The 121,896-nt window shown below is 45.5% G+C and overlaps 3 protein-coding genes across 3 annotated transcripts; 2 read left to right on the forward strand and 1 right to left on the reverse strand.

Moving 5' to 3' along the window:
- The first annotated feature begins 39,251 nt into the window (after positions 1–39,251).
- LOC117896455 (zwei Ig domain protein zig-8) lies at positions 39,252–83,647 on the forward strand. Its single transcript, XM_034804788.1, has 6 exons — positions 39,252–39,372; positions 49,395–49,564; positions 65,458–65,668; positions 75,378–75,505; positions 76,614–76,782; positions 82,008–83,647. The coding sequence occupies exons 1-6, from the start codon at positions 39,324–39,326 to the stop codon at positions 82,247–82,249; spliced, it is 969 nt and encodes a 322-aa protein (XP_034660679.1). The 5' UTR covers positions 39,252–39,323; the 3' UTR covers positions 82,250–83,647.
- Positions 83,648–96,336: 12,689 nt separating this feature from the next.
- Positions 96,337–104,021, reverse strand: LOC117896444 (trithorax group protein osa). Its single transcript, XM_034804777.1, has 3 exons — positions 103,668–104,021; positions 98,433–99,662; positions 96,337–98,360 (listed from the first exon to the last, which is right to left on the reverse strand). Exons 1-3 carry the CDS (start codon positions 103,668–103,670, stop codon positions 96,507–96,509), a joined length of 3,087 nt encoding a protein of 1,028 aa, XP_034660668.1. The 5' UTR covers positions 103,671–104,021; the 3' UTR covers positions 96,337–96,506.
- Positions 104,022–120,821: 16,800 nt separating this feature from the next.
- LOC117897949 (POU domain, class 4, transcription factor 1) lies at positions 120,822–121,482 on the forward strand. Its single transcript, XM_034807053.1, has 3 exons — positions 120,822–120,912; positions 120,973–121,182; positions 121,360–121,482. Exons 1-3 carry the CDS (start codon positions 120,822–120,824, stop codon positions 121,476–121,478), a joined length of 420 nt encoding a protein of 139 aa, XP_034662944.1. The 3' UTR covers positions 121,479–121,482.
- The last annotated feature ends 414 nt before the right edge of the window (positions 121,483–121,896 follow it).

The following is a 121,896-nucleotide window of genomic DNA, read 5'->3' on the forward strand; positions in this document are numbered from 1 at the left end:
TGTGTGCATGTGTCTGCCCAGCCTCCGTGTATGTTTTTTGGGTGTATTTTTGGTATTTATTTTTGGTACTATTATTGCATATTTTTCGCTTCCCTTTTTTGCTCCCTTTTTTTCTCGCGCTTTACGTTAATGCGAAATTTATGCTTCATGCGCTTTTAGTTCTGCTTCTCCTTCTGCATCCTCCATGCCCCCATAGCTCCCTTGTTGGCGAAGGATTTTTGTATGCGAAAATATTTTCGTTGGCATTTTGGTTGAGGAAGAAATGGGAACACCAGCGCCAGCACCCCCCTCCCCACAGGTGTATTGGAGACTGCATGGGGCTGGGTGTTGGTGCGGCTTTCGGTGTGCCACATATTGATATTGACCGAAAAGTATCATCAGCAGCGCCCACACAGGCTCCCATCGAACCACATGGACCAACAGAAAAGAGATGAAGGAGAAGTAGGAGAAATAGATAAACAAATGCATAAATAAAAAGAGCGACGGAACGCACAGGGGACTACGCAGTGCAGGGGCAGGTGTACTTGGTAAAAGCGGGGAGCCAATATGAGGAGCATGGCCCACAGGGGTAAAGGGGAGTGCAAAGTGCAACAAGAGCTAAAGAAGGGATGAAAAGGAGGCCACAAGAATAAGAGACTGACATGTAAGTATGCGGCTATTGACGGGGCGTGTGAGCAGTTTATTTAATTGCAAGTAGCACGACCAAGAAAATTGGAGAACATTTAGTGTGCAATTCCAGAGGAAACCCAAAACCAAAGAATATACGAAATTGTCATTGCATGTCAGAGGCTCAAAATTGTTCCTAAAATTCAACGCAACGAACATTTACAATTAATCTTTTAACATGCCAGGGTATCTTTTTATTTGACTTTAAAGCACTAATAAAGCTTAGGATATTTCCGTGCTATTCCCAAAAGTTTAAACTTCATGTAAATATGTACATGTATACATGGGCATACATTTTTTGATGTTATTTTTCGATCACGCTCCTTGCCCCTCTTTGCTTCTCTTTGTGTCTCTCCACTCAGTTCATCCTTTCAATAAACGAGTATTTCTTTCGCTTTCAATTGCAACTTCAATTGCTTTTCGGTTATCATTTACCCATTTTCATATTTTTTGTTGTATTACAAGGCACAGTTTCGCTCCTTTCAAAGAAAGTAGTTTAAGCCCCCTCTTTGTAGGACCTCCCCTCCGCATTTAATGGAGCTTCCACTTGCCGTGTGTTTTATGTCGATTTCATTTTCGTTTGACTCCCTCCCATGCACCCAGGGTCAAGTGCATGCCACCTTAATGGGAAACTTTTTCAGCACCCAAGACCCAGTCACACACACAACCACACACAGGCACGATTTCCTCACAAGCTTTTCCTCGCTGGCACACTTTCAAATGGATGCAAAGTAAGCATACAAAGTGGAAAGTTTATTAAGGAACTTCGGGTACTAAAAATAGTTGCTGGAGGAACACCGTGGAGAGTGTGTCTTTCCCTCGAATAAAGGATGATAGCTGGATAATCGGAACAATGAAAAGTGCGAAAACATCTTATGAAGAGCATTAGAGACCTATTGATTATCGGAACGTTTAAAAGCTAAACTGATTTTCACCCTTTTAGCAGAGAAATTCCCGTTAAGGAAAACCATATACCACCATTATATGAGTTCATTAACCTCACTGCCTGCCTCACTTTATGGCTGTTTGTGTTTTCTCTTTTTTGCTCAGTGCATTGGGGGTCCCAGTGGCTTTCGCTTTTTCCTAGATGTGGCTTCTGGGGGGCTTCAGCGGCCTGTGAAATCCTTTTAATGGCATAAACGGGTTAAGCATTTTGGTGACGTGAATATGAACACAGCAGCAAATGTCCATCCTTCCTGCCTTCCTCTTGGGCCGGACATGTCCGGAAGGAAATTATCTGGTTTTTATCAGTTCTCCCGTAAGGCTTCACTCTGGCTTATGTTGCTGTAGCTTTAAAGCTTGAAATTTCATTTATGACTGGGACGGTCGGTCAGCACGGACAGTTGCTCCTGCTGCTGCCGCTCCTGGGATCGACTCTGCCTCTCTCTTTTTCTCTCTCTCCATACACATTGTATGCACATATGTATGTATGCGGAGTTTTTCAAAAATGGCAAACAAAAGCGCACGTGACAGGCACGAAAAAAAAAACAGTCAGCAAATCGTTCATTCCGAGCCTGGGGAAAACCCCAAAATCCCAATCCATACTGCTCCCCATCACTAAAAGAAGAGGAAAAGAGCGAGGGGGTGCGAGTGTGTGTGAGTGTGTGTGTGTGTGTGTTTGTGCAATTGTAGCAGACAGTTTTCCCGAAGCATTTGCTTAATTTAATTTTGCCTGCCTGAACGGCTGCTGCTGCTGCTGCTGTTCGTTCTCCCACTTGGATGGGTCCTACGTCCAGTTTTCCACCGACTCCGACACTGCACGAAAAAGTCTCACAGAGCTCTGCTTTCGCTTCTGTAGCAGCACAAGGGAATAGTTGATCCCCCATTATTTCTCTCAGTGCAAGCATCCATCCCCCCCGAGGACCAGTCAGTCGTACCGCCCCGAAAAAATCGAGATTCTCTCAGTGCAAGCGATGAGGCTGCTCTACCCCTGCCACCACTTCGCACTTCAGTGGATGCCAGCGCCACCGCCACCGCCTCCTCCCATGCTCCCCTTTGGCCAGCAGTTTGTGTTTTCTTAAAATTTGCAATTAATCAACTTAACGGCCACGATGGGGATCTACCCCTACATCTCTCGTCCTTCTTCTGCGCACATCTTTCGCTGTCTCTGCCTGAGCTGTCTGTAAGGAAATCATTCTCATGTGGAGACCCAGTGGTGTCCTTGCAGCACCGCCTGCTGTCCCATTCAGGCTCTCAGCAGCAACATCACATAAAGTGTGTGCGGTGAGGGAGGGGACAAGGTGACAATTGTTCATTTGTTGATGCCACTGCTGGCTTGCCACGCAGATGGCCCCTACAAAAGGGGGGGAAAACTGAGGCACAAGACACCGAAAGATCGAAGAGAGCCAGGGTATTTTGGGTATGTATTACTCCATTCTATCTATTTCTATTTTGCTGCCATATCTAATGAACAACCTTTAATATTTAAATAAGTCCAAAAATGGTCAACGTTGTCTCAACGATATTGGATAATTTTTCAGCACGTACTCGTATTCGTATCCTTTTGTGAAAATATGGTCCGAAATGAAGGATTTTTTGTTGTTGAGCTTTTCTTTGGCAATTTCTCTTGTGGGGCTTTTCAATTTCTGGTCGAAAAGCTATACGATGATAACCAATGATGGACTATTAGTGAGGGACAATGATGGAAAGAACTTCACTTCGAGTAGATTAAAGAAAGACACTGATGGAAACAGAACAAAGAGGAACAGAACGAAACACGAGTGAGAAACGAGTTAAGAAAGATGGGTGGAAACCAGAGTAACGAATGGATGAAGCACATAGCAATAAATGGAAAGAGACTACAGGAGAAGAGCTCTCTAGATTTCTAGTTGCCAATAGAAAAGTGAAACAACTTTCTGTGCCAGACATCAAAACACTTGCAACCATTCCGATTTTTGGCAACCGACTAACCTACACTCACCCCAAAAAATACTGCTATTACACAAGCATACATACATATGTATGTACATGTGTATATATGTATGTATGTGCCTACATATTTTCGTAAAATGTTCGAAGACCGAACCCTTCCATTTGTTCCACGTTCTTGTCGGCTCCCTGTCCGTTTTTTGGGGGCCTCTGGTGGCCACTCTGGTGGTCAACACAATCAGGACGCAGTCATCGCTTGTTGGCACTCCATTCCTCACATTTTCAACGCTAGATCCCTCTTCCTTTCTCTCAATCTCTCTCTCTCTCTCTCTCTCTTACCGCTCTGACATAACTCCAAATGCACTTGCTGACAGGCATTGAGAACACACCACAAACTGTAGATTATGCTACTGCCACTGCCACTGCTGGTGCCACAGTTAGTGCCACAGCCCCTGGGGCGCTTTCTCCGCCCACTGTTCGGGGCTTGTTATAAATCACAAAATAGGTAAAAAAAAAAGTATACTAGAAGTAAGAAGAAGAGGCGCATCAGCCGCAAAGGTAAAGGTAAAATTATCTAACAAAATGCTGTCCGAACATCGAGGCAAAGCGGCAGGGCACAAGGAGAACTGCAAATAGTTGCCTCGTAAAATAGGATCGCCCACTGCCACACCCACCTCACCCATACCCATTTTTTGAGTGTTTTTAGTTAATTTTCTTGTAGAACCCTGCAGAAATTATAAGAATTTTATCAGCATTTGAGAGCTTGGATAAGAATGGGAATACTCCACTCTGTTTTCCCATAAGACTGTTATTAAGTATGTTATTGAGACGAGCATCTTTATTGCACCAAGTGTCACAAAGGGTACTGTGTATTCGTGCATACTCGCCACCAAGCAGAGACAAGTTTTCTGCAGCTGCGCTGTGCCGAAACGTACTGAAGAAAGCAACAGAAGAAACTAACGAATAGAAGAGAGAAGGAGAGCGAAACGCGACGCTCCTCAGTTTCAGCATCCCATCAACCTCTCTCACCCCCCTCTAGCCACACGAACAAGACGCAACCAACCAGATATGTGTGTGTATGTGTGTACGTATTTATTAGACGAAATCAGCCGCATGTAGGAACCCATGCAAATCGCAACAACAATATTTTGCAATGCTCTTTGCTCGTTCCTTCGCCTTGAAAGAAAAGCAACAACACAGTCGCGACATACGGAACGGTAGTTTTTTTTTGTAATGAGGGATAATCCGAACTCAATAATACTCTCGAATAATGCTGGGATCTACATTTTTGTTACTTTAATCAGTCTCTATGCGTCCTCTCTCTTCCTCGCCCTGGACCAGCCTGTGTATCAATAGTTCGATGCGAGCCTTTATTTTGACGATTTGCTGATCCAAGTGTCGCGAGTTGCTGCGCAGCTTTTTTAATAATTATGGTGACCTTTTCCTACTGATCTTTGTCCCACCCGTCATCACCACTGTCGCGTCAGCCACAGCTTTCCTTCTGGGAAAATAAATCTGGACTTATTACGTCTCAGGTATACTTTTCACCATTTAACATTGATATTTAGGCCTACATTTCGTGCAGTGTCCACCATCTACATACATATGTACGCCTGTATGTACATATGTATGTATGTACATATGTATGTATCTGATGTCTCTCTTTGTAAAAGTAACAATGACCGAATTCTTGTGCTGCTGCTGCCCCCCGGGCGCACTGCTTACGCCACAAAAAAATGCAGCAGTAAAAAAGTTAAGAGTTCCGTTCCCCTCTTACTAACACTCTCATTTGATTCTCTGTTTCTTCCTATTGACAATTGAGTTGCTTTTGTGCCAAAGGGTGGGTGGAGTGAGAGGAGAAGTGGGCATGCCACACCCACACACACACAGCCAAATGAGAAGCATCCAAGCCAAAATGCCGCAAGCTTTATACGCGGTCGCCACTGCTGCAGTCTCGGAAAACGGTAAAAACGCCAGCGGAATGCAAGTCTTAATCCGGCCGAGTGGAAGCCTTAGATACCCTCTCTGGCAACATAGAATACCGAAAGAGCAGCACTAAGATTCATCCAATCTTGAAAGGGTATCAAAAGAGTGGTAGAGTCGACGTCAGGTTGAACCACGCAGAGGTAGAGGCAGAGACAAAGGCGTAGGCCATTCCGTAAGGCCTGGCATGGCTCTCATGGGATCCGTAGCAGGAGCAGGAGCGGGATCCCCTGTAGGGCGAATGCCGCATTAAAACAAATAAAATCAAACGGCCTTATTGCCCACTGAACATTTTTTAGGGGCGGGCCATTCAGCTCTGTTTTCGCTCTTTAAATACAACAACAAACTTTGCTGTTATTACATTTGTGTGAGTAATAAGAAAGAGAGGGATTGCGCCACCTTGTCTAAATGCAGGCTCCGCTGCCAGGGTTGGATGAAAAGCCCTAGCAGCCCTGCCACACGACTATCGAATGGACTAATTACACACCAAAAATAAAGTTAAAAAGCGATCGTCTGGTATTCGAAAATTATTTAATAAATAGCAGCATCCCTTTCCAAATGATTTATCAATAAAAAGAAACAATTAACAAATAAAGTGACTCCAAAGCCCATGCGACTATATCGATATCAAGATATCGAATAGATATCGCTGTCAAGACCTTGCTGCCAGGGTAAATGCAACTCTATGACAGCTCTCTCATTCTTTTCTTTCTGTGACTTGGTGAGCATAATTTTGTAGCTGCAAAAAAAATCTACGGGAATCTTTTGCAAAATTAACAGATTTTCGTAAACAAAAAGTGGGAAATAAAAGTAAATTTGTGTTTCGATCCTTTGATAAAAGTATTTTTAAATTTTCGCCAGTAGATTGTCATATTTTGAGGCCATGGATCAGAATTCGATGACGAAATTAGACAAGTTCAATTACATCGAAGAGCTTGACGATGATGGGTATGGTATCAGCTTCTTCTGTGATTCTGTGAGGAACTGCTTGAGGAACCTTTTTTTGACAGTTTCCAGCCTGAAAATAATGCAGCTGCCTTGATGGGCACTGGCGCAGAGGTAGCGGCACCGATAAAATTCCACGGTGAGCAACCAATGAGTCATGGGCCTGCCACCTCGCAGGCGCAGCTGGCTGAAGCAGGACGCTCAACTCCTCAGCAGAATTGTGATACTGAAGTCGAATCGCCTATCCCCTTACGACTGGGTGAGCCGTCGCAATATACCTGCACTTTAAGCAGTGACGAGGATGAGGAATACATTCCTGCGGATGACTATCCGGTTCCGGATGCTGCAGCCACAACCACCTCGTCCAAAAAGAACACAAAAGAGACAAACTAGATGGCATTCCTGTTACCGCCGACATGTGCTTTCCCGCATGCGTAGCTTCTGCCATTGCACTTGACGTCAATAAGTTTTTCGATGCCGCTATTGGGAACAACACACAGTCCCAAGGTGAATTGGGATCAATACTAACTAGCGTCAATACTAACGCCAACAATCCGACAGATAACACATCGGTAATCCAACCTTTTCATTTACGAGTTTCTGACCAACTCGATGCCAACCAGAAAGCTTTACATGGCCTTCAAACTTGAAACATCGCTGACGGAATGGGCGGCAGACGAAGCACGGAAGGGGTCGCAAAATAAAGACATGTACGCGCTTTTGAGAGTGTGCACAGATCGCATGACGGCAGAAGTAGATGCCACAGCCGGAGGTGTCGGTGAGGATACTTATCTGAATCGTTGTCACCAAAAGAGGGACCCGAACCTGGGAGCCTGCTGAAAATGCAACTGAAGGAATGGGTTGGGTATAGGGTAACTGGTAAATACTGGCCAATGGTATCGGGAAAGGGAAGGGAATGAAAAAGAGGACGAGGGTAACAGAAGAATGCAAAATTGAGCGTAAAACGAGCCGAGAATCCAAACTACATTTATATTTAACTAACACTGAGCACAAAAACAATAATCGTTAATTTTAATAAACACAACATAATATAAAAATAGGACATAAATAAATAAATATAAATTTCAATGTGCATATTCTGATCTCATTGGTTTAACCTTAGTTTAACCTTTCATTTTATCTGCAAACTGTCGTCGGTTGTTATCTAGCTCTAAACTTATTTATGGTGCACTTGCTGCCACTCGATTCAAATATTCAAAAGTTTGTTGTTTTTCGATATCCTTCTGGAAACATTTCCTCTTTTCGTTGCTCAGAGATGGTTCGCGGAAACACTTTGAACGCATGAAAAGTCATGAAAAATTAATTAAACCAGCATTTAAGGGAAACATGGTCTTGCCCCCAGGACCCCTCTCGCTTTGGGTGGGTGGGGGTTTGAGGCACGAAACTAATCTGAGCCTCGAAAAATGTACGAAAATTAATCTGCACATAAATTAAGCATTAAAATTTAATATATTTGTTTATGGGGTTGCTTCCTCGAGGCAGGCAGGCAAGAGGCAGGCAGTGGCATGCCGGATGTGGCGTGTAGAACGCTCCGTGTGTGTGTGTGTGTGTGTGTGGCTCTTTCTCTTAGTGGTAATAAATAAATAGCAAAAAGGTAATAAAACAGACAAGAGGGGAAAGGGGAAAATTATATGGAGCGAGAGAGAGAGAGAGGTGGCGGGAGTTGCTGCTGTGTGTGTGGGGCAGGAATCTGGCTGTGCCTGCAATATGGAGAAGCAGTAGCAGCAGCAGCACGAAAGGAGTCTGCCACGCGTGTGGCAGTAGCAATGCGCGAATCCATGCCCGCAGAAGATTGTCCGTCGGTATACCAGGAGAGTAGAGTGCCATGGTGCGGCACGCAGGAGCGAGGCAGGGACCATGAAGCGGCACGCTGGAGAGCGGGAAATAGAACCGAGTCGACCAGAGCCTGTGGCTGCCGCTTGGCGCTTGAAGGAATCTGCACAACTGTTCGCCCATTATCGTATTAGCACATGCCACCAGTGATTATTATGAGGTGGGACACCTCCTGCTCCTCCCGCTGCTGCTCCTTCTTTTGTCCATGGATGCGTATAATTAATTTTGGACACACACATCCACATCCCCTACCACCATTTCTGCCAAAGAATCATTTATGTTGGGGAGACAATAGAGATACGTTGGCCTTGGTGTCTGCTCGTCATAACCCCAGCCCAGAGGTTCCAAAGGAGCAGAGAATTTGTAGAGGGAATGAGAAATTCGCTGGCATGGCGCTGTGCTGGCAGCGGTCTAAGTCGCATATCCGCTTATGAATTGTAAACATAAATTTAGAGAGAAGCATTTTGCTCTGTGCCCAGTATGACCAGAGTAGGAAAAGTGCACGCTCTCTGGGCACACTGTTTTGTGTTTGTTTACAAATTGAAAGCCGTTAAAAATTGAAATTATGTGTGAAAGCAGGGGTATAAAAGTGGATATGGAGCTTGGAGGACAACAATGCATGGGAAAGGACCGCATTGTTGGACAAGTCCGTGCCGGCGTGACAGAAATACAATAAACATGTGTGTTTGTCTCTTTATAAACTGATCAAATGAGTACCGAGCATAAGATTAATAAATGATAATATCCATATAATCGCTTTGCTTAGCGATGCAGGTTAAGTTTTCTGCTATATTTTTGGCAGCTGCAAAATTCTTGCGACAACAGCGAGCAATTTCTGTCCCAAAAATATTTTGCGCGTTTGGGTACTGATCTTTGCAATTGCATCAAAGCTCCCAATAATACAGCTTGAGCATTTGCGGCACAAAGAAATAGTTTATAATAAAATATGCATTTAAATAAATCAATTTTCAATTTTGCAAGGTGATTTCGAGCACTTTTTGGCGGTTCGAAGTAAATGCAGAGCGATACTCACGCTAAGAGTGTCCGCTTAAACAGAGAAAATGTAAAAAAAAACGAATACGTTTCGCATAAGCAAAGCTAATGTTAATTGTTAAATAAAGTATATTTGTTTTTGAATAAATATATACGTAAACAGTAGAGCGATCTAAAGATAAACGATTCTGCAGCGATAACTAACAAAATTCCAAGCGATTCTAAATATATTCCCCATGGCTGTCGCCCTACAACTCATAAATTCAATGCAGATTTCATTCCTTTGTATTTCTTGCTCTATATTCTCCTCGATTTCCCCAATGTAACTGCTGTTGTTTTGATGAACTCTTGATGCAAAAAAAACAACTGAAGGCTGTGTGGCATTTGATAGTATTTTGTGTGCCAATGTTTGATGATTGTATTGTCATTGATATTTATCTGCAATAATTCATGAAAATATGAAACTCCATTTAGCTTTTTTGTTGGCTACTTGGAATGGAACGGAAGATGGATGAAGATGAATGAAAGGCCCCTAAGAACAGGGGCGGCCTCATTAGGCTGAGTGAAAAATAGTCCTGCCCGCCAGGAGGACTGGACCCACACCTTCGAACAGAGAGAGAGAGGCGACACAACACATTCATTCGCTTTTGTGTCGCTGTTTGTCCTTTCTAATGAAATACGCATTATTTTTTGGGGGACAGATGGAGAATTTAATATCTGGCTACAAGGATTTGCCCCATGCCCCATGCTGGCCCCTTCCTCATGTGTCGCTATGTGTTTCGTGTGGTCGTCGCCTGTCATCCGCAAACGATGTCATTCATTTTCAGTGCCTCACATGTTTCAGTGCTCCCCCCGCCTGTCAACCCACCGCACAATGATCCACTTGGCAGTGGAGTCCTTGTGCATGTGGAGGGGGGAATGGGAATGTGTTGCGAACATGATTCAAAGGACATTGGGTCTTGGTGTGGTTTGGCCTGCTCTGCTCGGGTCTCGCAGCCGCTTCCAGGAGGAGGCTTAAGTGTTTATTAATATCGACTCGTGTGAACGGGGACATGTGTTGTCCCTAAATTGACTTTGCCCCCGGTAACTGATAAGGTCCGCCTCCCCACCCCCGATTCCATGGGAAGGAAGGACCTCAATGACACACCGTGTTGTAGTTATTGTAACAAGACATTTGTGATTGGTATCGAAATGGCCAACATAACAGCACAGAACAGGCAACAGCTGGTCACACTGCCCACGCACAGGCACCGCCTCATCCTCGCAGACATCTCCTTTCTCCGCTGCAAGGGCAATTATAAACTTCCTTATTAAGCCCTCACCACCCTCCCACCCTCTCTATGCGCTTCTCTGCGCTTCTCTGCGCTGAGTAAAGCAGGTCACGGGGTCATGCGAAAAACTTATTTTTCTTGCAGCTCTTTTGAGTGCTCTTTCAATTATTGTAATCTCATTTTTAATGGCAACTCTTATATCAATATTTCTTAAAGCAGTTACTCTCCTGCTTTCCATCTTCACCTCGCTCCCTCTCTCCCTCTCTCCCTTTTCTCCTACTTTTCTGGCTCTTTCTGGTCTCCTTCCTTCTCTGCCAAAACAAATTCTTTTTGAGAAACTTTCTTACTTTTTCTTTTTTCAACTGTCTGCAACCTGGAAATACTACTGCAGCATTCCTTTGCTCCTTGGCAACACTGCCAGGCACGCAAAGACACAAGCACACACACACACACACACACACACACACACACGCAAATGTAGGGGCGGGGGCTCGTACCAAAAATATTCCAGATATATGTGTGTAGTTAGTCCCTGACTAGACATTGCGACATTTAAATCAAAATACTTGGTACCAAAAAATAGAAGACCAACTGCAGAGGAATTAAGATCTATTCGAACTCCAATTGCAGTGACACAAGTGTGAAAAGGACCCGAAGGATCCAAAACGCTAGTCAGACACGAGCACACGTCGGATGGGATCAAACCATAGCCCATAGAGGACGAAACGGACTCGAGAATTATCGACATATCTGCACTTGTATGTCGAATTCAAGTACACGTTTAAAACTGTTGGTTGAACGTAGATTATAATCAAGAAAATTATCAACAGCTCCACACATAACTTCTTATGGAAAGGATTATAAATTGCAGCATACCTCCGCCTGATAAGCAAGGGTATCGAGGGTAAAGAGAAACGATTCGAAAACAAAAGATCCAGACAGAAAACCCTGCGCCCCCTCGAAACAGGGGGTTGGTTTTCTGCAATAAATTCAACTTTTCCGGGGCATGCCACAAACACACACTCGCACACATGTCCATAAATAGCGATTCAAGAAAAAACTTTGCGCACCCTTCTAGAAGATTTCTGTTGCCGTTTTTTGCCCCGTTCAGCGGTTGCGACTTTTAATTTTATTGCCAAGGTCCGAAAGGAGTTTTGGGGGTTCGCTCATATCCCACTATGGTTATGGGGTAGCCAATTGGTCTGTCTGTGTGCTGGGGGTTGGGGGTTGGGGTTCCCCAGCCAATAATTGGTTGGGGGTAGGGGTAGCCTTCACTCCTTCATATATCACCAGAGTCCGACCAGAGTCCACAATTGTGTGTGGTATGCCTCTGATTGCTTCATAAATAATTGCAGCCTGACTTTTGGTGGGGTTGTGCGGTGATCTATTGGAATGTGGCATGCATCACCGAACAGCCAAATACGAATATTCTCTTTAACCAGCAAGAGGCACCTACTTTTGTAATACAAGAAAATACACAGGAAAAAATGATTACATCGTTTTTTGGGTGGGTGGGAAACTGTCCAAGAAGTAATAGAGAAAACGCATAATTTGTATTTCTTTATTTCGTGCTCGGGAAGGGACTCCGCGTTTGTGTGAATGAGTCTTCTCGTTTGCTGGCAACTGTTTGTTGGGAAGTGTTTCAGTTTTGTGTATTTTCTGGAATGGGAAAATGCCTCATAAGCGAGTCTGTTAGCCAGCTTAGACAATAATTGGTACCTGCTGAGATAGATGCTAGATCCTAGAATAAATCAGGATGCAGATTTTGCATAACAATCGCAAAGATCATTATGAGAACAGGGCGGACATGACCAACATTGTTCACAGGCGGCTGCTCAGGGTTGGCCTCAGGCTGCTGAAGTCTTGCGATTGGAACAGCCATGATAAGTGCGAGTGTCTTTGGAAATATTTCTGAATAATTTACAGCTCTGACTGTGTTCCCTCTTCCCTGTATATTGTATATTTAAGGGATTTCTATTTGTAGATCTACAAATTATTCTGGGGAACAGTTTTTATGCATCTCGAATGCTCTGAAAGATTCCCTTCAACAGAACTCCTTCCACTCGATTTAGTTTGAGTGGAAACCAAACGAGTGCATGATGGATTTCCGCATTCACCCCACTCACTGCTGAGGCTTTTAATTTCGACTGTGCGAGAGATCTGCAAAAGTACAAAGAGCATGGCGGGGCAGGTATTACGTGTCTATATGTTCTTCACAAGTGGTGGGGCTTCTTCTTTTCTTTTTGGAAATTAATTTGCAGTGTCTTAATGAAAATATGTCAATCCAGTGAGGCATCGTGTAGCCACTCCACTCCACTCCGTTCCTCCTTCCTTTTGGCGCATTTTTCATTTTAATTTCCACATTAATTTTCAATTCAATTTCGCCTTCGCATTGTCGCATCAATTGGAGGCAGCAAGCTGCTGCCGTTGCCGTTGCCGCTGGCGCTGCTGCCTCCATTTTGCTCTGTGTCATTGATGAATGCCTTGGCTAAAGTTTTCCATTTTCCCTCAATTTACCGATGGTTTTCTTATTTAGTTGCTGTTTTCGCTGTTGCCGTTTCCCATTCTCATTTTATTTTCCTCATGAAACGCAGGAACTTGATTTTTATTTATTATGCGTGTGTTTTTCTAAGGATTTCTCTCAGCTTTTCTCGTGACTTCTAAGGCCTCTGCAGGTTTTTTTTTTAATAACTGAAAACTCATATAATTTACCCCTGCCCCCGCTCTGCCACGGCGGAGAAAGTTTTCCCAAGCTGATTAGCCATGGCCAAGAGGTGGAGGTGGCCGCCCCTTTGTGGTTAAGAGGGGGCTCCAGGCTCCTGGCTCTTTGTTTGGCTTTTGATTTGTGTGCGTGTGTGTGTGTGTGTGTGTGTGTGTGTGTGTGCGTTATGTAAATTCATTAAGCTGCCTAAGCCGCCTAAGCTGCGACTTAGTTGCCTTACCTGCCACCCCCACGTAGCCCTTACCATGGGCAACCCACCATCTCCCACCACACACACATAAACACACACACACGCACACGCACACACACAGAGCTCAAAGAAACAAATTGATAGCCAGAGACTTTTCCTGGCCCACAAACTTTTCATTATGCATGTGCGCCACACAGAACTTTTTGGCGAAAACAAAGAGAGAGAGAGAGAGAGAGGGAGCAAGAGAGGGTGACGTGTGTGTGGGGGGTAGGGGTTTGCTGAAGTGGCACAAACTTTGTGGCATAATTAAAATGTTTATGCGTTTAATTGCAAATGAATTCGAGGCCAAAAGTTGCCGAATGCACGAATGCGCGCTGCTCTGACGACGACGCCGACGACGACTCCTGCTGTTGCTGCAACAATTGACAATGCAACACACTCACACCCACACATACGCGTAGTGTGTGGCATGCCAATCCACTCCACTCCACTCCGCTCCGCTCCCCCCATCCAATGTCCCATGACAATTGTTTGTATCTCTGAAGATTGTTCCCTTCTATTGGGATAATTGCTTTTCTCTCCGCTCAAGTGGAAAATTGTGTTTAAAATTTAATCAAGAATGGAGGAGCTTTCCCTTCTCATATGATACGTGATTTGAAACCCCAAAAGCCTTGATGCCCAGTCCCCCACAAAGTTATGTCCTGCCATACTTTTGACACTGCCAAAGACCTGCCAAAGATCAGCCTCGACAACTCCTTGCCTCCGTCCTGCGGGCGGTGGGGGGCCTGACCACAAGACACCAGTGGCAGTGGCTCGGGTAGAAACACATTAAACAGCTTCATTACCTGCAAATTTCCAAATCAAATACAAGGGAAAAACCGCAAGCTTAGCTTACCAAAAATTGGTCAGAACTATGCCTTGGCCAAAACGAGAGCGAGGACAAAAATAGCAGCCAAAGGCAGGAGCAGCAGCCTCCCCTTCTCTCACTCCTCTTCTTTCCGACAATTGATTAGCCAGCAAAAGGCCGTCCCGTCCGTTCGTTTCTCTGACAATTTGTGGGCGGCCTGGGCGGCACACTCTTCCCGGGGAGAATGACAATCAGACGACACCGTGACCGAATATGTACGATGTTTGTCCCCACTGCCAGATTTTGCTGACAAGACGAAAATGTTGCGGTTAATGCCTTGCGGAAAGCCTTAGCCTGACAGCTTCCATGTGGCAGTCGGCAGTCGGCAGTCGGCATGGTTTGGCTGGTCTGCCACAAAAGGGAGTTGCGAGTTGCATGAGGGCAAAAGCAGGTTGATAATATTTTGGGGCCTGAGAGACATTGTGGCTTATCAAGAGAGCGAGAGAGAGAACCTCATTAGAGAGCCCTGCAGGTGCTATGAGAATCAAAGAAATTACAATATGGCAACATCTATTAGATGACAGAAACACCTTGCAATCGGTTAACTATTATCCTTCGAATGTAGACAACACATGGCAGCAAAATCCTTTTTTGATTTTAAGCTTTTGGGATAACTTTTAGCAGCTACAAAAATATGAAAAATTGGTTTGGTTTCTTGTATCTTTCAGTTTCGGTTTTCTATGCGGCTTGGGCCAATCCTGTGTGGTGGACCCCTAAAGAAGATATCAGAAACCCAGACTATTTACATCGAATATACTCCAATGGGTTTCACTGCATTTCAGAGAGTCTACAGGTTTGAATCTCAACTAGTTTCAGTTAGCTGAGGTAGCCCTAGAATCCATAGATTAAACACACAAATAAGTATATTTTTTAATAAATTAAATACATACGAACATGAATCTGAAGCCGCTGGGGAATTCTCAAGCAACTTTTGGGGAAAGTAAGACATTTTTGTAGGTTCATTTATTAAACAGGAACGTTGTCTGTGAGGTTTACTTCTTGTGGTTCAGAGCATGGTGTAAAAGTAGTGTTTTCCCTACTAAAAATCTTCCATTCTTGTGATTTAACAGGCATTTTAGGGCATTTATAAGACATTCCAATGGAAATAGGTACAGCCTATCATATCAACCGATTGATGGTCGTTTTATATTTAAATACGAATAGCTCTCTTCTCTCTCTGCTTTCTCCTTCTCTCTGGAGCTATCCGTGCGCCAATCAGTGTCGCCTGGAGGCCGTCCCCAAAGTTCTTCTAGTTCATTTAATGCAATTTACTGTCATCGTCACCAAATGAACCGCCTTTTCACCTAACCGCCAACTACATCTTCATCTCCTCTTTATTTTTATTTATTTTCTTAGCTTTCTACATCAACATTTCCAGTGCTTCTTTCGCCGCCTGCCCTCTTTCCCTTGCGATAGGATCTGCTGTATTGTTGTCCTGTGTGCGTCCCCCAGGTGTCTGTCTAACCAGAGAACGAACCATCTCGTGCCCCTCCTGCCTGCCACTTGGGGCAGTGTCTGTGTTATCTTTCAGCTGCAACAAAAGCCACCAGAAACAAGCAGCACAACAAAAAAACACCTGCCAGGATAAAGCAAAACGTCTTGGAAATGAATTCATCCCTGGGGACATTTCGACAGCGCCAAAAAATTTGTTTACGGGCTTTCCTTTTTCCTTTATTTTATTTTTATTTTTTGGGTCAAAAGTTAATGAAATGAGTCTGAGAAGCATATCCTGTCTGCAGGAGGGAGATCCACTCCTAGCAATCTAGGAAAATATCGTTTGAAATGCGTTTTATGTGCAGAAGAAAAGTTCCTGCATCCTTCGCTTGTTTAAGTATTGGAAAATTGTTTGATTTGTGTTTTCCTTCTGCTTATTTGCAGGTGAAGACTTCGACAGCAAGGGAAGATTCCGAGTATCCCATAAATCGAAGGTAAGTGCAACCGAAAATTAACGCAAAACTGGAATTTACCTGCACAAAATCCGCCGTCAAGTGGGAAGAGGAGGAAGCACGTGGCAGCAAGTTGATGGTGCAACCTCAGGTGGAATGTATTCAAGGCCTTCGTTGCCACGAAACTGTCATCCACTTGAGGCCGATGCTTCACTTAAGCCACTTAGTTTCCACAGCTGCAAGGCAAAGCCAGGGGAAACTGGGCAATGTCAATCGAATGTGGCAATACTCCGCAATAAAATGCAAAAGTAACTTAAAGCGGAATTTGTTTAGGGTTTTACCTCTATCCTGGAGCCTTTACATTAATTTTTTTTCAATTTTATTCGACTTTTTATGCACTTCTCATAGGGAAAAGTCTTGAAAGCCGGCATTTGGTATGGAAAAACGTATCTTTGGAGAGGCTTTAAACCATTTTGAATGCCAAAGAATATCATCTAAATCATTGGATATTTCCTTGCGCACTCCTGCCTCCTGCGACTCATACTTCAAACCATCTCCCACTCTCTCTGCCGCAGATTTGTGGCTGGTGCTTTACTTACTACTACGCCTGCTACTCATTCTTGTGGTTTTCCCATCGTACGAAGCGAATACCTATCCCTCCATTCAGTCACTCAAAAGCAAGTCAAGATTTAGACGCTTAACGAGCTGCACTTCGCGCTGCTGCCGCTCCTGCCGCTCCTGCTGCTGCTTTTCCACTTTTCCACTCATTTTCCACTTCTTTGGCATACCATTTCTCTGCATTTCTGCAAATTCTGTGGCATGCCACTCCACCACTCCCCCACTCCCCCACTCGTGTCTATCTATCGCTCCTTCTTATTTTTTTCCGGTGTGTATGCTAAGTGAAATTTAATGCTCTGGAAAATTGTAAGATTTCTGTACTAATATTTATTTTGGTATGGAATAAATGGGGAAACCCCTTTTCCATCTTTTCCATTTGCTTTTCTATTTTCTATTTTTTTTTTTTTTCTGCTTGGGCAATAATTTAATTTTCAATTTGTGTGTGTGTCTGTGCGCCTTTATGTGGCACACAGCCACAGATACAACCCTGCCCCCGCGCCACATGAAATGAGTTTTTCCAAAAGTGGAGCCGCCTTCGTGTGCAATTTCAAAATGATATTACCACAATATTATTACTAGTTTTTCCCCATTGTTGCACATACACAGGCACATACACAGACACACACTAATGCAGACTCACAGAGAAGTTGCTGCCACAAAATAAAATGGTGGAATAGGACGGTACACGTGTAAAAGGCATAAAGTACACATAACCCGAAAAATGGTCAAATGATCATTGCAATACTCCTCCTACTCCTCCTACTCCTCCTTCTTCGGCACCTTCTCTTCCGCCGTGCAATTCTTACTTTAAACAAACAGACGGACAGACAGACGTGGTTTGAAAATTGGCCACGTATCTGCGAGGGCTGGCGTGGGGTAGCTGCAGAATGGGTGCCTCTGCCTCTGCCTGTGCCTCTGCCTGCCTTCTGGCTAATGGCCCATGGAAACGTGCCTCAGTGCGCGCTGATTTGATGGGATTTCCTAGGCATTTCCTAACAAATGAAATGAGCAAACATTTTTATGAACTTCAGTTCGCAGCAACAACCAAAAGTAAGTGTAAAAGAATGTTAGCAGTCAGGTACTTACTTTGCCTCTAAATGGGCTAGAACTTTGTTATGCTCTTAAAGAAGCCTACAAAAAAGGCAATCTAATTGTAGAATTTTCTTGACAAACCAATGGATGTGTTCCTAATAGTTATGCACCTTTAAACAAGCAATTCGAAACAAAAAGAGTTGAAGAAACGTGTTGCGATATGGAGTTTTTTTTTTGTGCAAATACTTGAATCTATTGCCAAATGGTAGCCCAAGATGACTTCTACAACGCAAGAGTAGAAATATGTGGCTTAATGTCGTAATCCCAAAGAGTAAAATATGGCGATTTCAAGCTATTTAATGCATAAACTAGTTGAAAAATGTAAGGCCAATATTTATATTTATTTTAAATATTATTATTCAAGGTGGGAATTACATAAGAATTCTTTAGGAACAAGCAGAAAGGAAAGGAAATTCTATTTAATGCCAACCCTTCGTTAATACTTGATATTCAAATAAATTAATTGAGAGCAACACGAGCAGACTTTAATCACATCTGAAATTATATGCCATGAGCAAAAGAGAGAAATGAAAATTTGGATAAATTGATATAATATCCGCACTTTAAGTTTCCCATGGGAAACTTTCTACCCAGTGTTACACTTTCACATGTACATAGTTTGAAATTAGTCAAGTTACTTGGGGAAGAGAGGTGGAGTGAGCCTGCTACTTGCTATTATGCTAAGCCTTTCGTTTTACATTTGAAGCACTCATAAATCAGGCTTAAGGATCCTGACTTCCCTCACTCGACAGTGCACTTGCAACAGCAGTAGTAGGAAAAGGAGAAGAAGGACGAGAATGTGGCTTCAACAAGTCCTTGCAACCTGCCACCCAAAAACCAATTTGGCTACCAAGAAATTTCCATTAAGAAGCGAATTGTTGGGATGTCGAATGGAGTGGAGTGGCCACCGTGCGAGACCTATCCCCTGGGGTTCATTAAGGTTGAAGCCCCGCGAGGTATTTCCATCCGCAACGCCTCCACCTGCCACCTGCTCTGCCACGTACTTCCATTTTCTTCCATTTGTTGCAAATTGCAAGGTGCATGATGCATTTTACAAATGCATTACGTATACGCGCGCGTACTCGTATTCGCGATGCAATCACGCCGAAAATTCGTTTCCATATATTACACACACACACACACGCACACACACAAATGCAGGCGACAGGCAGTCAGGCAGCAACATGCAACCAGAGTGCTGTTGCAAGCAGCAGTGGGCGTGGGTGTGGCTGTGGGTGTGGCTGTGTCAGGGAGAGAGTAAAATGCTTTTGATTGTTTGCCCCCTCCCGGCAGTTATTTATATTTGTATTGACTGCATTTTTGGTTTATGTTGCAGGAACCTCAATGTTGCAGGCCCTGTGCAAAGAGGTGTGCTGTGCCAAGGGGGTGGGTCGGCAGGGAAGGGGCAGCGATGGTGGCATAGCCCAAAAACTGTGGGTTTCTGTGGCCATTGTGGCAGCTCAATTTTGTTAGCCGTGTGGGTTTCGCTATCGGAAATTGTTGGCCCACCAAACCAACTCCCTGCTACTTCTACTCCACCACTGCCAGGCTCTTTCCCCTCTTCTTGGCCAATGTTCAGCCACCCTCTATCACCCTTTCGAGTCCTTCCATTTCATAATTTCTGGCCCCTTTTTCACACTCTCTCTCCTCGACGACTCGACTGGGTTTTGCTCTTCCTAGAGGGTACCAAGACTTCGATGCGGGCGTGCTAAATATGCCGAAAGGCTCGGCAGAGTTGAAATATCTTTTGTCGAGGCAATCTGCATGTTGATTCTCTACCCCAAAATATACCCTTTCTTTTTGGGCACTTTTTTTGAGCTGCAAAATATTTCAAATGCCAATTTTTGTTGTTGAGTTTTGAGTATTCATGTGTGTGTGTGTGTGTGTGTGTGCGAGTATTTGTGAATGCATTTCGTATGGTTTTTAGGGCTCGTTTTTTTGGGCAGAAAGTTTATAACGCTTTTGTATTGTGTTTTGTAGATGGGAGTTGTTGTTTTTGTTTCTGCCAAATTGGTTTACAGAGAGCGCGGTCCTCTCCTCCCTTACTCTTGGTGCTACAACTAGTGTCCTCGCGACTAGAAAACTGGTGCATCCACGGCATCCCCTTCAGATGCCCCTAACCAACACGAGTTTGGCGTTTGTTTTCGCTGCTGTGATTCCTGGCATAATATTTATTCTCCCCCGTTACCCGTCCACTTCCATGTTTTTTAGCACATTGTGATTCACTCCACTCTCGCCACACTTCTGGCCGCACCCCTCTCCGCCTCACTTGCTTCTGTCTATGCACCCTACCTCTCTTGAGGCATGCTGCGCCACTCGTTCAGTTTGTGGAATCATTTGTTAACCCGACGATTTTCACACTTCCATTTTCCCAGAACTGATTAACTGTGCAAAGATTAAGCAGAACATTTGATTCCTTTCATCTATGCATAGCGCATCGTACAGCAGCGCCCCTCGGTCAGCGCAGCATCGCTGTTCCAGTTGAAGGATGCACGAAAAATAGGCCAAACACTTTTCAGTTGAAAAATGCGTTAAATTTGAGAATTACTTCGATATGCGAGTGAGAGAGCATTGGTTGTTGGAAAAGTAAGCCACAAAATAAATAAACACAAACAGAGATGGAGGGAGGGAGGGAGAGTGAAAGCAGAACAATGGCAAAAGCTGTGTGGATGGAAGGGGGAACCGCAGCGAATTGGAAAAAGTCAAGTGTATGTGTGTGTGTGTGTGTGTGTGTGTGTGTGTGTGTGTGTGTGTGGGAAAGCTTCCAAATGACAAACATTTCAATTAAATTCCAATTTGAATAAATTCCTAGCAACCAAAAACAAACTTCATCTTCTTCAATGCCGCTCCAGCCCCCCCACCGCGCTTTGCCCAGTGAAAAGTCCCAAATAAAATAAAATCAAATAGAAAATAGAAAGGGGGGGGTAGAGAAAGAGCAAACGGAATGTAACAAGCAGAAAATTACATCAGCGACTGTCCGAAAAAGTCGCAGGAGCAGAAAGGCCAAAAACAGACCGAGAAAAGAGAGAGAGAGAGAGACTAGGAATGGTGGAGAGAAAGAAAACGCACGAGGAGAGCATCCGAAACTAATTAAGAGAATTGCAATTGACAATGGACCAGGGAGCGTGGAACGATGAACAAGACACTGGAGACTGGAGACAAGAGAGAGTGAGAGAAAGCGAGATAGATGGTAAAATGAGACGGGAACGAGGGAAATGAAACGTGCAAAAGGGAACGAAGCGACGATAAAAGAGACACGAGACTGTGCTCCCCCGTAAGGAGGTTGGAGTACAGCCAGACAGACGTCGCGACGATTTCTAGTCCACAAATGAGCTTCGGATTCGAACTTTGTACCCATCCCATCCACCATTCCCTTTTCAGTCACATTTTCAAAGCCCCTCAGCAAAGTCCCTCAGCATTCGCATCTTTAATCGCAGTCGGTGGGTAGTTCCAAGCTGCAACTGTGGCTGCAAAAAGAAATCCCGCGAATGCAAACGAAAAGACGGTTGGACACGACGGCAAGATGCTCATTGGGTTGCTCGAAAGATTCTCAGGGAATAAAGAAGAAGGAATTATGAAGAATTCCAGGTAGAACCGACCGAGATGTGCTGCTGCATGTCCTGCTATTTATTTATTGATCTAAATATGTTTTCTTTATATTTTTGTATTATTAATATACCTAACAATCCCTCTAAGAAACGTTACCCTCGGAAAACTATAAGCCCAAAAGCCAGTGGGCTGAAATAGTAGGAAAGATACTCGAGGGTACATAGAGTTCGTTCTCCATGGCGGGAGTGCGAGAGTAAACGGAGAAGTCATAGAGATCGGGGGAGAAGGATTAGGGCAGCATCGCGTTCCTTCTATCGACCTGAATTCTGGGCCGACTGCTCTGGAGCTCCAAATGGAATTGTAATTTTATACAAATCGCAGTCGCAATCGCCGCAAGAAAGTCGAGCCGATGGTTGGGCAGATGTGGGTGGTGAGTGGGTGAATGCTGGTGTGTAAAAAGAGCGGGAGTGAGATTGGGGCATACGTGCCGCTGGCCTTCATCGAGTACTCTGCTCCGTACCCCGTGCCCGTGCCCGTGCCTCGTTCTACGGCTCCTCTCTCATGTACGTGACAAACGAAAATCTACTATTTCCTATTCCCACCTTTAGTTCTCTTTGCTCTCGTCTGTGTCTCTGCCTATGCCTCTGCTCTGATGACCACAATTTGTAGTCATTGAGTGTGCCGCCTTCGCCAAGGAAACAGATTTCTCCGCACACAAGCAGGAGAAGCGGAGCAGAGAGAATTGCAGATACCAGGAGTAGAATGAGAGAGAACGAGCCACTTGTGTTGTTCACTTAAATAGTTGCAAGTTAATTAAGTTAAAATATAGCTGCCAGGACTAACAGAAGAGCGGAGCTAACAGCAGAGGCTATTGAAAGCAACGGGAAAGTGGCCAGAGTATGGCCATGGAGTGTGTCGCCTATTAAATGAAAGTGCACGAAACTCCAAAGACAAACTCATCTTCTGATGACTTTCTTTCCTGCCATGTGAATGTCCTGTCCAGTGGCATGTTCTTGCGACGTGTCCTTGCCCCTTGATGACTAATAGCCAAAGATGTATTTAAGCAGCCAAACAGACAGCGGGATAGTGGGAAAGGGGGAGAGGGGGAAAGGGAGGGAGATGAATTTGATTGCCAGACCGGGAGACAAATCAAAGGGCGGTAACTAAAGAGATGATTGAGATACACACGTCCAGAAGGACGGCAAAAGCACGAGTACTGGCAAGAAATGAGTGGAAGCCCAGATACGAAATGGGGGAAATATGTTAGCCACAACAACAACAACAACAACAGCAAAAGTTGTCTCTTATAAGCAATCAAATGCTGGCAGGATCTTCCACACTTATTCTAGGATTCATCGTCGACAGATGCTTTCTGGTTGATGGATTAACTCTTCCTGTCAAATGTAAACGACACATGGCCCTGACATCCGATGGATGGCCACATAATCGGTTTATCAATGCATCAAAACAGACCACCACAAGCATTATCTGAAGCAGAAGTCGCAAAATCCTATGCTTAATCATTGCAGGACTCCAAACGCGGAGTCCCTTCCTGAGCATGAAATAAAGAAATACAAATATTAAAATATTACAAATTTAGGTGCCTCGTGCTGGTTGAAGAGAATATTCGTATTTGGCTGTTCGGTGATGCATGCCACATTCCAATAGATCACCCCACAACCCACCAAAAGTCAGGCTGCAATTATTTATGAAGCAATCAGAGGCATACCACACACAATTGTGGACTCTGGCTGGACTCTGGTGATATATGTATGAAGGAGTGAAGGCTACCCTACCCCCAACCAATTATTGGCTGGGGAACCCCAACCCCCAACCCCCAACACACAGACAGACCAATTGGCTACCCCATAACCATAGTGGGATATGAGCGAACCCCCAAAACTCCTTTCGGACCTTGGCAATAAAATTAAAAGTCGCAACCGCTGAACGGGGCAAAAAAACGGCAACAGAAATCTTCTAGAAGGGTGCGCAAAGTTTTTTCTTGCATTGCTATTTATGGACATGTGTGCGAGTGTGTGTTTGTGGCATGCCCCGGAAAAGTTGAATTTATTGCTGTGAACCCCCTGTTTCGAGGGGGCGCAGGGTTTTCTGTCTGGATCTTTTGGTTTCGAATCGTTTCTCTTTACCCTCGATACCCTTGCTTATCAGGCGGAGGTATGCTGCAATTTATAATCCTTTCCATAAGAAGTTATGTGTGGATCAGTTGAGAATTTTCTTTTTTATATCTATGTACATTTAACCAACAATATTAACTGTCTCTTTGAGTTCAACATGTCTATATATTTAGATATTGATGCTTTAGATCCTTTTCACTCTTTGGAAGTGCAATTGAAGCTCTTAGAGTCAATTATTTTAATTAATTTCAGCAATTTCGCGAACAAATGTCAGTCTCGTGTTTAATAAGAGAGGCCTATTGCCCTCTTGCTGTGCAGGGTAGAGCTTTAGCGTACTCCTTTCCAGCTTTGCTATTCGCTTTCGAATTTTTCTTTTTGTCCACACATCTAGCACTGCATTTATTCTACTTGATTTTCGAAACAAAATTTATAAGTTGCGCGTAGCGTCGTTTATTTTGTTTTAATAGCAGAGCAATTTCCAAAAAACTATAAAGACATTACAGTTCCCAAAACTGGAACGTGAGTCCACGCTCCATCTCGCTGCATGTGCTTCCGTGTGCCTGGCAGTGTTGCCCAGGACCAAAGGAATGCTGCAGTGGGAGGTCCAGTTTTCAGACAGACAGAGAAAGCGGAAGAAAACGTAAGAAAGTTTTTAAGAAATTTTAAAAAATTTGTCTTTGCCTATAAATGGTAGGACAAAGAGTTACCCAAAGAAGGGCAGAAGAAGAAAAGTAAGAGGGAGGGGAGGAATGCAGACGAGGTGCCAGCCTCTGCCGTCATTTGCTGTACTTTGAGCGCCCCCGCAATGGTTCCCTCTCTCCACCACAACGTAACACGAATGTGCAAGCAAAGATTCTGTTGTTGTTGTTGTTGTTCCGCTCGAAGCCAAAAAGACGAACGGATGGAAAGACAGAGAGCGAGAGAGGGCAAACGCAATGCACATGTTGTTTTTGTTCTGCCTGCGTCCGCTGATCTTTCGGCTGATAAATATCTCTTTTTCGATCTGTTGTGCAGTTCGATGTGTGCGGTGAGTGATCGATGAAACGGAGTACCGGAGCGGGTGGGCAGCATATGTACATATGTATGTATGTATGTATGTACCACTGCCCATTTCTGCTTTTGTTTGTGTTACGGCTCTGTCTCTCTCTCTCTCTCCGTCGCCCTCGACACACCCTCTTTACATTGATTACAAATCAATGAACAAAAGAGGAGAAAGAAATATATATGCAAGGGTATAAAACTTTAAAAAACTTGCAACAGAACTTCCGCTGCTGCTGCTGCTGCTGCTGCCTTCCATTCCCGTAATTATTGAACTGCAACTTTCATCTGCCTTACACCTGATTGCTGTAATGAGACACCAACTACCGCACCCTCCCTTCCCCTTCCCCTTCCATCCCATCACTCTCTCTCTCTCTTGTGGGTTTCAGGCTGTTCTTTTTCCAGACTCTTTCAACGCGCTTCCATAGCTCGCTTTTTTTTAATTTTTATCCTCCTCCACTGGGCTCTTTTTCTCAGTCTTTTTGCAACTTTTTCCCACTTGTTTTCTAATTAGTTTTTAATACATTTTCCCAACACACACATACACACACACACACATGAGAGAGATAGAGAGAGGGATCAAAGCCACTCAATGACTAATTAGCATACGGCATTACCTCCTTGTAAGCGATAGGATAGGAACCATTAGATGTGGTTCCGGCGAGTGGCTGAGGGAAGTGCGGGAGAGTGTGGTGCGGTGCAGATGATTTAGAGATTTCTCTCAAGAAAGTCGCAGCCCACAGCCCACACATTATTTCTCATTAGAAATGTAATATATTATAGGCAGACCTTTTCCGAAATTAACACTAATTGCCATGAATGGCCGGACCCTCTGGATGACTCCACGCACACGCGCTGTCTGTACTGCTCCCTGTAATGTTCCGCCTGCCCATGCCAGTGCCACTTCTACTCCGGGAAAACTTTTGCCGCTTTTGTTTTTGAGGCATAAAAACGACAAGCAAATGCGTCTATTTTTATTTTGTGTCTCTGCTCGGCTTTTGCGAACAAACTGATAAAAACAATGCTTGCCATTTCGACAGCCGTTTGATGGTTTGATGCTGCTGCTGTTTTCTGCTATTTTTCTGCTGTGGTTAGCAGTTTTTCCAGCCAGCAGCAAAAGCAGCATCCTCCCGGGGGGCGGGGGATGGCAGTTTTCCCCCCTCTCCGTTCAGTTGTTGTTCTTGTTTTTGAGCCGCCGCCATTGCGTGACAGCCATTTGTCTCACTCCCAAAACGAAACATCCTCCTGCTCCTGCCACCCTACTCCTCCTTCCGCTTTGTGTTCTGTGCAAGAGAGAGAGAGAGAGAGAGAGAGTGACTGACAGACTGCCTGACTGACACACTGACTGACTGACTGACAGCGAAATCATTGAAATGTCACTTGTGCTGTCACTTTTGCCCGGGCTTTTCCTTCGTCTCCGCCTCTGCATTGGCGTCTCCTCCGCCGTCTCTGTGTCTTGTGCCACGTATTCAATTTCCCATTGCAAAAAGAGAGAGAGTGAGGGGGAAATTTCCCCGGGCAAGTCACTTAATGTCAGTTAATTGAGCTTCCCTTTCTCCTGTGGTTTTGCATATAATTAAGGAGGGAGTTGTCCCATCACATTGCGAGGTGTCTCCTGTCTCCCAAAAAGAAAAAACGACGCACAGAAAACCCTGCAAATTATAATCGAATTTCCGGACAATGAAAAAATAGCCATAGAAAGAAATGACACATTTTTTCCTCCGTCAGAGCTGGCGATGCAGTTTTTTAATTGAAAATTGCATTCGACATGCGGCAGAAATCATCGTATCATCGCATCATATCATATGTAGAGAGACACACATGTACAATATCGTGTGCCACAAACATTTTTCCATCAGTTTTTTAGGTTGCTTAATTAAATTGTTAGCCACCAAAGATCCCAGGATCCCCTGGAATTTCCGCAGAGAGAGAGAGAGTTATGTATGCTTGTCATGCACATAAAACGAGCAGCACCCAAAGCGCTTTAAATCACGAGTCAATTTGAACTCCACTCAATTTCGTGTGAGACCAATAAACAGCTAGAAAGAGCGATACATAGCAGAGAAACCAAACAACAGATAGAGAGAGAGGGAGCCAAGAACGCAATGAGGGAGATCCTCGGTTCACTCAAAATAGTTGCAGCAAATAAAACTATCACAAATCGTACCTGGAGACCATACACAATTATTACCAAGTGCCAACAAGCAAATAAAAACAAAACAAAAGGAAACACTCAACTTCATTGAAGTCACTTTCGCTCTCTCTCGCGTGTTTGCAGTCCAAGTATGCAGTGAATCTGTGATTGCTGCTGTTGCTCCCTCGCAGATTTGTTTTTGATTGAATCCCGGAGATCTCATGCCGTTGCATGCCTCATGCCTCATTCTTTCATTGCTGCTCGTTGCCTTCTTCGATGCTGTTTTCTTTTCTTTTCTTTTCCCTTTCCTTTTCTCTTTCCCCTTTCTGCTGGCACTAAAAGCATTCCCGTTTTCCTGTTTGCTATTTGCTGTTTCATGGCCCACCCATAAAAGCATGATGCATAATTCTGGATACCCTGTGATTGCATGTTGAGTAGGGTAGCATGTTCTGATGAAAGTCTTCTGTGTTTTTGTCTCTATCCCAAGGTCTGTGCTCTTTGTTGCCATCAGGAATATTTGAAGCCGATTGGCTCTCAATAATTATTTACCCTGGTACCAACTCTCCCAAGGGTATCTCTGAGTCGCATTATCCATCAAAAATCGTTCATATTCGTTACATTTGCTCCGTCCCACTGCGTCCTTCTGTGTGCAGGACCCCATGCAAATGCATTACGTGCCGTAGGTAAATGTGTATGGGTTGTCCCTCTCTCGCTTTTCCTCTCTCCTCCTGTGTGTTTGTGTGTGTGTTGCGAGAAATATTGCCTGTCAAACATATCTTTGGCTTAATTCATGCGTGGCATCACCCGACACTCCGCCACCACCCGTCCCTCCGCAGCCACCTCCTCCCTCTGCTGCTGTCGGGTATCCAAAATCCAGAGCTCAATCTCGCGAGCAGCAGGCGTGCGTGCCGTAGCGTTTGGTAAACCAAAAATCGACACAAACCACTTGCTCCTTGCCCCTTGCCCCTTGGCACATGGCACATGCCACCCACCATAAGCCATTTGATGCAGGCACGTGAGTCAGCTTATGAAAATCAAATTTCTAAACAAAAAAGCAAACAGTGTGGCAGGGTCTAAAGGGCTGCTCGACTTTTTGATGCCCTTAAACTGGATGGGATGCATGCAGCACTTCTGACTCTCTCCCTCTCTCTCTGTTCCTTCTCTTTGTGACATTCCAAAGGATATTCGCAACAGCAGCCGCAGCAGCAATTCTTCGAGAATTGTATTTATTATTCCACTTTTGTGCGGGGTTTAAATCAAATTTGCATATAAGACATCGCCTTTCTCGCCTCCTGCCTCCTTCTCTCGCATGCCACGAACTCTTCTCTGATGAAAGGGCGGCAGTCGTATTATAATCAATAGCGGTGTAAGTATGTGTGGCCTGTGGGGTATGAGGGTGCTCTTTCTGTTTGCCAGAGGCCTGAAGCCTGGCTGCGGGCGCTCTTTCTCTTCTCGCTTCTCTCTTCTCACTTCTCACTTCTCTCTTCTCTCTTCTCTCTCGTGTGTGTGTTTTCTGAATTGAGGTTTTCACTTCAAATTGGTTTTGGTTTTAGTTTGCTGAATGGATTTCGGTTAGCGCGCCAAGTGCTGCTGTGGCAGCAACGGCACCAGCAGCATCAAGCAGCAACAACGTTTGAAGCGGAAGAAGATGCTTTATGGCCTGCTCGTTTAGGCTCCCCCCTTCCCCCTTCCCCCTTCCCCATTCCCCATTCCGCAGCAGCCTGTGTGCAGGCGTCGTGGTCGTGTGCGTCGTGTGTGTTTTAATCAAAGACTCAAGGACACGAAAATGTTGTCTAAACCATAGACCGGTGGGATAACAGGCAACAGTTTGCCATGCAGCATCGCATGCGGGATGGAGTCCCGCCTCAAAAATTAGGCAACACTTTGCAGCGGTTTTTCTTTGTGTGTGTCTCTCCCCCTCGCTCATCTAGTGCGGATTTTCTGGGAATGAGCTGAGCAATGCACTTACCTCTGGGTTTTGAATCATCTTCTGATGTCGTCAGACAAATAAAGATCTTAGATTTGAGTAAGAGAATCATTTATGAACGTCTTATTCTTATTTCGGAGAAAATGTGAAATAATCTATGTACATACATGATATCGATAAAGGGCTTATGTTCCATGGTGGACTTACTTTTCCTCCTTCGCTGAGTCTTCTCTGTGAGTGTTCTCTATGGCAGTACTTTCTCCTTTATGTCTTCAGCTCACTTTCTGCTTATTAGTGGTTCTAACTCTCTATCTCTCTCTGCCCATGATTGTTCCTCCCCCCTTTGCTCGCCCCTCTGCGCTCATATGCCAGTGTCGAAGTCTTCTCTGTACGTTTTCGTAAGTTTATGTGCTTTTGTGGCCTCCCTCCGTAACTAATATTAACATGCCAGCAGGCCACTACGCCTCACCCTCTCTGTCCGCCAGCTGTGGCCCCAAGTGTTTGTTAGTATTCTCTTGTGTCTGTGTGTGTGTGTGTGTGCGTGTGTGTGTGCGTGTGTGTACCTAAGTTATTGAAGTTGATTGTGTGGTTGCTGCTGCTGTTGCTGTTGTCCCTTGTTTGGATGCCTGCAGCGTTTAGAGTCGCCAGAGGAGGCCACAAAATGCGTGTTTGCTGATTGAAGTTCAAGCATATTTGGGCACAAAATTAAATACAGAGAGACGACGGCAAAAAGAGGAGGGAAAGGAGTGCTGGGACAAGGAGAAGGAGTGATGGCAGACGGAGGAGAATTATTGTTAGGAGTGGGAGTAGCAATATATTGCAGAAACATTTTCCAGATCAAACCTCTCCATCTATCTGTGCCGAGAAATCTTTGAAAACAGATTCTGCGACTCGAGACACTTTTTTCACTTCATAAAAATATTTACTGAATGCATAATTGGACTTTGTGTGGGGGCAGAGTGTATCTGTATCTATGGATGTGACTGTGTATTTGCATCTTTGTTTCTGCTGCGTAAGTCACGTATTTCCATTGAAGCTTCTCCAAACTGTTCCAGCCAAAAAGAAGCCTCAGCCCCGCTTTATTTTCCTTTTTTAAACACTTTTTTCGCTTGCTCTCTCTCTCTCTCCCGCGCATAATCTTTCGCTCTAGCTTTATCTATTTTTAGCTCTCTCTCTCTCTCTCACTCTCTCACTCTAATGCCCCTTAGCTGCTCCCACTTGATGCATATTAAAACCCAAGTTGCACATATTTTTTTTGTGGCTCGCATTTCTTCGGATTATTTTTGCTTCATCTTTTTTTTGCTCTTCTCTTCTTTTTTATTTTGCTGCGACACATTTCAATACAAAACCGCTGCGCATATGAGAGCGAGAGAGTCGCCCACGAGCAGGGAAACAGGAGGTGTGTGAGGCAGAGAAACAAGTAACGAAAGTGGCATACCCTGGGGACACACATGAATGAGGCACAAGCCGAATATTCTCCCCAATTATCGGCTCTCATGCTAAATATTAATATCATTATTATTGTTTTTTGTTGGCGTTTTAAATCGATATTTACAATAGTTTTTACATAAAAATAAGTTGACAAATTCGTACTTATCGAGAAATTTGAATCAATTATTGCAGGGAGTCCCCTGATGGGTCTCTTTCCTTTCAAAAGTCTCATTTTGGGGGTTCAGGATGGTGTGGGGCATGGGATGGATTAAGGATGGCCGAGGGTGCAGTGGCAATGGGGGAGATCCCGTGCACGGACGTACGTATGGTACGTGCGTTCCACTTACGCAGCGTCGCAGGGTAACGGTAACGCGGAGGAACAGCAGCAGCAGCAGCAGCAGCAGCAGCAGCAGCAGCAGCAGCAGCAGCAGCAGCAGCAGCAGCAGCAGCAGCAGCAGGAGCTGTTGGTGAGGTGCGGGGCAGAGCAGGCGGCAACCGGTAACGACGATGCTGGGGCAACGCTTTTAACATTCGCATTATGCATGCGGCAATGCCGCGTATGTACATATGTCTCCCCCTGCCTGCCCACTCCCCGCTCAGTAGGGATATATGTAAGTGGTGTGCAGGGGGAATGTATAGGGGTGAATGGGGGTTTGGCTTCAGCAAAAAGTCCAAAGTAGGGCATGGCACTTAATTGAAAAACTTTTATGCGGTCGACAACGCAGCAAAAGAGCGACTCAGAGACTGGGAGTGAAAGTGAGAGAAGGAGTGCAAAGGCACAGCACAGGGAAGGGGCACCAAGAGTTTCAGCAAAAAAAAAAGAAAACAGAACTGAACAGAACAGAACAGAACAGAAAATAAGGACAAGCGGACAGTGGAGAACAGGACACAAGAGGACAGCACCTTTTCCCCCCGTCCCACTGTTTCTATCTCTCTCCCTTGGGGGCCACCGGCAATAAAAGATAGTTTATTGTGGCCCACAAAAAGGCTTTGTCCTTGTCTCTGATACGAGAGTCCTCGTACGAGTCGTCCGCATTGCCATTTCCCTTGATTTTGTTCGTTCTTTATTTTTTTTACCCCACATTAAGTCCTGGGTTTCATCATTTGCAAAAATGCCACTTTATATGCCACAGATATATGCCACATATATCCATGTGTATGTGTATGTGTATGTGTGCATATGCAAATTACTCCTTAGAAACAAGGACCCTCAAATAGAGAAAGAAAGATAGAGAGAGAGAGAGAGAGAGATGCAGAGAGGTGGTGTGGAATGGCGTGGGGTGTGTGAGAGCTAAGACAATACTTTGGGGCTGTGTTTCTTTCGTTGAAAGTCAAATCGATTCAAATTAATTCTTCAAAATTTATTCAATCAACGCTGGAAAAATATCAAAATCAAACGAGAGAAGAGAGCAGAGCCGAGCATAGTGGGAGATGAGTGGGAGAGGATGTCACGTGTGTTAGAAAACCCCGTCACCATTGGAAAATTAATCAAATTATCGATATACGATGCGTTTAAGCAGATTGAAAATAATCGAAGCATGGCAATGTAGCCGTAGTTCAAGGGATCGCTTAGGCCATCAATTTCCATGCGATGAGAAACCAGAAAAGTAATCGATTTTTGGAATGATAATTGATTAAAATATCGATTCCAACTCATATGAGTGATGCTTGTGCCATCAGTTGGTAACTCCTTTTGGAAGATTCCTTTTCGAGTCCCCGGACTAGCCGTAAAGAAGCGTAAAACATGCCAACGGCTGCCAAGACTCCACACGGCAGTGCAGCCAGTTTGCCCCCCAAAAATTCTGTAAAATATTTCGCTGACATCCGCTCAGCTCAGCCTGTGCGGGGGATGAGCGGAGAGATATGAAGGGGCAAATATTTGATACTCCACAGACGACAGCGCGCTGGTACGAGCAGCAGCAGCAGCTGACGGTAATGGAGACCTTATTCCCAGCAATTTGCCCGAGTAATTGGCGCAAAGAAGTGCTTGAGATTTCTCTTTTTTTTTTGGGTAGAATCAAATCAAATAATCCCAGGGGGTACTGGCACTATGGTGGAGGCACCATGGAGCATGCATTCGAGTTCGTATTTCGATTTGCATCTCTCTTTCTGCAATCTGGCTGTCAAGTGGTGCACCACTCTCTCGTTCTCTCTCTCTCTCTCTCTCTCTCTCTCTCTCTCTCGCTGCTTCTCCTTCCCTATGCTGGCTGTCAAGTGGTGCGTACACGTAATAATTGAACAATATATATTGCACATACACATGTACGCCACGCACGACACTTTTATTGCATTCTTTTGCTTTGTCTGATATTTGTTTGATCATTTGCATATTTCGGGCCAACAGCTGTCGCATATTTGGGGGCAAAAAATGGTTTTTAATTGCATTTCTGGCTTTTTCGTTTTCTTTGTTTGTTTTTTCAAGTTGAATTTATGAGCTGTCGAGTGAGGTGACAATTTGAACGGAAATAATCATCAGGGAAATCACCATCCAAATTGGAGGCATCTTTCGGTACATTTTCAGCCATCAATCACTTCATAATTTGTTCTTATTTTTCGTGTTTTTGGGCTGCGGCATCCTTTGTGTGTTTTAGCCTTTTATTTTCGTCTCCGGCCGACAGACAGACCGAGGACTCTGCTTAGCACTAATTTCCCTTTAGCTTATTCTCGCTATTTGTGCTCATCTTTCCATCGCTCTTCTTCCTGTTTATCAGCTTGTGGCATGTTCTCTCCCTGTCCGAATGGAGGCAGCCTAACGCCAATTGTCGGTTGAGATTTTCCACCAGCTCGCGCTCTAAATGAAAATCCAATGACATGCACACACACACACACCCACACACACACACATGAATCGAGTGCAATTTTCCGCCTGCATGTGGTGGAAAATTGTTAGGAGGGCTGTGGAGGGAGGGGAAACGAAGAAAATGAGAAAAGCGCAAAATCATTACGATTTGAATGCCATAAAATGCGTTTTCCTCGTTTCGTTTCGCAATTGTGGAACACTGCAGTTGGTTGAAGTGGTTCACAGGGGTGGGAGGTGGTGCGGGGTGGTGGTAAAAATAAATTCCAGGGTATTCTCTGCTCCACCGCTCGGTCGCCGGTGAGTTGGGAGGGAGGGGAACGGAGAACGGAGAGCGGGGTTAGAAAATGTCTTTTTTAGTCGACAGCTAAACACTTTTCACATGCTCTCTCGCGCCCTCCCCTTCCTCAGTGACATAATAAACCGAAACTGTCAGTGGCATGCCCCATGCTGCAACCATATCCTGCCATCCCTTGCAGCACAGTGAGAGAGGGGCAACGGAGGGGCCAACTCCAACACACAAAAGGCGTCGCTGTGTATTTTTTTCCCATTTTCTCTTTCCTGGCCGGGCCTGGTCAGTGCAAAAGCAACAAAAGAAACAACCCGAATGAAGGGTGCATGAGCATGTTGAAACATGCAACAACCCAGCCCCACACAGCCCTCCCAACCCTCCCAGCCGACGCGTCGGCTTGGCAAGCTCCGACACCTTTTTTGGGGAGCTCAAAAGTTGATTTCGCTTTCGCCTGAAGCCACAGAGAAACAGAACAGAAACAATCAAATTCAGCTTAACGACGAAGCACTTGACTTACATACGACAGCAGCAGCATCAGAAGAGCAGCAGCAGCACACACACACACTCACACACACACACACACACACAAGGATGGAACACTGCAACACACAGACACAGTTACAGTTCTTGAAAGGAAGACCTCCTTTGAGCAAGAGAAATCGAAGCAAGGACTCCCTCCGCATGCTGTCCAATAAAATGTTTTGTGTCTACACCCTGGGAAATGTCTCTCACTGCCACTGGGAGTGTCCACCAATTTACCGGCCAAATGTCTCTTTGCAAATCTAAATCAGAATCGATCCAGCGATCACAGAAATAGCAAGTGAGAAACAATGCTAGGGCTCCCATCCAATGAAAGATTTTTGATTGTTCTAACTAGCCATACAACAAAACATATTCCCATTCCCGGAATATATCTGCAGAGCTTTTCGAAGTGTGTGTTTTTTGTGTCTAATTTGTTGTTAAATATTTGCCCTGACTCAAAGACTTGCCACTGACTTTGTCTCTGACAGAAAGGGCATCCAAATGTGCCTCATACTTAAGGGAATCGCTGTGGGAGCTGTGCCCCTGCTGCCACTGCATTACATAGTTGGCTGTGTGTAGGTTTTCCCTCACAGTTTTCTTTTTCTTTTTCTTTTGTTTTTCTTTTTTTCTCCTGTGGCTGTAACCCACTTTACAACTTCCTCAAGTGCTGCCTGCCGCTGGTGCTGCCGCTTCCTACTGCCGATGGCGGTCTAATCATAAACTGCTGGCGCCTCGAGTGTATGTATGCCAATGCATGTGCAACATGCCACCGCCTGTGTGGCTTGGGCTTGGGCATGGCATGGGAGAGGTGGATGGAGAGAGCGAGTTAAATTGCATTTGGTATTGATTTCAATTAAGTTTCTGCAAACGTCGAAAAGGCTACCATTTTCCTCCTGCGCTCCTTTGTGCTGCATGTGGCAAGTGCATCATCAGGTGAATGATTGTCTAATTGCCAGATGCACATCTGGGAAATCTATGCAACTCAAAATCTGATTTGTGACTGCCACGTGCCGCGAGCCACGCGCCAGGAGCCAGGAGCAGAATCTCCTCCTTTCGTAATCTATTAAAAATGTGATTTTAATGTTTTCTTAATATCCCTTTCGGAAGCCGCATGCCACACTCACACACACGCCACACATTTGCCCCACATACCTTTTCCCGAACTTTTTTCCAACTTTTTGCCGATATGAAAACTCACTTTTGAGTATCTAACTTGATATTTATGCGGTCTCCGCCCAAAATATCTTCCAGTCGCGTGTGAGAATACTCCCCGTACCTCTCTCTGCTGCTGTTGTTGCTGTTGCGGCATGCAACATTCCCAAAAATGTCAAATTATCTCGTAAATATTGTGGCATTTGAATTTTATTTGCCCATGGAATGGAATTTAATTACTGAATGGATCACCCTGCGGCTCCCCTTCCCCGTCTAACGGCGAATAATGCTGCTTACCCCCGCCAAGGAATTAAAAGCCAATTAAGCGCCAGGACTTCTGCTCATAATTCACATGAAAGTCACAGGGCAAAAAATGCAGGCGCGCGCGCTCCTGGCCAATGGCCATAAATGCCAATCATTGCAGGAGTCAGGAGCACAGGACCACAGGGAAAGGAGAGTACGGGAGAGGTAGTGGAAGTACAGAGAAAGAGAGGAGACAGCGAGACGTGGAAAGAGCAACCAATTGAGACTTGCAAAGCGAAAATAACAAAGGGAAGGGGAAGGGGAAGGGGAAGGAGATGGAATAAAAAAGGGCAACGAAATAACAATTCAAGCTTTTAATTTCATTGCTTTCGAGCACTCCCCTGGGAGTCGCATGATAAATGAAGGCCCAGACGACCCAGAGGCAAGCCTTCGGGAGAGCAGGCAAGGAACCTCCCAGACAGGCAGGCGTAAAAGTGGGGCACCCAGCGCCACCGGGGGCGGGATGCAGAGCAGTTCATTCACACGTTCGTTTGTGTAAAATCGATGGGCGGATAGGGAGCTGGAGAGTGGATTCCTCTAATGGGAGCGGTCTGTGTCCGTGTCTGTGTCTGGGAGCAAGAACCAGCAGCAGGAACGATCTTCTGGGGCCTAATTGCGGGCGGATCCATTCTTCTAAAGCAGAAACTGAAACCAAAATCGATTCTGCAGCTGCTCCTGCTTCTGGAGCGTGAACTAGAGCCAGTCCGCCCCTCCACAAATGCGATTGTGTCTTGCCGGAAGGGGTTTTGCCTGCTTCATTCACAATAACTTCTTCGAAAGTCAAAAAGCAGTCGTCAAAAATAAACGAAACCAAAAGAACGGCCGTAGATTATTCATTCGACTGTCAAAACAAAAATCGTGCAGATAGTTGCCGCCCCGCCGCCCTTCCCGCGATCATCCACTAACGAAAAGGACCTTCCAAAGTTTTAGCCGCAAAAGCAAAGGCAGAAGAAAAAGTAGATGTGGCTGAAACACTTACAAGAAATGCCCTTTCGTTATTGTGTTATGGAAAATACAATTTGTCTATGAATTGTGGACATCCCCACGCTTCTTTATTATCCGTCAGTCAGCCTCGAAGTATCTTTTGGTTGCCAAGAAACGCTTCTTTCCTGTTTGGCCAGTCGTCGTAGGAAATAACTCGGTTAGCCCCTCGATTTTGGGCAGGGTATTCCTTCGAGGTGGCGAGGCGCTTGATATTGTTTTAATGAAATTCGAATTGATTCCACAAACATCAGCACACCCCCGCCAGCACCGCCCTGGTGGCCGCCATTTTGTATTTGCCTCAGCATTTTAATCTAATTTCAATGTTCTCTCCCACGGAAAGAGAAACAAAAAAAAGGAAAGGAAAGGAAAAGCGAAAGTGAAAGTGAAAGGCAACGAAGCGTAAACGTTGAAAAGTTTCCCATGCTGCGGGAAACACAAGGGGGCAAGTGGGCCAAAAACACACACAGAAATGTTTTAGGTAGATTCGCGTGCAGCATTTTGTGGTCAGTCGCTGTGCCCCACCCCACCACACCCCACCTCACCCCATCTGTGCGGCAACTCATCCGGCTGTCAAAGCGGTAAAGTTAACGCCAATTGCCAACGAAAAAAACAAATAAAAACAAACCAAAAACAAAACAGAAACGCACTCAATTAGCTTTGATTAAATGGAAGCAACGTGGGGGGCAGGCAGCCAGCCTCGGGGCCATTCGAAAAAAGGTCTTAACATGCCGCTGACAGGCGGTCCACTTCGATTGGCCATAAATAAGGCTTAAAGTTGATTGAATTATGGAATCAGCCATTGGAGTAGAGTGGCACCAAGAGAAAGAGTGCAAAAGTGTCTCTAGCTTTAAACTGTGTCCTCAAAAGTGTCCTCCAGGTGGCATTCTCTGGCTGCCAATGTGTGGCATTGAGGGCTTAAGGGTAATTGTGGAGCTGCTGCTGCTGCTGCTGCTGCATTTGCACTTGTCTTTTTATTAAGATTTGATTTGACCCCAAAAATGTTTGCCTTTGACAGCTGCTGCTGCTGCTGCTGCTGCTCCTGCTGCTGGCTCCTGCAGTGCTTAACTATCCTGCCACTGGCTGCTGCAAGGGATGTGGCAAGGGTCTGCTGCTGTTGCTGCCTTTTCATTTGCATTTTGCAGCTTGCTTTTTTGCGCCTAATTAAGAAGGCCAAACGATGCAGGCAGCAGACGGACACAGGGACACAGCGTCACAGAGCCATGGACAACGGACAGGATCTGCTGCTGCTGCTGCTGCTGCTGTATATCCTTTGAGGCTGCCACTGGCTGCACAGCGGCTTCCCATGGCTTATTATCTCATCTAATTTACGGGCTTTCCTTCTTTCCTTGCTGCCCCTGCCCCTGCCCCTGCCCCTACCCCTGTCCCAGTGCTTTTCTGCCACTCGTTTTTCCACTCGCCGATTCAAACTAAATGAAATCAAGCCGTGTAATGAGCAAAAAACTTGTGCAAAAATGTTGCCTGCCAATGCTCCAGCCCCTTCCTCACTCCGGAGTTCATATTTTTCTATTAACCCCATCACCCCACCTCAGCACATCCCCCTGCCCCTTCGTCCACCGACACTGCAGTCGGTGCCACATTTTCACGAAAACAATTTCGCGCATTGCGCTCGCTGTAATTTTTCAGTTTTCTGCTTTACTGTTTATTTTTTTGGTGTTTGGCTGGCGACCGAATGGCACGGGAACTTTAATTGTTGCATACCCCCCGTCGCCACATCCCACAATGCCTGCAGGCCACTCCCACAGGGAGGACATCTGTGTGTGTGTGTTTGCTGTTTGGCTCCTGTGGTCCTGTTAATGTGTCCATTGTTCTGGTTAACAAAACCAATTTGCCTTAGTGGATTTTTATGTTGCAACTCCAGGTCTCCAGTCCGGCCCCTCCCCCTACCCCGCGCTCGTACTGCTGCTCTTCTGTTTGTCCATTTCTCGGCTGTGTTTGTCGACAATTTGCTTCTTTTTCGGTATTTGTGCAACTTCTTGGCTATTTTTATACCCGGTACTCGAAGAGTAAATAGGGTATATTGTATTTGTGCACAAAGTGAATGTATGTACGCACAGAAGGAAACGTTTCCGACCCCATAAAGTATATATATTGTTGATCAGCATCAATAGCCGAGTCTATGTCTGTCTGTCCGTCTGTCCGTCTGGTCGTCCGTCTTGTTGAGCGCCTGGATCTCAGAGACCATAAAAGCTAGAGCCACCAAATTTTGCATACAGACTTCTGTATGCTCACACTGTTACAAGTGTATTTCAAAAAAGAGCCACGCCCCCTTCCGCCTCCGCAAAAGGGCGAAAACCTCCCAAATCTACAATTTTGCAGTTAGCAGAAAACTAAAAACGCCATTCCGTAGGGAATGACCATATCTATCAGATCACCAAATTGGGATCCGATTGGATCATTATTATAGCCACAATGAAGAAATTTTCAGTGGCCAAACCCACCCCGTCCCTCAGCATTCACACTCTGCTTCGCGCTGTTTATGGCCTCTGTCCCTGACACAGCTCTGCCTCTGCCTCTGCCGCGACTCTGCAGTGTGTGAATATATGGGAGGGTGGCGAGCTAAAGGAGCGTGTTGGCGTGAGTAGTGTTGTTGATGAAGATGACAGATGAAGAAAAAATGTAAAATTTGACAAATAACCGCTACAGTGCAGATGTAGTACTGAGTGCCGGGTATAAAAGTTGTGACGCGTAAGAAGCGTCTCACACGTCCCTTCTCGTTGTAGGCCGGGACGTGCCTTTAATTGCATTTGTTGTTGCACTTTTCGTTGGGGTGGGAGAATGGCTCAGAAATGGCTCTGGACATTTCAGAAAGGGTGTGCTGGAAGGAGCCTAGCCATTTATTTACATTCCAAATATAATTCCAGTATTTCAATGAAAACTTCCATGGCTTATATCGCACTCTCATTTGCATTCTTCTTTCTTCTCTTTTTCCAGGCATAAACTAAACAAAAAACGAAGTTCCTGAAACGCCAGCAGAAGAAGAGTCCACAATAGAAACACCCAAATACCGATAGATACATATAACATAGCGATAAAGAGATCGAAGATGTCGATGAATTGGGCCCTGTACTGGGGCATAATGTGGGTGCTGTCAGGTAAGTTCCCTCAGCTCCAAAGACAGCTGTTCGGCGGCCCTTTGCTGGGGATTTCACATACTTTTTGTTCATTCGCGTCACGTAAAAACAATTTCATTGGCTGGGGCTGGGGCTGCTGCCGCTGCTGCTGCTTTCGCGACCCACAGTCTGTGCAGAAATTGTTTTATATAATCTACTGCTGCACATCACATCTCCCCGTTCCATCTCCGTTTTGTATAAGCTGAAATTTAAAATAACAAGCCGTAAGCGTGCTCTGATTATTGCTGGAACATTTCAGCGCATTGCAAATTGCAAATTGAGCAGAAAAAAGGCAAAGCCCCCGCCCTGTCGCCCATTCATGCCGCAGTTGACAAGGTTGACAAGGGGCGGCGTGGGGTGGGTGGGGTGTGGCATAGGTGGGTTCTACAACACAATGTTCGTTAAAATATGAGCACTGCGAATGCAATGGCAATGGGAAAACATGTGCACTGGGTGGTGGCATGGGGTAGGAGATGTTCTGGTTGATACTTCGATGAAGAGATGTCCTGGAAGATGTCTTTTCAGGAGTACACTATCCTGTGTGTGTGTGCGTTTAAGCGTTTGTGCATTCAATGTGAAATGCGAAATTCATGCAGCAATTGAAATGCATAAAGCATCGCAGCATCCCAGCATCCCAGCATTCGAGTTAGCATCTCCAATAGCTCTCCTCTTTGACAGAAGGTAAATACCATTTAAGTGACTTTTTCATGCAGCAAAAAGAAAGCCAGCAAACAAGAGAACAAGAGAAAACCGTAGAGGCTGGAGGGTGGAGTGGGTAGAGAGAATCAGAGAAAAAGTCGGTGTTTTTCCTCCTCCCCATACCACTGACAGAACCCGAATCCATTTGATTGCTTAATAAATTTATTTCATTTTTGTTCCCATTTCCATTTCCTGTTTTCGCCGGGAAAAAACATACCCCACACCCCCATAGAGGTCACACCCAACTCAGAGGTCACCACCTCCTCCACCATTCAGCATCCCCTTTGGGGAGAGCTCCTTCGGATGAAATTAATGGCAATGGCAATCAATAAAATGTCAAAGCCCTGGCCAAATATTTCGTCTGATTAAAGTCTAAAGCTTAGCCACTGTCACTGCGTTGCGTGTTTTGTGGAGGCGCCTCCACCAGAGAGAGAGAGAGAGCGAGATCAAAGGGCAGAGCTGATTGTAAAGCAAGCGCCAAAATGGGGCAAGAAAGCAATAAAAAAAGGGCAAGGGCAAGGACATTTGTTGTGTGAAATTATCAAAAAAGCAAAAACCCAATTTTTGTGCCCGATAAACATTACCTGTGGCCGAGGTTCCTTTCCACTTGAATGTTCATTGTTCAATTTATGGCATAATTGCCAGCATAATTCTCGAATGTCAAAGACATTGTCGCTCCCACGGAGATCCTCTGCACGGCTCTCGAAAGCCTTGTCATGCCAAGAGAACAGGGGAGGACATAAATCAGAATGATTCCACCTCTGCCACCACAACGCAACGCAACCCGCCCCACTCCCCCCTCAAGCTGTTGTCCAGTCCAGGCACAACGAGTTAAATAGTTCCATAATGCGTGGCAGGGAGAGGGAGAGCGAGAAATATGAGAGATGGCACAAGAAATGCCATCAAACGAAGTCCCTCGCTGAGCAGAAGATGAGGGAGGGAAGGAGAGCTTCTTAGTTGAGTAGATGACTGACTGACTGACCTACAGAATGATGGAGTGAATGACTTATGGAATGACTCACAGACTGATGGAATGAATGACTTACTGACTCGCGCAATGAGTGACTTAGTGGAACCCTGGAAAAGACGCTGATGCCATTTATAACCCAGAATGGGGTTGGCTTTCATTTCATTTCGTTTCGTTTCGTCTCGTCTCGCTGCGAGTGGTATGATGAGGCATGGTGGGCCACTGGGTTGGGTGGGTGGGCCATGGCTGTGCCTCCTTGATGCGATAAGAATAATTGGAATGTCAGTTTAGATACGCGCACGTAAAATGCGAACGCAAAGCGACATCCACATAGCCACAGAATCGCAGAGAGAACCCGCGAATGGGATGTGTCTGATGCCCCTGCTGCTGCTGCTGCTGCTGCTGCTACTGTTGCACATGTTGCAAGGCGAGCAGTAAATATGGTACAATAGCATCCTAGTTCTCTCGTCATCGCTGGCGCACTTGGCTGAACAATGACATAAGTCTAATGACAAGCAGAACGACGACTACAACGAGGGCGAGGGCGAGGGCGAGGACGAGGACGAGGACGACCGCAAAGCCACCGCCAGGAACAGCAGCAGCAGCAGCAGCAGCAGCAATAGGGATCTATGTATCAGTAGAGCACCCATCAAGCAGAGTTTCCAGATGCTGCTGCTGCTGTGATGACACTGACAACAATGACAACGCTGACATGACATGCAACGGAGCGGAGCAGTGCGGTGCAGAACGCGACCCAAAAAAAAACACAAAATGTGAAAGAATTTCCAAAAATGGACACAACGGAGTCTCATTTCGAGTTTGCAGTAGCCATAGGGAAGCGTTAGATACTCTAAAATAACTTTTTTTAAACTATTTCATTGGGAGAACTAACAGAAAAGTGTTGATTTCAATTGGCACTAATTTCAGTTGTTATTTAATTGAATTTGAGACTTAATGATGAAGAATTTGCATAATTTCCACTGGCTTGGGGGCCAGGGAGCGTGGGGTATGTGCAGCAGGGTAGGTGGGGGGGTACGTGAACAGTGGGGGAGGGCGTAGCTCTGTCTGAGCATAAATTTCGCTGGATGCTGCGGTCAGCAATATGCGTCCATGATAAACGAGCTGGGGATGGGGCTGAGGGTTTTTGCATGCAGCCATGGAGCAGCTCCATCATTGCGTGGGCGGAGGAGAGGCGGAGAGAGCAACAGAGATAGATGCACCACTGAGCCACTGAGCCACTGAGGCGGCAGTGAGGCACTGAGGCATTCAGCCAGCGAGCCATGCCATGCCCATTTATCGTCTAAATTGAAATTGAAAATCATGCAGGCGCAACGTAGAGGGCATCCCAGAGGCAGGGGAAGGAGATTCTACAGATTGCTGCCACTCCTGCTGCCCCTGCTGCTGCATTTGATGGCCACTCCACCCAGGACTCTGGAGCTACTTGATTAGCTTGTTGCGCATGCGTTATGGGCGTGCTCAGAGCCACAACAACGGGAAAATGCATCCGGCACTGGGGCCAGACACGCCCTCAAACACGCCCTCCCCCTCCAGTGGACAGCGGTTCTGTCAACAACAGAAGCCATGCTGCAAAGGAGGTCTTTATGGGGACTGCCACTCCTCGAGTCCAGCCTTGCGGCTGCTGCCCATTCCTGTGGCTGCTGTCGGTCCTCATCATTCGGTGGCAAACTCCTGTTCCTGAATCTGTAACTGCTGTTTCTTGGCGATCCTCGCTTGCAGCAGTCCCAGCCAAGAGTGTCTCTTTCGTTGACACTTGCTCCGTCCAGAAGAAAATTCGATCCCCCACAAAATATGCCTTCAGATTGTGCTGTTGCTGCACTTTGCGACTCCCTCCAGCTCTCAAAGAAAAGTGACACGGAAATTATGAAAAGAAGCCAATTGAAAATGCAAAAATTGCTGAACTTGGCACAAAACTCATTTGACATTCAAATGGCAGCGCAGCTGCCCTCTCCCTGTGGCATGCCACGCCATCTCGACTGCCTCCACTGCCACTCCACCCTTTGGTTTAGTTTTACTCCACAGACTTCCACTTTTTCCACTCATTTTTCTTGCTTTTTTTTGGCTCTTTTTGATAAATGTCATGGCTTGATTGGCTGCCAGAACGACCATTAGGCGGCAGGCCCAAGCCACTCGTCCAGTGTGGTGGGAGAAGGAAGGGGCATGGGACAGGGGACAATATATTACACGCTTATATGCAAATGAGTTCAATTTCTGACCAACCGAAAAGGCATTATGTCCAGGGATGAATTCGGGGGCGAAGAAAATTGCCAACTTAGTGAATTATAAAACGGTCGCGAGGGGTGGAGCAGGGGTGGTGTGGCGGAGGGAAAGCTGCAGAAGCGGAAATGTGCAGAGGCTCAAATTGAAAATCTATGCAAAAGGAGGCATGAGAGAGCGGCATGTGCCATGAGGCATGTGAGCCAGAAACAAATTGCTGGCCAGCATTATGGATTGTGTGTGTGTGTGTGTGTGTGTGTGTGTGTGTGTGTGTGTGGTGTGGCGACTGCCTCGCCTTCAATTTGCATAAGAAGTCGCTTGAAATTAGCCGACTGAGGTTATACGCTGGACCGAAGTGCGAGCGATAGCCGAATGCTTGGCTTTGGGTTTTTATTTCCCTGAAAATATATTATGGAGATCTCATTTCCTGTGAGTTTTGTATGAATGATTCGCCAAAGAATTCATTGTTGGTTCATTTATTGGCTTACGATTTCCTTAATGACTGTCCAGGGAACTCTTCCAGTTTTTGATTCCTTAATCACTTTACTTTCTCGGTGGAGGATTGGGCTAGACCCTTTTCAGGCTCCTCTCTCTCTCTCTACTTCGAGGCACCTTTTGGATGTGCTGTTCGGATGTTTGCCAAACTAAGTATAATTCCATTCCGGAACTAGCATTTCAATCAAAGACAAACTTTCAATTGGCAGTTTGCTCTCCCAAAACAGCCACTTAAATGCTAATCTTGGAGGGCAGCCCCAGCCCCAGCCCCAGACTCCGCCCCAGACTCCGCCCCAGATCCTCCCTGTGTTGCTCCAGCCCAAAAGGGCAAAGGCCAAAGCTAAGCATTAAAAAGTTTTTCCTCTCCAAACATAAAGATTGGCAAGTTCTTCAGCTTTTTTTTCAGTCATAGATGCTGCCCTCCCTCTCCCTCCTTCTCTGTGCTCCTTCTACTTGTCGGCATTTTTGTGCAGGATATCAGGATATCATGCGATTAACTTTTACATAAATGCCTATCAGTCGCATGCCCCATGCTCTACCGGAAAGTTTTGGCATCTTGTGTGCACACACACGCACACCCACACACGCACACACACGCACATCACAGGCATATCAATGTCAAGTGAGAGCGGGAGTCCTTCTGGCCCCCGATAAGGGGAGAGAGAGAGATACTCTTGGCGAGAGGGAAACCCATCGAAGACTGCTCCATGCTTCAGGCTCTGTTCCATCTGGTGCCTTCCATCTTTCTCCTCTTTCTTTGGTCCCCCAATACTCATTCAGTATCGGTCCCCTACTCCCACTCGTTGACAATTTTATTTGCATGAGCAGGACTTATGACGCATGACGGAATGGTTTTCATCCTTCCACCTTACCCACCTCTCCTCTCCGCTCCGCTCTTCTCTTTATCTTCTCCTCTTGCTGGTTGCTTTGGAATTTTCGTGGGGAAATCCATCTCCCGGCTTGGCGCTTGCCAACTCAATTAAAGTGTCCTCACCCTACCCCATTCCCGGTGGCAAACATGATACACGGGCTGCGCATTGAATGTGCGGATATTCTCGGGACAAATGCCCACCAGGTTTGCCACAGGCACGTAGGCGTGCAACACGGATGCAGCCGCCGCAGAAGCATGCAGCACCACCGCGGGGCATGACGTTCCTTGCCATTGCTACGATTCATCGATTTGATTGTGCCATAGACTAATGCCGCAGCTAATGAATGATGAGCAAATGGAGCGAAAACTTGCACTTGAAAACATGCAAAATGTGCCCAGAGAGAGAGAGAGAGAGAGAGAGGCTGTGGGTTGCCGCCTCTCTTATTGGTAATCCCGTTGACCCATTCAGCCTCACGTTTCCTTTTGTTTTATACTGCTTTTTGTGTGTGCTTGTAGCACTCCCCGTATGCTAATAAATTATTGGTATTTGCTTTAAAAAACCATAAAATTGGCATGCCACATGGAGGTACATGTACACTCCGTGCCATGCCGTGCCATGCCCCTCGTGCCACCATTGAGGAGCCGCTTAAGTGCACTGCTAAGTGTGCACAGCCCACACGACGTGTAGCCGTGGCTATTCCACATAGCAGCTAGTATGATAAATGTTAAAAGCAATGGCCACAACCGAGATCCAGTTCCAGTTCCAGTTCCAGTTGCAGCGATTCACATTTCGGCACTTTCTGCCGATGAAAATACCCTGTAGTTAATGGAGGGAAAGTATGGTGGCACTGTCTGTATGGAACTGTCTGTAAACAGCGATGAAACTCTCCAAAAATCTGCAAGCAAAACTCCTTCGAAGTCATTCTGGGTGCTCCTGTGGGTTCTTTCTTAATAAGCAAGAGGTGACCTCTTGTCCGATAACCCAATCGCGGCATTCGCCAAAGGATTGTGCTCAGGACCTCAGCAACAGGTCAGGGGGGGCAGGGAGCTCAAACTGCGTGGCGGTAACATAAAAGTGCCCATTAAATTGAGACACAAATAAAAAATACAAATGCTGCGGGGTGCCAGGGATTGGGTTTCGATGGCAGTTGCAGCATTGAGGGCACACCCACTACTTCACGGAATATTTTCACTGGATTTTCGAATATGCACACATGCACACATGCAAAGTGTGGTTGTATTTGTGCATATTCGTATCCCATGTGCTGTGTTTTTTGTCCCTGCATCGCGGAGCGGAAAGCGCTCGCACCATTCGAGTTTTCTTTTGGGGACATAAAGCAATCGTATTTTATTAATTTCACATATAGACATAAATCTGATAAAATGTAATTGCTGCGTGTTCCGTTTTTGCATGCGCGAACAGGGAATTACCGCGTGGTGGCAGTCATTTATTTTCGCCAAAATGTGATCAGTTTTTGTCGCGGGTGTTTCGGTGTTTCGGTGTTTCGGTTTTTGATATCGTTTTGGGCAACTAAAAGTCATTTTTGAATATACTTTAATAAAACATGGGCAACAGCAACCTATTTACGGTAACAAATGGAAAATAGCATTTATGAAACTCTTATATTTATTTTTATTAAATGAAAATCAAACATTTTGGATCCACTGCAGTGGAAAAACAGAAAAAAGCTCCAGACTTTTTTGCAAGGAATCGTTTTCCTTGTGGAGTTGAGTGCTTTTTGGTATTATTACTCCACGTTGTGCATAAATCAAACATACATCCAAGCTGAGTGAAATGCAAAGTTCCCAGGGATCGATCCCCTTTCAATATTTAGATCCTGCAGCAATGTCTTTCCTCGCCATATTACGATGTATCCTGTGTTGCTGTATGCGTTTTTGGTTGATTGCTCATTTCCCTGCAATCTCAAAGTTTTGTTGTCATTCATATTTATTCGCGTGCCAAGTTTTAAGGACTTGAAGGCCTCATTCTTGGCACAAAAAGAGGCTCGCAAATCAAGTTCTTCTCCGTCATACGGGACTTGGGCGTCTCCGTCTCCTCCTCAATGCTGCCTGTTATCCTGGCAATTGACAACTTAACGATGGCTCTGCTCTGCTCTGTTCTGTCTGCCACCCGGAATGTGTGGCATGCTCCGCAAAACATTATCACGCGCGCAGCGGCTGAGCACGGGTCTGAGTGGGGTGGAGAGGGAAGGGCGGTCTCCTGATGACATAAAAAAACAGCATAAAAATGCACACAAGACAAAGGACATGTCGGGGACTCTGCGATATGTGTGTTTAATAAAAAAATTATGAACTTCAATTACGATGGAGCAGAGGAGGCCCCCGTCCCCCAGTCCGCCAGCCTTCGAAGTGGAAGGCGCAGCAGGCGATAGGCGGAGAGGAGAGAGGAGGCAGCCGGATATTGAGATGGAGATTGAGGCGACGACAGAGGACAGGAGACAGGAGCCGGGAGGCGCCGCATCGAGTGCATAAAATGCTGAGCAAATAGCAGCGAAGCCGGCGGATAAGCGGCACGAGCCACAGCCACATGTGTCTGTGTGTGTGTGTGTGTGTGTGTCGCTCATAACTGTATCCGTGTCTCTGGCTTTTGCGTGTGTGTGTGTGTGTGTGTGTGTGTGTATCCTGGGTGTTTGCATTACATAATTCGTTCCTGGCCAAAGTTGTAAACCCAAAAGCGAGGACATGCCAGAGTAAGGGTCCTAAAAGAAGGGGCCTGCCATGCGAGAGGGGCACCTCAGCAGACGCAGCTTCAGGGTGGGGCTAGGTGGCACAAGGGTGGCGGGGTGGCGGGGTGGTGCGGCTGCTGTGAATGGCGGCCATAAATCAAACGACGACAAGCAGTCGAAGGGCAGCGACCACGGATCAGCGGGGCGGGCGTGTTATCAGCCCGCCGAAAGGACTGCCTTTAATTGGCTTTCCCCTTGCCATCCGCACTCCGCCTCGCACCCGGAATCCCCCACCTTCTCATCAGCATAATCGTCATTGTAATCGTGGAAACGAGGCGCACACAAAAGTGAAAAAACACAGCAGCAAAGTGTCCTCTGGGTGGGGGTTACAGCTGCATGCCCCCACACACCATACGCCGCATACAGATGGGCGGCAGGGAGCCAAGCAACATATGCAACGGCAGGTGTCACCAACGGAAGGGGCAGACATCAAATGGCGGCACTTAACACTCTTACAAAATGTCGTTCGCCATTTTCGGCGCGGCCATTTTCATTTCTTTTGGCCTTCTGCTTGCTCACTTTACACTTTTTGTTTGCTTTTCATTCTCCCGCTCTCTCTCTCTCTGGGACATGCAGCTGCGAGTGTGACAGCTGCGAGCCTGGAACTAATCTCGTGTGCCCCTTCGTGACACTCTTTCCTTGTTGGTCACCAAAACCGTTTAAGTTTTCCCTATTTTCACGTTTTCATTGCGCTTTGCCTTCAAGGAGAAGTGGCAGACTCTTTCAAGTGGGCAAACTATAGACAGCATTTCTGTGGATTAGGGAGAACAACACAGTTTAGGGGTAACTTGAACTTACTCGAGCAGTATTCACAATTGGCTTTCTACTGTGCTGTGCACATTGCATCTTCGACATGTGTGAGTGGTCCGAAGTTGTGAGCACACGGAAATTGTTTGTTCACATTTTTCTGGTTCGGTCCAGGCAGCATTTTATCGGGCAGCCACAGGCAGGCAGTCGTCGTCGTTGTCGTTGTCGTCATCGTCTTCGAATCTTCCAGCACACACCCCCCACCACCCAACCATCACGCCTGCCACGGAATATGGCATAAACAGCTTACAGAAAAACAAGCAGAAATCTGGGGCATATAATTTGGGGCGTTTATCATTTAATTAATTGCCTTTCGGGCAATTTTCATTAAGTAATTTTCGCCTCTTTCGCTCTTGTTTGCTCTTCTGCTACCCACCGTGCTTTTTCCTTCTCCTTCGCTGCATGCCGGACACACACAAATACGGCCAACTGCAGTGGTTGTGTGGGTGTGGGCGCAACAGCTGTGCCACATATTTATTGAGGGAGGACAGAGACTCCTTTCATGTGGCGGGGCCCGATCGGTTCCAAATTGCCACTCGTTGTAAAGTGGCAATTAACGCCACATGACGATGTCAACAAATGGCCGTGCCCCACACCACGCCAGTCCCCATTCTATTGTAAATTCGAAGCCCACTCGCCGGGCACTTGTTAAGTGCATTTTTCAAAAGGGGCCCCCCTTCGGCCTGTGCTCATTTCTAAATTATTACTTGAGACACAAGACAGCAGCAGCAGAAGCAGCAACAGAAATGGACATGCCTCCACGAGCCACACACAAAAATGAGGTGCAAATAATGGGAGCAACAGAACAATTTTCAACTCATTTTGCTGCCACACACTCACACGCTGCCTGCCATCCATTGGGAGGCGCAGCAAGTGGGGCAGCAATTTTCCCATCAAAAATGTCAGTGGAGCGTCATTACGCATCGATCCGATCCGGTCCGATCCGGATGGTACCCCTTGATAGTTCGACAGAAGAACAAGTAGGTCGTGGCACTTTCTTATGAATTTATAATCCGCGCGAATTGAAGTAGAGCCCGAGTAGGAGAGATTGTTCCATTTGGTCTGTGCGTCAAGCATGAGCTTTGAAGAAAGGGGAAACCATCGGAAATAGTTCTTTAAACCTTGTCAAAGATCCACTTTGCCATATTAACTAAAACCTGCAACCGCTTCTTTCCATTTGCAGGCTCCACAGACAGCGCTTCGAAGCGTTTCTTCACAGACTTCTTGCAGGATTTGCCCACACCGGGAACCGGCGGACCCACCTTCGACCCCAGTGCGATCAGCAATATTACAGGACTCGTTGGCAAGACCGTTAAGATGACCTGCCGTGTCAAGAATCTGGGCAATCGAACGGTAAGTAAGGGAGACAAATGCAGGCGTACATCTATAGAGAGAGTCCTGGGTGTGGGTGTGGGTGTGGGTGTGTGTGTGTGTGTGTGTGTGTGTGTGTGTGTGGGAGTGGTGGAATGCTGTCAAGTTTTGTGTATAATAATTTTTAAGTACTTGGCCGAAAATAAAAGTAAAAGTGAAAGTTTCTGCAGTGCAGGGGAAACTTGTCAAAAGGCGTTACGCTTGACAGAGCGGTGAGTGGGCTCCCTCCGCGCAGTGGCAGCTGCAACATGCGGCATGCAACAGCAGCAGCAGCCGCTCCCGCTGCCGCTCCTCTCGTGCCGACGGCAGCTGTCGCTCTGTCGTTTTTGGTTTGGATTTTAGCTTTGCCCTCCGGGAGTTCGAGTGAAAAGTTGCAAACTCCTCCTGCCGCGCGACTACGCTGCCCCTCCCCCTGTCGCTTTTGCCACTGCCACTGCCACTGCCCGCTTTTCATTATGAAAATGCAGCTGGAGATGCAGTTGCTGTTGCAGTTGCTTCTGCTTCTGCTGTTGCTGTTGCAGTTGTTGTTGCAGCTGTTAAACAATTAGCAAATTAAACTCTGAACTTTCAACTCGCCCCCGCACTGGGCGGGGAGAAAACACAAAGACGGAGAACATTTCCTCCACCATCCCTTCCCCCTCCATCCATCTGCGTATGAGTGACGTCCGATGGAGTCCAATCCCCGGCATTCCCCGCGTCCCTCCTCTTTTTTTAGACCAAGTTTTTCTCAAGTGTCGCGCGCGCGGCCATAAAACTTTCAAAATTTTTACGCTTTGCTGGCTTATTAGGTGAGTGCCGTCCTGCCGTCGTCCTGTTGTCGTTCTGTTGTCGTCCTTTTGGGCCAACTCCTAGTCTGAGCCTCAGCCAACATGCCCCCATGCCCCATGCCCCATGCCCCATTCCTCTACTACCGAATTCCAAAAAAGTTTCGGCCTCTCGCTTCCCGTTTTAATTTCAGTTTGACAAAGTGAATGAATGAATGAATGAATGAATGAGTCGAAGCTCGAGTTTCGGTCCCCTTCCCCTTCCCACCCCATCACCACCGTCTCTGGCTACTGGTAGAGGATTCGGGGAAGGGGAGGGCCCTGGGTCTGCTCTCTGTCAAGCGCAAGTTATGGACGCGCGTCCGTCTAATTACCGAGTCTCACGCCAACAAACGCCAATTAAATACGCGACGGAGACCCCGGATCGCCAGACCCACAATTATCCCCATGACCCCACCACCCCCCAAAACTTTGCTGCCTGACCGAAAACTATGCCCCACCCCAAAGCGGGGGTCATCCATGGGGCACATCGGGGCTTTCGTACAGCTCGCAAGGCTGAATTCGTTTTAGCATTCGCTCGGACTCAAGGAATCTCCTTTGGCAGTACAAAACGAAATCTTGAGATCGATTGGAGCTCTGAAATGTTAGCTCTTCCGCATAAGAATCAAACGAATTGAATAGTTTCCCATTCATTTTTCACAGCCTTCGATTGATAAATCTAAAATTCTGGACAAATGTCTAAAAATGAATTTTTATTTTGCTTTTTTGGTGATAATTTTGCAGATATTTTGGTTTTATTTTGATCAATAAATGGATAAATATCCTCAATGGCAGGCTCATTCATGAACGTGCCACTGGAACTTTTGGTGCCACTTTGCCCCTTCCAAAGAAGAATCAAATCAAAGCGAGTATCAAACATCACGTCGTTGGGGGGCATCATGTCCTCGAGGGCCAAGTCTTCGGTGGCTATGTTTTTGGGCCATATATTACCTGAGTCAGTGGGCAGGAGGCGTTTTGGCAACGTGATAAGTAGGATGTGGTGTCCTGCTTTATGGTCTCCTCGGCGTCCCTTAGCCGGTCATCGATGCTGCCTGCCTGCCTGATGAGCTGCTGCTAAAAGTTCGGATAATTAATCACGGTCCCAAGAGCCTTGGAGTTTGCCATTTATTACGCGCCTGCCTGCCCTGCCTGCCCTGCCAGCCCCTCTTGGCGCCTCTTGTAGATGTCTAATTACTCGGAGATGTTGCAAGTTGTTCCATGAATTACGGCGGCAGTACATGGGTGGGTACATGAGTTCCCTCGAGTGGATTTTCGGGGCTGCCTGCAGCAAGTCATTTTCCATGCAATTTGCGATGTTTAATCAAATAAAAGCTGAGAGTCATATCGTCATATCGACACATGAAATTCTTTCAAAGATAGGAGGGGAGCCTCACTCATCATGGATAATGAAATGGAGATTGTGCTGCAGTCTGCGAGGATAGAGGAGGGGCATTGTCATCGATTACGTTCGGTACAAAACGGGACATTTCGTTGCTGGTGTTCTCGGAGGGCGACAATGACCGCAAGTCCAGGGCTTCTCCTTTGCCGCAGAATGCGAATGATGCAAGATGAATGGATGAATGAGTGAATGGATGGTTGGCCAGATGGAATGCAAGGCAGTTCATTAGTGTGTAATTGCGAGGGGAGGGGAGGGGCGAAGAGAAAGTGCGCATCGATTTGCATTTACGAATTGAATTCTCGAGTGTCCAGAGCGCAGTGGCAATGACCGCAGAGCCATAGAGAATGGACGACAGTCGACAGTCGACATCGACCGTGCGATGGGCCGGGCCTTGGTTCTTTGTGCTCGAGGGGTTAGAGGTCACCTCCTCACCTCTTCGCAGTCCTCCTACGGCTGCTGCCTTTTTGGGGGCAGGCTGCAATTGAAATTGTTGCGGTTGGCTTTACAAGTAAATTGTCAGAGAGCCAGAAGGCTCTCTGTGGTGGTAAATCCCCACACACCTCCGTGCACCTGCAATCCCCTGCAGCCTATGACCCCATCCGCTTATGTCAGAGCTCCACCTTCCACCTCCCATCTCCCACTCCCACTCCCACCCTCAGCAATTGAAAATGCAATTTAGCGTGTGAGGGCAGTCTTTTCCATGCAATACCCTGGACTTGAAACAGTGGAAAAGGTTTTATGGCAGCCTCGATTCATCCTCTCCCTAGGGACAATCAATCACTCATTAATATCAATCATCGTTCCTCATTTTCAAAGCTGTAAACGTTGATCTTTAGTTAGTTATCAATAATGAAATTATCCATCCAAATATGATCCAAAAATCATTGGAATCGGCTGAATATCACAGACACAAATCACTAAAGAGCATTAATGATAATGCAAGTTATCCGGTGCTCCTGTGATAGGGTATCCCGTTTGTCTGTAGCATATTCTTTCGTGTTTTCGGCCTTTCTTCTCCTTTTTTTTGTCCGTTCCGCCTGCACTCGCTTCTGTTATATGGCGCATCTCGTCCACTTCATTCCCTTTTTTTAAGCGCGCTGTCTGCTGTTCAATCTTTTGGCCTTTTGTTTTGTCAATGGAAAAACCACAGCGCCACCACCCACCACCCACCACCCACCAATCAGCAGTGTATGTAACAGCGATTTCGATGAATTTGGTTGCGCTTTACCCGGTTTTCCCGTTACCCACAGTGTTTCGTTCTCTCTCTGCCTTTCTCTCTCTTTTTTGTTGCGCTTTTCACTTTGTCGCCTTTTGTGTGCGTGCCTGCGGGAGCGCGGAGAGTGTTGCCCATATCCCAGCTATTTTTTTCTCTGTTCTACGAGGCTCTCGTACATTTTCGCATCTTCCTGTACCTGTACCGCATATAAAACGATTTGGTGAAGCCGTTTCCCAGCTGTAATGTATGTCTCGAAATCCCAGATGTTTGATGGAATTAATTAGATTAGTTTTCACATTCAGCCACGCATCGCGCCAGTTTTCCTGCCAACAAGAGTTTGGTCTGCCGCTCATTAAAGCGTCGCTCTCTCTGCATGGGAACTGGGTATGGATAGGAGCGGAGGAGGAGAAGGAGCACTGCCTGGGAGAGCACTGCCTGGGAGAGCACTGCCTGGGAGAGCAGCGGGGTGGCGAGTGGCACCACTTTATATTGTACAAACCAATTGCCACGCCCCGCATGTGGCAAGCGCCACGCCCCTGCCATTTCCGATCTCTACCCCACCCCGGCATATCTGCTTGGCAATCAGAAATACAAAAATAAACATTAGAAAGGAACAAAAATATGGAAAATGAAAAAGAGTCTGCAGGGCGCGTGTGTGTATGTGTGTGCATGTGTGTGGGGGCGTTGGGGCATGGCCCTCCTGCTGTCTGCAAAAAGCAAATCAATCAAAGAAAATGTTTAATATTTTTCGCTGTGCGCTTCACAGGACGCGGCGTCGTTGACACAAAACGAGAATGAAACTGAAGCTGAAGGACCACCAAAGAAAGCTGCCAGAATGTCGAAGGCCAGGGACAGGGACAGGGGCATGGACAGGGGCAGGGGCAGGGGCTGAGGAGTGGCAGGACGAACTTCACAATTGTCTGCCTTTGTGGCAGCTGTCAATTTTTTTGTTGTGTGTCGAACGATGACTTAGCTGGCAAGGCAACACATCCCTCAGATGCAGACGTGTAGCTCAGAGGGAATTTTGAAGCGAAAAGCGTAAACATTTTCCCCAGTCTCTCCCTTCGTCCGACTGTCTGCTGCCTCTTCGAGTACAGTCCTCGACAAAAAGAAAAGCAAAAACGCGGGCTAATGATCTCAAATGTGCTTACCCCTTAGCCCTCTCCCTCTCACGCCACCCACTCGTATCCTTGTCGAAGTCCTGCAACAGGAACAACAAATAATAATAAGAATGATAATAATAATATTGGAAAATAAATTGCTCTCACTCTCACTCTCTCTCCATCGCTTTCTCTGTGGCAATTAGAGAAGAGAGCGGGTCGGGGGGCACACGTGTGGCAGTGTTGCCAGGTGACATATGCAGCAGAGTTGCCATCCGCACACACACACACACACACACGCTCGCGTTCTCTCTGTTCTGCTTCATCGTTTATCTTCGTCAATGCTTTTTGATTTACGTGCTCTCGGTGATTGCCTTTGCCTCCTCCCAGCCCCAACCCCAACTCCCGTGCACGCCTGGCAATCCCACCTTGCGCTGAGACAACCCTGCCCTGCCCTGCCCGGCCCTGCTCTGCGCCGCTAATGTGCCGGGTCAAAGGGCGCGAGGGACCAACGAGGCATTTAAACACAATTTCCTTAAACAACAACAACAGAATATTAAAAAACGTGAAACAGGAAAAGGCTGTGAAAAATATATGGGAAACACCATGGGATACCCTGTACTTAGTGGAGTTTTGAAACCCCTTTGCTTGGTGGAAGAAAAAGGGAGAGCAACTATCTGTCTATGCATATTTGATGGGTGTACATTCACATTTAAGTAAGTGGGTTATGGATGGCTTCTCCTCCTTCGCACTTCCTCGATTGAGAACAAAAATCATGCAAACAGTCTTTAAGCGGGCCTCAAGCTCTCGTTTAATAACGAAGGAAAGACTCTTTAATGCCAAAGTGCCAGCTAAGAAACAACATGCCCCATGCCTCAGCGAAGAAGTGGGTGTCCGCCCAAAAGAAAATACAACGAAATTGCGTTACGTGCTCTGCGCCCAGAGAGACATGGACGTGGATGTGCGCGGGGGAGGAGGCCCAAAAGGATGCCCTGCTTATTATTATTTCATTTTTGCTACCTTTTGTCCCTCCCCCCCGCCAAATTTCAAATTTCATGTTGTTTTGGGGGCGGCAATTTCATTCAATTTCGTTTACAAATTTTCTGTGCCGACGGCAATTGAAGAAGGAGGCGAAGACCGATAAGAACCACCTGCAGGACTTCATATTGCCCACCTCCAGCCGCATTATTCCATTCCCATTCCGCACCGCAGAGCACCGCTCGTTAGGATCTTGGACTTTTGCGGCTTATGAAAATCTGTTGCGGCGGCCATGGAACGTGTCGCGGCTTGTCCTGCGAGTGTCATTAGCGTTCAGGGGCGTTGCTTGCCAAATCAAACAGTTTCGCCTCCTTGGCCCATAAATTACAGCAGAAGAACAGAGCGAGGGGCCGCCATGTGATGGCCTTCCTATGCTAATTCCTGTGGCAAATTCCACATTTGTTTTCAAGCGGGTTCGGGAGAACTCTTTTCTTTTATGAAAAATTCATGCGACTTGCCATCGCTCCCGCCACAGACGTTATCCATCTGCCATAATAAATTATTCAAAATGCAAAACGCTTGCCGCGTATGAGTGATTTAAAGCAAATACAAAATACAAATAAATGTCGATATGCATGGTACCTATCGAAACACATTCGCATGGGCCATATGGCATGTCTCTTTGGCTCTCCTTGGGTGGAGGAAGCAGCATCCTGGTTGCTGCCTGCTGGTCCTGCTGGTGCTGCTGCCGCTGGCTCTTTGCATATTTATTGGACATTTGCCCCAAAGCAGAGTCTGCCCGAGAGAGTATTTTTGTTTCGTCTTTTGATTAGCATACTCGCTGGCAAGACCAAAAGCGAATTGGACAGGAACAAGAAGGGTTCTAAGCCAAGCTGACAGATGAATAGTGCTGCATGACGCGTGCAACGGAAGAATGTGGAGTGTGTGTGTGTGCAGCTCTGCCGCTTCCGATGCCACAGAATTAGCTGCTATCGAATGAGTTTTTGCTTGTAACATTCCTCTCCTCAACTCCTCATCGCGAAGCTTATTTATTGCTTCATTAAAGCGGAGAACAGGGACTCTCGCTCCCTGTCTCTCCCACCACAGCCCGAACAAACAATGGAGATTCTTTCGCAAGACTTTAGCGCCTTCAATCAATGGCTCCTGCCCCTCCCCCTCCCCACAGTGCTCCCTCATGTGACTAGTTTTTGTGGCTTAGTAGCTCTGAGTATTGGGGGGTGGGGGTGGGGTGCAAACCCTTTTCTAATTTACTTACACTTGAGGAGTTTTCCGAAACGTGAACCCAAAAACCGAAACTTCTGCTTCATTAGTGACATCGTCCGAGCGGCCAGAGGGGCATCCTCCGGCAGGAAGTGAAAAGACAGACACACGGGCAGGCAAAGAGGCAGAGAAGGAGAGCGAGACAATGGGAGAGTGAAACGAGCCGAAAGGCAAACAAAAACTAAAGCAAATTGCCAGGCACCGTAGGCAGTAATCAACCTGAGCACAGTGAACACTCGCCATGGCAGAACTCGAACTCTACAGGCCACAAGAAGATTTTCGATGAGGTTGTGGGCCACCTTTTCTTGTGTATTTATTTGCTCTCCCTTTGGGGGTTGCTCTTTTAAATGTTGCATGTAGAGTTCTTGGAATACTGAAGAAAATTCATATGGTTTGCAAATGCACAAAGAGAGAGCCAAAAGGAGAGTGAAAGGCGAGTGAAATGTCAAAGGTCGGCAAGACTTGGTGTGGAGGGGGGAAAGGTCGTGCCGCAATTATGTTGCCCCGACCCGAGCCGACCAGTGCTGCTGCCACCAGCAACAACTGTCAAGCCAAATGGCATAAATCATAAATTACACGACAATTCTGTCAGCGACAGTTGTACATCACAGTCAGACAGGGAGAGAGAGCGAGAGAGAGAGAGAGAGTGAGAGAGGGACGGCTCTGGGAGCTGCTCCAAGTCCTAAATGGATCCAACTTACAGCTCCATCCGAAAGTCCTCCTGTAGCTGCTGTACGGCAGGTCGCAGGACGCCTCGGCGTCAAAGGCAATGTTGTCATAAAGCATTTACACAACGAACAAAAATTGTATAAACATAAATTGCTGCCTGCCGTTGGAAACTAAAAACCGCCCAAAAACAAACCACAAGAATACCCAAACGAAAAACGAGAAACCGAGAAACGAGAAAGAAAAACCCCAAGAACAACAATGAGAGAAGTAGGAGCAGGCGGGGAGTTGGAGGGGTAGCAGCAGCAGCAGCAGCAGCAGGAGGAGCAAATGAAAACTGTCATAAAAGTTGAGCAGAGCGTTGGGGGCATTTGTTGCATTTGCCGCCCACCAAATGGTGAAGAGAAAAGGCAGAGGGAGAGACTTTCTCCCACAAAGAGTGGGAGAAATTTGAGAGAAAGAGGAGGTGGGGTGGAGGCAGAGGCGGAGGCGGAGGCAGAGGCGGCATAGTGCTGCGGATCAGGTGGCAACTGGAGGCGAAACCGGCGACTGGCGACTCCTTGCAGGTGATTTCCGCTTGTCGCCCAAAGACATTTACTTTCTTTCTCTCTTTCTTTATTTTCCTCCCTCGCTTCTTTATTCTTTTGTCTTTTGTTGTTGTTTGTGTAAACTTTTGTCAGTCCACTGCCCCCTGCCCACTCCCCTCTGAGATCTTGGCTAATCTAAGCAGGCGAAAGACTTTGACTTAAGCGAAACACGTACGGCCCCCAAGCCCCAATACCAGAATCACCCACACGCCCACACGGCCACACGCCCAACCCCAAATCCGAAGCATCAGCCACGCCATGTGGCAAGGTCGCAGAGTGGTCTCCTCGGCTCGTTGTCATTCCGATAGAGTGCCAGGACCCCACCCTGTGGGTCCTGTGCGTCCTGTGCTTACACTTGATAGGCTTCACGTGGAACGTGTCCGTGTCTGTGTCCTTGTCGACGACAACCGACAACCGACAACGACAATTGCCAGGGCACAAGTTTTCAAGAACAACATACCAGAAGACAGGACATAGACAGGAGTCGGCCCCCACAGGAGGCGGAGGCGGAGCAGGAGCCGAAGCAGGAGCAGGAGCAGAAGCAGGTGGCAGCATGTTAAGCAGTGCAGTGTATACCTCCCCTGGCACAGCCTGAGACGGGTCGCTCTGGAGAGTTGCTGCAAAAACATTAGAGGCGAAAGTTTGCTCTTAACGAAGCGTTCAAGTGGAATAAGTGGAACAAATGCCAAAGTAAGAGAGCCCAGCCCGCCCGCAGCCCAAAAGAAGAGGCAGGAGACCCGCCGATACACCCACCTGGAGACAATGCCCCCCACTGTCCTCTCACCTGGACCTCCTCTCGCTGTAATCAGCATCGTTGTGCAGGCACACGAGAATCACGAGAAGCTCCCCTGCAAAAAGTGCCTCCCTAGATTGCAGCAGCAGCGGAGGCGGAGGCGGAAGCGGAGGTGCGGGGCAACAATGAGATTCTCAAAAGTCCCAATGGGAAGGAGGAAAAACGGGGCACCAGGACGATACCTATTGATGTGTTTTTTTGTTATTTTGCTGCTTTCTTTAGCCCCAACGTTGATTGTAAAATAATTGAACAACAGGCTGGAGAAAATGACTGCGAGCCAGGGGATGTGTAGTGGAAGGAGCGGCCCACCACCCACCACCCACATCCCAGGTATTTGAGAATATATTTCCGATAGCGGCCGCAAAGCGAGAGAGAGTGAGAGGCAAAACTCCTTTTGTCGCGCTTTTTAAATGCCTCTTGAACGTTTTGTAGTCATTTTAAACGGCTACGAAACTTTTCCAAATGACTATTGGGAACGGACAATTACGACACTGTTGAGTTTTGTGTGTTTAAACGGCTAAATGGAAGATTTTCGAAAGTCTCTGTGGATTTGTTTCGGATATTGCTTGCGTGAAACGGTTTCAAAATGGCTAAAATGGTATTAAGTATTATTACTTATCAATTAACAGCATGAATGATAGCAAATATACTCAAAATAAACAATAAAGAACACATATTTAGGCAGCCAAGAGTCGATCGCTGAAAAATATCCACACAAAAAAGGGGCTCGTCACCTCGTTGATTAAGTTTGATTAGCGTGACTCCGTTCCAGGGATAATCCCCAGTCGCAGGAATCCATTTTCAATTCACAGAACTCATTACCAGTGCCAGCAGCAGCTCATGCCCAGTAGCAGAGGCTCTGTCCCCGTCGCAGGGACTACGCGAGGAGCCCCGCCCAACAATGTTGTAATGTCCCCCAAGGCCATTGTTTGACAAGGCCAATCTTTCAGGCCGCCAATGCTAATGCTGATGCCACGACTTTAAGGCGGCAGAAAGCGGGCTGAATGGGATGTAAACTAATGAGTGAACGTGTTCTAGCAAATTGGCCCTGGCGGCCATGTGCCCGGGCCGGGCGCTGTGCCACATCCTTTCGGGGTAATCAAAGTCAAAGTTTTTGTCCCTCTCCTCTCCTCTCCCCTCAAACTCAAGCTGGCTCTCCTCTTCCAGAGGGAGTACGGACATTTATTGACCAAATTAAAAGATGCATAACAAAAGCTTTGTCATGCTGATGTCGGATGATATTCTCTCTTTGGGAACTTAGTGGTGCATAAATCATAAAAACCAGTAGATTTCCCATAAAATATATACACACACACACACACAGACTATATAGTGGAAAATAATGCAGGAGTCGTGGGTTGGGGTAACAGCAATGAAAACTTTGCCAAGGCAAAAAAAAAGATGGAAAGATAAACGCAGAAAATGCAAAATAAATTAAAAGCAAAGCCAAATGGTGTGTCATAGGAGGGAGAGAGGGGCAGAGTGGGGTTCCATAGGGGATGCGATGGGATGGACGGCAAAAGTTTTAATCTTAAATCAACCAAACGGACGACAACACGACAAATGTTCGACAGGGCACAAGGCAGAAGGCATTTCCCTTGTGCTCTTGTCAAATATTTACCCAATAAATTCCCATTAAAACTAACAATTGGTTTACTTTTTAGCTTAAATGACAGCCCTGCTGCTTCCGCTTGTTCTTTGCTGTGCGGTGCGGTGCGGGGCTGTGCGGGGCTGTGCGGTGGCAGACTTACAACTTACTTCTTTTTGCTCCTTTCAACTTTACATCGTTGTAATTCTTGCGGCTGTGCACTTGTCACCGCGTAGCAATGGAGTCGAGCAAAATCAAGCATTGAATGGTATGGTACGCCGATGCCAGTGTGGCTGCCACCAGTCGGGGCATGCGTAAGTGTCGCTGCAAGTGCCGGATGTGACTTTGTTCTGAAGTTTTCTTCAGCTTCAGCTTCTCTTCTGGCTTTTGTCTTTGTTTTGTTTTGTTTTGTTTTGAAAAGCGATGCGTGACGACATGCATAAAACAAAGCAATACGAGAAACTCAAGTGAAACCAAAACAAACAGTCGAAAGGGAAGGGAGTGGCAGACAGCCCACAGAACAGACCATGAGAGAGAGACAGAGAGAACATCCCACAGAGATGTGGCACCGAAGTGCGGGGGCCTTAATGGAGACTTAAGGCAGGGCAGGGTATTAAAAAAGACTTAAATATTGAATGTTCTTCATTGATATATTCGTGTGCTCCTGCGAATCCCAAGGCTGTTTTTAGTGTCAATTCTGTGGCGTTTCCTATTTCTATTTGTGGCTTATGTGGCGTATGGAACACGAGACAATTGATCAGCGTCCTCCTCCTCTTCTGTCTCCTCCTCCTCTTCCAGCACTTCCATCTCCACCTCCTGCTCCTCCTCAGCCTCCTCCTCCCACTGATCGACGTCCACTATGTCCATTTCATAATCAGGTATGGGACAGTAATCGTCCCATGGGGTTGGCAGCGTCCCGATCATCTTAAAAAATGAACAAGGAACTTTAACTAATAAACCAAATAAATGCACAGACCTGCGGTTCTGCTTTACCTTTTCAAAATACATATAGGAATGTGCGATAATAATAATTGTATTCTGTTGATGTACGTTGTAATGAGATGAAATATCGAACAAAGGCATTCGCCCCGAGTGCTTAGTCCTTGAATTGTCTGTTGTCTGCTGTCTGATAGGAAAACTCTACTGATAGGAAAATCATCGAATGGGGGGCTCAACTCCGTTTTCAAATCGAAGCACAAACCTCTTTAATGTCGATGATGAATTTCTTTTAAAGGGGTTTCCCTTGATTTGCGCTACAGTGGAAAATGCAAAGAAAAACTTCTCTTTATTGCAGTTTTGTGGAAAATTACAAAACGCATTGCCATGCTCTGATGGACGAAAAGATGGGCAGGGGAGGGCGGCGGCAGTGGGTGGCAGGTTCCCAAAATATTTTTGTGCATAAATTTGATGGCATTTTGATTTCATTTGGAATTTCTTGTTTGCGAAATTTCCAAATGCAATTTACGATGCTCCAAAAGATGATTTCCGTCCGCACACACACAGCCACACACACACACACACACACACACACACACACACACACACATACAAACTGGAGAGCCAAGTTTCCGTCTCTCTCTCTCTCTCTCTCTCATTATTTGTTCTTGCTCTTCTGTTTCTCTCTGCAATTATATTTCGATATTTCGATGGCCCCAATCCTTTGCAATTCCCCCGCTCCATGCCGTCGGATTCGCTGAAATAAAGCTCGAAAATCCCAAACATCCTATGGCCGTTGGCTTTTTTGGCATCCACTCTCTGCTCCCACTGCTCCCCTCTGCCTCCCCATCTATCTCTCTCCATGCCAAATGCGGCGCTGCAGGAAGTGGGCGGCGAGAGTAGGAGGCAGAAATGAGCAAAAATTATGAGTGCAGCATTTTCTAATTTAATGTGATTATTATTATATGCATCTGTCCCAGTAGGCGGTGGGTGGGGCGCTCCGCTTATTTCGAGAATTTCTTGGCGATAATACAGAAAATGTCATTAGTGGTAGCCGAACGAGGGGAGGGGATGCAGAGGGGATGTGGCTGGAAAGATGGGTTCAGCGGTTGGAATAAACCGCATATGTTGCTGATAGAAATTAAAGCGATTATTTCCTGAAAGCGATGATGAAAGTTTGTATTTTCTGCGTCTCCCCAGAACCTGTATCGATTGTTGCTGCACAGCTTGTTGTTGCCTCATGCCACACCTTGGAAATTGTCTGGTCCTTGGGCCAAGTGATCGAGAGCGAAGTCTCTCCAAGACGATCCTTCATGCCGCTCTCCCTCGCACTATACAGTTCTTCCCTCTCAGTGCTCCCTTATCGCAGCTCCTCTTATCTGCTGCTTGGAGGAAAGTCTTTACCTTTACCTGATTGCTGCCATGACTTGGGACCTATACAAGTTTTTCTCTCTCTCTCCATGTGTGTGTGCGTGTGTGTGTTCTTGTGGAGCAGCAAAAGGAAATTCCGCTTGTCAGCCATAAAGGTGTTTGTTCCAGCAAATCCTCAATGGGGACTCACCTGCGTGGACGGTGGGGGTGGGAAGTGGGGCACAGGACACTGATTGGCACTTCATTCCGGCTGCAGCCGATTCGACGCGATGCAATTCACAGCGTGGGGCATCGATGCCGGCAAGACCGACCATTCGGAAGGCAGTTCCCCAATCAGCAAGCCCTCACGTGCAGCAGCAGTGGCAGTGGCAGTGGCAGTTTCAGTGGGGTGTGGCGCTGGCATGTGGCATGTGGCATGGTAACAATGGCAACAATAAACTGAGCAAACAACTTCTTGGGGGGTTGCACAAACGTCTCAGTTCTCGGCTAAAGACTCGAAAGAAAAGTAAAAGGAAAATTACAAAGGCTGAGACAGAGAGGGCGCGGGAGTGGGAGGGAGAGGAAGTCCCGTGCATATTCAAAAGCAAGGGCATCTCATAATTTCCCGCCCCCTCCCCACCCTGCCACACGAGTATCGTGCCACCCCGTGGAATATAAACCAAGTGAAAAGTTTCACGCAGCGCAAACTTTAAGCTGCAGGAGCCACACGCCCCTCTCCACAACATACGGCATGCCCCATGCTCCGTGCCGCACACTAAAAAAAACTCGAAAAAACCAAACTGTGCAACAGAGGAAACAAAGTGTCGCCAGAGCAAAGAAAACCAGAGACAGAGACAGAGACAGTCGATGGTTCACGAACAAAAACAGGACCTACAAATTCGTAAAGCGAAGCGTCTGATGCCCTGGAAAACAACCGAAAGTATGGGCGGGGATGCATGCATGTAGTTGGATTCGATTTGGAAAATATGTACAAGTTGGCATAGTTTTTCCCATTCAATAATGAGTTTTCCCGATATTTTTCATGCCCATCAGAGCTATGAAAAGTATCGCTTGACTTGAGCATCGCAGATACCTCGCAATACCCTCAGCAAATGGAGAAAGAAAGGAAGAACAACAACAAAAATACACTTGTCACCGCGACTTTGGGGACACATGAAGCAGATGCCTTGCCGCGCTTCCCCGAACACCCTCGCTCTCCTTATCCAGCCAATCACCGGCAGGCGAAGAAAGAGAGGAGAAGGCCGTGTCCCTGTCCCTGTCCCTGTCCCTGCTGTCCTGCTCCTGTGGTCCCTGTGTTATGTGTGTGTGCAGAGAACAAAATTGAGAACGAACACCCGAAATCCCTTTGCCGCAACAGAGCCAAGCGGCGACTTTATCGGCCGTGCCCCCTTCCCAGTGTTTGCTACTCTCCCGCTTTACGATTTGTTGCCCCTGAAATGCGATTTTCATTTCTTCATTTCGCTGGAACTAGAAGCAAAGCACGAGAAAGGGTTCCGCGCTACCGTTCGACTGGCATCTTGCCATTCAGCCAGCGGCACTAGCAGCACTCTGGGCGAATGACTTCGTTCCAAAGGGGCACAAAATATATTTTAATTCAAATTCAAAACTCCAACCTACCACACACAATATTCTGTCACTGCCAAAACCTAACTCAGGCGTTGCACAATTAACCCATTGAATAAATCATCTGACGATGATGCTTTCTGCTTTCGATTTTGAATTCTTTCACTCATTTGTGGGGCTGCTCTGGATGTAGGTTATTTCGAGTACTGTGTTCCTCCCAGCTGCCATACAATGTTCATTAGCTCTTCTTCTCGAAATACGAGTATATTTTGTCTTCCTACCAATGAGGAGAGTGGGCACACACACACACACTCGCACTCACACTCGCAGACATTTCCTTTGCCAAATGCTTTGGCTGAATGCCAGGGACAACAGCAGCAGGAAGGACTGCAAAAATGCGCCATTTGCAATTGGAATATCTGCCATATACAAACACACAAATAATTATATGCATATACATACATATGTACATAGACGCACTCTCTCTTTTTCCCTGTCATTCTCATTTGGCACTCGGCCGCATAAAATCAAAATTAATTTGCTAATAATGTTGTCGTAATTATCTAATTGCCACCCAACAAAAAGCGCGTAGAATATAAAGTTTCCGCTGTGTGATAATTACAGGACCGCCATCCTCCGGGCGACACACGTACGGAATTACACAACAAATACTAAACGAACACAAAGAGCGAAAACCGCATTTAAAATAATTACAGAACACTGCCAGCCCCTGCCCACAAAGTGCTGAAAAATTCAAATCACAATTGATCGCTGACAACCGATTGATGATGGCACATAAAGGATATTCAAGCGATGCATTTGGCAGCTTTGGGCCTGTCGTTTATAAATACTCGAATTGAATTTGGGAAAGTTATGCCAGGAGCATTCACAAGTGAGTGCACAAGTCGAAAATCCTCTTGCAATGCGTGTGGTGGTGGCACTTTCGATAACCAAAGGGCGACGATGTCGAGTGCTCTAACCTGAAAAGCGCCCGAAAATCCACAGCTTTTATCCTCGTTGTTGGCACTCCCTTTTGGCATGCCTTTCGGAATCATTTTTGGGCCTTCTAAGCGTACACCTCTGGGTACTGCCCTGCGCTCCTCTTAGCCGCCCAATGGCACTCCTCTTGCTGCCCCTCTGTGCCGCTCTTTCTGACTGGTCTCCTCGTTTAAGCGTCGCGTAATTATGGCCACCATTTAAGAGCCTCTCGGACTCCTCGGACCATGGGGACCACAGGCCATAAAACTCAAAGAGCATAACAAAAGCGAGGGGGATGTGTATGGGGTTCAGTTCATGTTGGGTCTTTGCACGTCCTCAATGTTCGGTGACAAAACGCTCGGAAACGGGGGGATGGGGAGTGGAGAGGGGGAGTGGGAGTGGAGAGCCTTAGAGCCCACATTCGATTTCAATTTGGCATTTAAATTGTTTGTCCTGTGTGTCCTGTCCTGCAATTAAGGGACGGACAGAAGCAAAGCGCGCAATTAAAAGACGACCCATGCAAAAGTCAGCACCGGCAGGACATCATCCCAGTCGTTGTCCAGCACAGTCAGAGTCACAGTCACTAAGTGCGCGTTTTCCCTCTCTCTTCTTGCAGGTCTCATGGGTGCGACATCGTGACATCCATCTGCTGACTGTCGGCCGCTATACGTACACATCAGATCAGCGTTTCGAGGCCCAGCACTCGCCACACGCCGAGGATTGGTCCCTCCGCATTCGGTATGCCCAGCGCAAGGACTCGGGCATCTACGAGTGCCAGATCTCCACCACACCACCCATCGGCCATGCTGTCTATCTGAATATTGTCGGTGAGTAACCAAAGCGCCAATAAACTATCCAAAACCTTTTAGCACTTTTAGTTGTACCAACAAACAGTAAACAATATAAATTAAAAAGGTTTCTCCGGTTCTGCCAACCAATTGTGGGATTCCATCTGTGATGCTTACGGCATCATGATCCAACCTTATCCCAAATTCACTCAATCATTCATCAATAGAGTACAGCAGGAAGCATTTCCGTTCCTACATCCTAATGGAGTTACACGGACTCGAGTATCCCGCAATTATTGAATTACGGGCAGCCACAACTGGCTTAGAAGGCGCCCATGATTTCGCGCAGTGTGATCTCAAGAGTGCCGCCAATTTGTATGCGTGGCCATAGAAGCATCGAAGTCCTCTTTGGAGTACTCTCGAAATGAGAGTGCGAGGGTTTCCGTCCATTCCGCTGCCGTCCGTTTGGCTCATTCTGCCCCTCGTTGGACTCTTTGGGTCGCCTCCTTTGCTAAGTTCCCCTCCTGGGCTCATTCCCCGGCACCAATAGTCTGCTTTTGGTTCAGGGGGCCAACGCTACGTGTGAGTGATTTGCCAACTACTTTGATGTTTACACTGATATCCAATCTGGCGGCAAACAGAGGGAAGCCACCAGCCAGCAGGCAGCAGCAGCGTTGGTGTCCATTCGAAGCGTTGGCCACACCACAATGTTGACCACTTGATGGGGTATCTATTTCCGGGGCTCCTTCTCTTTTTTGCCCTATGTGTGCCTTTAGTTTTGGCGGCTGCTGCGACTGCTGCTGCTGCTGCTGCTGCTGTCGCACATGTTTCGTGCTGTCGTTTTATGGCAGCTTTTTGCTGCTTTTGATGATTCCCTTGGGCACCATTTGCACTTTATGGCCGACTCCTTGGATCCACTTCTTCTTTTGGGAGGCGAGACACCCGACACACGACACCCCGATGCGCATCGGAGACGCGTTTCAGCCGGAGGTAACGCTGCTGCCGCTGCCGCTGCCACGGCTCATAAATCACAACTTATGCAGGAGGCGGCGCGACTCCAGGATACACAAGGATACAAAAAAGCAAAGCCACAAAGCTAATGACACAAACACAGAGAGCATCAGCTGTCGGCTGCTCTGTGCATTTTTATGCGCGGAGTATCTTATGGATAGTTATGTGTACAAAGAGGGAGAGAGAGCGGGAATCGCTGAAGTTTTGATGAAACTTTGGTGGGAAATGGGGGTGGGGCCAAGACTGTTTTAGGGGAACAGATGATGAGAGCTTTGCGGCAGGGGCTGGTATAATCTGAAGCTTAAGAATGGGAAAAACATGTATGGATAATTTTAGAAATGAATAAAACTGCAGGCAAGTATCTGCAGAATTTCCATTCATTTCCATTCATGGGGGATAATCTACTGAAAAATATTGCTCTAATTTGTATCTTTTATCCTTGTCTGCTTCACTGTCTCCCCCCTCATCTCTGTCGCCTCGTTGTCCCAGTTCTTCTCATTTTGTAATCTCTTTCATGGCATATCCAGCATAATTTCTTAAAATTTAAAAGCGTCCCCCAATGTCCGCTTTTCAAAGCATATTAATTTGTTTTATTAATTGTTGTTTTTTTTTTTTTTTTTTTTTTTGGGCATATCCACAGCGAAAACTTTTGGCATTTCCTTGGGAAAACAACGCCCACTTTACCCCTGACTATCAGAACAGGCCCAACGGCAAAACACAAACAAACGCGAGAGAATAAATAATGCAAATTTGTTTATTTTTCACACTGTCACAATATTTGAATAGTAATCAAAGCAGAGAGGAGGCGGGACACGCCCGAAAGAGAGCCCTAGGACTCAGCGTTGCAGGGCAGAGAGAGGGAGACCCCACAGCCCATCCTCAGAAGCTCAGAAAGAGAGCCCCCCAGACAGACATGTTATATATGGGAGTGCGACTAGGACTAGGAATAGGGATTGTAGGTATCAGGACATGCAGGGAGGAGTCGCAATAACGCAAAATACGAGCATTAGAAGGGAATAAAGGGGAAAGGAGCACATGTACGACGAATGTGTGTGTGTGTGTGTTTGTGTGTGGATTCGGCAGACTATAAACATAAACCAAAACCATTATTATAATGTCAACACAAACACACACATAATTCCACTTTCAACACTTTTGCCTTGCGCCGGGAAAGAGAATAAGGATGTGGCACACGGAATGAGGAGGATATAGAAAGAGGGGATGGGAATACGGATATGGATCGGGGCGCAAGGATATATGGATAGGAGCGAGAGGGTGGGGCGATAGGGTAGGGCGTGGCTGTGGGCATGGAAATCACGCACAACACACATTTGCGGTTGCGGAGAGGAACTACGGGAACTACGGGAACTACTTCTCCCCTCGATTCTGCCCTCCACTCCAACACTGCCACTGGCACTCCCACTGCTAAAGCATGTCCTTGTTATATGTATGCCAAATGCCAGCAAATAAAGTGTGTGGCATTCGTGACGAAAGTAAGGCCAAGGATGCGTCAGTTTTTAGCATTTGTCAAATGGGGACGAAATGGCGGTATTTGCTGTTGGAGCGATGGAACGAGTTGTTTTGTGTGGAAGGATATCGATGAAGCGATGACAGAAGAGCTCCTTTTGAGGTGGTGGGGGAGCGAAAACAAACGAGAGGTGGCAGCTGTTTGTTTCTTGTGGGTTGGCCGAAGGTGTTACCCTGTTGAGAAATCGCTTGGTTATTGGTTTTTTTTTTTTTTTGGTAAGGGACATGCGATATGCTGGAAGTCAAGTAATTCATGTCGATTTCCTGGACACACGGTGGGGACGACACGCTGCAAAACAGGCTGACACGATATCTAATGAATATGCAGACATGGAAATGGATGGAAATGTGTACGCAGTGCGTGAAGCGATGGAAGTGTATGGAGAGAGGTCAAGGCAACCACTCCTTAAAGCCACACCCCCCAAACTTTAAGGTTTTCTTTCATTTTGGTCTGTATTAATATGCACTTTTTTTTTGCACACAAAAAGAGTTTCAAATTGTGATGGAGAGAGATCTGCTTTGAGAATGATTATTATAATATTTCTATGGCACACACAGAAACGAAATAAATCTACTGAAACGAGCTGCTTGCTGGCTCTTTTAGTTTCCTATGAATGTTTGAATTGTTTTCCCACTTTCCATTTGAAGTTACCATGGACTTGGCCTGACTTACAGCCTTTCTTTTTGGCTAAAAATGTAAACAGATTTCCTTTGTTACAGATTTAATTTATTGATCCACAGATTCAGAGCTACCGCTCCCCTTGCCAGGGTCTTTGCCAGTGCTCTTCTGGCGCCGCGTTTATCCCCTGATTTCGGGGACCGAAAGCGGCTTTAAAAACAAAGCCAAAAACCTCCGACCCCGAAAGCGGGTCCCATGGGAAAATTGCGGGTCATTCAAAGGGGAGGCTCCCACTCGTGTGCGTGTGCGTGTGGGCGTGGCAGTGGCAATGGCAGTGGTGGTGTGTGTGTGTGTGGGGCACCACAGGGCGTAGCCGTGGCACCCGTGTATGTATGATGATGATGCGTTTGGGTTAATATTAAACAAATACTACGCATACGACACTAGGGACCGTCCACCAGATGGAAAATCATCAAAAGCGTTCTCATTGTGGATGTACATATGTACATATATCTGTATAGGCGTATGTGCATGAGTGTGTGGGCTTATCTGTGTATCTTTCGGATGCGTGTGGCGCCTGGAAGTACATACATACATATGTACATATGTATGCAGTAGGTTTATTATTTATGCCATTCATGCGGTGATTCGGTCTGCCATTCACATAATAGGAGAAGAAGCTGCCGCCCTGTATCCCCATGACCCACTCTCTATGGCACATTCCCACGAGGAATTTATGACCTTTTTACTTTTAATTTGGCCAAATAAGAGGTGGAGATGGAGAGATGTGCGATTCATAGACAAAAGTTCGTTCATGTGTGTCCTCCTTGGAGGACATTTGGAATTTGGATTATCTTTTGGTGATTTTTAGTTTTTCCTTTCTCGCCGCCCACCGCCCTGCACACTGCCCTCGCCACGAGGCACTCCTTTTACCACTTGCAAACTCAATTACTGAACGAATCGTAGGAGGAATCTCCTACGTATCTCCTGGCCAAAAGGACATGCCTCGCTCTGCGGTCTGCGTGACCAAAATGCAAAAGGACACGAGCCATGGGGAATTGAGTAGGAATGAGAGAGAGGACAGAGAGACAGAGCCAAATGGAGAGAGGGAGAGGGAGAGGCAGAGAGTGTGAGATACTCATTAATCAACGTAATTTCTGGAGGAGAGACTCCTACCTCTGGGTGGAGTATAAGCGGTGCTTATGAATGATTCATGACTCCTTTCGGCCAGTGCCATCCCCACCTCTCTCACCCTCTCAACCTCCCACTCGCTCCCTCTCGCAGTCGAATTAGTTTTGCTGCATTTGCGAGGCTGCCTTGCACTTTGATTAATCGCCTTGTCAACATTTGTAGCCTAATTTGCAACTTTTATGCCGGGGCTTTCGAATGTGATTTATGGCCCCCAAAATATTGTCCTCACCTCCCCGCCCGCGCGTACAAATATCGTGTGTGTTGGCTGTCACTTAAACTCGTGTAAATCAAACAATAAATTTCAATAAAAACACAAATAAAACCTATCAAATGTCCATGTTTTTTCGGCCCCCCCACCCCATGAAGTAAAGATTCTCGAAAGGTTGCCCTTTGGTGGCAGAAGGACCCTTACATCGACACACACACTCACTCAACCCCTCGCTCATTCTCTCAACCAATGTTTTTACTGTTTTTTTTTTTGTTTGGGACCGAATTTGAATGCTGTAGCCTTGTACGAGTGTGTTCGCTGAGTGTAGACTGAAAAACCTTGCAGAAAGTGGAGCCCTGCACATGCTTTATTGGTATAGCGGATCACTGAAGGGGAATCGGAGACTGTAGAAACCATAAGACTGTAAATTCCATAAAATCGTTTCCACTTCCCACCAATGCGCTGCCATAAAAACTTCCGAATGCCGTCTACCTGTCCTCCATCCACATGAGTGTGTTAATTATACCCCTTACTTAGGAGAGCACAAGAGGGTATATAGTATCCGTGGTAGTATATGGAGGTACAGTATATTTTTTAATAAAATACTTAAAGCTTGTGTAAAAGCCACAAATAAACAACTGAGTAGGTCGACCAACGAGTGCCCCCTCCATGAACACACAGCCGAATACACCCGACTTGTCACCCAGTACTCTGGTTTCTTCGATCACTCAAGCACCGCAGCTCAGTTTTTGCACTACTTCATTCTCTTCGTGTCCCACGCAAAACCACACAGCGAGCATCAATATAGCAATGCCGAAATATTTATCAGCCGACAGATCAGCGGTCGCAGGCAGAAATCAATGTCAATTGCAACAACAATGTTCAGCACAGAAACTCTGCAGGCAGCGATATTTACAGTACAGAATTTTGCTTTGCTTTCGCTCTCTCCTCAGCTTCTTATTGCTCTCTTCGGCCTAGCAAGGCAAAGCAGCAACACTTTACCTTGCACTTTCGTGTTGGGTGAGAGAGAGAGCGAGAGAGAGGGAGAGGCAACAGCTTCTTATCAGCAGATCAGATCTACAGCTGCGTTCTTTTGAGACGTTTCGTGACTCTATTCCGGAGTGCCAGAGAATTGCACTGTGGAATGAGTTTGGCTGTTATTTATAGAATACAATTTAACGAGCTCCCTATCAATGTAGTCGGCATACTCAAAGAGTGTGGGAATCTTTGGGGTATACGTACATATTTACTTTTATTTACTTTTATTCTGTATTTTAAAGAGTTAGGATGTATTCCCTTAGTATATGTATGCCAATTTCAATACGCTCATCGTTACATATTATGTACATATGTACGTATTTACGTAAGTACATATGTATATGTATGTACATGTATGTATGTATGTATGTTTTCACTGCTGTTCCCTCTCCATGTGCGTGTTTAATCCCCTAATCTTCGTAGAGTATAAAAGTTTTCCCCAATTTAACGATGTATACGGTTCTGTTGCCGCCATAAAGGTTAACATAATGCTGCCCCATAACATCACACAATCACCCACTTATTGGGTAGAGAGAGGGCGGCAGAGACGGTAAGAAGGCAAAAGGCTTACACGCCCATAAACCTTTATGTTTTTTCAATTGAATTGTCCCGAATGTCAGAGAAAAACAGAAGGTAGAATGGATGGGCATGGATCCTTTTTGTTTGTTTTTTCGGGATGGGTAATAAAATTTGTTGCCGCTTGCCACCATTGTTCTACGAGGCGCGATTTTATGGGCAAAACGTAAGGAAGACTTCAAGGAAAATCCACAAAACTTTTCCAGAAAAATTATAGTTTTGGGGGTCCTTGTCGGTGGTATTAAAGCGAAATTATGCTCGGCATATTTGGGAAATTATCTGGGAATGTGGGCGAAATATATTTGAAGGCAATTGCCGAATGGCTGAACGGAGGCATTGTGTCCCTCAGAAGTCAACAAGGCGCAACACGCACAGGACACAATGGGAGGCACGTACACATCGATTCGATTCGATTGTTGATTGGTTGAATGTGCTTGTATGTATATAAATATATGTACATATGTACATACATATGTATATAGGATGTGGTGTTTGTATGTGGGTGTATGCAAAATCCACTTTTGTCCATTGATTGACTTCCAGAATCGAAATTTGGAGACAAAAGGCTGGCAGTAGTCCGGGAAAACAGCTTGCAATTGACAGCAAAAGCAGCAGCGGCATTGTGGGATGTGGCAGGGAAGGGCAGCCAGCAAAAGCCAGGAATCTATCATCACAAGTGCATTATAGATGCAACACAATGCATTTTATATACATACATATGTACATATGTATAAGGGGATATCGGGGAGATATTTGCATCATGTGTGCATTTTGGCGCATGAAAAGATCGTCGGCCAGGGGTGTGTAGGGGTAGACACACAAATTTCGATAATCATTGACAGATGATGATGGCAGCAGCAGCTGCGGCAGTTGTGAATCGATTGTCACTTGATTTTGTATCCTGGATTGAGTGGAGTGTTAAACCATTTACGGATTTGCCCAATGGAAAACCCCATGTGTAAAACATAGCAGCACACGAGTAGTCACTTTTTGAACGTCACTTGTCTCCCAAACACATTTGGGGAAAACTCAACAGAAAGCAACCCAAAAGATACACTTCGTTTTTTGGGCAGCGCACAAATAGTACCTAAAATATTCGTTTATAGGGTCGATCCCACGTTCTACTTTTGGAATTGTTTTTTGTGTGAAAGAATGGCTGAAAATACATCCCCTTCCCAGGAGATGGCGAGGGAGCATCCTTGCTCGGACGAGGCACTGAAGGAGCAGCCTTCCTTGCACGAGACACTGGACGATAAGGCCATCAAATTGGTGGAGCGTGGGAGTTTGGCTTCCATAAACGAATCAGATACTCAGGTGGTACTCGCCGCAGAGCTGGAGAAAACGAAGGCCGACTACGAGACGATGTTGGTCGAGTGCAAGGAGAAATTGCGGACTGAAATTCAAAGTCTATCCGAATATGTGCGCGAAGGCGTTTCCCTGGAGGAGCTGCAGCGCGACGGCGAGGAGAAGCTGGAGGTTGCCACAGTCATCTTTCGCCTAATGGCGCAGGTGTCTCTGATCTGCCTTCACGAGGATCGTGAGCACCAATAAATACACATACAGATACGACACAGATACATAGATACACATTCGTACATAGATAAATACACCACAAATATCGTTCATTCAGCAGCAAAGGTAGCACAAATAAATGCATATTAATACACACAAAAATGTAAACTAAAACTTTGAAGCGTTTTCCTTAGATGCAAATGCTTGAAGATACATTTTATTTCTTGTAGCTGCAACATCGTGCAGCCATTCTATGCCATGAATTCCCTTCAGTTTTGCTGATTTTTTACTCACTCAAAAGTATCTTTGGGATTATTTCTTTGGCAAACAGCGGAAGAGGCGGCAATCCCCACATCAGAGATCAAATCTGCGGCAAAATGGGGCACGTATGCAGACAGGGGGGCGGAGAGGAGTAGAGGCAGAGAGACCGCGCATAAAGAAGTTCAAATGGAGATTGAGAGATACGAGATACGAGACACGAGCGCTGCTCGTACCAGAGTGTGTTGCATAAGAAAATTGGGCCACCATTTGCTAGTACATAACTTTTGCTAACCTTTGGCGCGGGGCGCCACCTCCAGAGACAGAGAGAGGGGGAGGGCACATAACCGTTAGCCAAAGTATAGTAACTGCACTTTCAGACACTCACAGATAGATAGACAGAGAGGGAGTGAGAGAGATACAGACACACGAAAACGGAAGCGCTAAAGCAGCCATTTTGCTGGCAGACAAAAACACATATAAGAAATCCCACAATTTATTAGTGGAGACGAATGAAAGAGATTTCTCTGCAGAGAGAGAGAGAGAGTGGGAGAACAAGATAGGGAGTGCAGTGCAGGGTACGATGGTTATATTAAGGTGTTTGGAATAAACAGGATGTATGTATATATAGATTCTGGATCGCCTAAAAGTATCCAAATATTCATTTAGCTTACAGGTTTTTTGTGGCAAAAACTATCCGCATATACTGCTCATTACAGAATTTAAAATGAAAAACACGTTCTTCGGGATAACTTTTATGAGTAAAAAGTGTAACAAATGCTTCGAGCCATATATACATACATAAGTATATACAAATGTGGTTTTTTCTAGGCTGAAAATGCTACGTAGAATTTGCCAATTTCTAGTTACTGAGATTTCAATCAATGTCCTTGAACTAATGACACAATTTGCTGCTGAATTTGTATCTTTGTTTCTGTATCTCTCCCTCCGTATCTCGCCCTGTCTCTCTTCCGCTACGTCTTTCTCGTGTGTCTCTGTATATTTTGCGCTCGCTCTCCCCCTGCTAATTCTGCTGTCACTTTGCATTTATTCTGGTTCACTTTCTTTGTTTTGCTATTTTTCCGTGTGTGTGTATTTTTAGCCTCCGCTTTTCGCTTGGTTTTTGCTCCTTCGAAAAGTCAGAAATTGTTTTACGATGAATAAAGAGAGTAAACAAACGTGTAAATGTCAAATACACACACACATACATATTACTGAAAGTGATGGTGATGGGGGGGGAGTGGTGTTCCGGGGGGGTTCTTCCCCTAAGATACGACCCCTGGTTACGCAGCAGGAAAGAAAACAATTTAACGCAACGGTAGATAAACTTTTCTTAAACAGAGAGAGAGAGAGAGGCTCAACGACGACAACATCGAGGACGATTCCGAGTGTCCTTGGCCCCCTTATTACCATCTCTTCATACCCTTCCATCACTCTATGGCTATTCTCAATAGAGATACATATATACGTTTGTTATACCCTGTAAACTAATATATTTTTAGGACAACATTTACTGTTTCCACTTGATCCAAGAATAATTATACTTTTTTTTTGGTCCTTTTATAGCAAAATATACTTAATCCCAGAATTAGTGAAATTAGTTTCGCAACTAAGTTTTTAAGATGGGTATCCTCATGGTCGAGTCCCTCAATGCAACGACCTTTGGCCCCTCTTGTGTCTTACTTTTATTGTTGTTTGAGTTTTTGAACCGAAATGAGCTTTCAAAATGTTTTATGCCCCATTTTCTGTGCTTATGCAATGGATTTTTAAACCTCTCTTTTCCTCTCTTTTTGTATCTTCTCGTGCAGAACCCATCACCGAGGTCATTGGCGGCCCCGACCTGCACATCAACAAAGGATCCACCATCAATTTAACCTGCATTGTGAAATTTGCACCGGAACCACCGCCAACCGTCTCCTGGTCCCACAATCGCGAGGTGAGTGCGTCCCCAAACCCCCAAAGACAAAACAAAAAAAACCCCCGCATCAAAATAAGAAAAAAACACCACATGACAGGTGCACGTGTATATGGGGGCTTACACTACATATGCGATATGGTATATGACAGTAAAGAAGAGAGAGCGAGGGATAAGAACAGCATCAATAATTATATTTGACAAGGGTCCGCCTTTCTCATTCCGCTTTCAGTTTCGGCAGAGACATCTTACACTTTTTACGATTATTAGTATTAGTGCTCGGCGGTAATATTTATTTTCTTCCCCCCACAAACCCAAATAACGCTCAAGCAATCAGGGAACTCAACAAAAAACCTCATTGTCAAAGATTTCTTTAAATTGTGCAGGCTATTAGGCACTAGAATGAAGTGTCTTTAGAACACGTCTTTGTGGAATAAGTTTCGTAGAAGAAATTCCATGGAAATGCAAAAAAAAAACTTGTTACAGTTTGAATCGATGAATAAAGTTCAGAAATCACGTTAAGCCTAAAAGCTAGTTGGAAATTCGTTATGCAGTATACACATCTTAAGGTCATGGCTTGCCATTCTGAAACATCTGAAACTTTTTACCCATATTTCTTTCTATTAAATACCTACAAAAAATGCACTGACGTACCTCAAAACTTTCGAAGAAATCTAAAAAAAGACACAACACATATTAAAGCCCCTAAAAGTGTACATTTTTCAAGACTTTCTAACTCTTGAATTTCGATTTTTAACTTTTGAACTTCCATTACAGAATGATCCTAGATACAATAAGGTACAATATCCACCAACGCATCGGTGAAGCTTTTACATTTTTCTTTATGATTTCCTGTTTTGCTGTTGTAAATCCTGCATCCTGGCTGCTCTTTTGAGACTAAAACGACTGTCATTAATAAAAATTTAAATAACATGAGCTCTGGAGAGCCACAGACTCCGTCCCTCCCCTTCCCCCAGCAAATTCAAGCAAACCCCAAAAATCTGTAGAACATTTCGTAGAGCAGCAGCGGCAGGCAGCTCCTGAAAGTTGTGTGTGGTACTAAGCTCTGTTTTTTTTGTTTTGTTTGTTTCGTTTCTCTCTCTCGTGTTTTGGGTGTTATTCATTTCAGGTCATAAATTTCGATTCACCTCGCGGCGGCATATCATTAGTCACTGAGAAAGGTGTACTGACCACCAGCCGTCTCCTCGTCCAGAAGGCCATACAGGAGGATGAGGGCCTCTACACATGCGCCCCCTCAAATGCCAATCCCACATCGGTCCGCGTCCACATCGTTGATGGTGAGTAGAGGGCCAGACCCAGTGTCCGAGCAGCGCTCTGTGTGTCCTGCTATGCAAAAGAGCGCCCTATGTATGCATGTACCTTTCCTTTATTTTTGTCGTTTTGGTTAAAACGAGTGCATGGTATGTCCGAATAAGGAAGCTCCTGGGTTACGAGGGGTTCCCTTTTTTGGGCAGGGTGGGGGTTTTCAGCAAGACAAATGTGCGGGCGCCCAAAAGTCAACTAAGCTTTTGCCTCGGCTTTATTTGACAGACGAGCGGAGCAGTTCAGAGCGGAGCGGAACACAGCAAGCGTTTCGCCCAGTGATTGACGACAAGTTTCTCCTACACCGGAGACGCTTCGGGGAGATGACATTAAACATAGAGATTGCTGCAGACATGAGTCGGGGGGCAGAGAGTAGTCCCTGGGGGCAAATGACTGAACCAACAATTAGGTGTATAACTTTTGAGCTCTGGACCGGAAAACAGAGCCACAGCTTCAAGTAGAAACAAGAAAAATAAAAAAATATACGGGGAAAATGATTGAAAGAGATTATAATTGTTTAATTAATAAATATAGGATATAATTAATATATATAATGAATAATTAAAATACTAGAGTGCCACTGTATGGAATGCATTTGCCTTGACAAATGTTCATTAAAAAGTACTATTTAATAGTTGTGGAAAATACTACCAAGTGCTTCCAAATGTTTTGTGTGCACATATTTAGTATTTTGTGTTTTGTAGTTTGTGGAATTTTTAATTTACTTTTGTAATACTGCAACGCGAAATATGGAAGATTTGAGAGAGAAATTTCTGAATGCAGTGAGAAAGAGAGATTTATTTTTGTAAACACAACATATAGTTTGGTCTGACTTTGCAGAGGAGTTTATGAGCTTCGGTCTGGGTGCGACGGTATGTACATAGAATCGATTCCAACAAAAAAAAACACTATCTTGCATCTTTTTTGTAAAAAAGCTGAAAAAAGAACAAGGAATGGGTTTTTAACTCAATCGGAAACCCCATTCCGACAAAATGTCCCTAAAAAGATAATGTCCTGTGTGTCGAAATTATAAAATGAAGGTGGTACATATTCGGTAATATTTGTGGGACATTATCTGAAATGGCAACAATATTTTGATGGAGTGTTTTCTTTTTAGTTTACTTTCAGATTTTGTTGGTGTTGTAAAATTGTTAGTTTCGATTCCGTATCTGTTAGATTGTGTCCCTATTTCTTCCCTATTACTAGTGCTTCGAAAATATATAAAACATTTTATGAGTTTCGAAAAATTGGTAAACAATTTGGCTCTTAGTTCCCCAAAAGTATTTAACGTTTGAGCAAACATAACCGATTCGCAGCAGTATTATTTTGTGTTTAAAACCCCATTCAATCCGTTTCATACCCATTAAATGTAAGCGCTTCTTATCCGATAAATCATTTAAAAATGGATTGCTATTCCACATCAGCTTCAGGATTTTGCCTAGAATTACGTTTTGGTAAATCCAATTATCAATTATTCTATATTCTTGCATGTCTTTCCTGTAAATTCCACTTCGACAGCAACAATTCCAAGAATATTTTGAGGATATTAATGAAAGCTTTTCCGAATCTCAATGTACATGCATCATAATTTGTATAACTATGTTTTCCTGAAGCTCTTTAGGGGACACAATTTGAGGACCCAGTATTAGCCAATATTAGCCAAGACGGAGGGGTACACACAAAATCATAGATACTCATTTATGCACACACAAATGAACACAGACACACGCATGGAAAAGTCAAAGAAAATTAGTTGAGGAAAAAGTTTGAGCATCAACATTTGCGCAAGTTTTGACTCGTTTATGCCGCAGACGCCGCAGCCACTGTGTGTTGAGCTTTGGATGGTTTTCGACTCCAATCTACTCCCCCATCTGCCTGGCCGGGTTCGAGGCGCCCATCCGCCTTCCGGCTTCCGCTGAGGCCGGAAAAAAGCGCTTACAAAGCAAAAAGTTTAACAACTTGAGCGCAAATGACTTTGGCGTGTAAGCGGCACGCTACAACAAATATGCCCCTGGAATTAGACTAAAAATAACAGCAACAGCAGCAACAGCAACAAGAGCAGCAGCTGACACTCTGGCAAAAAGGCCAGAAGCAGGAGGAGCAGCAGGAACAGGGAAAGTGGCAGGAGTAGCAGTAGCACTACCAGGCAGTGGTAGCAAGCAACTTGTTAAGTGGAACAACTGCTGAAACTTAAGTAATTAACACAAGTTGTTTGCGCCCCAACGTTGCCACAGGGCCAATGCCACACAGCGCCACGGGGCATGGAGATTGATGGGGTAGCCGGGTGGCAGCTCCTGCTGCCAGCGGGACGCTTTCCACCACACTTCCAACTAGTTTATTTAATAAAAGCATCTGACTACCACTCACCCCCCCTCAGAGCACGACTCACCAAAGGGCAGCAGAAAGCCAAATTGAAATCGACACAAAAGCCGCCCAAATGCCGGCAAAATAGAGAGATCAGTCGTGGCCTTCCAATGGGGAAGAGCAGCAGCCACTACCCATTCCATCCCGTCCGTTTGGAGTATTCCTCTTTGAGCATCGAAGCATAACTGAGAAGGTAAATGAGTTTTCTTTTCGGTGCGGAGAAAACAGAGAACCAGCATCATCGGAGGGTGTACATATCCGCATTGGTATCTACATATGTACATAAAATGTGTCGCGATTGCCATGCATCTCTCAGATAGTTTGTGCTATTTCCGCTTCGAGGAAGGAGACTTTTCTTCCTAACTTGAATTCAATTGTCGAGGGGAATCCTCTGTGGGTGTTCCCGTCTGGGTGACTTTCCTCCAAATCAAAGATTCAATAATTACTTTCGGCCCTCCATCATTATTTCCATATACATAGATATAAAATTTTAATTCATGAGGAGTTCCTCCACTCAGAAGCGCATTCATTCAATCACTCATTCCATTTTGTCTGCTGTTTTTCTGTCTCCTTTGAAATCAGAGCTCATTCGCATTCGCTTAAGCTCTTTCTCCTGTCTTCTGAACTCCTATATTGTGTACTCATACATAAATGTCTTAGTTATTGCATTATTGATAATGCCTGGTCTTGCGGCATCAAAGCCAATAACAAAAGCCGCTTACTGCTGTATTCCGTTGCTTGTCTTTTTGGGCATCAGTTGATGCGATCATTACACCAAGACGCACAGAAATCGACTGACATCAAAGTCATTTTCATTAATTGAACTGATTCTGGTGTCCTGCAAGCGTTCCATTCGACCACACACAATCCATACAAAAACCCCAATCCAATTAGGTGTAGTTTCTGTGACGCTTTTATCTTTGCCAGAGAGAGAGAGAGAGAGAGGAAGAGAGAGTGTCCCTCCCGCCTTCACCTTCTGCTACGGCCACTCCTTCATTACTGTCATAAGTGGACGAACGATTCATTGTGTCTCCTCTGCAAGTGCTCCTCCTTCTCAAATGCTTAATTATGTCAAACCGTATTAACTGAGCAGACCAGACGTTCGCTCCTTTCGGCTCTATCTTATATCCTTTGTAATTAGTGGACGCTTCGTACGATGGAGCGTTGTTGCTCCTGGTTATTGGCCATTGTCGCTTAGCATTCGGCATGGCATGGAAAACTTTTCAAAATGCTTAGTAGCCAAAGAACTTGGGGGAAAATGGTTTGGGAAATCTGCATTCAGTTCAAAGCAAAAAAGCGAGACACACACAAAGATGGAAAGAGAGAGACAGAAAGAGGAGGAAGGACACTTAAGTAACAGCTCATGATGCGGCATCAACGAACTCGTAAAGGACGAACGATGCATGATAATTGAAGCAGCAGTCGCCGCGTAGCACTGAAACACAGACAGAGACTCGGAGACTCTCCGCGAGCGCATTTCATGCCAAAATTTATGGCTCCCGTATCTGCCATCTGTGTGCTCCATGTACCACCATCTACACCCCTCCCCACCACCCCCAAGATGCCACTCAAGACACCCATGGCCCCTGTTCCCTGGACCCATTCCCCATCTCCCATTCAGCGTAGTCTCCACAAAATAGTTGGGCAGTGGAATACCCTGTAATTAAAGACAAAAAGCAAAGAATGCAACAGATGACTGGGACGATTTTTACCATGCTGTCAGCGAAGAAATGCAAATACATTTCTCAGATTCGTGAAAGTTTAATTGTGAAAGTTTGTCAAATATCGTAGGACTTTCCGTTAATTCCCCTCCTGTGAATTTTGGGTTAAATATTGAAGAATTCATCTAAATGCTCTTTACATTGCGAAGCCAAAAGAGTATCCCATAGTCGTGTTCCTAGATGGCATATTTCCCTCCTGTTTGTTGCTGCTGTCTGTTCATCTTTTCTGTGTTCTTTTTTTAGCCAGTAGCTTGGCGTTTTTATTGCCGGCAATTAAGTTAATAGGCAATAAAGCTGCTGGATTTGCCAGCCATCGCCAGTGGCCGGGCCAGGAGGTGGAGGAGGAGCAGCAGAGGCATGCAGATGCAGATACAGATACATCCTATAGATGCAAGCTAAAGTCTCCTCTCCTCCTTTGGCAGATTTCTCTGGCATGAAAAGTGCTGCAGCTTTCAAATTAACCTTTTTTCATCACTCAATTGCTGGGGATGTATCCGAAAGATACTTTAGCAGAACTGATTTAAATCGTTAAGCAATTTATTAATAAGGAAAATACTTGTCGGATAAGAACTAGAAAGCAATTTCCCTATGCAAATCACTCAACCATTTGAGCTAAAAATACAAAATTTGTTTATAAATAGTGAATATCATTTAAACTATGAATCGGTTGTGGATTTAAGTCAAAAATCAGATTTAAATCAATTTTAAAAAGACAAAAACCTGTCCGAAAGAAATATATGTATGGTAAGAAATCGGTATGATGTCTTTGAAAGTTTCATAAGATGGTTCTGGAACTTGAAACTTGTCTGGCACCGAATAGATATTAAAAGAGCGGTCTGCAGAATCTATGCACTCAAAACAAAGTCAAAATTTGAGTGTTAACATTGATTGCAGTGCATTGGCACACATCGAAGCGTTTTTTGAATGCATTCTGAGAGGTTCTCTCGCATTTTGTATGTGTGTTCATACATGTGTGGGTGTCGTAGGAGCCCCGCGACATCCGCTATGTGAGTGTGTGTGTGTTTGCATCCCCCTGCTTGCATCTTTGCTGTGTGTCTGTTACCTCCAATCCGATTGGCACCCGTTGTGATAAATGTCTCGTTATTCATTTGCAGGCGAACATCCGGCGGCCATGCATCATGGAAACTCGGCGCCAGCTCAGCCACCGCCTGTGATCTCAATGTTGATGGCCATCTGCAGCACTCTGATCCTGTTGCATGCCTCTGCCTGCTGCAGCCCAACCCTACCCAAGATGAGGACACAGCAACTGCAACGAGGAGGCAACAACAATGGACAGCAGAGGGACATCGACGGTGGAGAGCAGATGGAGAGGAATTCGTTGGTGCCAGGCACATGACTAGCCGGCCCCCGCGTAACCGGAGCCGGAGCCGGAAATGTCATCGAAATGCCAACTGGAATGCAATACTAAATATTCCAAGAGCGAGCTACAGAGAGAGAGAGAGTGAGGCGTGGGGGTGGAGGGTGTGCTGCTCTCTGGTTTTCCGTTCCAGTTTCAGGATCCTTCCAGCCAACGCCTTGGTTTTGCGTTCTCCAAAACGTTTCGTTTCTCCCCTTTGCCCCACTCCCATCGATGTGGTCTCTCATTTTTCGCTCTATGAGTGGAATGCAGAGGGGGCGGGGCATACGTGAGTACATCCTTTTATCACTAAATTAAGTAGTCGTTAGATAAGGTCATTTTCGGGCTAAAACTGGAACTGTAACGAAGGGAAAAACAAAGAGCAAAACCCACAAAAGAAAAAAACCACAAAGTAAAAACAGAACGAAAGAACGAACGATTTTGTTCATGCAACATGTTCATACATAAAAATAAACCCATTGTAAATAAGGCATCGGATGAGAGATTGCCAGCAGATCATACAAAAATTACAACAAAATACAAAAGATACAGATACAAGTGGGGAAACAGAAGATAGATATTGCATTGCATAATGGATTCAGACTCCCCTGTTTTGATATGGATCCATTCCATTCTATAAGCTATAGGTGTCTAAAGATAAATACATACTCGTAAATATTACATACATACATATATGCGCGCAAAAACAGATACAAATACAGATAAATATAGACAAAAAAAAGAGATCCCTCGAAATTTGAGGCAGAAAAAGTGTTTTTTTTTAGGCTTAAGTTCAAGACTATAGTAAAATCTAAGAAAAAACGAAACATACAGAGAGAAGACGAAGGAGTAGCAGAATATACAGACAGATACATAGGTGCAGGATACAGAAGGATTGTCTAGTGATGTAAGCAAAGCAACAAAAAAAAAAAAATGGAACGGAAAACTTAGTATAATTGTATTTTTTTTGTGTCTCATCAGATCTGATCAGAATAATAATCCGTTTAGCTCTCTATCTCTATATAGAAATTGTTGTTGTATGTGTGAGAACAGATATAAAAGATACATATATAGAGAAAAGCTACAGATACAGATACAAATAAATAACTATCCGATTAAAGAAAGGCATATTGCTATTGAAACACTCTCTCTCTCTCTCCCTATCTCTCTCTATAACTATCTCTATCTCTCTCTATATATACTTCTATCTCCTTCACACACAGACAGCGCACCCACACAGATGCATACATAGATACATACTATAGAAAATCTATCTCTAAGCCAAGCTGATAAAAGGATAAGTTTAGAATGAAAGAAAGAAAGTATCCGCGATCCCACCCCACACACACGAAGACAGGGTCTAACCCTCCATTCCCCTCTTGATCCTAGAAAAACAAACAAGCGAGACATCCCCATTTCTCCCTTCACTCCAACCCAACCCTTCCTGTGAACCCATTTCTCATGCTCTTAAGGTAAAAAAAACAAAAAGATAAATATACAAGATACTCTCCATACTAAAAGCGTAATTACATACATGGAATATGGCATAACTCTAACAAAAAAACGTAAGAAGAAACATGGCAAGATCCCAAGACAAAGTATATTTTATAAATGTGATGACGTTTAGAAAATTAAAAATTTATTAAAGAAAAAAAAAACGAAAAACCAAAAGACCAAAAAACAAATACAAACAAAGCAAAAAACAAAAAATGGAAATCGAAACCCAAGCAAAAAAAATGTGTAAGAGAAATTACAGCTATATCCAAAGATATTCTGATGAATCTCTTGGAAAATTCCCTTCAAGATAGGATTATCTTCTCTTGAAAACCCCCCACATCCCTCCCCTCCCCCATCGACAACAGAAATATTGCTCCTGAGACGGCTCTGCAATATCTGCGTAAAATAATGGTAGAAAAGTGATCTAGAGGAAGGAGGAGAAGCAGAAGGAAATGCTTTGATGGTTACTTGATTGTGAAGTAATGGAACTCCCATATAAAATCTGCAGTCGATTGCAAAGCATTCCTTGAGGTAGAATAGGTAGAAAAAAGGGTGAAGTCGTAGGAGTATATATATACTATTTGATCTACTTGTCCATCATCTAATCGCATTGCACTAGAGAGCCCTAAGCAGCGGATCAGAACAGAACAAAAAGAAAGAGGAGGGGAAAAACTGAATGTAATTCAAATACCAAATTTAAAAAAGAAACTAAAATCAATTTCTATATATGTATGTATGTATATGTATATGAATATGTATAAAATAAGGGTGAAAACAAAAAAAATTAAGTCCATGTTGCAAAACTACGAATGAACAAAAAAGAAACACATGAGGGTATCACAATAATGATAATAATGATACCATAAACGATAAGCGATAATTAAAAATGTGTCGAGCCCCCGAAAGGAATTTATGTTCGATTCGATATGTCTGTACATTAATTTAATTGTTTTTCTATGGTTTTACCACCCGCCAGCCACACCTCAAAATTATTTAATTAATGAAAGAAATCGCAAAACAAAACAAAACAAAAAACACACAAAAAAAAGCAAATACAATTTTTAATGAGATACATGTGTTAAAGTACAGAATTTTAAGGTGACAAATTGCAAAAAAAAAAAAAAAATGATGAAAAACAGAACAATTTTAAATGTGAATTAAATTTAAAAAAACCATAAAAAAGAAAATGCCCGAACAAAATATCTATGGTATATGTGTGTGTTGCCTTCCAAAGCGATAAAAAATGGAACACTTTCAAAAATATTACGATTCATAAATAAAAAAAATATAAAAAAAATACAGAAATACTTATACAGTAACATCAGCAGAGATCAGATACAGATATAGAATCCATATGTGACATGAGACATACTCGTTCGAAGAAGAGGAACAAAATAACAGCATCAGAATGCCACAGCACCTAACGATAGTTGATTGATGCTATTCAAATGTTCCCATAAGCAAAAGGCTACATTCGTTTCAGTGATTTATAAATATCTACGCATGAATTACAGTTCTAAGATCTGTGAAACCTTACAGGGTTGGACATCGTTTAAAGAATTCACAAATATTTTGGATCAAGATTTAAATTGATGGAAAGTTCGTTTTTAAATGGGAAAATAACTATCAAGCAATGGTATGCAAATTTCTTTCCATTAGAAACACCCCATGTCATCTGGATATCATCAATGAATTTGCTTTCGGATGGAACGCTGTGGCATTTGTTCAAGAACAAATACATCCCCACTTTGTGAGTGTTTCCAAAAAAAAAGAGTATGAATACTACGATTGCATGAGGTTTTTGAAACAAAATTAGTAACCTTAACGGAATGGATATACACACAGAAAACACACAGGTACACCAGAGATACACCAGGGATACAGACACAGCAAAAATACAGATACTGACACATATTCCATATATCGATCAAACCGAATACCGAAAAGAGGCATGCAATTCAGAAAAGCTATGAATTCAATAAAAAAAAACTGTATAAGAAACAAAAAAATATATATAAAAGCGCTTTTGATTTTCATATTCCAATGGGGACTGGGGACTGGGGACTTTCTGACATTCATTAACCAATGCCGAAGAAATCTATTAGGGGTGCAGAAAGGGATAGAGTGTTAACGGAGTTCCATTGAACGAGTAAATGCCATTGCCATTGCCAGTAAATGGGATCATTTCAGAGAGAAAAGAAAGAGGTAAGTGGTTCAGGGAAAACAGTCCGAGATACATCGAATCAAAAATACAGATTTTTCATTACGAACTTTATCCAAGCATATTAAAAGTCCAGATTTGGGTGAGATCGAAGTCATAGACGGGCATCCGTTCTAAAGTCTAAAGTCTTTGCAGCGATAGCTTTCCAAAGATACTTTTGGACTTTTTCCACGTTGATTGCATGAGCAATTCGCTCGATTGATTGTCCATTCGATTGTTCATTGTCCACTTTCATTCCTGATTTATTGTAATTAATTTTTAATTTACTAGAAGGCTTTAAATGAACGAAACGTTGTCTCTACGTAAATGTATCTTTGTTCTCTCTCTCTCTCGCAGTCGCTTTGTTTGTGTCTCTATCCCTCTTACCCTCTCTGTCTCTGTAGTCCGTGGTGGGTCCCTCTCTCTCTTTCTTTCATTGGTTTTTATTGAATATTTTAATTGATTGCATTTTGCATTGTCATCTTCGATTGCATTGCAGCTCTCCCCTTTTTGATACCCCACAATCACATGAAGATCCAGGTATCTCTGAAGGAAACACAACAAACAAAAGTATATGCAATAATTTGCATCACCAAATTCTTAATAATCCTAGAGAAATTTAACCTTAATTTCGTATATTTTTATTTGTTTTTATCTACCCAATATTTCAATTCATTTGTATTCCCGCAGCGTCCAGAGTATCTCATGATCGAATCGCTTTACTTAATCGTGCTCTCTTTTTTTTCTACTTATTTATTTTTCCCCTTTTTGTCGTTTTTATGCTGTTGTTTTTATGCTGCTTGAAACTCTGTGGGTTTTCTCTTTTATTTTTTAATCATTTATTTATTGTTTTATTGGTTTTTCATACCCTACAACTGAGTTCTTTTTTCTCTGTGTAAATTAATTTACATAATGCATGACGCTTTCTGAATCATGGACGCGATGGCAGACGTGGAAATGGGCATGGACGTGGGACATGGGACACTCGCTTTGAGCGTTGGGCGTTCGGCGGACCATAGCGATGTGAATGGAAAATGGCCATAAATAACGCCCTGCACTCGGTCCTGCTCCATCTCTCTCTCTCTCTGGTGCTCTCTCAGTCACTCTCACTCTCTCTGTCGCTGCATATTAACTTAATTAGTTGAGAGCGATATTTTCTTACTCTTCCGCGTGCCGTCCGCTTCGTTCCCCCACTCGTCGCACTTTTATTTTCGAATTTAATCGCAATTTTATTTAATGTTTTTATAATGAGACACTGAACAGAATGGGGTGGGGAGGGGACCGACCATGCCCCCATATGAACTATTAATAATAATATCCCCCGATCAGCGATAAGGCATGTGTGCAAGTGTGGAGCAGGAGGGGGGAATAATGCGATTGAAATCGTTTTGGCAGCATTGTCTGACAGTTTTCATTAAGGACCTTAACGTCGCTCCGTCGAAACAATGTATCCCCATACAGAGAGGACATGGGATAATACCATTATTGCATTGAAAGCCATTTGTTTCTGATTGGTTAAGGGAATTGTGAGGCAGGAACTGAATTGAGCGCAGCAACGGAAAAACTTATTAAAGTTTATGCGCACAGGGAACTGATCGTAAAATAAACCCAAAGAGTAACTCGGTTGTACACCTCTGACTCTCATTTTCTCTTTCCTCTCACGCAGAACCACAGCACGCGCCACGCTGCGGAGAGAGAGCAAAAACGAGAGAGAGCAATAGCAGGCAGATATCTATTTGTTTTGCCTTTTGCCTTTACTTGCCTGCGACTTATTCACCAGCTAACAGATCAGCGACCGAAAGCAGCAGCCAATGTAAATTGCAACAAAAATTGCATTTGCATTGCAGTAGATATCTCTCTCTTTTTACAGCTGCTCTCTCTTTCTACAGCTGCTCTCTCTTCTTCAACTGCACTCCCTCTCTCTCTTCAGCTTTTAGGCGGGGGAGCAACTGTAAGCACTGAAATTACGGTAAATGACAACTGAGGCTGTACCCTCTAGAATGTATGTATGTGTATAAAGATGAGAAGATGAGTGCTAACCCATGTTTGGCCCACGCATATGCATCGGAAAGACAAAGAAAATAAAAAAAGAATAAGAATAGAAATAAGACTAAAACCAAGTGAGCCTTGTCTATGTCTATGGCAATGTTTGCAATAATTGCAAACGAAATGTCACGTAAAAAGGGTATTGCATGTGTCTATCACTTCCTCCTTTAATTTTGCTGCTGCCAGAAGTATATTGGTGTCGGCTCTCATTACGGTTTTGCCCCGCTCTTCCTGCTGCTTTTCCATTGTCCATTTGTCGTTGCTTTTTATTATTATTTTATTATTTACGCTCGTTTTATTTTTGAGCATGCTTTTCTTTATTTTGGGCGTCGGCGTTTCAAGTATTTTAACAAATTTTACAACTTTTTAAGCGGCGTGACCCCCCCGAAAAAGCGGAGTACAAGCCACCTGCCACATTGCCACATCCTTTGGCCCGTTTGCCCCTTAGGACACCGGACCCCTTGGGCACTGCCCTTTGCCACTGTCAGTGCCCCCGCCCACCACACCCCCAGAAATTTCGTTGGCCTTGGCTTTTGGCGGTGTTCCCTTTGCTACTCAAAAGGCAGGGTAGCATATTCCTAGAATATTCGTGGAGTGCACAAAATGTGACTACGTGTGGGGCACATTTTCTTTGAATTTTGACTGGACAATTCAGAGCTATAATTGCACTTAAATTCATTCGAAACGCTCAAAGTTAATGAGCTTTTCCACTGGTTGACGAAGCTGCTTATTCTCGACTCTTAATGATGCACACGGTAAAGGGTATCCGTCCAGTCCATAAATCCACCCTGAGGAGACGCTTTTTGAGGCCCTGTTGTGTGCTCTGTTTAAGCGTTTTGTCGAGCATATTTGCTGGCCATAAATTAACACGCCGCTCGCCTGCTTAATCTTTTTATGGCCTTGCGCCTAGGCCATGCCACGCCCTCGCCCGTACCCCCACCTGTCCCCCTAGCCACCGTGCTGAACGGGCAACAGAGAAATTTAATAATTTGCTCAACATTTTAACCACTTGGCGGGCCGCGGCCTCCTGTTGTTGTCCTTGTGCAGACACAGCCCCGCCCGCTGTCAACAGAGTTTTCTGGAGGTCCTTCTTCCCCGTCCAGCCATATCTTGTGTCCTGCTAATTATAACGGGGATTATTTGCTTATCCCACGAGAGGTCGAGAGGTTTCGAAGGGGTCGCCGAAGGTGGCAGGCTGCATAAATTGACCGTTAAGTGGGGTAGGGGCGGAGGCCTACAAAGGGATCCCCAGCTGTAAATTAACCAGAAAGAGGAGACGACTCCACCGACTGGCTCATCCACTCATCCGCGCGTCTGTGCCATAAATTTCCAATTAAAAGGTGTAATAAGCGTTTGTTCCGCTCTTCGGCCATGAATAACATTTTCGGTGGCAAGAGCCATCCAACGATTGTACGTGCCACCACCCACCACCTCATCCCGCGTGCCACTTGTCAGCAGCTGCGACTTTGTAATGCAATTGCAATAAAACAAACTACTGGGTGGCCCCAAAAGGAGCAGAAGGGAGGGCTGAAATAGCGTAGAAGGCGGGAGAGAGAGTGCCACAGTGGGGCAATACCGAAAGGCTTTTGGTGGCAAGAAATTACTGAAGAAAGAGTAAACACAAGAGCAAAGCGAGAGAAGAGTTAAGAAACGGGAGAAAAATGCAGGAATAGATAAAGGAAAAGCCATGGATAAAATATAAAGAAAAGTCCCATTGAATGCGGAATGCAGATGAAACCAAGCTTCTCATACAAAGTCGATAAAGAAATAATGAAAGTGGATACATACAAAGTACATTGTGCATGGTGGATTATAAAAGAGAAGAGAAAAGGGCGATTAGTAACAGAAACTATAGAGAATAAAGAGAAAGGATAAGGCAACAAAAGCCAGACAAATGATAGAGTTAAGAAAACAAAACAAGACAAGAAAAAAGCGGAAGATAAGAACAGGGATAGGGCTAAGAGGAACAAAAAACCGGACAACGATATAAACAATAGAAAGTAAAAGGATAACAAGGATAAGGATAAATAGCTAAACGATTAAATAAGTAAAGAAGCAACGAAGTAAGCGATTAACAAGTAAGAAATTAAAAGAAAAACCACTGGCAAAGGTGCAATGGAAAATTAAATGTGGCATCAAATGGAAAAACGGATTCCGAATCGAGGAAAGTCGACGAAAGAAGAAGTTTTTCCTTAAGAAAAATAAGGATTGAGTGGATTCTCCTCAATGAAGGGATAAGGAAGTGGTTCAATGTGAATGTCTGCAAAATTTCAAGTAGCTCGAATGAGTTTCGTCATTCCTCCCGCGAAGATTCACTCGAGAGTCACGCAATTACTTGGCACGTAAGTTATTCTCTTTCGATGACAATTTTCCCCCTTCTCGATGCTCCACTGTGCCCATCAAGTGTGAGCCCCGAGGGTTGGGGCAATTAAAAGGCGACGGGGAACGGTTCAAAGTTCATAGCAAAGTCCACAAATTATATGCGCATTTAATGAAGTGTGTGCCACACGGAAACACACACACAGGTACGGACCCACGGACACATGGACACACGAACACGAACACGGGAGTGCGGACCTGCGATTCACACATGCGACTACGTGGCAGAGTCATTAAACCATCACCACCCACCCAACCCCTGCGATATATGCCCAACCAAAGGTCACGCGCTGGCCAGGCCAAAAGGTCACTTAAACAAAATGAAATGAATAAATGCATGAGGCGCCACGAAGGGGAGTTCACGTCCTGCCACCAACTCGTAGCTGGTGGGCAGCTCTTCCACCTCCTCCTGCTCCACCATTGAATGTCCTGCTTCCTCTAAGCGTTTTGTAATGGACGCCGACGCCTTATGGATGCCACAGGATTGAAACTTAATTGCACAAAATTTTAACAAACACCCCGCGCAGCAGGCAATAACAATAATTTTCCACCGACTTTGGCTGGCAAAAAACTGGCCAATTTCTCGGTGGCGAGGTTATTACGTTTTTGGGCCAAGAAGTTCGGAGAAAAATCGTTTGCAACAGAGAAAATTCCCCGAATATGCTTCACCATCTGTAGATCAATTTTTAGATTACAAATTGAAGGACTTTTTCCATAATCCTGGTCAAATTTTTGCACTGTGTTGCAGCTCCAGAATGGAGGAAAATTCATTGAGAAATGCAAGAGGGTATCTCTCATATTCGGCTTAAATTTCGCGTTTACTTCAGCTGGAGTGTCCTTCCTCTGTTGAGACAGGGTGTTTTCTTAGGGCATGTGTCTTGTGGGTTGAGAGTCCTGCGCCTTGGACCTGGCACCCAAGATTTATGTTCCACAGACTGGAAATTAGAAACGTTCTCTCCTCACCCCACTGTACTTTCTCCTGCCACCTCACCGTATCCCCGCCTTACCGTTGCACACCTCCCACTTTTCCTTTCCCACCTTGTCATTAAGGAGTGGGGATGGAAAAGGCCATTAGTTGCTGCTCTCTTTAGCGGCGTTCCGCGGCGACAAGTGCACTTTATTAGCGCCTTCTACTCAGCCTTCGCCTTTGCTTTTTCTTCATGCGTTTTTCGCTCACTCTCTGGCCCTCTTTCTTCTGGAGGATCGTCTAGGATTCTGTGTACTCTTGGCTTTAGATATACTTCTTTGCGGATCGATTTCTACAACTATCTTCTGGATGCTTATCGGTATGCCGAAAAAACTCCAATATTCGAGAAATTTTCAGCAGCTTTTCTTGCGGGAAAAAAATCCTGTAGTCCTGCAAACCTTCTGTTCTTCTTCGAACAACTAACTCAAGCACTTAACTCAAATCTAGGGAAAGTCTAAGGTATAAATGCGAAATATATACATAAATCTGAGGTCTATTTCTTGATGTATGTACTTGCGCACTAAAAAAGGATTTTTGGATGAGAAATCAGTGAAATAGAGGAACAAGAATGTGAAAAAGTCTCCCCATAGAATTCTTCTGCTAATCCTTTAGCGTTGGGATTGTCGCCATCCTGTGTCTCCTTCCTCCGCAGTCTGTGTTCTGGGAGGGTTCCACTGGTAGGGTTACTCTGGAACAGCGCCTTGACCTGCGACCTGTGTGTGTTATTTATGTGTGACCGCAGTCACGTCCTGCCTCCTGGCTAAGTGCTCATGTGCTACGCTCCTTCCTCTGCTACTCGTGTGTATTTATAAAATTGTGCATAATTTAAGGCTCCTTTTCCACCAGCAGCAACAACGCATGAATGATGGCTCCCGTAGAGCGCCAAAAGGAACAGCAGGATAAGTAAGGATACGAGTGGTGGTAGAGTGGGCTGAGGGGGTCCAAGGGTCATGTCTCCGCATTGCAATTGCAGTCCCTGCGACCATGCGACAGCGTGGTCGTCGGGGTACAACAACTTGAAAAGGCATAATGAAGGATAATGAGTTCTTGATTAGTACAAAGTGGAAAATTGTGTATTTTCTGCGCTACCCCTGACCGGCTCTGTTCTCCCCTCCACACACCTCTCTGTGGACGCGCAGGGGCGTACCAATTAACTGTAATTAGGGGCGCCGCACAATAGCACGAGGAAAAAGGCGAAACTTGCTAAAGGAAAGGACATTCGCAGCGCAACACGGAATCACCAAATGGAGAACGGAGAGCGGAGAGCAGCAGGCAGACAGCAGTGATTCGAAATGGCCAACATCCAAGTGCAAGGCCAACAAACAGCACACAAAGAGCATTCGCATCCGCGTCCGCATCCGCAATTCGAAGTTGCCAACTCGCATTCCGTGTATCCCAATAACACATTTTCACGTATTACGTATACGCTCTGTGTAAACAGTGGCGCCACACACCACACATGCCACACGCCACTCGCGCCACTCCATCGAACGTTTGCAAAGTGTAAATAAAAATGGATCCACACATCATCCACCATCATCCATTCCCGCCACAAAAAAACTACTCACCGAATAAATAATACAAAAAAAAGGTGCAATAAAATCTTTGCAAAAATCAACACCATTTTTCAGTGTTTTTCCTTCTTTTTTTCTGGCCAAGTGACAGACCTACGTTTGAGCCGTTCGATTGAGTTCATTTTCAATTGCGAAATATATACTCTATGAGTGGGGTGTGCAGATTCACATTCACATTCACATTCATTCTTGGCTCCCCAAGACACTCACATTTTGATTTAGCTTTCTCTGTATTTTCTTGAGGAAATCTCCCGAGACAACAATCGAGATCAAGGAAACTCCTCATTTGCAGACCTCCAGACTGATGAAAAGCATCGTTATTAAATTGATTCAATCATTTTAAAAATAAAGCGATTTCACTTTAAATTAAATATAAATTTATTAAAGATTTTGTTGTGGCCCATATTTAATAAGTATAAATTGAAACCGAAGAATATTACAAGTATGTATTTTTATTTTTATGATGTTATTAAGTATCTTTAAATGTATTGAAATTTAAGCGATAATATTTTAATTTCAGGGGAATTTTTGTCTTCACAAATTTTCGATAATTTCCTCAAAGAGCATCAAATAGTCGCCTACTTGTTGGCCTCCGTTTTATGATTGTTTGCTTTTTCTGGGAAAAGTCGGGTTTTTTTTAGTGTCGAGCTGCATTTCCGCATTCGCATGCAAATCGACGATTAATCAAAATACCATTTTCCCTCAATTGTTGCCACAAATTACATTTTTCGCGCTCGCCGCATTTTCCACGTTTTCCACCGAGCCTGAATGAAATGACAAATTTGCACAACTGCTAGCCGATGGATGTCCTGACGTTGCCTCTGTCACTCGCAGTGCTGCCAAAAGTAAATGAAGACTTCGATGAGTGGTTATATTGAGGGATTTTTATGGAAAGAAATTATGCGGAAGAAGCCTGTAATCGAGGAATAATACTGTGATTCGCAGAAGATACTTTAGGGGTATAAAATGTATTTGCGATATCTAGAACCTACCATTTTTAAAGCTGAGAATTTGTTTTATAAATAAAAAGAAATATAAATAATGATTTCGGTTGCCGTTGCTTGCCTCATGATTATCCATCAGCCGTGCACTCCGGCTCGGTGGCTGGTAGTCCTTATATTGCTGCTCATTTTCGACTTTTTAATAACATTAATTAAAAGTGCGAAAGCTGAATGAAAAGCCCCCAAGCCCACCGAACCATTCCAAGTACCCCGCAAGCCCGGCCTTGTACATCCATCCAGTCGTCCGTCGGGGTATCCTTCTGTACGTCGGATAGGCCTTCTGTACGTCCGTTCATTGCTCTCTCTCTCTCTCTCTCTCTCTTTCTGTTGGGCAAACAAAGGTAGCGACTACGCGGAAAACAAAAAATATAGAGGGTAAACGCAGAGCGAAACGGTGAAAAAAAACGGGGAAAAGTGGAGGAGCAAGTCAAAAGCAAGCGCAAACGCAAGGAGCAAGCAAAAGGACGAGGCAGCACCACTCCTCTATCAAGTCCAACAACCAAAAATATTAATGAAAGAGCAAATACGCCGCAAAAGCAAAGAGGGAGAGAGAGAGAGAGAGGGAGTGCTCCCATCGGCCCTTTAGTGGGTGGCTCAACCCCAGCCACCCGGTTTGGTTATGTAACGGTATAAATTTCTAGTTAATTAATCACCTTTCGCTTTGTTTTATGGCTAATTTAATTAATTTTATGCCTTTTATTGTTTCTTCGGGGCAGTCGAAAGAGTAGGCCAGGAGCACCCATTCCACAGGATACACAAGACACGGGACAAGGATAGGCGGACACGGACACGGACACGGACATGGACACGGCTACGGATGCCATGGAACTGGAATCGGAATTGTGCATAAGTTGTTTGGGCCAAACTTGAGCCGAAAGTCGAAAAATTATTCATTAGCCGCTTGTATCCTGGGGTATCGCCGAGGAGTAGATACTCGTGAATGTCAGAAAAGTTAAATTCAATCAGTTCATGATTGAATGTGGCATTGTTCCGCAGGGAATTTGAGGGAGGAAACTCACTGGAAATAAACGCAGCATAAGATTGAGAACATGTTTTAAAGCGCTCTCTTTCTTGGAGAAATTCCTTCAATAGAAATCACTCCAATTCCATCTCAGAGCGAGGTTTCAATCGTTGTCAAAATAAGCATTTAACTATGTGAATGACAACTTAACCCTTTGCTCAGACCGTCAACTGCAAGTCTGACAAGCGCTGACAAATTTCCAATAAGCCATCAATATCGAATGGTAAAATGTGACGCAACCGAAGATCAGGGCACTTGGACCCAACCTTTGAACGCTCTGTTGGCCAGCTATTTATTGTTTTGGGTTCATTTTGTTGAGCCGCCAAGCCAATTGCATGTGAGTTAATTTAATAGTTGCTGGGAATGTGTGAACCATTGCACCGGTTGGTTGTGAAATCAGCTTTGCATGCTACAGTTGCGCACAAAATACTAGTTATTCTCCCAATCTCAGACACACTAAAAACATTTGCTTGGTTGAGAAATCTTCCCAGGCGGGTGCCTCGACCTACTGGTGTTCTAATTGAATGACCACCACTGTGCTGTACGTGCATACGTGACCTGTTGCTGTAGGCATCCACTCTGCACTCTCCAGCGCTGCTCACGCCCACTCTCAGACTCTCTCCACTTTGCACATTGTTCGTCGTTTACTGTAGAACGAAGTGTATGAACGAAAAGAGTACCCTCGAGTAGAGTGCAGCATTCTTCAGCAGCGATCGTATCCCATGGCTACACATGTACCCGACAGCTCACAAGAGTATTCAAGCATCGTTTCACTTCGGCAAGCATCTTTTACCTCAAGTATTCAATTTTATATGTCTTCTCTTTAGTTTCGCTTTCGATGGCGAATGACTGTGCACTTTCCCATCGTTGCATTTTCCCCCGGCGAGCGATGCGTTGTTACTTTCGTATGTGTATTCATAATTTATTTATTTAAGTGTTTTTTCGTCTGTTTTTGTTGTTGTTTTAAAGCATAAAATACAATACAATGTAATAATAAATTAATTATTTATATTTTAAATAGCATTTTTTATACACGAGCTTGAGCATGAAAATTCAATATTTGCATCAATTCGAAGAGGGGGACGGACGCAGACAAACCCTTGGGAAGTCCATGCCCCCTGCACTACGACTCTGTTCTGTTGGTAGCTTCTGTTGTTCTCTCTTTGTGTCTGCATTGGCTTCTCTTTGCCGTCGTCTCCTTCAATGTATATCTCTCTGTCTCTCTCTTTCTCTGTGTGTCTCTCTCTTTATGGCAACTGGTCCGTGTTCATGGGGGGAATGGATGGGTAGTTGCAACGAGTGGGATCAACGAGTGGGGTGCAAAGAGCGAGTGGAGTGCATCGAGTGCTTTCGGAGAGGAAATGAAGGAGTGTGCGAATGACGCTCGCTGCATCCGGTGTTTGCAGCGAGTTAATGCAACGAGTAGGCTTAGTCGATTATTAAGAGGGAGGAATGGGATAAATGGGATGAGGCAGCAATAAATAAGATTCAAGCGGCGTGGGATGATTAAGGATTGGATAACGATGATAACTAGTGACTGATTCGTTCCGATCCCATGAAGATCGGACTCTTCTAGTGCTTGGCCTCCTCCTCGGGCAGATCGGCGGCCACGATGGGCTCGATCTCCTTGACATCAGCGGGCACCTCCTCCTCCAGGGCATCAGCATCGGGCAGGACGCGCACCTCCACTCTGTTGGAGGCAGATCCACCCTGATGCTCGTGCTCCTCTTCATCCACATCCATGACATCATCCTCCGCCTCAATCTGCTCCTGCTCATGATCCAAATCAGAGCGACTCTGCGCCTTGTGGTTCTGTGGCAGTGATTGCTGCTGTTGCTGCTGGTTCTGGGGCTGCTCGATGGCCGTGAGGATGGACTGGAGCAGACCCTGCGAGAGGATCTCCTCGTGATTGGCACCCTGCTCGCCACCGGCATTGCCCTGAGGACCGTTGCCGTTGCCGCCTCCCTGGCTCAGGGAACCACCAAACTGCACCTGGAAGTTCTGCTGGGGCTGCTGTCCCGAACCAAGCTGAATGCTCTGCGATTTCTGGGCGGAGATCACATTGAGGCCATCCAAACCGGGCAGCTGCTGGGGATCCGTACCATCGGGCAATGCCGCCACTGAGTTCTTCTGCGAGGCGTAGCCTGCATGATCGTAGTCCAAGTCATTGCCGGATGGCGGTGGTCCGTAGCTGTCGGCGGGACCCGTCAAGAACTGTGTATGCTGCTCGGCCACGGGAATGCTCTGGGCAATGGCATTGTAGGCACCAGCAGATGCCGCCGAGATGCTGCCAAACTGTTGCTGGATCTGTTGCTGTTGCTGGATCTGTTGCTGCTGCTGTTGCTGTTGTTGCTGCTGCACCTGGTAGCCATTGCTGCTCACAAGATTGGGTCCATGTCCACAATCGTGGACAATAATGGGCTGCTGCTGCTGTTGCTGCTGCTGCTGTTGTTGCTGCTGTTGATGTTGATGTTGCTGTGGGATCTGATTGAAACGTGGCGCCTGCTGCGGCAATGGCAGTCCCTGGTTGTGGACAAACTGCTGCTGGAACTGCGAGGCACTGTAGCTGTTCTCAGAGTGCTGCTGCTGCTGCTGCTGCTGGTGATGGTGCTGCTGCTGCTGTTGCTGGAAGAACTGAGGTGGCAGGTACTGCTGTGATGGTGGCGGTGGTGGTCCCAGGGGACGCACATTCGCCACTGGCGGTGGTGGCGGCAGATACTGGGGCTCTGGCGGTGGTGGTGGTCCGGGTGGCCCATATTGCTGCAGGGATCCTGGCTTCTGGTGAATGAATGCGGGTCCTGCCTGTGGCTGTGGCAGCTGCTGTTGCACAATCCCCGGGGCCGAGCCCTGTTGTGGTGGTGGTGGCGGCGGCTGGTACAAGGCCTGTGGTGCGGGCAGCGGTGCACCGCCTCCCACGGGTATCTCATTGGCGGCTGGTGGTATGTACGTCTGCGGCTGCTGGGCTGGCTTCACACCAAACTGATCCAAATGCTGGACAGTGGCTCCAATCGACTCCAGGAGGCCAGCCGGCACTGGTGGGCGATAGGCCACCGGCTTGTTGGGCTGTCCGGCTCCGTGCTGGGGGAATGGCTGTGGGTTACCCGACGGCGGACCGTACTGAATGTTCACATTTGAATGCGACTGGGAGTGGGCGTGGCTGCTCGATTGGCTGCTGGTAAGTGCCGCAAATTGTGGCGGCGGCGGCCCGTAGTTGCCATTGGGTGGTGGTGGAGGTCCAAAGTTGCCATTGGGCGGGGGTCCGTAGTTACCGTTGGGTGGCGGTGGTGGCCCGTAGTTGCCATTGGGTGGTGGTGGAGGGGGCAGGCCAGAGCCAATTGTCTGATACCTCTGGGCATGCACGGATCCAGGGGCGAAGGAGTCCGACGGGGGCTTCGAGTACGAATCATCCAGGGATCCAATGGAGAGCTGCAAGAAGCGAGTAAATTGAATTGGTTCAAGAGGAAGGAGCCCTGCACTGAGCCCCGAAAGGCCACTCACCTGGAGAGCTTCTGACTCGATGGAGTTGAAGTGTCCAGCGCCAGGGCCAGTGATTAGATTGCCGCCATCGTTGCCGCCCTGCAGGGCTACGGCCACCAGCTGCTCGTCGGACAGGCCATCGATGATGCTGCCGCCGCCTCCTCCGGTGGCGCCCACGCCTCCTCCCACGCCTCCGCTGTACTGGGTACCGAATGCACTGCCCTGCCCCTGGGCCACGTGGCTGTAGCCGCCCTGCGTTTCGATGTGATTCTGCTCCACGTAGGCGCCAATCGGTGCCGGTATGGGCTTCCAGCCATCGCAGGCCGTGTGGAAGGGCGCCTGGGAGCCGCTCACGCTGTGCGTGTGCCCTGTGGCATCAATTTGGATCTGCACTTGCTTCAAAGGTCCTCCCGGTCCACTAGGTCCACTCGGTCCCTGTCCATGTCCATGTCCGTGTCCGTGGCCGCCTCCACCGGATGTCAGAATGATCGTCGTCTCTGGCACGCGATTGAAGCTCGCCGGCTGGGGCCCCGGCAGCGAGATGGGCAGCGGTGGGGGTCCATAATTTGGTGGCGGCGCATCGTAATGCGGCTTGGGCGGCAGATTCAGGGGTCCCGAGGCGGGTGGTCCGTACGAGCTAGCCGGCTGATGGGCGGGCTTGAAAAGCGGCGCCGAATGGGGCGATGGCAGGTGCTGCGGTGGTGGCCCGTACTGCGGCTTTGGTGGGCCGTACTGTGGCGCTGGGCGGTGCTGGATCTTCAGCGGTGGCCCGTACTGCGGGGCAGGCTGTGGTGGTGGCCCGTACTGCGGGGCAGGCTGTGGTGGTGGTGGGCCGTACTGCTGCTTGGGCGGTCCGTACTGCGGCGCTGGCTTGTGCTGGATATGAGGTGGTCCGTAGAAGGGTTTGGGCACACCGAAGTGCGTCTTGATCTGCTCATGCAGACCGCCCAGCGATCCGGAGCCACCGCCACCACCGCCGCCGCCCAGGAAATTGAGCTTGGGGGGTCCGTACTTCAGGGCGGGGGGTCCATACTCCCGGAAGGGTATCTGCTGCGGCACACCGTACTCGCGATGGGGCAAGTGCTGCTGCTGCTGCTGCTGCTGGGGCGGTGGTCCGTACTGTGGTGCCGGTCGGGGCGGTGGCCCGTATGTGTCAAAGCCTGCCTCACGGCGCTTCAGTTCCTTGCCATTGAGCACCGCCTGGGCGGCGCAGAGGCAGAGCGTCGCCAGCAAGGTCAAACGTAGCAGCATCTGCGGAGCGTTGGAGAGCGGGAGAAAGTGGAGGGTTAAGTAATTTATCATAGAAGGTGTCATCCCCCTCCGGCCTGAGCTGCGATATTATCTAACAGTTAATAGCCCTTGTCCCCCTTGTCCCCTGTAACCTCTAGCCCGTCCCCGTTGGCCTCCCCGCGCCATCACATTTGTCAGCTGTCGAGGTTGAGAGACCTTTTTTGTGCTGAGATTTGTGGCTGTCACAGAGATCGCAGAGCAGCGAGAAGTCAGGTGTCGTTTGGAGGCTGCCACATGACCCCATAACCCCGTGACCCCACAGGCCCACAACCCTTTTGGCTTGGCCTCATGTGTAACCATAATCTGCGCTAATTTGCAGTCAACCTTCCAGCGTAATTGGCATTGCGGTTTGCCCGGACAAAAGCGTCGGCGTATTACACTCTAATTAAAACATAAACCAGGCGGCAGGCAGCAGGCGGCAGGCAGCAGGCGACTTCATCATCATCATTGTCAACATCATGATGATGGTGACGGGGGTTATCGTTTCGCTGTCGCCAGCTCGGCCCCATCATGATCATCAATAATTCAGCAGGCGGAGCCCCACCGAACACACAAAATACAACAACAGCAAAATAAACAAAACAAAAAGAAGGGAAGACCGAGAGATGGACTGAACTGAAAGTCAGACATTCAGGCGGTTGTTTAATTGGTTTTATGTTTAACAACAAATGCGGCAACGGCACAGCACACAAAATAAACCACTCGAAAAGCAACAACAACAATATGTGTCTCTCGGACGACAGCCGCGATTTGACTCTTCTTTCAAAATTCCACGCACAACACGCGAATTAGCCGCCGCCACAGGGGTACCTGCGGGGTAATGCCCAACAATAATAACAAACAGTTGGCCATTCGATACACCGAAAAAAGACAACAGAGAGAGAGAGAGAGAGAGAGAGAGAGAGAGGTGAGGGAGGGAGCAGATGGGGATGCTTTCAGATGATGTAAGTTTTGATTGGTTTGATTCTTCGTAAAGATTTTGGATCTTCATTCTGACAGTTACAAGATCATCACAGAGAATATGGCCTAAAACACAACTTGTCTTCTCCACTTACATATTTCTCTTTAAAACTGAGAAAATACGGTTTTGGATATATCCCATCCAGAAGCTAAATATTATTCAGTCAATGGCAGGAACTACTTTAAGATTCAAACAATTTTTAGCCCTTTAATTCATTTAAATTAGGCAGCAAATAAAGATATTCTGAGTCAACTTTAAACCATTATTTTCAAGTTTTAAAAACAAATAATTCCAACCCGAAACTCTCGTAAGTATCGCTGCCACTTGTCCAAGCATATTCTAGATTGTAGATCTTTGTCGAAATTGCGAGGAAAGACTCTCCATGGCTCTCTGGCTGTGGGCCAAGAGCCGAGTTCACACAGAACCATCTGCCAAGCGGCATTTCGAGCCATCATAATCTTCATTTCGTTTTGGCCACAATGTAGCGTAATAGCCATGATATTGTGCCATTTGCTCTGCGCCTCTCTCTGGGCCTGGGGATTGCATAACAGTGGCAATGCCTTGTGATTGCGATTCGGGTTTTCGAAGCTTTCGGGTGCAAGGGGGGGCAATCAGAGATTTGGAAAAAGTGCACCTCAATGGCCAGCGATGCGCATTGAATATCACAATAAGCCAACACAGAGATGTTTGTCTTTCCGCCGGCCAGTCGCTATTTTGGCCAGCGGCCGTGGCGTTAAAATGTCATAAGCGGCCCGGCCTGGCCTGGCCCGCCCCGCCCCGGTCCGAAGACGAGACCCCGAAATACGAAATACCAAATCCGAAAAGAAAGAAGCAGAAGTAACTTTCACTTCGCTCAATGTATCTTTGTGTCTGGGGAAGAGTGGCCGCGCGCTCTGTGGCGCTCCGTGTGGATGAGTCTTTTGGCCAGGAGGATGAGTAGGTGTCACAAATGCTGCTGGCAGTGAAATTATGTGCCGCATAATGAAAATACATTATAAAAGAAATGGCAAACAATTAAAAGCTGCCACATGAAGGCAACAGCGGGTTGCAGTGTATATGTTGCATATGTGGCAATGGGTTCGAAGAGGGGGGCAGGGCATGGGCATGGGCATGGGCCCTGTGCCCCATTGTCTGTGAAGCGTGTGAAGTGACCCGCATGTGGCCGGCACTTGCTGTTTTTGATGTTGTTGTTGTTGTTGTTGTTGCAACTTCAACTTCAACTTCATTGAATTTGTCTTTGCTTTTGCTTTTGCAATCAACTTTTAGTTGAAGTCTTTCGAAGGGTATAAACCTTATACATGGGTTACATCGCTTCGATCGGGCAGCTGCCAAAAGATGGTCAGGATGAAACTGAAAAAGATATTTCCATTAGTCTTGGGTGTTATCAGCTCTCAATCAAAGTATTTGAAGAGGAAAAACTTCAAATATTACGCCATTAAAAAATAAAATAACCAATCAACAGTTTCGATTGCTGCTTGATATTTGAATCCAATCAAAAACCATAAACTTCTAGGGGAGCACCATAGACTATGTAGACCCCACGAATAATGTGTTCAACTCTGAATTAATTATGTGTTTACGGACAACCAAACAATAAAAACCTACTCATTCCAGTATTTAGTGTACGAATGCACAAAATGCAAGTAAATATTTTCCACTTGCATTGTTCGAGTGTATCTTGGGCTTCGTCTTGCAACAAAGAAATGTGTATTTCTCGTATGGGCATTATTTGTATCAAAGTCACCGAGTCAGTGGGCCAAAGTTGTGTGTCGCAAATGTGACTGCTTCACTGGATCACTGGATCACTGAAGATCACCGAAGACGGGTCAGACAGACAGTTTTCGAGGCACACCCAGCGAGGCAGCTTTCTTCTTCGATTTCTGCTCATTAGCATAGCTCACAAAATATTTGTTATTGATGCTAAACAATTGACAAGAGCAACAAAAGAGCAGCAAGAGGCAGGCAGCAGGCGGCAGGCGGCAAGCGGCAGGCCAGCCAGCAGACTGAAACAACAAACGGGCAAATAAACAAACAAATAACCAAACAAACGGCCGGCGAAAACTTTCACTCTCATTTTTGAGAAAACCTACAATTCGTTCCCGAAGATGAACGAGCGACACACGGCATGGAGTTGGCCCCGAAAAAGGGTTGCCCTGGCAGAGACATCCTTCTTGGCAGGCCAAAAACTTATTGTTGTTTCCTCCCCTTCAAGTTTTTTGGCCACAGCTGTGGGACCTTCCCTCTGCGCCGCCCCACACCCCACAAAAGTCGAGAATCGTAATCTGCGTTAATTAAATTTTCCTCTCTTTCTCGGCCAGAATGTGAATGCGAAATTATTTATGAATCAATTTCGATAATGAATAAATTATGTCTAAAGACAAGCCCAGACCTCTGGCTCTGGCTCTGGCTCTGGCTCGGGCACAGTTCGCCTTTGGCTAATGAATAATCTGCAGAGCAAGGATTTGCCTTACACGTTTTTGGTCCTGCATCAATTTTCATTTGCCAGAAACCCTCATCAATTAACAGAGGTCGTTTGTGTAGGTCGAAAGGCCAAGGCGCAGGCGTGGCATCTACTGGTAGGATATAATTTTTTTGGTCATTTTCCATGCAATTTTTGAGGCCACAGGATGGGCATACTTATGCCTCGATGACAAGAGCGGAAATGTAGTACAAAATATTTCGATTTTGAAGTTGAACCAAAGGATCCAGTTCTGAGACTTTTACAGCTTTACAGCCACGCCTTGGTTCCAGCTAACTTTTGGTTAATATTTATGGGGGATTATCTCCTGGAATTCGTAAGCCAATCGCCGGGCAACGCCTTGAGGCTGCCAAAACTTTTACTTTCATTGACATTTCCCATGCATCAGCCACTGAAGATGCTGCTGGCCAAGTTTTTCCCTTTAAGCCTCCACCCTCCAGTTCCATTTATAATTGGCCTCTTCTCCCCGACCATTTTTCCCGGTAATCCTTTGCACTTGAGTCCAATTAGGGAAATTATTCTTTACCATGCCAGTGGGGTTAGAGCTGCCCAGATGGTGATTGCTGTTTGCTGTTTGATTATCCCTTGGAAAATCTCACTTGAAAAAAAAATTCGAAGAAATATGTTTTGCACTTCACAAAGGATTGTTTACGTTATACGTCCGTTGTACGCGTTCGCTTTTCGTTCTTTCTTTTGTCGGGGGTCGATGATTGGGGTTGACAAACAGAGTTGGAACCAAAAAAAAGATGCTAAATACGGATATTCGCGACGAGACGACGTTGCTTGGGGATGGATGGGGATGGTGTGGACAGATCTCACGGCGGGGATCTGATCTATCGGGCGAACGGAACGGGCGACGGTCGTCCGCTGCTTGTCACAATCGAATGTAAAATGCTGCCGCTCAGATGATAACGCCAGCTCATATAGGTAATACCCAGGGGGGCCGTCAGCGTCGGCGTCGGCGTTGTCGTTGCCGTTGTCGTTGCCGTTACTGCGGCTGCGCAGCCGCAGAGAAAACCGAAACCGAAACCGAATTCGAAACCGAAAGTGAAGAAATTTCGTATGGCAAGGTGGCCCACTGTCCAAAAAGGGACAGAGCGAAAGATAGAGAGAGGCAGAGTGACTGAGTGACTGAGTGTGAGAGACGGAGAAAGAGAGTGTGGTAGTGGGAGAGAGGCATGGGCCAGGCACACTCACTCCGTGTGCAACCAGTTTTGCAACATTTTTCACATCTATTCGCTTCGGAGCGCCTTGGGGGCCACATGCAAATCATGGCCAAGTCAAAGTTGAACTTCAATGCTGGAAGATCCCATCCTTGGGTGTCGCAGAGTTCACGAGGCCTACAACTGCCACTTGAAAGGTTCAAAACATCTATCTGTAAGTCTAAGCTTGAGTGCTATTTTTGATGGATTTCCTTTCAAATACATGGCCGGTATGTAGAGTGGCCAAGGGTTTTTTCTCAATGCAAACATTTGAAACAAACCATAAACTAAATAGAAACTAAAAATAGTTTGACTCTCGCATAAACTTCATCCTCCTCCTCGTGTTACATCAAAACTGCTTAAAATGAAAACAATTTAGGAAATGTGGGACTTCTTAGCCCATTACTAATATTTGCTCAAACTTTCAATTCAGTTTACAGTTTAATTTAAGTTGAAACTACGCTTAATTGGTTTCATGCACGATTACATATCATTCTCGAGCTGCCATGGGAAACCTCTTCATGCCGTTATTTATGCCACAATTTAGCTCATTTTCCCTGGCGAAAATCTATTTCAGAGTCTCAGAGGAAACAAGTTTTCAAAGTTCTGGCATTCGAGAAGCTTCCATATTAATTTCAATTGCAACTGCATTTTAAATGCTGCACCTAGAAAAAGTCTTATTTTACAGAACATAAATGAGAATGAATCCCCCGCACTTCTTATCAGAGTTCATTAATTGGGCTGCTTTTTCGGAGGGGGAATAAGAGCAGAACGATGTCATCGCACAGTGCCGCATCTTTGTGGGGGATTTTCCTGTTTCCCCCAGTCTTTCTCTCTCTATCTTTATGGCTGCAGCACTTCTCTCACTCTCTCTCTCTCTCTCTCTGGGTCTCTGTTGATGGTTGAGTCATAAAAGAGCTCTGGCACTGCCAGTGCCAGTGCCAGTGCCACTGCTACATGCTGCTTTGGCGGAGATCAAGTTTTTACACTTGAAGACGACGATGTGCGCCGTCGGCCTTCGCGTGATTCGATTTCGCTTTCATTTGCATTTCATGAGCCGCTCTTTTCTCCAGCCACAGCTCCCAGCTACATCATCATCATTGACATCATCATGACGGTCATGCTGATCCCCAAGCAGAAGAAACTTGTTGGCTTTGGCTTTCTCGAACAACAACCAAAACGAAATGGGTAGGTGCTGTGCTCCTTCTTCTCCCTTTATTGATTGACTCGACTTGACTCTCGGGTCTGGCCGCTACGCCTCCTCCTGCTGCTGCTCCTCCTTTTGCTCCTCCTCCTCCTGCTGGTTACTTCACAGTTGTTTCTGCTGCTGCTGCTGCTGCTGCTGCTGCCACGCTTGGACTTCCTGCTGTTGCATCTTGCGGGTGCCTCATGGCCGCCAGCAGCATGTGACCAGTCGCGCGTCCGCGTTAGAGTCCGCAGAGGCAGTGGGGGCAACATGCAACTTAAGTGGCAATATTTTGTGCCGCATCTGTTGCCCGCTGTTGCTTTTGTCATTACACATTTAAAATATATACATGTGTAAGTATATGTTTGTAAGTTGGATGCATAGTTGCGGGTTAACTGCTAGCCGAAAAAAAGAGGGTATTATCCGTTTTAAATGGAGTTTGTACATGCTCGAAACGGTGCTCTTATAATATTTATTTTGCATTTTGCCACCGATGGGAGCTGCTGCATGACACGCAATAAAATACATATTAACCGCTAGGAGCTGATATTTATTTACTTTGAGAAATTCCATCTGGAAGAATTGTTCCCATGTTTTTGGGCAAAACATTTTTCTTAAGAAAAACCAAACAAACTTTAAATATATTCTAAGAAATGCCTTAACAATTTTTTGTATGATTCATATCATAGATGCAGCAATTCCGAAGTATTTTAAGCGTCGATGCCTGAAGCTGTCAGCATTTTTTACTTGTTTTGTTGTTGTTGTTTTGGTCTTTTGCAATTATTTGCGCTTTTACTTCCTCGAGTCTTGTGTTAAAGGCTACTTTCGTTTTGTGCTCAAAGCTGTGTGAGTGTGTGTGTGTTAGGCTGTGTGTGTTAGGGCCCCTGCAGCCCAAAAAAAGATGATGATAAGGGCACCAACAACGAAAAAGCAGACAAACGGGAATGCACTTGCAAGGGGAAAGGGAAACGACTTTCAGGAGGATCACTCGAAGATGAATGTGAAAGCGGAAATGTGCAAAATATAGTCTCAATAAATAGAGAAGTCTCTTCTTCAGCTTTGTGTTTTTTCGGCAATTTTAATTTAGGTTTTGTTATTAAACTATATTTTCCCAAATGGGTATTAATTTCCATTGTTTTATATATCGTTAAAGCTGAGTTCGTAACTTTCCTTCAGTGTTAATGAACATAAACCTAATCAATCGCTGTATTTTCCATTTGATTAATATTTGGGATAAGCTGAGAGTTCTCCTTGGATGTTTCTTCACAGCGATACATCATTCGTACCTCCATCTGTATCTTATCCACAGCCACAGCCACAGACACGCACAAAACAATTGAGAAAATATTTAAAGAAGAGAAATTGCATTCCATTGGCATGAGACTTGAGGCTGCTGCGCCTCTAGGCCTCGCCCACATTTATGCCTCAGTTTCAGGTCTCTCTCTTTTGGTGGCTGGAGCCCTTAATTTCAGGTGTAGCCGCAATTATGCGGGTCCACTGCCTGTCTCTCTTTCACACTGTCTCTGTCTCTCTTTCACACCGTCTTGAGCTTCGTGTTTGTCTTTCTTCAGCTTCATCTCCATTCTCCGCGCTCATTCATCGCCACTCGGCGGTCTCAGCATCGGCATCGGCATCAGCATCAGTCCGGTCTCGGCCTCGGCCTCGGCTTTATGTCATGACGCTAATATTACGCAATCTCCCGCTTTCTTCTTGCTGTCTTTCATTCTCTACCCGCACAGTGCGTTCGATAGGAGATGCAATGGTCAAAAATTGATCGCGCAGGTGCTTCCAGTGGGGTGGATGATGTAAACAACTTAAATTGTGCAAAGAACTGTTTTAAAATATATATTTAATTTTTGATCACTTTCAAAGATTGAGCGACGAGTGTAACTTTGAGAGTTTCCTCTCTCCACTTGGAAGGATTAATTTTCGAGAATATTATTAAGATTAGAAAAACATTCAAGATGGTCTATGGTAAGTTTTTCTTTTTTTCCTCTATCAGCTCTTAAAATAAAAGAGACTTCCCGTTAAGAATCGTTAGAAATCTGGCCAGTCTCTTCCATTGATGTAGTTTTAATGATATTCCATGGATAGACACATAAATATGATCGTATTTCCCCACTTTCTGTGGCCCACTGTGGGTCTGTCCGCCCCTGTGGCTGTTGCCATGACACTTGACGTTGGCCGCGGCTCGACTTTGACTTTGCCCCCAAGCATTCAGCATTCAGCAGCATCCGCCTTCTTAAGACCCAACAGGAGAGCGAGTGAGAGTGAGAGAGGAAGAGGTAGAGACAGAGACAGAGACAGCAACCAAAGCGATTTGCAATTTGTCATGCCGCGTGCCGCATGCTCCAAAAACCCATTGATTGCTGGGCGCACAATTGCCATTTCCATTTCCATTTCCATTGGCATTGCCTCTACACTTTCACAACTCTGTTTATTTGTGGGGCCGCGGCTGCCGCCCCCCGTTCCCTGCTCTGCTGCTGTTTTTGTTAGTTTTGTGCCCGGGAGTCGTCTCGTCTCGTCTCCTCTCGTTTCGTCTCGCGATTCGCTTTAATTAATGCTAATTAAATGCGCTTATCGCCGCGCCTTGGCTTATCAGCCAGCAAGCAGGCCCTGGCTATGTGGTTCTGGTCCCAACTCAGTTCCCGATACAGCTTGGCGCATTCCTTTCGAACGCTTAATTTTATGTTAATCAGTTTCCCCCACACCCACACCCCCACCACCCCACGCCTGCCTCTCTATCAACCATTCACAGAGCTAATGCAAATGAGAATCGTCTTCCAGCCATCCTGCCCATGCCCCTGCCCTTCACATTCCCATTCATATTTCTACTTATGACAATCAAAAACGCAATGCAGAATAGAAAATTCATAAATATGTTTATGTCATGCTTTCGTTGGCTCTAACGAGATGTGGCTCAAAAGTTAACGATGAACCAAGGATTCGCTTCAATATCCTCTAATGGATCCACACAGAACCGGAATCACAGCAGCATTGATGGAATCCCTAAAGATACTTTCTCTAGATAACATTTTATATAAATTCCAATAAAACTGTGGGAAATGTGAATATTTGCTCTATGCTTTAAGAACCCTTCATACTTATGTATTGCTATCGCTAACTCCTGTATCCGCCCGAACTCACAGACAAAGATTGTATTGTAGTGCCAGGCTGTACATCCTGCACCCTATTGATCCAGCACCCCCACTCGCTCCTGAAATGTTGGCATAGTTAACGTATCCTCCGCAGAACACTTCCTACATAAATATTTCGTTGATTAACTTTGAATTTCGTGTGTGTGCTCCCTGCTCCCTCCCAGCTGCCTCCCTGCTGCCTCCGTTGCTGTCGCTGTCAACATTTGCCATTTCAATTTGGGCGCACGCATCTCATTTGCATTCCCAATGACGAGACACCATGTGTAGGAGTGGAGGAGCTTCTCTCGAGTGGTTGGTTCTGGCTGGTTGGTAGTTCTGTGCTTGTGGTCCCGGCCCCCCTCATTATGACACTCAAGAACGACAGACACTCGCTCGAAAAAAGAAAATGCCCAATGCTCATGTGGCGTGAAACATTTTCCCAGGAGTTTTTTTATACACATATTTTTGGAGCTGCAGATTAATGTTGCGTTGCCGCCATGGCCATAAATTAACATATTAATCGGTACCCACCAAACCCCAACCCCGCAAGGTGTTAAACTCTGCCAGCCAGCAAGAGCCATGCGGAAGCGAATGGCATCCAAAGATCATTCGAATTATGCAGCTGCCCCAAGCACACCCAAGCTGCCCCATCATATTTGTGGCTATTGACGGATGGTTTGCGCTGGGCCCTAAGCCTGCTCTTAAAGCAAGTGTTGGGCCCTCAACTTTCTCCCCATTGCGCAAAATGGGCCTCCACTATAAGCGGACAACTAGATCGGGGAAATGAACAAATAAATTTCAACATAAACATATCAACATAAACATTCTGTTTAAAATTGTTGGGCAAATACGGAAGTCAAATCAAAGCATTCATATATCAGCCCATCCAACTTATAGTCATCTGTGTACCACTGTGCAGTGTGACCAAAATGGCAAATAAAGGTGCGTAAAGTGCGAGAAAGAAACCATCGAACATACAGAAATTGTCGCCACATTTTGGGGGGGGACTGCCGGCACTTGTTTCGCTTATGTCACGAGCAGATTCAAACCCCAAGCCCGAACACCCAGCCCACACTGCCACTGGCAGACTGGCAGTTGCAAACGCTAATCACTCAAGTGTCCAACAGTAGGAGCTCCCCCCGTGGGTTTGAGTGTGTGTGTTCAATTAACTTTCACTGGTCAAGCCAACGCCTCGAGGCGCCCTTCCCCGGTCCAGGCCCTGAATTGAACTACAACTGAAATCGAACTAAAACTGAACAGCAACAAACAGATTTCATTGCAGCAGCCATCGATACGAGCGATGAATGCCCAGGGATGAATGATGCATCAACAGGAAGGGAGAAGGTAGGAGCAAGAGGGTGAAGGGTCGAGGAGTGGATCGCCGAAACAATCAGATACAAAGCGCCACCGCCAGTGGATAGTGGATAGGTGGATAGAAACTGGATACCTCTGGACACTCACTCTACCCGAATTCATTGTCTAATTGTGTTTAATTGCGCTCGATGCTTATGGGGTCTATTGTTTTACCGGTTCGGTTAGTTGGATTGCCCTCCACTTCATGCACACCATGCCCCATGGCAATCGATTGACTATGATTGACAGTGCAACACAACAGAAAAAACAACAACAACAACAACAGCAGCAGCAGTTCAAAAGCCAAACAAGCCATCAATGCCGGCATGCCCCTTCTTGATCTCATGTGGTGCTGCACGACAGCTCTGCTGACTGCTGCTGAGTGGCCAAGAAATCGATGGATGGATGCCAATCTAAATTAAAACAAAATTTCTACATATGTACATATGTATGTACATATGTATGTACATACATATGTATGTAGTATGGCGAATCTTTGAAGGCCAAAGCCATCATTTTAAATAACTAAATCTTCAAATCTAAGGGACCAAGTCTACAAGAATCTAAGTGGAAGCTCTGATCATTTTTGAAATGCTTTAGAAAGTATTTAAATATTCTTATTGAATAAAGTTCTAACTAAAATGATGCTTTAGAGTTTGTATTCGCCACGAAATTGCTTGCAGTGCATTGCAGTGTTCCCTTTCGGTGTCTTCTTTGCACTTTACCGTTTGTTAATGACCACTGCTCATACCCTCGCTATGCACGCACCGTCTTGTCCGCTATCTGTCTCACAGCTGCGTTTTTTTTACTGTTAGAGAGAGCGAGCGTAAGGTGAGCGATGATGTTCAAGAGAGAGAGTGTCGTACGAGCGTGTTGCTCTGCAGCAAGCTGCGTGGGTAGAGGGAGAGAGAGAGAGATGAATCGAGAGAGAGTTACAAGGGAAAGGGAATGGTTTCTTGATGCTCTCAGTACAGTCGTTGTATGGAAGCTTCTTGCCCCAACCAATGTTCGCAAGAGGAAATCTGCTAATTGTACGATCCCCTCAGTAATTCTAAAATAAATTCCATCTCCTAATACTTCATTAAATGCTGCAAAACTGCCAGTCTCTGCCTTGATTTCATAGGCTAAAATTGCAGCTTGTGATGATGTCAAAGAGCTTTTCAATAAATATGTGCACTGCAAAAGGTACATATGCCAGAAAAAGGGACTCAAATCAGCAATGAAGCCTTCCGTTTTTGTGCCAAATTAGTGCGAATGTTCCATACAGCCTGGATGGTGCAGCCTTCCACTTTGCCCCATGATTATTCCAGCGAATCCTATTTCGTTGCAAAGGGGAAGACGATATGTTGCAACTTTGTGCCATGTGCACACAGTCCTATTTTGCCCGCAAAATTTAGCATTGGAATCGACTTGCTTTGAGCATCGAGACTTGGGGGTTAATTTTGCACAGGTATTCTCTGGGATCCTCTGCAGCTTGCATGTTGCCGATGTTTCAGCATTTTGCTTGATGGAATATTCTCTGGGGCTGCGAGGGAGGAGGAGAAACAATAAACCTGCCCAGAAGGCTGGTGGCAGCACAGCGCGAATGTGCAACATTCTGTTTCTGTTTTTGCATTGTGTCCTCTCAGCTCGGGGGCTTAACCTCCATAATGCCTGGATGCGTGGCTGCCTGACTGCCTGACTGCATGGCTGCCTGACTGCATGGATGCCCTTCTAGTCGCTGTCATGGTAACTTTTCAGCAGCCACAGTAGCAGGCTATGGGAGCAAATGAAGCTCGAAGATCCACGCATCCCACAGGGGCAGCATCCCATGCATCCGAGCATCCGTATGCTTTGTGTTTGATATGTCCTAAGCTTGTTTGTTGCCCGGAATACTCGCAGTGGCTGTGACGCAGTCAGGCCCAAAAACTCCACAGCATATGTACATACATATGTATGTAGCTAACCAATAGACAGACAGAAAGACGAACAGAGCCTAGCGTCTCTCAGCTGCAGTAGAAAAGGAGCCACTTGCGAATTTTATTTGCCTTTTATTACTATTCTCCTTTGGTTTTCTTCTCTCGTTTTTGTTTTTGGGCGAAAGTGCAAACAGCAGCAGCAGCAGCAATGCTCGCTCTCAAAATGTGCAAATATACGAGTATCTGGCAGTCCTCACCACTCTCCTCCACTATCATTTTGGAGCACACGCAACTGTGGTCTTTACGGTCTGGGGTCGGGTCTCGGGTCTCTCGGGTTTTGGGCCTGGCGCATGGGAGGATGGGGTGCCAAAATCAAATAACATTTCCCATAATTACACAAGTACTCAGCTATATTTCTGCTTATTTATTTACACAAAAAGCCCCACAGACACAGACACCAAAGTGGGAGAGGCTAGACATGGTTTGGGATATTTGGATCAGCTCTGGACAGGCACTGCCATCTACGTCGCTGCTTCTGTCACCACTTTCTTTGCCCACATTTTTGCGTATGCAAATATTTTCTCATCTTTCTGCATCTCCCAAGGCACTTCCGCACCTTTCGCAGCTTGGCCAAAATGCCCTCTGCGCACCAACATTTTCAGATAGAAGTGATATATTTGGGACTTTGTGTGGCATATTGTGGGTAATTAAAGTCATTAGAAGATAGAAAACTAGCAGATAATAAGGGTATTAGATCATTGTACAGGGTCTCAATGGAGCTTGATTTTTGATCAATTAAATCATAGAAACTGTTACCATTTCTTCACTCTAACCCTACCAATATCCACGTCTATCATGACAAAATATTTCACAATTAAAATTGTTCAATAATTATAACAGTTTCAATTTATTTAATTTAATGGTAATTTTTGCACTGCCTAGCGCATCCGATGGTCGTTGTGGATGATCACAATTCGTTTTGCCACTGCCATGGCGACACTGCCTTGATATTGACTGTGGGGCAATGCTGCATCTTCCTTCTTTCTCCCTCTCCTTCTCCGTCCAGCACACTTCAGCGACGCTTTCACGTCTCCTTTTCCGTCTCCGTCTTCGTCTTCGTCTCTGTCTCCCTTCATCTTGCATTATTTGTCTACCTGTTGTCTGTTTAGACTTGGTCTTGGGTCTTAGTAGTGGTTTCTGCTGTTGCTGCCACGTCCATTGCCACAATGCATAATTGAAATGCAAATACTGCAAATGGTTGCAACAACAACAACAGCACCTGATGACAAAAGACAGCTGACATCCAAAAGCAAAGCAAAACAAATCAAAAGGCGAATGCCAAATGCACAACAAGTGCACAAAATGCTGTTGGATGCTTTTTTTTGTTTGTCTGTGTGTTTCTTCAGGGCTTGCCCTGAGGCTGCCACTGACTGCCACACAATCATGATGCAATTATCCACAATGGGCCACTTAACACTTGGGCGTAATCGCATCAACGACAACAGCAACAACACCAACATCGAAAGAAAAGAGTTGCATAAACGAGCACAAACATCGAAGATCTGATGATGTCCGAGATTGGATTGGTAGACAAATGAAGTAGATTCGTCTTGTTAGGGTCTTGTCTTGTTAGAGGTTTTCCTCATTTCCCCATTCCCGAACGAAAAAAGAAAAAGTGTTTTGGGTAATCAGTGATTACATTTCGATGGGGAAACAGTTTTGACTTTGTTCCCCTTACAAAAACGTTTCACAAGTCGACAAGCGATCTGCCAGTCCCTGACCTGCACTAAGTGGTGGTCCACCCTAGAGTAACTTGAACTAATCCCACAGCTGCCCCTGCCCTCAGCCCACTAACTACTCTGTATGTGTGTGTGTGTGAGATTTATGTAATCGATTGTTGGAGCTGCCTGTGTGCCTCCTGCTCTGATTGTTTGCCCCGCCTATCGATGCGGCAGAGAGTTTTGCATAATTTTATTAGCGCTACAATAAAGACAAACAATTAAAACAGCAGCCCGGTGCCCCCATCCCAACGAAACGAATGACAAAATGACAAAATGTTTTCGGGGATCGTATAACTGCCCGTTGGTCAATTGTTGTCCATTGTGTGTGTTGACTTTGTAATGAACAACAGACAACAGGCACAGCGAACAGCGAACAGCGAACAGCGCCAGCACCGAGCAAACAAATCAGCGAAACAACTCAAATAAAATTATTTAATCGCAGTGTGTAACCATTTTTCCAGATACCAGATACCAGTAGTATCTACTCTTTGCCCATCCCCAAGTGGGGCAAATCAATTTCTGCCAAGTCTCAAATAAATAAACCCCAAAAAGAGAAGAGAATTTTTGCTGCTGTTATCGGGGACGTACAAAATGTCACCAGACACGTGGATGCATGGATGGGATGTACACTTGCATCTTCCGAGTATGATATGACTATGTATCTTTGACTCTTGAGGGTAAGTACCTGAGTGGGTCTTTGACTGTATCACATTTGCAGATGAATGTATTTCTCACTCCTGTTTGTAATAAATATCTGACTGTTGTGTGGCGTGTGTGTAATCAGCCTGGTTGTGGGTTGAGGAAATGGCAGCCGGAAGCCAGCGAATGATACCAAAAAGTTCTAAAGTAAATGTCACGGGGGCGCGCCAAACAATGAATGAAATTTCAAGCCTTCAGGAAGATCTTTAAAGGCCTTCGATGGCTTCTAGGTGTTCCCAAAAGTATTCTAAATGTTTCCCAGAGAGAATATTTTCCACCTAATCAGGCAACGCACACACAAACAAGAGACATGGCATATCTTTTAGCCAACATTTGCCTCGAATCCTCTTGAAACAAAGTTCTAAGGTCTCGGGTCAAAAACTGTCTTTTCATTAGCCTCAAGAACAACTTGCCACTTGGCCAAGTTGCTCAAGCTGTTGTCAGGCATGTACAAGTACGAACACGAATACGAATACGAATACGAGAGTACAGGAGAATTGGACTACGAGTATATGTATGAATGTATGTATAGCTGGGCTCCCTTTATAGTTTGGCTGGTGGCCCTTAACAGATACGCAGATACTTAGATGAATAGATACGAGCAGCCACTGGCAGCAGTCCCCAGTCAGTCAGTGGGTGACTGCCGCGCACTGCACACTCAACTCTCCACTCTCCACTCCCCACTCTCCACACTCTAAGTAATTAAGCCGAAAAAGTATTCTCGTATCCATGGCAGTTGCTGTATCTTTGTATCTGTATCTGGAGAGTTGCTCGCCCTCCCTCTCTCTAGACGCATTTGCATGCTTATTACTTATTCTTTATGCCATTTGTTTTTGTTCTCCATTCTCTCTCTCTCTCTCTCTCCAGCTAAGACTATGACTATGACCATGGCTATGGCTACGGCTACGGCTACGACTACGACTCTGGGCTCTGTATCTCTGTATCTCTGCATCTCTGTGTCCCTGCTGCTGCTGCTGCTGCTCTGTCTGTGGCTGGTGAGCTTCGACTCCTCGTCGCTTGTCATAATTCTGAGCATTTAACATGTTTTTCTTGTCCAAATTGTCAGAGTTGTCAACTTGTTTATTGCATTTCAGTTTTGTCATATAAGCCAGAGCGATGTGGGTGCGCTCTGGAGGCTGCTGGCTGCTGGCTGCTGCCTGCTGCCTGCTGGCTGGGGAAAGATTGAAGCTTGAGGAATGCGAAATACAGAATATGGAGCTCGGCTTATGGCTACCCCCAAAACGTGCGCTTGGGAGGGGGCGGGCGGTGGAAACTTTTCATTGATGTTGATGAAGTCGTCGTCGTCGTTGCGGGCTGGCATTGTTGCTGCCTTTTGTGGCTTTTGCATTTTATAGAAACTGTCAAATAATAAAGCTTATTTGCATATTTTTCACAGCGCTGCGCTGGCACATGGCAATGGTAATGGCAATGGCAATGGCGCTGGCGCCCCACCACCAGTACCCGTCCTTTTATGGTTTAAAAACTACTAGTATTAAATATCTGTATGCGTGTGCAGACTGCCACTCCTGCTTCCACTCTGTCACTGTATCTGTATCTTATTCCTGGCAAACAAACAAGAGGCAAACTACCATTGGACATTAGCCCCCACAAAATCTTTCGCATTTCAAATTAAATCTTTTTATTTTCATACCCATGCAGGAGGAGGATAGTATTATTATAGCATTATATTCTTGATCCCAATAGACGTATTTGTTATATGAATATTTCCTGAATTTATCCGGCAAAATTCCCATTTACCATAGCTCTACAGTTGGCTAAGTTTCCTTAAAACAGAAAATCTTTAAAGCTACCCAGAGCTTCGGCTAGCCTTTGCTTGAAATTTCAATGGGAAACTATGCACTTTCAACCAAGAGAACTCTGCCAAAAGATACTTTCAACACCAAAGAGACAGACGCGTGGCACGTATCAGGTATCTGAGAGATGGCAGATGGCAGATGGCAATTAGACAACCACCGCAGATTCAATTATAACTAAGCTTTGCACCGACTGCTGCTGCATCGAACTCGATTGGAATTTATTGCCTGCATTTGAGGTATTCATTTGTATATTTATATTTATCAAAAATAGAATTTCATTCCAGTCATATGTACATATGTACGTATGTACATATTTATGCACATATGTATGTACATATATGTATTCTGGCTGGTGCTTTTGTGATCCTATTATTTTATTTAAATATTTCCATATTTACATGCTGTCTGCAAATAACTTGTGTAAATATTCCACAAACATCAACATCAACATAAAACACAAACGAAACAACGACAAGGACAACGAAAATGAAAACGAAAACGAAAACGAGAACATGAAGGAGAAGGAGATATTCTCCTACTGAGAGCCCAAATATTGGTTTTGTGGAACAACAACAACAAAACTGGCTACAACTACTCGCAAAACAATAAAAATGGCAATAATAATAGCAACACCATCCACAAAACTGGAACAACAAAGCCCATCCACTGCGGGCCCTGTGCACAGTGCCCTCTGCAGTTAGCACTTGTTAGACAGCATTTTTGTTATAAATGAATTTCAGCAAATTGCCAAAAAAGCAAGAAAACAAAAATAGTATCGAAAAATGCAAATTAAAGAGTAATATGTAAAATATACAAAAATACATATGGAATATTCAATAATGGTCCAGTTTACAGCTGAAATGCAGTTATTCGAAGCGCCAAATAAATGGAAAAGGCAAAGACAAAAAGGGTCTCGATTGGAGAAAGGAACACGTTCCATGTCTAAACTTCAAATAAGTGGAACAAAATATTAAAAATATAATTGAAAACATAGCAGGAAGCAGAAGGCTTAAACAGGTCTGGCAACAGGAATGAGAAGTGTTGAAAAAAAGATTCCCAACGAGCAGGGAGAAAAGGCAGCAGCTGGCCAATAAATACTACTATTTTTCTACAAGTTCAAAATATAGTTTAAAAATCTTGAGCGTTGAAGCTCAAATAAATTACAAGAAAAATGTAATGCCGATGGTGGGGAGAACAAAATCGTGAGAGCTATAAACAAGCGAGGATGTAGTTAGGGAATGACAGGATCGAAGTACCTAGTCCCAAAAAAGGGTATACATAAATTAATCCATATTGAAAATGTATACATAGATTTACATACATACATACATACATACATATGTATGTACATATGTACATATATTTGTGGCATGGCATTGGTCGGTCGGGCTTCTTGCTGGCATTATTTATGGGTTTAATTTTGCATTTGCCTTGTCGCAAATACCTCCTTTCCCTTGTCAGGTATTCCCCCCTTGTGGCAATGGTGGGGGGATCTCCCCACCCACCCATCCTTTATTACCCTTTTGTCTAGCTGTAACTGTGCCCGAAAAGGTATTTCTGTTGCGGCATCAATTTTTGTGGTCATCCAACAATGCGCGAACAGAATGAAGGTGGCTGACAGTACGGCAGCAGGGGGTACAGGTGTGATGCGGTGTGGCGTGGCTGGGCGTGGCATGTGTTTAATTGAGGTCACTCGTCGCTGGCTGGAAAGTGGCCGATTACCAGAAACGGAGGCAGCAGCAGAAGCAGCGGCAACAAACGGCGGGAGAAGAGTGACCTGTTTACCCAAAGACTTTGCCCGAAATACAACAAAAAAATATATTCAGGTGCCCCTTGAAGAAAGAGAGAGCTCCGAAGAAGAGGGAGATAAATTCCAGTGAAACGAAAACCAATAAATAAAACAGAGACAGCGCAGTGAGAGAGAGCGAGAGAGAGAAGAGTGGGGCAGAGATGCAGAAGAAGAAGAAGCGTGGTAAAAGTAAAGCCGCGTCGCCGGTTACATCACAGATAAATCTCACAGATACACGTATGTATGTATGTACATATGTGTGTGTGTGTGTGTACGTGCACGTACCGCGATCGACGCATTGTCGCATTGTTCTCTGTTGGCCATTGAGGCTGCACTTACAAATTGTGACCCAAGAGCACTTGTGACTTACAGATACAAATGCGGATACGCAGATACAAATGCAAAACAAAACCTGCCCTGCCCAGCCCAACCCAACCACCTTCCGACAGCCACCTGCCTGGCTTACAGATTAACTTTTTGTAGCTTCTTTCGAAACTGTGAGTATCTGCTGTACCTGAGTATCTTCTACAAGTATCTAGTTTGACATCTGTATCTGTATCTGCACTTGTAGCAGGTGATGACATCACTTGTATCTCTAATGTGTGCGTGCGTGTGTGTGTGTGTGCTTGTACATGACAAGCGGATTTGCATCAAAAACGTGCAACAAATTTACAAGATAATCAACACACAGAAACAACCGACGAGCACACAACGAGATACACGTACTGACAGATCCACAAGCACACACACACACACACACGCACACACATACACATTTTTGCCTACTCCACATGGTCTCCCCCTCGCTCCATTCTCCACTCCACACTCTTCACTACTCTTTACTTTTCTTGTCGTTTCTTAGATGGAAATGAAAATGAAAATGAAAATGAACATTTCATATTTGTTTTCCAAGGCCCTGCCTTCTTGAAGCACTTTATGGTCGCTTTCCTCGTCGTTGTCGTCGACAACGTTGTCATCGTTTCTCGCTGCATTCAGATTCAAGCCCCAGCCTCGTCCCAGAGGGTCCCCAAACCGGCAGCAGCAGCAGCAGCAGCAGCAGCAGCTCAATCAACTGTCCAGAAGCCGCACTCCGTAGTCCACAGTCCACCCTGCAGACTGTCGGGGAAGAGTTAATTAAATGAAATTACATTTGGGAGCCGTTTTTGGGTTTTGGTTTTCAACGAGCCAGATAAACGACAAAACTGGGAAAAAGGGCCAACGAGCGAGCGGTCCATAAACTTTCGAGCAACTTGCACCAGGCACAAGGCAGGCAGCTTGAGGTGCATTGCAAGGAAAGCAAACTTTATCCAATGAGAATTGAGAGCATTTGGCGAAATTGAGAAAGGAATTGAGAAGAATATGGGAAGCCCAGAACTGGACCTTTGTCTGCATCCTTCTACTCTAAGAACCCAAAGATCATGCAATCACATTCGAAATGCGTAGTTCCACAATTAAGACTACGAAGAGAAACTCTCGATCCTCTGATCATTGAATATATATTTTTGAATCATTTATTTAGTACATTATCTACTTGTGATGGTCGGAGCAAGTGAAAGCAGCTGAAGATCCGATAGAATCGCACAAAGAGCCCGAAAACACTGGCTATTTGTGCACTCGCATGGGGGAACCTCTCTATGGGGCACTTTTAACATCGATTCAATCTATTAGCATAATGAGAAAAGCTCAACCCGGTTAGGGACAGGGACAGGGACAGGGCTGGGCACCCGGTTTAAAAGATCAATTAGCGACTCGAATTTCAATTTCCAAATGAATATCAAGATCGCATCGCATGGCAGCAAAGCCAAAAGCCAAATGCCCTGAGGCATGGCCCGGAGACAGCGGGAGAGCAATCAAAATGAAACACTTTTACTTTGCGTTTCGCGTTTCGCTTTAAAGTTTAAACGATTAACGAGGCGAGAAGGGGCGAGAAGAGAAGCGAAGAAAGAGAAAAAAACACCAAAGAAGATGACCAAAAATCGGTTTCTGATGATGTTTGTTTTATGCGCATAATTCGAAATTTATTTTATGTCTTATTAATTTTACATAAGCGAAGCGCCGCGGCTCGGCCCGTCGACTGCTTCCGCGAGTCTGGGAAAAATATATCTGACGGTGAGTCTGCAAGTTGGATGGAAAGAGAGCGAGAGGGACGGATGAAGCAATTAACAGAAGAAGATGGAGTGGAAAAAGTAAAAGTTGAAAAGGTTGCTGCAGCTGCAGGTGGCAAGAGGCAAGAGGCAAGCGGCAAGAGGCAAGAAGAGCTCTTCAATCTCCAGCCAACTGCCAACTGCAAATCGAGAAATGTGTCACAGGCACAAAAAAATACCACGAGAAAGAAATCTAAACATTTTTTGTTGTGTGACGGCGTGGGAGTTTTCGGCTGAGTTTTGCCAATCAACTTGTCAAACCAATCGAACCGAATACCGAACCATAAATAAACTTCAGCTTCAGGGCCCCCGTAACTTTCGTTCGCCAAGATCTTTTTTGGGAGCGACAGAAACACCTTTGAGAGCAACTGAGAGATCTGTCTGTCTGTCAGTCAGTCAGTGAGTCGCTTTGTTGTCGTGCTGCCTCAAGGGCCCATCACATCACAGCACATCACATCACAGCACATCAAATTATTTATGAATTTGTCACAAAAATTGAAAGCGAAAGCCGAACCGGATGGACCCATCGATCGTGGCTGTATAAAAGTTTCATCGACTGCAGTCGCGGCACGGCAGCCCCAGCAGCAGCAACACCAAACACCAAACACCAAACACGAAAGAGCAAAGAGCAGAGACCATTACGGAGAACAGCGAAACGAAGGATCATACGAAAGATGTTCAGCATACGCTGTGTGGGCCCTGTGCTAGTGGCAATGCTTTTGGCCCTGCTGATGGGCATGGTTGTGGCCAAGCAGGACACGGCAGGTGAGTGCTGACAACTCGAAAGATCTACAACATTTCTTGGACACTTTTTCTACAATTTAGCACGTCAATTTGGTGGCCAGAATGGCTTTGGGAATGGCTTGGGTCCGGGTATCGGACCTGGACCTGGACCCGGATCAATTCCTCCCTGGGGACCACCACAACAGCCTGGAGGTGGCGGCGGAGGCGGAGGCTGTCCGCTCTGCGACTCTTCGGTGTACAGCTATTGCTCCCACAAGATGGTGCATGACTCTTGTTGCTGCGATTTTCCAGGTAATTAATCAGGGAACGCGTCACACCCAGCTCGAGCACTCTCGTCTGCTGCGGCATTATTGATGTATGGGTTTTTCCCCAACCACGCTTGTTGCATTTATTAATTTCATTCAATTTGCCACCACACTTAATGCATTTAAAACCCATTTGGTATTTTTTCAACCCTTTTCCCTGCAGCATCTGCCCCGCAGTTGAGACCGCCGCAGTGCTCCTACTACGACTGCTCCCTGCTGTATGCCAAATCCTGCTACGAGCACGCCCTCATCAAGAACTGCTGCTGCAATAATCCCTACTGAAGCCCCCACCACAGACGCTTAATTTCGTTACACAACAAACTATTTTATATGTACTTAAACCCAACCCATGGCATGGCTTTTAATTCCATTCGACGCTAAATATAATTAAGTAAATTATTTTAAAATACCAAACCGAATGTTGCTGACTGATTTGCACAAATGGAAACATCATCGCTCTGTATTTATTTCCCTTTCCTCTACACATAAATCCCATTAAGATGGGTCCCGTACCTGTAAATACTATTGCGGATGGCACCCTTCAGTGGTAAAAAAGTTAACTGAAACTGCATCACACGACGCATTGTAAATGTGTGACATGTAAAGAACAATGGGACATTTATTGGCTTCAAATGTCTCAGTTTTTACCAGAGACAATTGCAGTGCATTAATTAAAAGCATTATCAGACCTTCCACTCAG

The sequence above is a fragment of the Drosophila subobscura genome, chromosome A, assembly GCF_008121235.1.
Source record: "Drosophila subobscura isolate 14011-0131.10 chromosome A, UCBerk_Dsub_1.0, whole genome shotgun sequence".
In the NCBI taxonomy this organism is placed as follows: Eukaryota; Metazoa; Arthropoda; class Insecta; order Diptera; family Drosophilidae; genus Drosophila; species Drosophila subobscura.

Coding starts and splice junctions, on each gene's coding strand:
- LOC117896455 (XM_034804788.1), top strand. CDS start 39,324: ATGTCGATGAATTGGGCCCTGTACTGGGGCATAATGTGGGTGCTGTCA. Junction 39,373..49,394: donor CATAATGTGGGTGCTGTCAG/GTAAGTTCCCTC, acceptor TTCCATTTGCAG/GCTCCACAGACAGCGCTTCG. Junction 49,565..65,457: donor AGAATCTGGGCAATCGAACG/GTAAGTAAGGGA, acceptor CTCTTCTTGCAG/GTCTCATGGGTGCGACATCG.
- LOC117897949 (XM_034807053.1), top strand. CDS start 120,822: ATGTTCAGCATACGCTGTGTGGGCCCTGTGCTAGTGGCAATGCTTTTG. Junction 120,913..120,972: donor GGCCAAGCAGGACACGGCAG/GTGAGTGCTGAC, acceptor TCTACAATTTAG/CACGTCAATTTGGTGGCCAG. Junction 121,183..121,359: donor TTGTTGCTGCGATTTTCCAG/GTAATTAATCAG, acceptor TTTTCCCTGCAG/CATCTGCCCCGCAGTTGAGA.
- LOC117896444 (XM_034804777.1), bottom strand. Junction 98,361..98,432: donor TCGAGTCAGAAGCTCTCCAG/GTGAGTGGCCTT, acceptor CGCTTCTTGCAG/CTCTCCATTGGATCCCTGGA.